Source organism: Lacerta agilis, chromosome 5 (genome assembly GCF_009819535.1).
Source record: "Lacerta agilis isolate rLacAgi1 chromosome 5, rLacAgi1.pri, whole genome shotgun sequence".
NCBI classification, from domain to species: domain Eukaryota; kingdom Metazoa; phylum Chordata; class Lepidosauria; order Squamata; family Lacertidae; genus Lacerta; species Lacerta agilis.
The window spans coordinates 42,895,208-43,039,386 of NC_046316.1; the positions used below are offsets into that span (position 1 = coordinate 42,895,208).

A 144,179-nucleotide genomic window follows, 5' to 3' on the forward strand; every position below is an offset into this window, starting at 1 on the left:
CTGGGGCTCTGAAAAGGGACATTCCAGGGCAAGGGTGGCTGTTTCCTACGCAGAAAGCAAGATCGACCAGTGCGATAACATCCGTTCGGCTTTAGCTGACGGCTCGTGCGAAACAAGCGAGGCACGTGCTTCGAGGTGGGGAGAGAGCGCTCATGTTTAGCAGGCGATGGCGCTCTTAGAGCCCAAAACTCGCATCCTCGGGGGCTTGAAGCTCTTAATTTGGGGTGGGTGGAACAGGTGAAGGGCAAAGGAAGGGGAGAAGCTTGCCAAAAGGATCGCAAGGTGGAGCAGGTGGCTGAAGGTGCTCCGCTCCCCCTCCCCTGCCAACGAGGCATCGGAGCAGCCAGCGGGGCAGCTTCCCCGCAGGGACCGGCTGGGCATCATGGACTCCGTCGTGGCCTACGAAGGGACGAGAGAGGGCTACCGGTGCGGCTACTGTCACTCTGCCGGGGGGAAAGCAAGCCACGGTAAGATCTGGGGGGTGGGGGGGTGGAATAATAACTTCAGGAAGGCCCTAACTAAGGCAGGGGGGACGGGACGTAGGCGCCGATGTGCCTACAGAGGAAATCCCCGACTACGTAGCCACGGCCAACACAGCACACCTGTCGCGGGTGCATTTTTCTCTCCGCCGCTGTTACCTAACGCCCTTCCCTCAGTAAAGATGGCGGAACTGGCACGCCCTGTCCGTTGCTTTTACGGAGTCCCCCCGCGCGCTTGTCCTTCGTGAAGAAGGGGCCGCCGCTTGCCCCGCTCTCCGCCTGGGAGTAAATGGCGGCGTTCGTGTTGAGACTTTTCCTGTCCTCGCTGCTGCCGGCCCCCTTCCTCAAGAAAACCGAACCAGAGAGTGCCACGCAGCCCTTGCATTTGCTCCCCCACCCCCCGTTAGCAGCAACCTCCCAGGCCAGCCGAGGAGCAGCAGTAGCCCAAGTGAAAACTCGAGATAGGGCAAGGGCTATAGAAGTTCTCCTTCGTCCTTCCAGCTTTGTAACAAACCTTCAAGGCTCTTGGCTAAAAAAAAAAAAAAAGGTTGGTTTTTTTTAGAAAGAACTTCGGAGCAACGTAGTTGGGCGAGGAGGAAATTAAGAGAAATTAAGCCAGCGAAAAGGAGGCGTTTGCTCAGAAGTAAGGCTCTTGCAAATGAGTAAACCCCACGGAACACACCGTTAAGCCCCGCATAAACAGTGGGGTTTACACCAAAATACACTTTTGCAAAAGTGAAGCTCGGCTGAGTTCAGTGCGACTTCTGATGAACATGCATAGGAGTTTAGTCGTCTATGAATTTCGTGTGACGTTTTGAAATGTTAGAAAGCCGTAAAAATTTGGAAACCTGAGCACCCCTCTCTCCTCAGTATGGCAGTCTCTACTTAAAAGTCCCACTGAGTGGGTAGAGAGGGCTGCAGCTTCAGTGATGTTTATCCTACTGACATAATTCAACGCAGTAATTTGCTCATTAATCAGATTGTATGCGAAGGATAGGGAAAATAGGCTAGGCGATTAAACGAAACAGAAGGGAAGGGTGTACTTCGCCCCAGGGCTGTGGAGCGGATGCTATATTTATTTTAATAGTTTATATGTCACTTCCCCAATGCCTGGAGTGACTTCAAGTGGAAATAAAGCTGTCGTCCTATGCTTATTTACCTGGGGAATCTCATTCTACACAGTGGGATTGACGCCCAAATAAACAAGCACAGTATGCAAGATGTAGTATGCACGATACCTACACAACTGTCAGAACTGAATTCACTGGCTGCATTACCGACACAATATCGAGCTATTTATGGGGAAATTTGCAATGCCTTCCAAAGCCTGCATAGCAGGCAACAAAGTGAACAACAGGTGAAAGATTCCTCCATCATTTCACCTCCATCTGTTGAATTTCTGTTTGCCACGATGGTTTTAAAGACAACCCCAAAAAACCCTGCCGGAAAAAGAAACGGATATCTATGTCTAAAGGGTTAAAAAAAAAAAGGCAGAGGGCACGATAAACTTAAACCCGCTGCAACGAATAAGAAGCCTGTCCCTTTAAGACGCAGTGTTTACTTTTGATGCCCCCCTTTTTTTTGCCCCGCACATGGAAGATTCGAAGCTGTGCGAAGGGCTTCCGGAAGTCGCGACAGAAAGCGAGGGAGACTGGAGCCCTTTCCCTGCTCCACCCAAACTTTTGCCCTTTGCTAAGATGGCGGCCGCCGGCGCTGCTGCCGCTGCTTCCCGGGGCCCCTGAAGGGTTTGTGACACCCTAAGCCGGCCGGCAAAGATGGCGGCGGCGGGGGGAAGTAGTTCCCCAAGTATCGTGGAGTACCTGGGCGGAGACGATGGCTACCGCTGCGGCTACTGCAAGAGCGACACCGGCAACCTCTCCCACGGTTAGGGTCCCGAGGGCGGGGAGAAGCAGCAGAGGAAGGGAGGGCGCTGCACGTGTGTCTCCCTTTCCTTAAAACGAGCTTTTAAAGAAATAAGAGCAGAGCGCCAGGTGCATGGAAAGTGCGCATGGGCTGAGCTGGGCCTTGGCTCTGGGGGTGGGGTCCGAAATGATTCAATTTCCTTGCAGCCCCTTGGAAGTCTAGGCGGGTTGGCGTTCACCTGTCCAAGTTCCTGCCACGCAACAGGGCTTCCAAGGCGGGGTGGGTGGAGGGGCTTAATGAAATCCACAAGCCCACTTTCTGGGTGCCCCACTTCCTTCTAGGGCAGTAGCTGAGGGGCTGCCACAAGGAGATAAGGTAACGGGGTGGGTTACCCCTTTTAAGGCCTCCCTTGAAAAGTAGGGGACTGCTGTGCAATCGAGGATTGCAGCAGGGATTGGGAGGGGACACACACACACACACACACAAACCTCCATCCAAAATCCAAACGTGTTAATGGTGTAAACCAGTGGTTCCCAACCTTTTTTCTTTTTCTTTTTGCTATGCCCCACCTAAGCGTCTCTAAAATCCTGATCCCCCCCCCCTATAATTCTTTTTATTTTAAAAAAGTGAACTATTCATGTGGAGGAAGCCTAAAAAGCTTGGTCTAACGCATTCTCCAATTGCCCCCCTTAAAAATCAAATTGCCCCATGTAGGGAACCACAGGTGTAAACTTTCATGAACTCAAGCCTTCTTCATAAGAAATGGTTGGTAGTTAGTTACTGTCCTCTCTCTGGATCCTTTAGTTGCTCCCCACTCCCTTCCCTGTTTTGTGTTTTGTTTTGGCTCTCAGAACCACAGGGAAGGGAACAAAAGGCCTGGCAATGTGACTGCTGAGATGGTTAAAGCAGAGAAGGCAGGCTTCACTAATGTGTCCATATTGTGGAGAGCGGTGGCTGGAGCCAGGTGTAAAACAGACTGCCTCTTAACAGCTGCTAAGCCATGCAGGGGTTTGTTTTGACTAGCTGAGCTCACAGTCCTCCTCTACACACACAAAATATTTGTTCTCCAAGCTCTCTTCATTTTGGCTGCCTAATTGGGAAGGGGAAGTCATGTTGTTGTTGTTGTTGTTGTTGTTGTTAAAAGACTAGGGAGTCAGAACTCCTTGTTGATCTACAGCTGTTCACCCAGAGCTAGTAATAGCCCCTCTGCTGGGTTAAAAAGCAGTGTTGTGGGTGTGAGCAGGAATTAATGAAAAACTGCTAGTAGAGGAGGAAGTTCAATATTTTTGAGGAAAGGAATGGGTTTTGTTGCAAAGAGGCAAGGGGTGGGACAGTAAGGAACAATGGGATAGAATAAATGGTGGGCGAAGAAACAGAGAGCTAGATTTGGCAGAGTTGCTGAATGCCTGTGAGACAGAAGGAGCAGATAGAGGTGAATGTGACATGTCAAAGGAGGACCTGTTGCCAATGCAAATAGGACCATTTCCCTTAAGCATTGACTTGTGGAGAGTAATGGTGGAAAAAGCTAATGGAGCATAGTAAATTAGACTGGTCAGTGGGATTGGGGTAGAGACTAAATATAGGGTGTTGAAGTGTTGGGTGGATGTAGCAAAACTATTGAGGAATGTGGATTTTAATTACAGGTAGGTAGCCATGTTGGTCTGCCGTTGTCAAAACAAAATAAATAATAATAATAAATCCTTCCAGTAGCACCTTAGAGACCAACTAAGTTTTTTCTTGGTATGAGCTTTCATGTGCATGCACACTTCTTCAGATACACTGAAACAGAAGTGTTTTTAATGTTTTTAACATTCATCTCAAACTTTTAATTTTATGTTAAAATTCAGCAGTTTTTTTTAAGGGGTTTGTATTGCAAAGAAATACAGGAAGCAGTAGCTTTCCACAGGAACTGGTATTGTTCCCATTATTTGAAGTGAAGTTTTATTCCCTCCCCCCCCCTCATTTCTTGTTTGATGTGTGTTTCAGGCATGTGGGCTCATTCACTGACTGTCCAAGATTACCAAGATCTTATCGACAGAGGTTGGCGAAGGTAAGAGATGCCATCTGAGCACTGTTGGTGTAACTGAATCCAGTGTTTCAATATTAAAGAGCATACTGTGGAATTCAAACTGCCGCCTTTTATTGTAAAAATATATAGGATCATAAACTTCACATTAATGAGGTAACTGAAAGGGAAAATGTTTTCAAGTCATGCTAGCAAAGTGCTGCCCTGCTTGTGCTTCTTCAGTCTTAGCTTCTCACTCTCCTCACAGAAAATATATGGCAGTGTCTGTTTCTATTGGGGAAAGAGCGTAGACTCTTAACTCTTCAATGCACTTCTCCCTAGTTAACCTGGTTTGGAGGACCTACTTAACTTTTGTTCCTATGTGGCCTTCAGCTCAGGCATAGTAAGCTTATGTTCCTCCAGATGTTGCTACACTCAAACCTCCACCACCCTTGATCATTGGCCATGTTGGCTTGTGCAGATGGGAGTTAGACTACACCCTGAAGCATCTAGAGAGCAGCAGGTTTTAGTGGCAATTAAGGAAGAAGTGGGGCATTTGCTATGGAGAGAGACTTGAGGAGGCAAGGAGACAGTGCATAATTCTGCGGGCCCTTACAGTCTCTTTTAGAGCCAGTGTGGTGTAGTGGTTAAGAGTGGTAGACTCGTAATCTGGGGAACCGGGTTCGCATCTCCACTCCTCCACATGCAGCTGCTGGGTGACCTTGGGCTAGTCACACTTCTCTGAAGTCTCTCAGCTCCACTCACCTCACAGAGTGTTTGTTGTGGGGGAGGAAGGGAAAGGAGAATGTTAGCCGCTTTGAGACTCCTTCGGGTAGTGAAAAGCGGGATATCAAATCCAAACTCTTCTTCTTCTTCTTCTTCTTTTATGTATGCATAAACTTCAGTTTGGCCCTTCGATAACTCTGTTTTGTTGCAATATCTAAACCAACTGTAACTTGTATACTATCAGAAAAGTTCTCCATTTGTGAATAGGAAACAACCTGACTTCCTTCTAAGAGAAGTCTTTTATTAGGACCAGTAGCCCATTTGAAGTGCTCCATTTAAAACTAAGCATCACCTAAAGTGATCATTATTCTGTTAGATCTTGGTGCAAGAAATTGACTAGCAATACCTTCTTCAAAAGAGGGGCTCTAGACTTGAGTGGACCTTTTCAGAAGAGCTGGGGCCCATGTTCCATGTGGCCTATGTGGAGACTCCCACCTTTAGTAGATATATGTCCAGTACTTCTCAGCAGAAGACTTCCAGGCGTGGGCAGCCAATTTCTTCAAAGTCTAATGCAGGTCCCATAAGGCCAGCAGTCATGGTGCAATAATTCCAGAATGCCTCTGCATTGCACATCGCGTTGGATGGTTATGATCATGTGCCTCGGAGAGCATTTGGAAAGGTGGGTATATATTTCTTAAATAAATATGTAGCGACAGTTTAAATACAGTGGTCTCAGACTGGTTTATGCATAATGCCAAACCCTGGTTTAGTGCATTGTTCTTTAACAAGACGGCAATTCCCATAATCCCTGGCCATTGACCATGCTGGGTGGGACTCATGAGCATAGATTAGCATTATGTGTGACCCAGGAATCGTAGTTTAAACAAATAAGTTATTTAAACCTTATAATTCATGGCTATTCTAAGAACTAAACATACATTTTAAATAGTTTTTTTTTAACTTATAGGAGTGGGAAATACATTTACAAGCCTATTATGAATCGTACATGTTGTCCTCAATATACAATAAGGTAAGGCAATACTTCTGTATCTTTTCTTGAATGTCGACATATAGACAGATTCAGATATCTGCTTAATGTGAATATTAATGGGAAGTGGTGACTGGTGATGTCATTAAGCTATGAAGCAGGTTGCTGTGAGGATAAATAGTTTATTATGAGCAAGCAGGTTGGAACCCTCTGCATAAAATGCTTTTAGTTGTATTTGTAGTGTTGTAAAGAACCTTGCTGAAAAGAGATGTAAAAACATCAGAGTAATTTGTACATTGCAAGACTTTGAAACTGTGTGTTTTCCGGGTTTTAATTCCATGTAACTTCTCAGCCCATTTTAGTGAATGGGGTGATTAAATGTTAGTGTTGTCATAATCCCAAACATCCCACAGAAATATCAAAAGAGCAGCACTAGCCACTAATTAATGTGGTATTGTGAACAAAGCCTAAACTGCTCCATGCAACCTGGACTACATGACTAATTGATAACATACATATCAATTTTTTGTTTAATATACTATATCAGGCATGTCCAACAGGTAGATCGTGATCTACCGGTAGATCACTGGATGTCTGTGGTAGATCACCGGCTCCCCCCCAAAAAGCTAAAAAACTTTGGCTCCCCTAAAAAAAAACTCAACATCTTTGCCCTGCACCTCTAAAATGACCTGAACCACCAAAAACAGGGCTTTCCTTCCTAAAAAAAGCTCAATGTTGCTTTCCTCCTCCCTAAAGAAGCTCAAGAACTTTTATGTGAACCCCAAAAAACAGTAGGTAGATCATTGCCAGTTTCTGTGAGTAGATCGGAGTCTCTTGGAAGTTGGCCACCCCTGTACTATATTATTTGGAGGATACCTTGACTGTATTCCCTTTTTCTTTTTTTAGATGCCGGGCCTTACTTTTCCAGCCTTCGAAATCACATAAGAAGGTTCTAAAGAAGATGTTGAAATTCTTAATGAAGGGGGAAATTCCTGTAGTAGACAGTGAAGGTAATAAGTGGTCTTTTAAACATTACTTACTATTGTGGTTTTGTGCAGTTGAAATTGTTGTGCAATTAAATTTCTTTTTTACTTAGATCAATAGGTCAGTGGCATGTAAATTATATAGAGCTGTAGCTATCTTTTAAATTTTAATTTTTAATGTTACATAGTGTTTTTTATCAGCTGTCCTTTCTCCTTTGCTGATGGTTTGTCCTATTTTTTTTTTTTTTTGCCTATTAACAGTGGAGCCTATGGATTCTCACATCAAAGATACTGATGGCTGCAGTTTTTTCTTAAAAGATGAACCAGGCAGCTGTCAGGCTGAACTAAAACCCCTCAATCCTGATCATTTGGAGAAGGCGGAGAGTGGGGAAGGAGAAATAACTGTGAAGAAAGCAGACTCTGAGCATATTGAATTGTCTCATGAGAAAGTTAATTCCAATTCTGGGGAGCCGTTGGAGTCAGCTAAAGTTAGTCCGGCAGTTCCCAAACCAGGTAATTAATCTTTAATATAAGAAGATGGCAAGACAGTTTTGCACCTTTTCTTCCCTGTTTGTCTTGTGTGATTTCCAGAAATTGCAGATGGTTCACAATTCAGCGGCTAGGTTGCTCACTGGATCAGGACAGCCTGAGTACATAACACCAATCCTGTGCTGACTGCACTGGCTTAACAGTTAGTTTCTGGACCCAATTCAAAGTCCTACTTTTGACCTATAAAGCTTTATGTGGCTCAGGACCCCAGTACTTCAAGGGCTGCCTCTCCCCATATGAGCTGACCAGGACACTGCAATCGTCATCTGAGGCCTTTCTTCATGTGCCCACAGGAAGCCTGGGGGCTGGTGACATGGGAACAGGACTTTTCTGTCGTGGCTCCCTGCTTGTGGAAGGCTCTCTCTAGGGTGGCTCATTTGGCACCATTATTACCTGTCTTCAGGTGCCTGTCAAAATCATTTTCCCCCTCAACCCAGAAATTAATTAATCAGTAGCCTCTTTTAGTGGGTGGGGTGCTTTAATCCTGCATTTTAAAAATATGAATGTGTTCTAGATTTTTCAGTTTTGTTTCGTGCTGGTTCTAATGCATGTGCAGAAACCACCTTCTTGACTGTTGGCCCCACTTTGAGTTACCGGTACTTTTGCAAAAAAAAAAAGGAGGGGGAGAATAATGAGTGGCTTACAAATACAGTATCATAACTTTATACACAAGTAGGAAATTATTTGTGCTGCTTAACCTTACAAGTGATGAGTACAAGTGTTATGGGCAAGGCAGACATATACAGTGGTACCTTGGTTCTCAAACTTAATCTGTTCCGGAAGTCTATTCCAAAACCAAAGTGTTCCAAAGCCAAGGTGCGCTTTCCCATAGAAAGTAATGCAAAACAGATTAATTGGTTCCAGACTTTTGAAAACAACCCCTAAAACAGCAATTTAACAGGAATTTTACTATCTAATGAGACCATTGATCTATAAAATGAAAGCAATAATCAATGTACTGTACTATAAAATAAATAAGACACTATTGTAGGTGATAAAAATAAAAAAATAATTTTTCTCTCTCTACCTGCACTGATGATAGTCATTGTTTGGATGGGGTGCTTTTATCCATTTCCGCAGTCACACATTCATTCAGCAGCTGAACTAGGTTACACACAGTCACAAAAACAAATTAACTGAAAAAGCCTCAGAAACAAAAACGCAAAATAAATAGCAAAAACAAAAGCACCAAACTTAATCCGTTCTGGAAGTCTGTTTGACTTCCAAAATGTTTGAAAACCAGAATAGCTGTTGTTTAGGAATGTTTAAAGTGTAAATAGTGCTGTAACTTTTACCCAGCTGGCTACTTTCCTCTCTGTCGAAGGGGGCGTCATGTGGCATCACATTCTGCCTGTTAATTGATCTGACTGGTGTTTGGTATTGATTGGAGCATCCAGGCAAACCCACAGGGATATTTGGGACCACCCTGGTATTTTCCCCAATACAAGCACAATAATAAAATGTAGTTGGAACGTCAGAGGAGGATTACATTTTTGCTTACAGTATTAATTGCCTTTCTTCCAGTCATCATAAAAGTATACTGTACAGGTGAATGAATGTAGCTATTCTACAACACACTCTTTCCCCCCATTGAGTATGTACGCATTGCCTTTCTAGGGAGAGGAGCCGACTTGAGTAAGCCACCCTGCCGTAAAGCAAAGGAACTAAGGAAGGAACATAAATTGCAGAAGACCCTTCAGAACCAGACACAAAATCCTTCACTGCAAACCGAGGCTCAGGTTTTGCTTGGCCAGCGCTCAAAAGCTAAAACCAATCAGCCCAAATCAATTGAAGACTTCATTTTTGCCTCCTTACCTACTGAACCTGTGCACCAGTTAGAGGTACTGAGATACTTACTTTGATTGACATGTGATACATAGAGCAATCATGTCATTCCTGTACTGCTGCTTATGTTGAAGGTAATTGATTAGTCAGATGTGAAAAAATGTTCTACTTTTAATTGTAAAAATTGGTTGCATTATAAATGGCCTTGGTGTCAATTACTGGCATTTGAAAAGTCCTGTGATGTTTTCGGTTTAGCCTCATAAGATGTTGTGTGTATGTTAGTGTGTGCAAAACTTAAGTGGATGTGTTCTTTGCAGAAACACAAGAGGGTGCTGTGGTTCCATCTGAATGAATAGCATAGTACATTTTCAGAACAAAAATAATGACATTAGTGCAGCTGTAACTAGATATTAATGTTAGTCCCCTAATTTGAAGTAAAAAATTAGAAATGATGAATAGCTAGATTTTTACATTACTGAAGAAGATGCTGTTTCACAAAATATTTTTTATCAATTTCCATACCAGTCTCCTGGCTGTAATTTGTGCATTTCTGGAAATTTTTAGGACCTAATCCCCCCCCCCCCCCAGATATCCACATGATGGCATATGATTCTATTACCTATTCGCCCCACCAGGAGAATTTCTTAAATGTTCAGTATATTTAACCAGTTTTGGGCAATGTGCTGAAACTTACATACAAGGTAGCGAACAAAGAATTGCTTTATCCTCTTGGCCGTTTCCCTGGGCACCAAACAGCTCCTTGGAGAGCAGTGTTTGGTCCCTAGGAAACTAGGCCTTGCTACTGTGAACCAGTCTCCCCAATCAGCCCCTCTATCTCCTTCAAAATAGGTGGCAGTGGGGAGAGGATGCCTGTCTCCATTGTTCAGCTGGATTTTCTGTTTCAGGGGTTAAGACTCCAAACCTCTAGATCAGTGGCTCTCATCCTGTGGGCCACAGAGTTCGTTACTGGCTAGTGGATATTAAGAGAGCCTGACAAGTAAGGGAGAGGGGCTCCCACCTGGTGCTGCTGGTTGCAGCCCTTCCCCACAGCAAGGGGCCTCATGCAGGTAGAAAGTAGTAAAGCAACAGAAGGAGGTGATGGTGCATGGTGGCAGGGCTTTTTTCAGCTGGGAACCTTTGCTCTAGAATGGTCAAAAGCACACCTTGGCTGATTATAGTTCTCTCCCTTATGGGCACTGAAATTGCCTCATCCCTGATTCTGTCCCTGATCTTATACTTTTCCATCTTGTAGCTTTCCCTTTGTCACCCTCCTGTCAAAAACCATTTGCATGTCATGGGCTTGCCTCCTGTGTTTTGACCCACCCTTGCTTCTATTTTAGCTTGTCTCTGACCCTGGAAGGACATTTTACTTTGGCTCCTTGATTACTCCCTAGCATTAACATGACCTCTGACTCCATTTGCTCTGTTCATTTTCAGTTGCCACGCCAGGTCAGATTCTGTTCAGTGTAGCACCTAGCCATGACAGGGTATTTGCTTGGTCTCTTGCAGGACATGACTCATAGCCAAGATGTAAGGGAAATAGCTTTATCTTACTGTGAATTGGATTTAAAAAAAGATACATTCGCCTTAGCAGAGAAAATGGTGAACTTGAGGCATACGTTGGCCCAAGTCATGTATCACATTAAACTATGGCTTAAAACAAACTATGGTTTGATGTGAGTGAGTAACTTACTGGTGCATGTTGCTGAAAAGTTTCTGCAGTGCTTTCCCATTCTTGCCGTACCACAGGTAAAACAAGCCAGGGTCTGGTTTGTCATGTTGTCCAAATGCAATCTATGATTTGTTTCCCTCCAAACCATGAGTGGCAACCAGTATTTGTTCTTGGCTTACTTTTCATGCCTCATCCTGGCATGTATGTTTGTTTGTTTTTTCTTAGGAAAAATGGGTATAGTTCCACTAATAGCACATTTTAAAGCATACATTTATGTGTGCTAACTCTGTTTTCCATTTGATGATGCTGATATTCTGGGGGTACTGTGGCATACAGTGAAAGAGGAGGCTGAGACAGTAATCTTAAACACCCTTACTAGGAACTAAGTCCCATTGAACTGCTAGTATGACTGCAGTATGTGTTAACATGAAGGTGTGCTATAATAGGATTTAAGAGAGATTTAAATTATTCAGTTGTGCTTAAAAGAAATCTCATCAGTGTTCTTGTCCTAGCATCTCAAAATAGTGCATAGGTGATGGTAGATATCCAACAGCAAAGACTGATAGGAAAATTGCGGGAAGAAAAATCACCTCATAGCAATTTAAGGGTGGATGTGAACTTATGTAGCAACTTGTTTTTGTTACAACATGTATAGAATATATGTATTTATGTTTGAATAATCCTTATTATACAACTGCATGATTCACTCAAAATTGATTTTGTATTACACTTTGTAAACTGTTGAGTAAAGTGCACGGTGTTTACAGAACAATGACTGGAAACTAAACTTTAAATGGTTACATGGAAAATAATCTTTCCATTTCTGAAAGAAATAGGCATAGTGGAGCAGAAAGTAACATTGGCCCTGAGGGGAAATGGTGGTTTAAAAGTATTGTTGATTTCATTGTGTAAATGTTGATTTAACTATAGTTAGTTTTTAACTATTTGTATTCTTCCCAGCTTTTGAATGGCTATTATTCCAATAATGAATATCTTTCTTTGGAAGGTGAGGCTGGTGCAGTCATCTCCACCAAGTTCCCTGTTCAAAGCCACCTTTCAGGAGTCTTACCAGGTCTATAAACGTTACCAGATGGTTATTCACAAGGACCCACCTGATAAACCAACCGCCAGCCAGGTCAGACACAAGCATTTTGCTTTGGTCTATTCTGAGACATTTGGAAGCTGTTCCTTAAAAATACTTAATAACCATAGAAACTTCAAAAAAAGAAAAAAAGAAGAAATGAATTAAATAGAACTTAAATCCTGGAAGTACAAGGAGGTTTTGCATATCTCATGGGTTCCACAAATAATTAAAGACATTTACAAGCGAAAGGAGAAGCAATAATGGGGTTTGCTTTGACATTAGAGATGGTGCATAAAGAGGAACAGGCGAACTAGTGAAGTACACTTTAAATTTCCCAAACAGTAGGGTAGCTAGATTTTGAAAGTTGTTTGTGCCTTTATAATGGGCTTGAGTGTGTTTCACAAATATTTGTAAACCACTTTGAGAGTGCTTTTCTTTAAACAACCAAGCGGTGTGTAAATCTTATGAAATAAATAAAAATTGGGGCACAGTTAACCTTGGGTTGAATTTATGCTGAGGTCCTATCCATAAAGTATGTTGCATATTAGATGGGGAAGGAGAACAAGGTTTTGGAAGAGTGTGTGTGTAGGATGAAATGGTTTCCTTACACCTGTTCAACTCTTTGACTTAACCTTTACTTTCTATTTTTCATCTTCATTCTCTTCTGTCCCTAACATACCAACCTTTGCAAGGTACTGTGAAATTCTGAAAGGGACTACAGATTCATTCAGGCAAGAAGATGTGGTATCTAGGACATGGCTGCTTTTCAATCAGTACCCATTATTTCTTTTGCTTCAATGTGTTGTCGATGCCCCTGTCCATACTGCAGTTTGCTCTCATAGCCACATCTATCCTTTGGCAATTCCTTTTCTTTAATGTAAGCTTCTTCTTCTCTCACCTGACAATTCCCAACTCACTTTCTTCACACTGTTCTGTCTCCTTTCTTTGGCAAAATGTCTGAATTCAGCAATGGAAATAAGTCACAAATGGTGGTCATTTTAGAAAGTGTGTGTGCGTGTGTGGTGGAATTATTTTAGAAAGTGTTAGTGTTTCCTGATAAGCATCAGTTGGATAAAGGCATCCTTCTCCATTCAAAATGTACTTTGTGTAATCATTGATAAACAGACTTGGGTCCTGACTTTGCTGCTGCTGGCAGGTGTATCCTCTGAGTGGAGCTCCACTGGGGATGTTCCTGCTGGCAGAAGGTGTGTGGGGAGGCAACATTAACCTGAATGGTGCCTGAAAAACTGCTCTGGAGGGCTGGAAGGATCCTCTGGAACAGCGGGGGTGGGAAATAGAAAGAATCTGCTGGATCAGTAATCATCTCAGGACAGAAGGAGCCCTTCTGTTTGTGGAAGGCTAAATTTGGATTCCAGTCTATGTAAATTGTGGTGGGTAGCGTCTGCTATAGTGATGGATTGTGGAAGATGGTAGGGAATTTACTTTGCAGAGTAGATCATACTTTATGGATAATTCCTTTGCGATTATGTGTATTCAGAACTGGCCTTTATGTTGGCTGTGATTGACCAAACACATAGAGTGACGAAGTCCAGAGGTGCAAAAACCTAGGTGCCAAGTCAACTAGTGCTTAAAAACATAATCTAGTGACAAGCATGTGGATTAATGTAGAAGTCAGGAAGCAGGTTTCTCCTGTATGACTTCTATTTGGGTGGGAGGGAGACTGAGTGAAGGGCAGAACTTGGAAGATGTTCATATTGTGCAGCTCTGTTGGGGGTATTAGTTCTGCCATTTAGAATGCATGATTAAGATATTTGGAGTGGTGGGAAAGGTTTTTGGATTGAATTGTATGAGTATATAGCCCTCAGGTTTACAAACTCTAATTGAGAACTTCTGATAATCTAGATCTATTCTCACTAGACCGGTAATGAGTAAACCTTAAGTACAGAGCTAGTTCACTTGAAGCATTGACCAGGCCTTTGGTTTAACATCACTGCTTTGCCTGAACCAAGAGTGCACTCTAGAAAATATATGACAACTCCAGGATGCAGTGAAATGTTGGTTGTACAGTAGGGGGCAAGCTTGCCTTCCATTATTGATCTTATTGAGAAATCTCAGAATTCACCTCCTTCTAGAACATGAGACAGTCAAATCCTTCTTGACTTACCTGGAATTTTGATTATGTTCTCTATTTTGCATGGAGAGATAATTGGCATAGAGTATGAAGTGGCTCTGAGTATTACTGTTTTCAGCTGGTACGCAAACTAGCTCTTGCTGTTCTGGAGTGCAGAACCAGCCTAGCACTTGGAGTGCCACCATTGCTTCAAATCTTAGTAATACATTTCTGCGGTTGCTGGGCTTCCTTGTATGTCTCCTAGGAAGAGGCTTTGAAATGGATTTGAGGAGATAGCATACTAGCCTCACCTTCAGAAGCATTTGGACAAATGCCAACAAAGTACCTTTGTTTTCCCTTGCTCTGAAGGTGAGGTTAGTACCTGCTTCTTTAGAGGACCCGCAGTTCAAATCATCTTTCACCCAGTCTGCTGCTTTATTTGCCAAGTATCAGATGGCCATACACAAGGACTCTCCTTTTGAATGTAACGAGTATCAGGTACAGTTAACTGCATGCACTTTTTTGTCCTTATTATCATTGGTGGTATGAATAACAGAATATTGAATTGACTTTACATCAGATCTGTGAAAGTGGTGGGGGAATTAGGATTTGTATGTGCCTTCCAGCAGTAGCATTCTTATGTATTCAGTATTTTATCTGTGTCCTGAATCAGTTGGCATAATCTTGCTACTGTTCTCCTAATCCATTTATTTGGAAGTAAATTCCAGTATCACCAATGGGATTTGCTCTGAAATAAGTATGCTCGGCCCAGCTATAGTGCAGGTGTAATATTTCCTGTTCTGTCATGGTGTACCCTTCCAGTTTGCATGCTTCTCCCCCTTCTTCAATCTCTTTGGTTCATGTACTCAATTCCCCCCCCCAAAAAAATCATCTTCTCTTTGGCTTGAATTCCTTCATATCCCTTTCTATGACTAACCATGGTTAGCGTTACACCTGAATTGCAGTTAACTCTAGCCATGGTTAGCTTTAAACCAGAGTTTGAAGTGGGTTTAAAACTGTGGTTTAATGACTAACATTAATGTAATTTCAGATGGAATGCTAGCCATGTATAGCACTGAAAGTGGTTGGGGGAGGGATTTGAATGGAAGAGAAGAGGAAGGGGTTAGATTGGAGCATGCAAGTCAAAGAAACACTAGAGATCAGTCAGTGTTATTTTAGTAACAGACATAATATTAGTGTTTGATTTAGAAAACTAAATTCATGGTTAAAACAAAAAGCCTCCTGTTTTCCAGACATTTGAAACTAAATTTCATGATTGATTTAGGATTGACCACAATTGGAATTAGCAGTACAAGAAATCTGGGCCATTTCAGCATCACAGCTTAATGGAGGGTTTAAAGTTTTACAGAAACTATATAGCCAGGTGTCATAACTTCTATGTGTGTGTGTTTTGTTTTTTGAAAGCTTAAAATTATTTACGGTTACAGTTCAAAATACATTTACTGCAGTCTCTAATTTCTTTTTTTCGCCACTCCTTTTGATTCTATACATTGCCTCATTTTCTTGTTATTATATAATACTGAAAATTAACTTGCTTGCAGTCTGCATCTTGAAAAATTTAAGTGTAGATTGTTGGGCATATTGCAAGTGTTCAAATGTCAGCAGTTGCCCATTTTTGATGTAACGGTAAACCATGGTTTAGCTCTATGTGGAGTCGATGCTAGCTTGTACTCATGCATTCCGACGGGAGACAATTGTAACCTTCCACTTCCAGTATTAATTCAGTCACTTATTTCACTACTCACCTGGCCACCATCGGTTATTAGGAATTCCCTCTAGGTGACCAAGAGGGCTGTTAAAGGAGGAAAAGAGCTCTCTGTTTATCCTTTGCCAGTCCAATGTGCTTCATGTCTGCTGCTGCTTCTTTACCAGGATTGGATTTGTTGAAACAAGCCAGGATCAAAATGTGATTTTTGATCCTGGCATATTAATAAGAAGCTGCGGGGGGTGGGAGCAGACTAAGCCAGGCATATGTAATCAGTGTAACCCCTTGCCCACAGAGCACTTTTGCTGATAAAATCAAACCTCCCCCCCTTCCCTTCCTACACCATTAGGACACCACAGTTGTCATGTTCAGTTTGGACTGAGATCAAAGGAAATCTTGGTTTCAGTAAAACCTGTATGAATTAGGTGTGATTGGAGACTTACTGAGTGAGTCGATTTTAAATGGTGCCTGCTGGATATATGGAATTACTTCATATAAAGCTATTTTATTTGCTCAGTTTTCTCATATACTGTATATCTTTATTGTAATGCTGGATTTTTAATCTGCTTTTCTGTTTATTGTCTTGTTTTATGATTGTTTTTAATTGTAATTCTGATTTCTTTTAATATGTAACGTGAGCTGATCTGGGAGCCTCACTGGCTGAAGAGATGGAGCAACAAGTGCATGAAAAATAATAATTATGCAACATTTTAGAAAGAAAAACTGCTGAGGCTATCTTCATCCTGCTTTATAAAATGGCTATTACCTTGGAAAATATTATTTAGGCATCTATTTTTTCAAATTAAATATGTACTGCCTTCTTCTAAATAGCTTATTTTGAAATGATATTATTATGTTTATTGGGATTGTAGAATGTCATAGCAACTTCAAAAGAACTGTTACACAATGGTAAATCGCCTTCCCAGTTGACTTTGGGTTAGCCTTTAGTTTAATAGTTTACAAGGTGAACCCTCCCTCTCCCCCATCCCTGGGTAGGAAAAACTTAACAGTATTTATAAAGCCACTTTCTGTGAGCAAAACTAGACATGTAGGTGTCTTCAGTTCCTTTTTAAAAAAGTCGGATTGCTGCTAAAATGATGGAGATAGAAACATGTTGTTCACATTAAGTATGTGTAAGTTATCTAGGTTTGGTTCTCAAATGGGCTACTTGTTAATATCAAGTGTCAGATTAGAAAATATGCCTTGAGAATTTTTTTATTAAATAATAAGTTCTCTGGCTGGTGATAGGTTCATAAGTAGTTAACATTCATTTTCATTTTTAATATGCTGTTACATTGTTTCCCAAAAAGGCTGCCTGATGAATAGAGCATAACTGTCAGGGGTCCTTTACCTTTTTTTTAGTTTGAAATAAGTCACACTGTATTCAGCAGCGCTTCTTCCTAGGAAAGTGTATACCAAGGCTTGCACCCTTAATTTATTGCCTGCATAGTATTATAGGTTAGCCCTTGGAAAAGGACTACTAAATGTTAGGAAACAAGTTTGCACAGAATATTTCAGTATCTATACTAGGCTATAGTCTAGATACTGACTGCATATGTAAACGTTTTAACATTTTCATCTGATGTTCAAGTAAACAATTGTGTTGATTGTTAACACACCTTTCTGTTGCAGGGAATGGATTATTCAGTGGCTGAGCATGTAGCCTGAGATCTCCAGCCACTTTTAGTTGATATTTGACTTCCACATTTGCCTTACTTGACAGAAGTTGCTAACTCTCTTACTTATTAGGAGTCTTTATCTTTTTATTTCCCCCCAGCATTTAGTTTTCATATAGATCAAATTAAACAATTAATAATCAGTCTCCGTGCTTATTTCCTAAAATGGAAAGATGCTTGCAAGCAGGGCACAACTTTGTAATATTTTGTATCAAGTATTCTGTTCCCCCTCCAAAAAAACATCCAGTAAGACATACTGAGCTAAATATCTACCTGTAGAAAGTGAGATACACAGCCGTCTTGTATTTTGCATGCACATAGCAATAATTAAATATTGAGGCTGCATTCCTGTGTAGTCTTCCTTTTTGCAAAATACCCCATGAAAATGCACTTCATTGCAAACAATTATAATAAAGGAACTGCACCATAAAAATAAACAGGTGTAGAGGCACAAATGGCAAAAGGTACTGAATAACAGAACTCTGATTGCAAGCAGCTAAGTGAAGATTAGACCATCAGACTCTACATATGGTATTTTAAGGGGTGGAACCTACCTAGCAATAGCTCACTTAGTAGAGCATAAAACTCTTAATTTCAAGGTCATGGGTTTCAATCCCATGTTGAACAAAAGTTTCCTGCATTGTTTACAATTCTATGACTATGATCATATGAGGTTTTGATATGTAGGATGTATGACAGGAGCACATGATGCAGGAGCTCTGAAGCAGTATGAAAAGAAATTGGTTTTAAATAAACTTCTAGCAAATGGGTGGAAGTGCCTTAATCTTTGGACTTTTAGAAAGAAGAATATAAGCACTGGTTGCTCTGAGACTCTGAATCCCAGAAACCTGGACCAAAACTTCTTCAAGCATCTAAATGTAGTTATCTGAGGGAATTGATATAATATACCTAAGTTAAATGCATAAATCATGAAGGCAGGGTCAGTTTAATGCATAAGTAATAGTATGTTTTAGAGACATTGCTCAGAGACTTTCATGAATTCCGCAGACCTTTTGTGGGAATGGATTTAGGCGCTCATGTGCACAATTTGTAGAGTGTGTGTGACAAACCAGATCACATTTGTGTTTATCTTCTAGAGTTTTGTAGCAGCTGTTCTGTCAGGCATCCAAAACACCTTCCCTATTTTCTTACACAATGCATACATGTTTTAATGATTTTTCTATTAAGTCACAACCTTTGTAGTTTTTCCTTTCATTGATCTAGGAACTAGAGTTTGAAAGTTGAGTGGATATGAACATGCAGTTTTATATTGCCCACTCTTTTATGAAAAACGATTCTGACAACATACAGAGTACCTGACAGTTAAACAGGCTGTTAGTCCTTGCTGTGGTGCCTTAATGGAATGGAAAATCCTCTGAATTACCACCCACTGTTGCAAGGACATCAGTGTACATGGTGTTTGGTGCTTTTTCAGTTGAAAGAGATTTTAAATAGTCTTCTGCTCCCTACAAATGTCTGTCTCTGAAACTGGTTCCATGGCAGAAAGGGTATATCGCACCATAGCAAATGCTGAAGCCCTCTGAATGGTTGATCTGCGTTGGTACTAACAGACCCTCACCTATTAAAAATAATGTTTTTGTTTGCTTTTCATAGTGTTTATATTGACAGCAGCTTTCACCACTAGCACAGCATGTCTTCAAGTCATAATGTTGCAACACACAAGCTGTCTGTGGATCTTATATAAAGTGTAGTCATCAAGCAAAAAGGTTTTCCTGAGGAAGACAACACCAACGTCTTTTCTCATTTTCATATTCCCCATTTCTTTTTCAGTGGGAAACAGCAACCCCTCAGTGGAAAGTTGCCTTGGCTTGTGCCTTGGAATTAAAATCCAGGGGGCTAAATAAAAAGCGCAGGACTTTAAATTAACATACAGATGCAGCAGGCTGGATGGTCTGCATCTTAAAATCTGCCTCCTTTATTATGTCAGGTAACTCAAATTTATCGAGTAGTAAGCACTTTTTGTTTAAGTAAGCGTCTTCCTTCTACCTGATGAAGAGGTCTCTGTAATTTTTTAAATTTTAATGTTCAACTGCTAGCAGCAATTCCATTACAATTACTTAACTATTTTTGTGTCTCTTCTTCCTTAACACAGTATCAGGAATACCAAGTGTGTTCACATGGATTACACTTCCTTTATAATATAGTACTTTGGTGCTATTTTTCTTAGAAGTCTTTAATGTCAGATTCTCAGGACTAAAGTTATGCCACTACTAGTACTAACAAGTTTATATCTGATTAAGAAGTTTAAATTTTAAAAAATATATTTCCATGTTCTGTCACTGCCTTTGATAATAGGGTTGCTATTTTGAGGCTGCCGTACGCAGTTTCCATAATGCTCTTTTTGTTAAAACTCACGCTTGGCAATTAAGTCCCTTTATGGTATTCTGAAGAAACGGTTTACATCTGCAGGGTAACCAAAACAAACCAAGTGGCAATTACACCAGTCAGAAAACATTTCCATACATGATCATAAGTCTGATAGTAGTTCTCTCAAATAGCCATAGTTAACAATTTTATTGCTGTTTAGCCTTACTGAAGCAAGCATTCTACTCCACTACACTTGGCATATTTTATAATGACAAGTTTATAGGAAAAAAACAGTGTGTTGCTCAGTTTCCACTGCAAAGCTGGACTACCTTCTTACCTTAGGCTTAGTAAAATATTTGTTTTGGAAGAAAATTTATTTAAAGGCCTACAAAATATTCACTGTCTAAAAAGCTGCATGCAATAATGTTACTGGAGGGGGGGGGGAGCTGCAGTGCCTCCCCAAAATGACAACATGGAGGCTGAAGCATGTGGAAGGTAAAGAATGTGGGTTTGTATCTAAACAAGTTATGCTTGAAGTACACCCATATAAATGAATGGGCCTAAGTTAGTTAACTCCATTAACCTCAGTAGGTCTAATCATGTATGACTAACAGGTGGTTCAATACATGATGTGCTATGAGTTATACTGGATCAGGTACAAGGATCATCTAGTCCAGGGGTCAGCAAACTTTTTCAGCAGGGGGGCGGTCCACTGTCCCTCAGACCTTGTGGGGGGGCCGGACTATATTTTGAAGAGGAAAAAAATGAATGAATTCCTATGCCCAACAAATAACCCAGAGATGCATTTTAAATAAAAGAACACATTCTACTCATGTAAAAACACCAGGCAGGCCCCACAAATAACCCAGAGATGCATTTTAAATAAAAGGACACATTCTACTCATGTCAAAAAAACACTGATTCCTGGAACGTCCGCAGGCCAGAATTATGGTAGAAGGTGATTGGGCCGGATCTGGCCCCGGGGCCTTAGTTTGCCTACCTATGATCTAGTCTCCTGTTCTCACAGTGGGCAGCCAGATGCCTTTGGGCAGACTGCAAGCAGGACTTGAGTGCAACATTTGTGATTCCCAGCAACTGGTATTCAGAAGCATACTGCCTGTGACAGTGGAGGTAGAACATAACCATTGTAGCTAGTAGCTGATCTGTTTAAAAACCAATATTTTGCCTTTGCCCACAATCCCTTTCCAGCTTGAAATATAAATATTTGAAAGAAATCTGCATCTTCACTTCTTTTGCTTACTTATTGCTACACTAGAGCACAGTGTGTGTAATTCAACTAGGTCTCAGAGAAAGTGATGCTTCTTGAATAGGAATTTGTGCCCCATTCTGAAATGGCTTCATTTGCCATAAGTGGCACACATCATGTACCCAAATCTGACTGGTTGCCCAGAAGAGAATGCGACTGCAAGTGTTTCCCTACTCCTGTTCTGATAGATGGGAGTTTGGTCCAATCAAAGGCGCTAAATGTTTTTGCTCTTCTGTGGACTGCCCAACAATGGTTGCAACTCATAACATTCATGTATTCTAAGTTAACCTTAGGTATTTGTAGTAAAATGTTGCAGAACAATCTCTGGAAAGTCAGCAAATACTGTGAAAATGTTTTGGCATTTGCTGACCAACAAAAAGCTAGAATTCAAATTCTTGAAAGTCTTTCCAGTGTCAAATATGTCTTCTTCTGGTGCCAGATCTTTTAATTAAGGAATTACTGAGGTTTGCATAAAAGCAAAGTAATGCAGATGCTTAGCACTCGGCCTCTTTCTCAAATATGAATAGAACTTTGGAAACTACATTATAACTCTCAAATTCAGAGGTATAATTAGAATAATGAAACCAACAATTTTCCCATGCCTCAATCCTAAAGCTCCAGATTACCCAGTCTTTTGAACACCTTGGTTGTGAATGACTCCAAAAGGCCTAACAATAGACTCCACACTGTTCCCTTGTCTTTGACAAGGGCTTAGGCTTATGGAAGTCTCCTTTTTAATTGTCAAAGGGCTTGTCTAAATATTTACCATCCATTTGGAGGTTAATTAGATCTTGCCTTCAGCTACAGACATACTGCAGCAAGAACAATACCAAAACCAAAATTAGATAGTGCTAGGGAAGTAATCCATATTACCCTTATTTTTAGTTCTTGATTCATTTGAATCTAAATTGTGTGGTGGTGGTGTATTTAACCATATTGCTTTCTTTTGAAGAAATAGTCAACTGTACTTCATGGCTCTCCAGTTGGCACAAGTTTTATGGATAAGTTAAAACAGCATCTGGTGGCATGTTAACAAATTATGACATAAGCATTTATGGACCAGAGCACATGGAATAAAAACATTGCTATATAAATACATTTTTAATATTGGTATAAAGGCATATGCTACCCTAGCAATTTATGGTTATTATGTTCTTAATGCCTGCTTTACTCAATGGTTTCAAGAAATGCACTCTTCAGTAGCAACTGTTAGTGAGCAATAAACAAGGTTTATCATTTTTTAATTTCATAAAATTTATATACCGCTTAATTGTAGGAGCAAAACTCAAAGCGGTTTACAAAAAACACCTTTATTTTCATATAAATCAATCGGTTCAAGAGACCCAAACTTTTGGGCAGCATATTGTCTAAACCAGGCCCTAAGGTTGGATTCCAACCTAGTCATACCAGATGTAGACCCATTTATATCAATTGATTTTGGCATGACTGGAGTCCCAAAGATTTCATTGACTCTCTTCTAAGTATTACACAGTCTGGCTCCAACCCATAGTTTGAAGTAGACACAGGAGGAAAATATATTTTTGGTTTGGGGTTTTAGCACAAGCAGGCATTCTTTGGGTTATCCTGTGGTATGAATGGTTTAGTGTATACAAATACTATTTTTAAACATTTCAGTTTTCTGAAGACTTCTGAATGTTGATGGTGGTCCCATAGAATGAGACTAGTACTATCCATTACAAGGCAAAAAGGGTAGGGTAAGGATATCAGAACCATGTTTTCCTTACAATATCAGCATGGGGCTGTGAAATGTTTGTAGAGGAAAATTGATGAGTGGGGGGGGGAAAGACACACAAATGGTTCCTGTTCCCCCTACTGCTTGATTTTTCCCCTTCATCCAAACGGACTGGAGGGTGGGAGAATCCTGAGAGGAAAGGTTGCAGGGAAGAACATGTGTCTTTGTGTGCGTGCGTGTATGAAAGTGTTAACCAACCCCTTACGCTTTATTCCCCATGATGTTCCTAGTCCCCACCCACACTCTTGTTAACCAGCAAAATACATGTCTGCCATCATTAGTATGTGTTGAATGATTTATAAGGCACTAATATATAAGGTTGCTTGCTAAACTGTAGTTTGCGGTGGGGGGATGACACTCAGTGATTTAAAACCAACCTCTTTGTCTAAATTTGCTGTAGATGTGAAATCAAATTAAAGTATTGTAAAGCAGGACCTTTCCAAGTGATGTTCAGATACTGGACCCTCTTACAAATTGTATATTGCTCTTTCTTTTGAATCGTTGCTCAAAATGTCATTCAGCTACCATCTTTGTGTGCTGCTCTTTTGCAGGTGTGCTCAGAGTTATTTGTGGTTCCTCCAGTATAAAGGGAAAGCTCTAGGCCAGGCATAGGCAACCTTCGGCTCTCCAGATGTTTTGGCCTACAACTCCCATGATCCCTAGCTAACAGGACCAGTGGTCAGGGATGATGGGAATTGTAGTCTGAAACATCTGGAGAGCCGAAGGTTGCCTATGCCTGCTCTAGGCTTTTCTCATTTTAAAAAAGGGCTTTCAAGTAGTTTGTGCTTACTAGAGGGGCTCTCGTGTCAGCAATACATTATGTCTTTCCTCTTTCATATGACATTCAAGAATAAACAGTCACATTTTGTACAAATGGGCTATAAGATCTGTTCTGCTGGATCAGACCAAGGGCATATCTAGTCCAGCATTCTAGTCACTCAGTGGCCAACCAGACGTTACTGTGTCACAAACTGCTGCTGAAAGTAATGTATTGGATGCATCCATGCTGCAGTCACCTTAGACGCCCTATTCAGACATTCTTCACAGATGCACCAAATCCTTTGAAAAAGGGTACCCTGCCACTTGACCGTTTTGGAGATGCAAGGGGAAGACTCCCGACTATTCCTACTCCCCATAATAATCACCTTGCTGGTCCTGCTGGACCTTTGCAGTTGTACACACATGCTGTTTTTGGGGGCAGCAGGGGCAGCAAGGTCTTGAACATTAGGAGTGGTCCAACTGCTCCATGCATGCCTTGTATGCATGGAGAAGGTCACTCCTCAATATCCCCTGACACTTGCGCATGGCAAATGAGAATGAACCCAAGCATAAATGGAAATCCATTCACTGAGCCCTGGTTCAGATGGCTTACTAGCCTTTGTTGCTGGTGAACTGCACCTGCCTTGCCTTCACAATGCATACGTCGGTGGAATCCAGCACGGTGCGAGTGAACTTTTGCTAATGCAATGGAACTTCATCTTCCTTCCCTGCCCCCTACACACTCACAAGTATGTTCCAGTCAGGTCCCCTCAACCTTCTAGAGCAGATTTGAGTGGTGCAGGGGCGAGGACGTGATGTTCTGTTGGATGGGTGGTAGTTTGCTTGTCCTCACACACAGAGAATGTCAGGTATAACCCTGTGAGCAAGGCTTTCATGTGGGAAAGTGCTTTTACTATTGATTTCTTCCCTCTTTTTGAGGTGAAAGTGTGAAGCGCTTGTCCTCCTATGGCAGACCATCTGTGTGATGGGGTTGAGGAGGGGATACAATTCTGCCATTCAAAGTTTGACTGACTAAGCCAGAGCAAAACATCAATGGGTTGGAAGATTCCTGCCCTGTGTTTTTGGGAGTTGGATACTGCAAATATGGGCGAAAATACCCACTCAAGATAATGTGATGGGGAAACAAATTTTCAGCATTATTAGGCCATAGCTGAGAATCTTGGATCACTTGATGTATGTACGAGATCAAATTGCTACCCTGATTCCTAGTTGCCACAACTGTTTCATTAGACCATCCTGCAATTTTCAATATCTAGTGATTCAAATATTCCAGTCTCTAGCTTAATGTTGTTCGTAGTCTTGCCAACCAACTTTTCTCCGAAGAATTTGTTAACTTTAATCAGTAACTTCAAATGAGGACTTAGTTCATTGTAGAATAGTTAAGGATGCAGCAGTTTTCAAACACCAAAGCCATCCAAATAAATTTCCAAGCGCTTAACGTAAGAAAGCTACTATTTTATTCATAAAGGTGAAGGTACCCCTGACCGTTAGATCCAGTTGTGGACAACTCTGGGGTTGTGGTGCTCATCTCACTCTATAGGCCGAGGGAGCCGGCGTTTGTCCGCAGACAGCTTCTGGGTCATGTGGTCAGCATGACTAAGCCGCTTCTGGTGAACCAAGCAGCGCACGGAAATACCGTTTACTTTCCCGCCAGAGTGGTACCTATTTATCTACTTGCGCTTGACATGCTTTCGAACTGCTAGGTGGGCAGGAGCTGGGACCGAACAACGGGAGCTCACCCCGTCACGGGGATTTGAACCGCCAATCTTCTGATCGGCAAGCCCTAGGCTCTGCATCCCATGGGGCAATTTCACAAAACAATTATTGCCCTTCTTATTTCTAAATGTTGTGGTGGTTTATAGAAGAGGCAACTTGAACTCATCTGTAAATTTAACCCATTGAACATACCTAGTCAGGCTTCTACTATATATTTTGGAAACATGTTTGTCAGTTCGCTATAGATTTGGACACTTACTGTAAGATATCATAACCAAATTATGCAAAATGGTTCCTGAGAACAGATCTTTGTCTGTCTGGATGCAGTTGGGCACTACTTTGAATAAAAATAGAGAACTGCACACTGAAAAAAATGCAGTAATTTTAACTACTGATTTCAAAATTGCATTGTTTTTTTGGGGGGGATTATTAGCAATTCACAGCAACACTGCGTATGAGGCTGCTAGTTAAGTATAGGTTAAATTCCTAACATAATAGTTAGCAATACATCTATGTTAAAAACCTTCTGATTTATTTGTTTTTCTCTTTGTTATGTTTGTGTGTGTTGTTGCATACTGGACATGTATCCTTGGTGTCCTGGACTCCGGATAAACATACCAAATGCAGTTCACAAGGTTCCTCTGTGAATCTCCACTTGAGGTAAGAAATCATGTTTTAACTCAAAATATTTACATTTTTATTACAGATTTATAGTTTGTCTCATCTGCCTGGTGTCTACCATTATGTTTATAATGCAAAGCATAACATTTCCACAGTTCCAGTAAATTGGATAAGCTGCATCTATTTGATTTAGTTGTAACTTGTTGAATACTTTGAGTGTCTTCAAAATGCTAAATGAGTTTGCACAAGATTTCTTAATAGAATACTATAGAGGGCTAACATATGGTTCTTGAATGAAGATAATATTTCATTAGTGGTTCAGATCGATCACCATTCTGCCATGAAGCTCATTAGGTGATCAGTCAGTTTCTCTCATTCTTGCCTCCTTACCTACCTTACAAAGTTGTGATGATAAAATAGGAGAAGAACCACGTGTGCCACCTTGGAATTCTTGGAGACAAGGTGGAATACAAATGTAAGGAATGAACTTTGTTTTTTGGTTGTTGTTGTTTTCCAGATGATCATGGGGACTTGTCCATCAAAGTGAATTTTGTTGTAAAGGTTAACCTATGCAAGCTAATAAATAAGGCCATGGGTGAGTCTTTGCTATGACACCCCAAAAAAACTTTGCAGTCTTGCTGAATCCTGGTATACGTACATTGAAATCCAGATTTTACACCACGTTATCAATTGCTTCTATTTACTGGATTTTTTGTTGGTATACCAGTTGCATAATGACTGTATCCATGTCTGGACACTCATACAAGTACCTTCCCCATAGTGTGAGGGAAAGAGCATGACTGTGTTTGCTTCCTTCCATCCCAGCCACTGCCCACATTTGGCGCAGATGTTCTAAAGCAGGAAGCCTACTGTCTGCATGTAGGCTCCCCATGTGGTTAGCAGTCAGGGTTCAAATTCACACAGGGAACAGGCTCCCCATTTCAAAATGCCCTACTCCTCTTTCCCTCACACAGGCAGGAACACATACCTTTAAACCCCTGAATTAGAGCTAATGCTAGCCAGTTTTCAGTTGCTGAGTCTGATGTTTTGGCAGTGGGGTGGATGTAGGGCAGGGGTGCGGATCCTTTTTCAGCCCACAAGTTTCATTCCCTTGTGAATTAAGTTGGGGAAGGCCTGGGGAGAGTTCTGAGGGCCAAATAGATGTGGAAGGCCTGCATTCTGCCCCTGAGAGTTCACCACCCCTATGTAGGGCATATGCTAGCCCAGTTTGAATGTTAAACAATATAGAGGAGCAGGTACGTGACTTGGGGGTATTCCTGGATCCATTACTGCCAGGTGGCCTTGGTGGTCCAGAATGCCTTCTGTTAGCTTTGGCTGGTGGTCCAGCTGTGCCCCTATCTGGACAGGGATAGCCCAACCTCTGTGGCCTATGCTCTGGTAACCACTAATTTGGGTTATTGCAATGCGCTATATGTGGGGCTGCCCCTGAACCTTCAGTTGGTGCAAAATTTGATGGCTAGGTTGCTCACCAAGGCAATACAAGTTCAGCATATAACGTTGATCTTGGCTCAATGGCACTGGCTGCCAATTAGTTTCTGGGCCCAATTCAAAGTGCTGGTGCTGACCTCTAAAACCTTACATGGCTCAGGACTTCAAATACCCCATCTCCCCATATGAACTGACCCTGCACTTGTCACCTGAGGTCCTTCTCCATGTCCCCGTCCCCGAGATGTTTGGAGGATGACAACACGGAAATAGGTCTTTTCTGTGGTAGTTCCCCATCTGTGCTCTCCCCAAAGAGACTTACCTAGCACCATCATTACCTTCTTTAGGTGCCAGGCAAAAACATTCCTCTTTACCCAAGCCTTCAGCAATTAAATCTATGGCCTGTTATTTGTGGGGGGGGGGACTGTTATTAGGATTATTATGCTGTCTATTTTTATGATCTGTATTATGCTTTTATTATTATACTCCATAAATTATGTTCTTAATTTTGTACACTTACCTGAGATTACAGACTGACTGAATACAATTTGCATTTAAGTGACCATTTTGGTTTGGTTAAATTTTAAATGCATGATGTTTTTAATAATTTTGTATGTTTACAAGTTGATTGTGAGTTGCCTAGAGTCTGCCCTGTGTAAGGCAACTTTGTGTTAGGCAACTAACTAAATTTGCATATACATTGAACAACCCAAAAACTGATTAACGGATATTCACTAAAGAAATTTATTGATGTATTTTTCTGACGCATGTTTCTTTAAAACTATTAACGCGGGACATAATAGATTTTTTAAGCGTAATAACTAAAAGATTTAAATGCAGCATGCATAATTTTCCTTTTGTTTTTCAAGTATCCACTTGGAATTGCAAATTGATACCTTTTAAAATATCCTATCCCGTGCATGTGGGACTTCTGAAATGCATTCCTTTCTTGACTCCCTACTTGCTTTCCTTCTTGAAACAGTGTTTGGCTTCTTGGTCAGATGTAGCTTGTCTGATCTCCTTAATTAGCCATAACATGAGAATTTGAAACCCCCATCAGAATTGATAGGATACTTTGCGGATTCTTCCTGCTGCCCTCCCCCCCCCCCCAATTCATGAGTGGCTGGCTAATCCTTACTCACTGATGCAAAATATTAGCACACAGACTGCTGTTGGATTCCTTACAGGGTGGGCAGTTTTTTAAGGCAGATCAGTATGAGAACACATAGAGCCCCCGTGCGGCTCAATTTATACATGCCATTAGAAAAACAGGTTTGTATTATATGCTTGACTAATTGTACTTTTTGTTTGTAGGTTCTTTACACATCCACCCCACCCCGGCATGCTAGAGATGCTTCACCCTACTATTCTGCTAGGATATATAGTTATCCTATCATCACTAAGCATCTCTCTAGTGCTCCCCTTGCAGTTGAGTGGCAAGTAACAAACTTCACTGAGAATGCATGTTAACCTATCTTTATTTTGAGAAAACAAAATAAAAAAATAAAAAAAATTCCTTCCAGTAGCACCTTAGAGACCAACTAAGTTTGTTCTTGGTATGAGCTTTCGTGTGCATGCACACTTAGATGACAAAGGATGAACATATCTTACACACTATAGCCTACTCTGCAAAATATAAACTTGAAATTATCAAAGCAGAATATGTGCTTTGCATTTTCAATAACCATTTTGTGTTTTGAGTTCCTTTGCCTTAAAAAAAAACCTCAAAAGGCACCTAAATGTTTTCAGCTTTGTTTTTGCTTCTTAAAAACAGATAACCAGGGCTGGTGAATAATTAAAACAGGTTTTAGAGTCGAGGCTTCAGATTACTTCATTTATAACAGCTAAGAGGACTTTGTTTGTTGTAGGTCTTAAAGAGTTAACTACCACATGGGTGTAATGAAATTGTCAGGTTATAGTAATTGCACCAGTAATTTGATATGTTGCTGTTTGAATGAAGCCATGTGTGGAGAGTTGGTTTCTTTTCTCTGCTGAATCTAATCACCCCCACCCAGTTTTACATTTTCCCAACCTGAAGGCTATGAAGGCTAATCGGGATCATTAGACTTAATGGGGAAAGAGCTTTTATCACCTCGTCAAATAAGGCAACCGATTTCCATTATTTGCCTTATTTTGTATGGCTGTATGGATGCTTATGTACACTTTGCTGTAAAAAAGGAAGGTTTATGCCAAGGATTTTTCTGCCCGCAATGCTTTTTATTGATATTTTGAATCTTGAACTGAATTTTGTTTGGCACCACTTGCACATGTTTTCAATTAGAAGAAGCCAAATAAAAAGTCTTATATATCCAAGGCTATAGGGATTTTTGAAATTCTCCAACTAAAAGCATACTCCACGTGATCGTTGCAAAGCCTCTTTACCATGTATGTCACAAATAATTTCAAAACAAAAACTAAACTTTATGTGACTTGAGTTCTGTTTTTCTTTTGAATTCTTAATAAACTCTTTAGAGACAACTCCCTTGGCAGTAGTAAAGGTTTTTTTTTTTAAAAAAAAATCTGTTTGATTTTTTCATGTAGAGTCTTTAAATTATTAAAAGAATAAGCATGTTATTGGAAAGAAAAGTGCAGTCTATATGTAAAGAATGGTCTATTTGTGTTACCAGGGAAGTGACTGTACAGATTTTCAGTTCTTCTTTATAAGCACCAACTCGTTAAGCAGTAGCAATTGACATGTATCACTGTTGAAGTGATTGATGTTGCTTAACTAGTCTAATGGGAGTAAGCTGTGGCTATGGATTGATTTTTTGGGGGAGAATAAACTAGATTTGTCTGGTTATTTGAAGTTTGTAGTACTTTTTCAGCTATAACTACTGAAAAGATTTTGTTTTGTTAAGATAAATGCAGATCAGTGGGAGCTATTTCATTACTGAATAGTTATATGCTCTTAAAATGATTCTCTTAAATGCCAGTTTCCTGTTTTGTATACACTGTACATAAGCCTTCCTCCCTGCTTGGTTCTCTGACTTTTGCATTCCCTTTCTTCCAGTTCTCTATCCACTTGTAGAAATATTATCAGCTGATCCTTTTAACTCCAACCAGTCCTGCTACATAGCCTCAGTTGTGTCTCCTGCCATGGTCTTGGTTTGCCTGCAACCCTCCTGTTACTTCCAGTTTTTATTTATTAATCCTGAGTACAGGATAAATTTTAAAATCACATCTAAGAAAGTCATAAGATTGTGTTAGGTGCAAAAAAAGGTATGCTATCAGAATATAGTGGATAATAACAGACAAATAGCTACTGGTTAAAATGGAATAGGGACTCAAGTAGAATTTATAACTAGCTTTTATCTGTTGGAAAAATTGAAAATAACCTCCTGTGTCAATCTCATTGGAAATTATTACAAAGTAATGTCATCCTGGCATTTGATACCATAGAGGCTGAAGCAAATCTGTCCTACTACATCCTCAGGCTAGTAGTATAGATAATACGTATGTGGTATATAAAGTATAATGTTCATAGTTTGTATTTCAGTACATTTAGATTCAGTGGTTATTGAGCTGACTTTGGATGGATGGCTGTTTCTTGACTCATAAAGTTGAGATAGACACAACCTTTTTGCAAATGCACACAGCCCCTTCACATGTGCCACGAATAAACCAGGAAGTCTCTAATTAATCAAGTTTTCCATCTCATATGAACCAAAAAACTATGGTTACTACCTTCAAGACAAGCCAGGATTGTAAAGCATGGTTTGAAGTTGGTTTGATAAACGATAACTACATAGTTTTCTGGCTCAAACAAAATTGGAAAGTATTGTACATTAGACACTACCTAGTTTAATTGTGCTTTTCCACAAAGGGGCTTTGATCCAAATGTGGCCAATGTCTTTGGATTCATTGAAGGTGCTAGCTTCAGCTAAAGTAACTGAATTAATATATTAATAATGCCCATTTGTAAAGTACTGTGCATAGTAGTTGTGTTATATAAACAACAGTAATCAAAATGTGAGTTCGTTTTAGTTTTAAAACTCCTGTATCCATTGCATCTGTTTTAAATAGCAGAAATGAAGCATGGTTGCTCAGAAGCTAAAAATATTTCAGCCATGGATGTTTTAATCATATTGTTCTGCAGAATTATTAAATGAATCCTTTCTAATCCAGTTTTGTTGAAAAAATTCCTGTAAATGCTAAAAGATTGATGTGATGGAGTGAAGGTGAATTAGATTATTGTCTTGGACAAGAAGGATTTCTTAAGTTGCAAGAGGAGGGGAGGACCCAGTGTGCTTAACATTTATTGATTTATTTCAAACATGTATACCCCATTTTTTCTCCAGAGAGCTTACCTCAAGTAGTTTTAATTTAATGAGTATAATCCAGTTGAATATAGTTTATAGTGCTCTAACAAAGCTTTTGTTTGTGATTTTTTATAACTTAGGTCTGGCTCCCTATATAAATTTTCTTCACATGCATGATCTTATCCTCGTAATCCTGTGAAAGTATACTTTTCAGCATATCTCTACATTGCAGCTAGTTATCCACATTTTTTAAAGATGAAGAACCAGTGAACAGAATCTGTTCTGTTGGATTCTATTTACTCATTTGTCTGTTTATTTGTTTTATGGCTAATCAGTTTCAGTGCCACTCATAACTCTGCTAAGAAACGTTAACCCTCTTATTTCCAGGCATGACGTTTGAGGCTGGTAGACTTCAATATAAGGAAACCTGCAAGGCAATGAAAGCAAGATTTGGTGGTTGTTAGTTAATAAATATTAACGTAACATGTGAATATATTATAAACTGTTTCTGAAATAGCTCCATAGAAATCTCTTGAAATCTCTTGATTCTACACCTAAAACTTTCAGTTTTCCATCTGTCATTTTGTTTGGCTTTGGTTACATGAATGGGGCAGAAAGCTAAGAAGGGCCTAATTCACTGAGCAGAGTCTTAATTTTATCTTAGTTTTACATTACTCAGTGCATTTGCTTGTTTGAATTTCAAAATGGTTCTCATTGTTAAAGATAATGTTACGGTTTTATAAACTGATTAAATTTTGCAATTGAATTTATGCTGATCTATCCTCTCTAGGCAGAAAATCTACCTAATGGTCCAGATTGTGGCTATGGTTCTTTCCACCAGCAGTATTGGTTTGATGGAAAGATAATTGCTGTGGGTGTCATTGACATCCTTCCAAAGTCTGTGTCATCTGTGTATCTCTACTATGATCCTGATTATTCTTCCCTATCTTTAGGCGTATACTCTGCACTAAGGTAAGGAAGTATTTTTAAAAAATATGTAGTAATTTAAAGGTCTATTGTCATTTTAAAGCATAGAATGAAAAATGAAAACCAAAGTCTTACATGAAAGGCCTGCTTAGCTTTATTTTATTTTAAATTTTTTAGAGTAAGAAAAACATTTACTTCATAGGTTCTAATTTAATTGGTCTGAGTATTTAAGTTAGGTTGACTTCAGTGTTCAAAGCAAAGTGTTTAATCTACTTTGGAAGATGGAAGTAAGAAGTGAAACGTGTGGCCAGATCAGCGGTGTGTTTCAGCTTTTGCTGTATTGGGCCATTTCAAACGACTGTTCTGTTGCTCTTTTGCTTCCCTTTCTCACAGGTCCAAAACCACGTCATCATCACTCAGTTTTGTATTCACATAATAATGTTGTGCGTTTGTTTGCATGAAGGACCATTCCCACAGGTGACTCCCTTAAATGCAGAGAGTGGCTTTGTTTCTTCAGTTGGAACTGACCAGTGTGGTGTCAATCCACACTTTCACATTTGCTTACCTACAAATGGAATGCTTTTCCCTCACAGGAGCGCTGCCAATAGTGAAGTTTTTAGTTTCCTATTCCTTGATAATATGCTGATTTAGCAGTGTTTTAGGTTGCCTGAAGTACTTTCAGTATATATAATAAACAGTAAAGGAAGACTGCAACAGCCAACTGCCCCAGCCAGCATGAAGGAAGCTGTAGTTCAGCATTTGGCAGACACACTGGCTGCCCTTGCCTATAGATCAGCCATGGCCAAACTTGACTCTCCAGCTGTTTTGGGACTACAACTCCCATCAGCCCTAGCTAACAGGACCAGTGGTCAGGGATGATGGGAATTGTAGTTCTAAAACAGCTGGAGGGCCAAGTTTGGCCATGCCTGCTATAGATTATGTAAGGTGACACCTAGACAAGCTTACTTAAACTCAGAGGAAAAGAACCGTCTTCAAGGGTGATGTAAAGTGGGATAACCAATACTTGAAGTCCACAGATTTTCCCATCCCTGGTGTAAATTTGGTTAGGTTCTGTCTGCTTTCACGAGTCAGGTTGCCAGCTTCTTAAACCTGGAGTAAATATGAACTCCTTCCAGGAGTAGATGTCTTAATGTGAAGTTACTAAAGTAACTTAGTTACTTAAGTTAACAGAAGGCTAGGAATAGAGAGCCCTTAAGAAGCTGTGGAGCAACTTGATACTATGCAGGCTGTTACCAATTTTATTCAGGGATGTTTGGGAAAGCCTTGCCTGAGCTTGGTGGCATTATTAGTTCGAATCTTATTTTAAAATATTGCTTAAACATTTAAATGGGTGGGCCCCTTCAGAAAATTAACCCATGGTCTAAGAACCCAATCCATTATACCAGGGGTCAGCAAACTTTTTCAGCAGGGGGCCGGTCCACTGTCCCTCAGACCTTGTGGGGGGCTGGACTATATTTTGAAGAGGAAAAAAATGAACGAATTCCTATGCCCCACAAATAACCCAGAGATGCATTTTAAATAAAAGGACACATTCTACTCATGTGAAAACACACTGATTCCTGGACCGTCCGCAGGCCGGATTTAGAAGGCGATTGGGCCAGATCCGGCCCACGGGCCTTAGTTTGCCTACTCATGCATTAGACAAATAATGAAGTGGTATGTTGTGACTTCTAGTTCTGGAAAAGCAACCAAAAGGACAAAGATAATATATATTAATAAAGGAATTTATTTGAGTGGTTTTACTCTCAAATTGAAAATTCATGCATAAGTTAACATGCATAATGCTACCTGAAGTCATTAAGGCAAATACCAATGACTGCGCAATCTATGGACTTTGTGCTTTTCAGGTATTTGTAGATGTTTATTTGGGATTTATTTTTTTATTTTTTTGCCTACAATGAGTGGGTTGTCATATTTGCTCAAATAATGGGCACATTGGCTACCCTTGTATATATCTTGTGTCATTCTGGCAGGCTTACTTAAACTTCTGTTTTAGTTGTCTGTCTTTTTTTCCTTAGCAATTAGAATGCCCCCCCAAAAAAAATCTAGGGTGCCACAGTGGCTCAGCCAGTACCTGCAAGAGGAATTGCAGACCATTAGCAGCGGACCATTTTTAGTCTTCACCTGCCACCTACTTTGTTGAAAAACTTCAAACAAAAGCTGAGGCTGGAAGGCCAAGTACGAGTACTGCCGGCTAGAACAAAATGAGGAGAAATTGGCAGTTGTGCATTCTTCACACACATCACTTAGAGTGTTGTCCCAAGTTAGATGAAAGCAGCTGTCTCCAAGTGATGTAAAGCTGGAGAACCACCGCTCGCCTCTTGCTGGCTCAAGACTGAATAAGAAGAAAGCTAAAATACTGTAATTTTTCTTTCAAATAAATAAATGGGACGAGCACAGAAGACAGCACTCGCCAAATATGGAAAATAGTACTTGCTGCATATTTGCATGTAAATTACTAAAACTCACTGCAAGCCTCCTGAAACTTGTTGATTTTAAAATTCTCTGAAGTCTGCATGTACTGTCTTAGCCCTCTGAATACAATGACTGGGCCAGACTTCTATAGAACATCAGTGCATGAATATTAATAGGAAACCTGTTAAAAGGGTGCCTTTAATCACTTGCAATTTGAATTTCAGATTAGCTTCTTGGCAGGACAAAATGCAAAATTGGCTTTCTTAAGTAGAAGAATTTGTGGTTTTATTGGGTTCTTATACGGAACTGTGTCTGCATTTATTAGGCCCATTCTTTACTTAAATGTAATCATCCCTTTAACATAGGCCAAAATTTAGGTCATTCCATTTTATTTCACGTTTGCTGTATTATAAGAGCTCCTTGCATCTGTGAACACATCTATCTGGTATTATCTTTTTATCCATTCAGAATGATTGCTTCTTTTACAGGGAAATTGCTTTTACTAGGCAACTTCATGAAAAGGCCCCGGACCTATGCTATTACTACATGGGGTTTTACATTCATTCATGCCCTAAAATGAGATATAAGGTAAGGCTAAAGTTACTTTATTAGTGCGTCTGAATTCAGTGTGGTGTTTGATGTATACTCTGAATTCAGTGTGGTGTTTGGCTTGGCCAAAATGGAGCTGGCTTCTGTTCAGTTTTCTAGAGTATTTTATAATTTTGTCTGCATAAGATTTACTGGCTGGTATCCAATGAATTGGGCAACTAGTTCGACATGCCAAGAAGACTGTGGGCTAGGGTTTCACAAACAGTTGCCCCCATGCCACCTAGCAAACCACATTTAAAACTGAGAGGACTTTCAAAGCAGCTTGCAACTTTGGGCAAAGATATTCTGTTCAAAGGACAGAAAACCAGAAATTCCACTGGGTATGCCAAAACCCTTGGGCATCCCTAAAGCAATTCTTTGGATACCAGCCATTTTGTTCAAGGTTGGTAAAAAAATAACTTATTTCATATGTTTTTAATCATTTCAAATCATATAACGTCTATAGAATATCTCTGGGTTTTGTTGAACTCCTTACAGTTTGGTTTCTTCAATTAGTTCGCTGTAAAGTAATAGATGAACCACCATACCAACGTTCCTCAGATGACTAGGTATAGAGCTGACTTACTGGCTCAAACAATGTTTAGAAGAAAAATGTAAAGAATTAATACCAAATTCATATTTTGTGTTTGATTACTAGGTATATGTCACCATGTAAAGGAATGTGTTAATTGAGGATGTCTTGTTCTCTGGGTTATGGCTTGAAGTTCCCATTATAAAGGGGGGGAATCTCACATTCTAACAAGGGTTATGTGCACTGTGCTCAGTGGAATTTGCTCTCCAGTTTTTTTAAAAAAATTATGATTGCAGTCCAAATGTTCATACTATCTGCAAATATTGATATGGAAATCGGTATATAGATTTGTATATAACAGAATATCAAGCATACAGTAAAAAAGCAGGCCACAGAATTGGAGATTTTTGCAAAGCACAGAGGGGTCAGCTCAACAGAGGAATGTATGCATCTCACACATTAAACCCTGATTTTGCACCTCCAAGGATCACCTATGGCATGGGAAAGATCTCTTATATTGAGCTGTGTTGCCAATCTGCATGTGCAATATTCTGCTAGAAGGTTTGTTGGCCTGAATTGGTATGAGAGGCTTCTTACAGCCTGATAAAGAGGCTTCTGGGGCATCTTTCCATTTTGCTCTGGCAAGTGTATTTATTGGGTCAGATGTAATGCCTCCAGCGCTGCTTTTTTTCCTTATCCTGGACAACAGTGCTTCCTGAGTAATTCACTTGGGGAACAGAGCTGCTTTGGTAGAAACAACAAACAAACAAACCAGAACACAAGAAGTGGCTCCCAAGTTGGCAGGTGCCGTTCCCAATGTTGAAAGCCTGAGGTGTCTCAGAGGCTTTCCCTTTTGTAACGTCCTTTTCTTTTGCAGTGTAAAAGGTTTGTTCCAGTTCAGCCTGTGCAGGACTTAAATACTCCCTCACTATTGCCTTGTTAATGGTGACCTTACTGCCTGCTGCAGCAATTCCCTAGATTTCCAAGGTGCTTCGTTAAAAAAAAAATGTGTGTGTTGCAAATTTACATAGAAAAAACCAGGCTTTTAAAAAACACTCACACTATCCGCTACCTAATAGCATTCAAATTATGTTGTTCACCTAGCCAGTGTTTAGGAACACACACTGGAAACAGCTTGCGGCAACGGCATGGAATGGTTTTAAATTTGAAAAATATGAAATGGTGCCTTTACCTGAGGCTGCTTAACTGGCTTCTCCATGGTGTACAGTGCTGCTGGTTACTGAGAATGGGAAGCAGGGAGGCATCAGAGAGAGCAATGCAGTGTGGGCTCAGCAGCACCAATCTGACAGTCCTGCTTATGCTGAACCCCTTGCCTCAATAACCAGCACCGATGTGCAGTGTTGGGAAGCTAGGTAAGCAGTGCAGCCCTGCCTCTGCCACCTCATCAGCCTCTGCTCGCTCGTGCTCTCTGTCTCTGTTCTCTAGATTCTAGAAGGAATGGGAAGATACGAATGTTCAAGGGAGATTTGCCAAGAATACTTGTGCTGAAGAATCAAAAGATGTACTGAGAGACTGCTTGGTTTGAAACAAAATAAAAAAATAAAAAAAAATCCTTCCAGTAGCACCTTAGAGACCAACTGGAAGGATTTTTTTAATTTTGTTTTGTCTATGGCAGACCAACACAGCTACAAGGTATGCTTGGTTTGAGAGAGAGTATGCATTTGATAGAAGGGACGCAGGTGGCACTGTGGGTTAAACCACAGAGCCTAGGGCTTGACAATCAGAAGGTCGGCGGTTCGAATCCCCGCGACGGGGTGAGCTCCCGTTGCTCGGTCCCAGCTCCTGCCCACCTAGCAGTTCGAAAGCACGTCAAAGTGCAAGTAGATAAATAGGTACCGCTCCAGCGGGAAGGCAAACAGCGTTTCCATGTGCTGCTCTGGTTCACCAGAAGTGGCTTAGTCATGCTGGCCACATAACCCGGAAGCTGTACGCCGGCTCCCTCTGCCAGTAACGCGAGATGAGTGCCACAACCCCAGAGTTGGACACGACTGGACCTAATGGTCAGGGGTCCCTTTACCTTTACCTATGCATTTGATAAGTGCCCGATAAAGATATTCTGCTGCCTGAAGCATCAACTCCAAATGCATTTACAGATTTAAATGTATACATCATAATTCTACCACCATCATGTTGAACTCCAATTCCTCTCCCAGTCCTGTGGTCCATATATTGCTGTATTCAACATGCTACCCAAAGCACTGATCTTGCCACTTCCTCTTTTCATTTGCATGTCAAGCAAGGCAATTAAGCCCCAAGTCTGCCTCTTCTCCACATTTGCTAGCTGTAGCACCCTGTCTTGCCTTCGTTTTATGATAGGTCTGTCTCCTGATAAGAAGTAAAATAGCTTCCTCAGTCAGATAGTATCTATGAATCAAGGTAGCAACTATGGTTGCAGCTTTAACATCTAAAAGTGTTGGGAAAATCAGTTACCTTGAAGTACAAATGGAAGAACTACTTTTGCCAGTAACTTCCTTTCAAAATAATAATGGCTGGTCCATGTTCAAAAACGATCGCTGCTTGGGGACAGAATTATTTTTGCAAATCTTTTATGTTTCATATGCCACTTTGGAAAAGCTGCAAATGTGCTGCCTGCCCCCTGCATATGAATAGATAAACCTCAAACTTTAATAAATTGATGAGGGAAAAATCACTGATGACAGTTGATCTTTGGGTCTAGAGTACTTTTCCCCACCCTGACTTGTAATTTTCATATCTTTTGATCCTGTACTTTTAAATTATATATTGCTGTGTAAAGTTTTTTTTATTGGTTTGGCTAGGGAAGCTTCCTTCCAGCCTAAATTGAGCTTCTCACCAGTTACTAAAGTGCAGTGGTGTTTCGAAATGTGCCCCCATCTGCTGAGCAACACAGAATATTGCCCTGACAAAATGCATTTTTAGTGGTTACCTGGCTTTTCCATCTAAAAATGTGAAACTCTTTCCATAAATGCTACAAAGATGTGCTGATCCAGCTTTTGGCAGAAAGTGTGAAATACAGTCTTCCTAAATTGGCCTTCCTTGGAACTACAGAGAGCACTTTTGGTGGTAAAGTGTTTGTAAGGAATTGAATAACTCAAAAGAGATTTCAACTCTAGAAGTTAAACATGCAACTCAATAACAAACTCCAAGGGAGTTCAGCTTAATTCCATACATATAGGAAGCTCCCTTATACCTGGTCCAACTGCCTAGATAGCCCTATGCTGTGTATTCTTCTTAGAAGTAACACTCCTATAACTCTCATACCCATCAATACTTTTTCTCGCATGTAAGCAGATTTTAAATGGTAGATATGGCCTCCAAAGCCAGTTCTTCTGAGCCTGGCCCAGAGATGAATTTTTTTGTTCAAGATTCATTCCTTTTGCTCTTTATATTTTCTCTCACTAATACATTCAGTTGGAAAATACAAACTAGTATACAACCTTCCCTTCCAACAATGATTTATGTTATCCTTCATCACCTTCACTTTTCTAAAAGAGATATAAAAATAATGGTGATAAACAGACCTATTTGATTTAGTAGGAGAACATAGAACCAAAGAATTGTAGAGTTGGGAGGTATCCTGAGGGTCATCTCTTCCATCTAGTGCAATGCAGGAATCTCAACTAAATCATCCATTACAGATGGCCATCCAACCTCTGCTTAAGAACCTCCAAGGAAGGAGAGTCCACCACCTCTTATGGAAGGCTGTTCCACTGTCGAACAGCTCTTTCTTTTGTTAGAAAGTCCTTCCTGGTGTTTAGTCAGAATCTCCTTTCTTGTAACTTGAATCCATTGGTTCAGGTCTTAGTCTCTGGAGCAGGAAAAAAGAAGCTTGCTCCATCTTCCATGTGACAGCCCTTTAGATATTTGAAGATGGTTATCATACATCTTCTCAGTCTCCTCTTTACCAGACTAAATATACCCAACTTCCTCAACCATTCCTGGGTCATGTTGGTTGCCCTCCTCTGCACACATTCCGGCTTGTCAATATCCTTCATAAACAATTCCACTTAATACTGTGCATAGAAGTGAGCAGGCCAGGATTGTCTGAAGGCTAAGCATTCCATTACTTTAATTGGACTTTGGAAGACTACTGCTACTGGCTGACAGTTAATGTCATTTCTTTATGACTCGCTGGCTTTCACATAAGGATGAGGCATGGATGTCTAGCACCAGTCAGGAAAAGCATCTTTGCTATCTGTAGATGGCAAATTGCCAACCTCAAAGCGCCCAGTGTGTTTAATTTACACATGCACTATGCATTTAGGTATTTATACATGCACTATGACACTGTACTGGTAATTTCAATGTATCTTGCATTATAATTAATTTCCCAGTAAGGTGATGATCCGGTGGAAAAGACTCCCATGATTGGCTCCACCCTCTTAGTTGTGATATTATTGTACATATTGCAAACATGGGATCAGAACAATGAGACTTAAGATTTATAGCAGTGTGTGTCAAGGCTTTGTGTCTGGTTCTTATACAGTATAGTTTGCTCTTTCTCTATAGCTTGGTTGAGTACTTTCCTGTAAGAAAGCAACAATAAAAAAATCGTATACAATGAACTATAGCCCAAACTTTAAGTTCCCATGCTTTTTATTCCAATGTTGTTCTGTCCCTTTACTACCCTGCTTTATATTCTTTTGGCTGGAAAATATATGGTTGTATGTGAACACCTTTTTGTTTTGTCCTTCATTAACCTTAAGCTTTTATATGAGTTGTCAAAAGATACTCATTTTGTTTTTTAAGCTCAGCTTCCTTGCCCTGTGGCATTTCTCAGGCTCTCTTGGCATGCACATTTTCATGCAAATTAGTTTCAATTTAAGCCCACAATGTCTTTACTTTGGCCAGCTGTCTGCTTTCTCAAAAACTTTTCCGTTGAGTCCGCAAATTTTAAAGAAGATATTCTTTGAAGTGTACAGTAGAACTAATAGCTTCTGAAAAATATGTTAATATCTCAGAATGTTTTAAAACTCTAGAGAATCTTCTATTACTTGAACAAGGTGTTTTAGTGGAAACTTCTTCCAGATTTGCATAAAAGCCACAGGAAATGTAATTATTTCAGTTGGTCCATTTCACTCTCCTGACATGGCTTGATATCAGATGAAGAGAGAACAGTAGAAAGGATTCCAAAATGTCAGAAAAGAAACAAGAGGCCAATTCATCTGTGATTAATCATTACGCTAAATACCTCTGATAGGCTGTGGTCATAAGCAGAAGGTATTTATTGTGCCGTGCTTGAGAACCAGTTTTCTGTGGTTAGGTTTTGAGGGATTCAGCAGCATTGAAAAATGGTACAGTAGTAGTCTGCAACTCCACATCCGCAAAGTCAAGCTTTGGCAGCCTAAATCCCCTGAGCTCTGGCTTTTTCACAGTTCCCTGGCTGTGGAATTTAGTTAACCTTTTTCAGTAAACTTGGCTTTGCTGCCTAAGCAGAAATGGAAAACCCAACAGGATGTTATTTAGCCACATTCTCTTGTGAGCCTACCACTATAACACTGAAAGGATTGCAGATTTCTTGCCAACCCCACACACAACGCAGCTGGCACTTCGCATCTTCCTGATGGATACTTTATTAGCCTCATTGTATTTTAGCTGATTTCAGATGACAGTCTGCTATTTGCTAAAGTAGTGATACTTATCAACAATGCCGGAGATCTATGATAGAGGCTTATCTAGAACTGACAGCTTTCTTTTGTGGTTGGTTGATATTTGTGGCATAATTCAAAATGTGTAGGAGCTAGTTTAAATTTCTTAGTGAGCAGAAGCAAACCCTTATGAGGCTAGAAAGAGGCTGTGGTGATGTGACATGATCCTGATTGATGACTTAATCTAGAGAAGTGTTACTCTTCTCAGAAACAAAATGAAAAATAAAAAAATTCCTTGCAGTAGCACCTTGGAGACCAGCTAAGTTTGTTTTGGTATGAGCTTTCATGTGCATGCACACTTCTTCAGATACACCTTCATGTATCTTCTTCGTGTATCTGAAGAAGTGTGCATGCACACGAAAGCTCATACCAAAAACAAACTTAGTTGGTCTCTAAGGTGCTACTGGAAGGAATTTTTTTATTTTTCATTTTGTTTCGACTATGGCAGACCAACACGGCTACCTACCTGTAACTGGAGCTCTTCTCAGAAAGTTAGGGCTAAAAGCTAGAGCTACAGCAACTGGGTTTAACATGTGCATTTTTCCTCCTCAATCTGAGTGCTAAGCACTATTTTAAAAAGAAAAAAAGTAATATTTGAAACAAAATCAGTACTAATAATCTTAGGTTTAGAGGAATATGTCTTATACTGTACTCTGTTTTGCAGGGTTTGATAAGAGTACAAGTTTGATTTATAATGAAGACGCACATGTAACACATTGCATTATTTGGTGGACGGGGTCAGACTATGTCACATTGAATTAGATATGGGTAATTTGCCGGTTCTAGTGATGGTTTATGAATGAGCTTCTATTATTTGTAAGATACTGGCCTGGTTCACACATTGCTGACAGTCAAACCTAGATAGTTCAGTAAAGACAGTAGCTTACTTTCTAAACTTTCCCAAACTCCCGCAAGGAGCTCACTGTTGCTTTACTCATGCCTGGTCCTTTACTGCAGAGCTTTGGCTTAGTGCATCATCCAAACCCAGGCTTGTGGTTAAGTTCTCTTCCAAAGTAACAATGAGCTGTAACTAAGAACAAACTTTAGTAGTTATTCTGGAGGGAGCTTGTCAATGAGGTGGGTTTGCATGGTACACTAAGATATACATTGGTTTAGCTCAGGGTATCAGCAAAATGACTAGGGAGGTGTGAAGTAACTGTGATCTCTTCTCCAGGAAACTGCACATTTGCTCTAGGTCAAGGTTTGGCTTGCTGCGGTGTGCTCACCAGACCACTGTCTTTATTGACCTATCTAGATTAAGCTGCTTCATTATGGATGCTTCAAATAGATGGAATGACAAGTAGCAATAGTCACATACGGCGGTTGATTTCTAGATGCTCTTCTCTCACCATGTCTTCAGGTAATCAGTGTGTCAATAAATGCAGAGCATATAATGCCGAGTACTTTGGCTTTTTATATATTCTGAAAAGCGACTCTTTAAAAATTTTGCATCACTTAAGATGAGCTGTTCTAAATGAAGCTTTGATGCTTCCTTTTCTTCGTTGAGTTTGTTAGCGGTGCCTTGGGTGGGGGCATATTTGTTCCAAAGATCCAATGCTGAGCTAGGGAACTCCCTACACTCAACACTAGCTGCTTTACTGTCTTGGGGATTCATTTTAGCAGACCCACAAACAATGTAAAAGAACTTCCAGAGCAACACTGAAAGAACATTGCATGCACAGCTATATATATATGTACTAATTAATACTGCACCACTTCTTTTTTTCCCTTTTAAGACTAAGGGAAGTAGATCAAAGAAATGTAAAAACTCAAAAGAGTTTCTATCTTCTTTGGTTTCTCTGTAACTCACATTTTATTTTGCATATTTCTCCCTGGCTGTTCAGTCTTGAAGGCTTTCCATAACTGCTGGGCCAAATAGGTCGTGCACCTGTGCAGAGCATGTGATAGGAATATTTTAGAGCTCCAGTCATAGAGTCATTTTCCCATTCCCTGTTGCAAGGAGATTGAGTGGCATGCGGAATGTGCTGTATTATGCCAAGTGAATTAAATAAAGCATAACAAGATCTAGCATGAAATTAAGCATTTTAAAATTATGATTTATAAACTAATGAGCTGAATCAGTTAAAAGTTTTTACTGCCCTTAACACTGGTTTTGTTGCATTTCTCAGGCAAACTGATATATTGTTAAGATCTGCCCCCCCCCCATTTTGCAGTAGAACAAATAAATTGTGTCTGAAAATGAGACCTTTGGAACTATGGGAATATATATTCTAGAGCAGGGGTCCCCAAACTAAGGCCCCGGGGGCCGGATGCAGCCCAATCGCCTTTTAAATCTGGCCCGCGGACAGTCCGGGAATCAGCGTGTTTTTACATGAGTAGAATGTGTCCTTTTATTTAAAATGCATCTCTAGGTTATTTCTGGGGCATAGGAATTCGTTCATATTTTTTTTTCAAAATATAGTCCAGCCCCCCACAAGGTCTGAGGGACAGTGGACTGGCCCCCTGCTGAAAAAGTTTGCTGACCCCTGTTCTAGAGCAATTAGAATGCCAAGCCTAAATTTCCCTTTTAAAGGAAGATTTCCTCTGAACAGTGTGGAGTTGGTGTTCAGAAGTATTGCTTTCTTCATTTACTTTGCGGGGGTCGGGGGGGGGAGGAATCCTCTGAGATCCTCTGTTACATTTGCTCCATGCTATTATTCCAACATGAGTACTGAAGAATTCAATTCACAAACCACTTTGCTGATGGTTCTCTCGCCCTGGAACCTGGAACTTACTTGCCCAAGAGCTTATGCATTGGCCTACAAGGGCTACTAAGACCTGCTGGAGCAGTTGAATGAATTCCTTTCCAGATGCTGCAAGCTGATTGCCTGGCCTGGGGAAACTGAGAACTAATCAGATACGGCAAATTTGGAGCAGCTGCAGTTGCTCTCTGTCACTTGCATCTAGTGCTAACAGAATGTCTTAAAAACAAGGTTTAAAGTTTAATGTTTTAAGTTTCACAGCTACTCTTTTAAAGACCACCTGCGTATTGTAAGGCATATTGCTGCTGACACTGTGATACTGATGTTACCTTTCAGTGATGGTTTCAAGGAACTCTGTTACTTATCACTAACAGCATTGTATACTGTGAAATGTGAGGCTCCACCTCTCCTATGAGTCGCATTCTCCATTTGTATTAGGAGGCAGCAGGATCAAGGAAGTTGTTGCTATTGATGACTGAGTGCATTGTTGAAAGCACTGTTGGTTACATGTTAACAGAAGCAAAAGGTAACTTTCAAGGGTAGAAGCAAAGCTCTCTCTTACATGCCCTCTCTCTAGAAAACATACTGTAGATGGCTTTCTTTATTTTTGATTTTTCCCTGCTTCCCAAGTACTTAAGTCAGGTCTCAATATAGCAGATTCCTAGCATGTGAGGTAGATGTATTAAACTGAGAAATAGTAACTTGCCCAAGTCCGCATAGTAGAAATTTTGGGTGGGATTCAGTGTAGCTCTAAGGAATTGGTGCCATCAGTGCAAGCATTTCTGCTTAGTTAACAGAATAAACCTCCCTGTGGAGCAGATTTGGGGGCGAGGGTGGGATAGGATGCAGAGGGAGGAAAGTCCTGGTGCACTAGCAGGAATCCCTGTGCACACCAAATTAATTGAATACTGCCCATAGTGAGCAAATGCTGCACTGCTTGCTGCTTGTTCATGTAAGGTTTGAATGTTCATATGTATAAGAGGCATAGGCAATCTCTACAGGAGTACTTTCCATTTCATTTCTTAAAACCTGTGGAGATGTCCCACTAAACCTTTTGCATTGTTCTGCCCACTTTGAGTGACAAGTCTTGCCAGCTTTGTGGCCAAAATCTGAGTTTCAGGCAATAAGGTTTGCAACACCTTGCAATAACTGTGAAGCATGATTATAGGTAATGAAAACATCTGCTTTCCATAGACATATACACTTAACTCTTTATTAGTGTTGGAAACTGTAATTTCCGCACTGCTCTGTATGCAAATAACATATGTTAATATACGTTTAAGTTAGACTAGATGGAAGTTTACATTCTGTGTCATGAAGGCAGTGCATTGAATATATATTAATATAAAATGTATAATGTTAATTTGTTAATAATATAACACATAATCAATTGAAATAATACATTAAACTTCCACTCTTCCATTTTTTAAAATCTTGGTGTGCTTGATTATAAGGTCAGTTGAGGGAGAAGGGAAGGGAAGGGGGTTAATAGCCGCTGAGTTATTAGGGGTGATTTGACTACTGCTGTCAAAGAGAGCTGCCAGAAAGATTAATTCCAGATTCCCATAACAAGCCCGAGACAAACTGTTCTTGAATGAGACACTAGGGAGAGTTTTATCATGTCTAATTCATGCTCTGGTGTAGTTACACACTCACTAATCACAGCAGAACACAAAGAAGATTGCCATGAATTAGATCAAAACTAGAGGGCAGCTCATATAATGGCTTGTGAGAGTGCTATGATTTACTCTGCCAAAGCATGCAGAGGGGTGTTTTTAGAAATGTGCCATTCATCTTATATAAATATAAATTATCTTTCCTGGAGCATCAGTTCTTTGTTGGGCAATCTCCCACTAGATTATATAGCCTACTTCACAAGAAAGAGCAGGACATTTCGTAGCCCTGACTGATGTTGTACTGAGAATGGCCTTCACTGTCCATGTTCTTGCATGATTGCAGTCCATAGACTCCACCCTCCCAGTTGCTCAGTACTTTTGTAGTTGGTCATAGCAAGTGTGAATTAAATCTAGAATGTGCCACATTTTGCAGCGCTAAAGTATTTTTCCACTTTACGGTATAGTAATTGATCTGTAGATAATCTCAGGAGACTTTGGTATTACTTTGAATAACATCAGGATCCTTAACATTTATACAGTACCGGGTTTTGGTGTATAAAGCCCTATACAGCTTGGGACCAGGGTACCTGAAAGATAATTTCATCCCTTATATACTCAGCTGAACATTGTGCTCTGCAGGTGAGGGCCTCTCACAGATACCATCTTATCAGGAGGTCCATTCCGCACAGTGTAGGAATTGTGCCTTCAGGGTTGTGTCACCTACCCTTTGGAATGCCCTCCCTTTGAATATTAGACAGGCACCGCTTCTGTTGCCTTTTTTGGCACCTACTGCAGATCTTTATCTTTAAGCATGCTTTTAAATGTGAAGTCTTTCCCAGTTTGCACCTGCATTTGAATTGTTTTTAGGATGATTTTAATGTGTGGTATCACTTGTTGTTTGCCACCCTCGGCTCCTTTGGGTGGAAGGGTGGGATATATATTTAATGGGGGGGGATGAAAATGTATATACCTATTACAGCAAAGGAGGGCTTAGAGAAGGCTTTGCCGTTGGCTACCCCTGGCCATATCAGCATGTAATAAAACTCTTCCATTGCAAGGACATTGCAGGAAATGCTGCATGTAAAATTGGGATAGCCATTGTTGATGACCATCATATCTAAAACTTTGTTCCTGTTCAAACATAACTTTTATTACTTTGAGTTGTCTGGAGAGTTGAGCTTAAAGCTGATTTAATTTAAATGGTGACTCTCTCCAGAGCATACGTAGGTTTTCTTTCCTGTCATTCACAGTGGTTACTCAGCAGGTTTTATCTTTACCTTTAACTACTTATTACCTCTGTTATATTAAAGCAGCTGGCTAAAAAGGATTAGAACAAATCCAAGGTGCATTTTTCCTCCATGCTGAAGTACCTGATACAATCTCTAATTGGATGAGAGCAGGGAAATTGCTGTAGGTGTTATTTCATAATATATTAGAGTAGCAGTTGAACCCATTCTGACACAATCAGCTTGTTTTGAAAGGAAAATGTCAGTAGCAATAACTGGGTGACTCCAAGATGTTAAACATTGCATAGAGCTGGGTAGGCTTCCACATGGTGCCTTGTCTCCAACAACAGCATCTAGAGTCCCACACGGTGTTGAAATGTTGTACAAAAAAAGCTGCCAAACAAAAGAACCAGTGGGGATATTAAGCATTTTATGCGTGTGCTGTTTGTCAAATAGTTTTGATGTTTGAAAGCCAAAAGGTTTTCAGTGCGTTCTTTTCATTGTGGCATGCCTTGTTATAGTGGAGAGGCTGGCAAATTCCCATCTTTGTTTTGTAAGCCTCAGAAGTTAGTTGCATAATTGTTATTACAAAAAATATAGCACTTGGGCTTCAGTACCACAAAGGAAGAACATAGAGCCTGGATTCAATCATCTGTTTTTAAGTTGTTCTAGAAAGGGTTGTCCAACACAAATATCCATGTCCCATTTTTCCATGTGCTGGTAACTATCAGGTTTGCTTTCTGTGTGTTGTGGACGGGCTTGCCTTTTAACACAGTCTGTAAGCTACCGTTAATTTGAACCATGTTAGATTGCAGATGCTTTCACAAATTCTTATGCAGCTGCACTACTACTGAACCCATTTCCAAATTGATGGTGCTGATTTTCAAAATCCTCATTGAGTATCAAACTCTTTGCTCACTGTGGTAAAATTCAGAGCCTTTTTTCTGGGTGTCTCTGCCAAATAAGACATGGTGGGTGATGATCACCACCAGAGAGAGGTATTGTCCTATTTCATAGAACGCTGTCTTTAAGGAGACTTGTTGGGCAACCTCATCATTAATGCTTTGATGCCAGTTAAACACAGTTGTGTTTTCCATGCTTTAAAAAGGCATTTTTAACAGTGAAGTGATTGGTTTGATGCTGCTTTTATCTGTTAAATGGCATCTTTTCTTCTTTTACGTTACTGGTTATATGATAGACTTGGTTTAAGATGCTGTATAAAAATGTATTTAGAAGGCAGAGCGCACATTTTTAAATAATTAAATGACGCCTCCTCAGGAAGTCATAGAACAGTTTTTTAAAAGATGGCACTGAAATTGGAAAGACCAAAGTCCGCCACTGACCAGCCCCTTAGATACCTTTTAGCTGCTCTTGAGACTGTGGTGGCTGTGTGAACTATTTTGCAGAGGATAGTCTTCTGTTTGAAGGGCTGTCCTGTCCATATTTGGCTGAAAGGGGACAACAGGGATCTTGAAGTTGCACATTGTCAGTTAGCAAACTCGATAGCAGACACAGCAGGTACATGCTTACAGTCCTTTCCGATAGGGGGGGAGATGCGTGATAATTTTATTCCATTGATTTCTAAATTATACACACACAGACACACGTTTCTGTTTGTCTTTTGGTGGCCACCCAACTTGAGATGCATCCCAAACTTCATCATACTGGACTGAATATTCCCCACACCCTAAAGCTTTTGCTGGAGGTTTTCTTGCTGTCTCTATTGTTACATTGCTGCAACACAGTTTACTATCTTACATTATATATATTTTAAAGTCGTTTCTGGATAAGCTAAAAACGTAGTGTTTATTTTTAGGAAAGCCATAGTGAAACAACTTTAAAATGTATACAATGTAAGCCAACAAAATGTGTTGTAGGAATGTAACAATAGGGAATATTTTCTGAACACGCTTGAGTAGGATTGAGCTCTGACAGGCTTGTTGCATTAACCCGCCCTTTTTCTTTCCAACAGTTTAAAGCAGGGGGGTGTTAATCTTCAGAAGCACAAAGGACCAGTTGGGGACAGAAAGCTAAAAATAAATTGATGAACAATTTGCACTTTATTAAATTAAATATCTGTACTGAAAATTGCGTAGTCTTATGTGAGGCATGCAGAAATTTTGGAGAAAGGGGTATTTCCCCCCCCACTAGCCCAATGTATTATATTGTTGAATAGTTCACATTTCATGTGAAATCATTTGATAGTAAGGAAAGCTCTAGTAAAAAGTCTTAGTTCATTGATACTAAATTCGTGGAATTACAACTTTTTTTTGCTTCTCTCTCACCCATGAATTCCCGGTGAAAATTGGTGGTGGCTGCTGCCCACTGGGACTGGTAGGGTGGAAGGCATGGAGGCCAACACTAGGTGGAGCAACAGTCAACTAATGCTAGTGTTGTCACCATCATCCTCTCTGCTGAAGGTAATATTGATACTAAAGAGGAGATAGCTGATAGCCATGGTCACAGTATATAAGGATGCAGGCAGGTGGGGCTTGCAGATAGCAGGCTGAGGTTGGTGGAGCAGTGTCCTGTTTGCCCTAATGGAACATCCAGTGGTTATAATCTATTTTAAGTATAATATATAATCTCTGCACATTGGTAAAACATCTCTTTTCCTAGTTCTAAGTAAAGGATTCTTAAACTGAAGTGGTACCTTTTTTAAACATATGATTTATTTTGGCGCCTTAAGCTGATCTACTTTCCTTCTGAAGCCATTTTATATACAACATTTCAAAATGTTTTGCAAAAATTAATAGCTTGTAAGTTTAGTATATCTTAAAAGAAGTTTAATATAGTAATATATCATACAAAATGTTAGGCATATTGGAACCAAAGTCTCAAAAGTATCGCATGCTGGGGTTTTTTTAAAAGCAGAATAAATTTGTGAATTTGCTGTTCAGTAATATGCTTTCCAGGGCACCAAGCATATGTGGTGGTATTCAGTTCCCTGAGTGGAAATGACTTAAAACAAGGAGACTTCCACTTTCTGCACTGGCTCGTTCCCACCTACCAATCTACTTCAAAGGGTTGGAGGTGCTCCAGACCAAATTATGTGTGTCAGTGCAAAGTGATTCTGCTGGGGAGGAAAGGAATGGGAACTACAGTGGTGCCTCGCAAGACGAAATTAATTCGTTCTGCGAGTGCTGTTGTATAGCGAAAATTTCGTCTTGCGAAGCACCAACGGGGGACGAGCGGTTTGACGGGAAAAAAATCGGGAAATTTTTCCGTCTTGCGAGGCAAGCCCATAGGAAAATTCGTCTTGCGAGACAGCCTTTCGCTAGCGAATGCCTTTCGTCTAGCGAGTTTTTCGTCTAGCGAGGTACCACTGTATAAGAGTTAGACCTTCTTTGTATCATGGATTCATTTTACAATGCACAGAAGCTACCGGTAAGACTTCAATCCTGCGTATTTTTACTTGGATGTAAGTCCCATGGAATTTGGTGAGGCTTACTCCCATGTCATTGTAGTTAGGATGCAGCCTAACCATATCAGAGGCACATGATATTTAAACAAAGATTAACCCGTTTTGTTTTATTTGACCCTAGTGAGTGTGTGCATACTTGTAATATTTGGTTTCTTACGAGAGCTCTTTTGATACCTGTCAGTCATTTGGACATTATTTAAGTTTTGGATAAACATTCAGATATCTTAACCTCAGTAGAAAATCCATAAACATTCTATTTCTGTCATCAGCAGTCTGGAGCTAAGGTACAAAGTCTGATGTAGACTAAATAATGTTTATTGGTCCTGTAGGGATTGTTTCATAATCTTTTCATTCCATTGTTTTAGCCCAGAGTGAAACATTAAAAGTTTTTACTTTTCTCTGGGCCTTGTAATTCTTAAGACAAATTATTCAGTAGTGACCTTTTTGATAGTGTGATGATAGATTGTTTATAATTCTTCCTGTTAAAGCTCCTGAAAGATTTCAGCAAGTTCTCACTTTAGATAACTTTAGGTCTTTTATAAGAACCTATTGTCTGATAGTCTCATAAATATGGGACATATTTATTACTTCAAGGTAAGCCCATTTAGCAATAAGCCATTGGGATGTCTCACTCCCCCAGCTCTCTCTGGAATATCTCAAAACTTTTTGTAGGATATGTTCTGTTCCACTTCATTCATGATGTGTGTCCAAAATCTTCTATCTTTCCCAGTTGCTTTCGGCTCTCAATCAGTAAAAGGAGGTTGTATAATTCACTGCCTTACAGAATTATAGAGAGGAATACAATTTTATTTTATTTTTGCTTATTACATTTCTGTTGAAGCAGTGATAATCCAAATGATTGCTTTGAAGCTTTCCCCCATTATACATAATGGACATTTGGCTCCATACCACAACCAGCATCAAGAATGTACAAAAACCCTGAATGTATACAGTAACTTTATTTCTCCAAGTTCATGTATTATCAGAGTGAGTACCAAGCCTGACTTGGCAGAATATTACTCTTTTCTGCATATTTTTTGAATATTTCCAGCTGAGGTTGTTCAATTTTTTTTGTTAAGCAGTTTAGATCAGTTATTTTCAATCTGCCAGTGTTGTACAGTGGTTAATATCAAACCAGGCCTATGGAAACAAAAGTTTCAAATCTTCACCCTGCTGTGAAGCTTTGGCCAAACCCATGGTTTGAAGTTGACTTACCGGTATCTTGAAATGGAGTACCGTATTTTTTGCTCCACAAGTCGCACTTTTTTCCTCCTAAAAAGTAAGGCGACATGTCTGTGCGTCTTATGGAGCGGATGCATGATCCCTGGAGCTGCATTGCCCAGGGACCAAAAGAAGATTGAGCTTTTTCCTTTACAAAGAGAGAAGGAGGTGTTGAAAGGCTGCCGCTTTACAGCTGATCAGCAAGAGATTGGGGAGAGAGATAAGGTGGCTGGCTCCCTTTCTGCAGAGGAGGCTGTTGGTTTCCCCAGCGACATGTGACTGGCTGATTAGAATATCTGTCTGGAAACTGTAGAAAGGGCTTTGAGCTGATCCTTTTGCAAATGGGTCTTTTCTCCTTTGCAAAAGCAGCAGCACAACAACTTTGAGCTGCTCTTTTTGCAAATGGGGCTTTTCTTCTTCCAAAAGAAGATGCACAACTTTGAACTGATCCTCAAAAGGGGGGGGCTTTCCCCCTTTCCCCCTCAAAAAAATAGGTGCGTCTTATGGTCAGGTGTGTCTTATGGAGCGAAAAATATGGTATATGACTGATCAGATCCAGGCTCAATTTCCCTGTCTGATTACCGTATTTTTCGCTCCATAGGACGCTCCGGACCATAGGGCGCACCTCGTTTTTAGAGGAGGAAACCAGGAAAAAAAAAAATATTTTTCTGGTTTTCCTCCTCTAAAACCCATGGGTTCTTTTGAGAATCAGCTCAAAGTTTTGCAGCTTTTTTTTGCAAAGGGAAAAGCCCTGTTTTTTGAGGATCAGTTCAGATTTGTGCAGCTTTTGTAAAGGGGGAAAAGCATTGCTTACAAACCAGTAAGCACCAGTACAAACCAGTACAGACCAGTAAGCACCAGCAGGTAATAGGAAGCAAGAGGAAAGCAAACCAGTACAAACCAGTACAGACCAGTAAGCACCAGTACGCACCAGCAAGTAATAGGAAGCAAGAGGAAAGCGAACCAGTACAAACCAGTAAGCACCAGTACAAACCAGTACGCACCAGTACAAACCAGTACAGACCAGTAAGCACCAGCAAGTAATAGAAAGCAAGAGGAAAGCAAACCAGTACTAACCAGTAAGCACCAGTAGGTAATAGGAAGCAAGAAGAAAGCAAACCAGTAAGCACCAGCAAGTAATAGAAAGCAAGAGGAAAAGTAACAGAAAGCCCCAAATGGCTGAAAAACTCAATTTCCCAGGATCCTCAATTTCCCAGGATCCTACGGTGCAAGGGGCCTGGGCGGGGCAGGAAGGAAGCTAGCTCCCTTATCTCCCTCCCCAATCTCCTGCAATCAGCTGTTGAGCGGGTTCCTTTCAACACTCTCTTTCCTTCTTGTTAGCCTTTAGCTCTTTCTAAAACAGAAAGCAGGATCTGCCTTTCCTCCCTGGGCAATTTGGCTCCAGGGACCATGCATTCGCTCCATAAGACGCACAGACATTTCCCCTTACTTTTTAGGAGGAAAAAAGTGCGTCTTATGGAGCAAAAAAATACGGTATGCTCTGGGATCATTTTGGGCTGTCCTGAAACTAAAAGATGGGTCAGTGGGGGGAAGAGACCACATGCAATGTCTTTGGAGGAAGGGAAGTGTTAAAATGTAATAAATAAAAACTTGCATTCAGATCAAGTTGAGTTATTTTGCTCTGTCTTTGTTTGCCACTGGAGATCTGGAACTAGAATTTTGTAGAAGTCAGGTTTTTTTAAAAATCTGAATAATAAAAGATTTGAATGTTAACATATAGTTAAGGCAAGATTGCTAACAAGAAGCCACCCTGAGCTTTGCTTTATTATTGGTTACATTTGTATCCCACCTTCACTTAAAAATGCCCAAGGCAGCTAACAACTATAAAACCCACTATAAAGATAACTAAGCAAATAAGCAATGTTCCAATAAAAATAAGATAAGCGCATATAACAAAAGTTGCCAGTTTTGATCAGGCTAATTTAAAATTTGAGGAAAGTAAATAAGCATGCTAAATATATTCAAAGCCACACTGCTGGTCCTTTAAAATTAAGTCTACAACGAGGCAACTTGTGTTCTTTGTTTTCAGAGCCAATAGGTCACAAAGCAATGGCATAGTTTTCTCTGAGGTCCATATCTTCCTAGCAGGCAGAGTGGGGTGAAGGGGACCCTCTGGGGAAGACTGGCTTTCATTATATGTTCAGACTCTACCCCAAGCCGAATTTAAAAGATCCTTGATACTAGATGAGTTTACAGCTTTCTGAAATGAAATGTAAATTATGTGGATTTGTAAGAAATTCACTTGGGGAAGAAGCAGTTCAGAGTCATGCAATATATAAAACTGTGAAGGATAGGCTGAAATTGGGGTGGAGGATCCTAATATGCTTGCTAAGAATAGAATTTGTGTTGTGGGGGAAGTTCCTTTTGGGGATGTTTACAGCTCATAGATCAGACCGCCAAAAAAAAAAAATTTTTTTTTTGAGACCTTATTGGAGGGAACTTCCTACCCCAGCAGGACAAAATGACCTAACAGGTCTTTTCCAGCTCTTGTTTCAGTGTTTTCTATTAAGACTGTTTTTACACAAAGTTCACATGGCAGTCACTGATACTTTTTGTAAGCTTGTAAAAGGCCAGTGTATCCCTACAAAAACCAAGAATGTTTATATCTGTTATAGGCAATACACTTTAAAACAACTTTTAGAAGCCTGTTGTTTCATTTCTAGTGCACAGTTCAAATTCTTCAAGTCAACGTGCTTCACATATAATAGCTGTTTTCGCTTCTTATTCTTGGGCACAGCTTGTTAGGGTTCTCCGGAGAGCTAGTGAAAATTGAATAGTCCAGTGGTGTCTACCCTGCTAGAGAGAAAAGGAAATGAGAATTTCTACACTATCAGATTTCTCCCAAGAAGAGGTCAGTTTGGCAGAAACAGGATTAATAGCAGCGTCTTCAAAACAATAGGGAATCTGTCTACCTTTCTTTCACATTGCCGTTAGCATTTTGCCCTTTTATACAAAATCTGTCTGTACATGTTCTTAGAGAACATTAATGGTGCACAATGATGAAAAATGCTCTATTGGGGTTCTAGTAGGCTATGTTTATGCTAATACTACTAAGAATCATTGCATCTTAAGAAGTTATCAGGGAAGCTGCTTAATCGGTTTTAGGTGTCTTCTCACTCACCCACCCCAGGACACCTACCATGTTATTGGATTGTATCCAGCAGTGCCACTCAGCTGATGATAAGGTTTCTGTCACTAGTTTGGATCCATTTGGATCCAGGAGAAGTGTAGCCCTGTTAATTCTCCTGGACCTCTTGACCTCTTATCACCTTTCAGTATAGCTACCATGGTATCCTTAAGAAACTTAAAAGTACAGCAGTTCTCCTCCTCCATGAAGACTGGGAGACTGCTGCTTGGTTCCATATCATTTATGCTCCACATTTCCATTTGTCTCCCATGTGACTCAACATCCATGCAAAACTACTGATATCCAGAGACGCTGTGAAGCATGCTGTACTTACTTGGCTGTAGCTTTCTGTGTTTGGGATTGATCATGAATACATTGGCAAGATAAGATCAAACCTAACAAAGTGGAGTTGGGAATGCGCTTCTAAAGGATAAAGTTTATTTAAAGGATAAAGTACTCGGATCCTGACCACTGTTTGGAGACCAGAGTATTGTGGAACTGAAGGACTTTTTACCATTTGAGTGTTGTGAGCCATTCCTGGACAATGATAACTTCCCCACACTTATCCATGCTCTGGTAACCTCCAGATCAGAGTTTGTGTGACTGTAGTATGTGTGCCCTCATAAGATTGAGGGCAGAAGAAGAAGGGGACGACAGAGGACGAGATGGTTGGACAGTGTTATAGATGCAACCAACATGAATTTGACGAAACTCCAGGAGGCAGTGGAAGACAGGAGTGCCTGGCGTGCTCTGGTCCATGGGGTCATGAAGAGTTGGACACGACTAATCGACTAAAACAACAACAGTGTGTGTCAGAGGCAGCCTGGCTACCTTTGAATGCTGCTTAAAAGCCTATTAGCTCAAATTACAGCTGCTGGACTTTCATCTGGGATTGACCAATGAGAGCAGGTATTTCAAATGGATTTTGCCCCCAAAGTTGATGGACACTGCCATTTGAATGGTGTGCATGTACCACATCTTGTGATTGGATATGCAGGTCTTACTTAGCCCCCCCCCCCCTTCAATATTTTATTCAAGTTGGCACCCCTTCTTCCTGGCTATCCTGGAAGAGGATTGGGACAGGAGAAACGGTCAAGCCTGGCACTTAACTGGGTCTTGTTGAGGCTCTTACATGTGTACCACAAAGTTATCATTTTAGCATTAAATGTGAACAAAGCCACTGAGTTAATTTTAAAAAATGCTATTTTATGCATAAAGTTGCAGTGGTGCCTTCTTGTGCAGAAAAAAAAATGTTAAGATGATCCTCAGTTTTAAAATATTTAAATAATTACGTGGCTATGCTAATTGTGGTAGGTGGATCTGTTTAACATAGGAGTTCATCGAATGACCAAATCACTTTTGGACTGGATAGTTGGATCATTGTTTCAGCTGCATGCATACAGACTCCCAGCAGATCACAGCTGACGATTTGCCAGATACGCACACTAAGCTGTGCGACTTACTGGAGGTGTGTGAAAAAATTTAGACAACACTCTCACTAGGAGAGAATGAAAGGTAAAAGAGAAAATGTGCTAAATGACTTTTTGAAATGCTTCCCAGCCCCCGGTATAAACTCTGAACTGGAAGCAACTTAACAGCTTTTTGCTTTTTTTTTTTAAGAGAGCTTGCCGTTTAAGATATTCAAGATTTTAAAAGCAAGAGCTAGAAAAATGACTAGGATGCGCCAGAAAACTAAAGCATGGGGAAATAAAGAGGATGTCTGAATGATGGCCCAGTTTAGCTATTAGGAGGAGCCTATGGGCTTGCATGCTGCTGCTGCCGCCGCCCCTGCTGAGTCTTCCTCTTCTCACCTATATTAATTCCACCTTCTCTGCTCTGGGTAGCAGTAATTGATTGCACTGATTCAGACATAAAACTGAACCTTTCAAGTTCTCTATGCATGTAGGCATTCCCATGCAGACATCCATACGTAATGCATGAATGTCAGCAGCACGGCTACTGGGTGCATCACCATTCTGTACATAATTTCTCCTTTATGGAATGCATGCCTGAAGGGGGCTATCATCTTTGTTGTTTCTGATTCGGCTCCTTTATTATTATTATTCTGTGTGGTACAGTCTAAACACAGTTTGTGAAAACAAGAGTAGCAGAACTCACTTGCAAAGCACTCTCCCTGGGGGTGGATAATACCTATCTCTGTTTATGCAATGAAATCAGGGAGCAAGGGTCTGCTGTAGTACTTCGCTGCTGGGATTCCATTGGTGTTCCCTTTCAAGGAAAAGGCTGAATTTAATAAACGTTTAGGCTGGCTCATTTTCTCTCTCTCTCTGTCTCTCTCATATGACGGCGCTGCCTTTGCCTTAATGCATTGCTGTTGATAATTTGGGGTTATTTTGTTTATGTAATGTTAGGGCTCCTCTTCTAAGCAGCTGGCTGGAAACTGAGATGAAGGCTGCCTTAATTCGCTTTTAATAAAAGATCAATGGGTTATTGTGGAAAAATAGAACACAGATGTACACTTTACCTGATAAAAGAATTAAATGTGTGTTTAACCTTTTCTGTTTGTTCTGTGCTACTGGTACTTGACCTTCTTTGTTTTTTTGAAACTATTATCTTTCCTTGGAGCTTTTACTTTTCATATTTGGCTTAGTCTGTGAAAACAAACTGTGCTGATGCTCCTTCATCTCAAATACTCACCAAATCCCTCAGATTTTCCAAAATATTTAAAAAGTAAATCTTCAGACTTAAGTTTCATTAAAACCTTTGGCCTTGCCTTGGAACAGAAGTCCAGAGATTGGATTTAGCACAGAAACTTGAACACAAAGCAAGGCAGAGTGAGAATACTTCAATTAAGGAACCTTATGGCAGAGTTGCCAAGCATGCCTCCAGAAGTTTCCAATAAAAAAATACAGCCACGCTTTACATTGGCCTGAATTAATGTCATATGTAAGTGTTTTGCTTTCAGTGTATCTTTTACAGTAGGGAACTAGTGACGAGAGAGTATGGTTGAATTTATTTTTGGGGTGGGGTTGGGTGCATTGCACCGCAGGAGCACAGCAGGGGAGAAGAGGGAAAACAGGGCAGCAGAGAAATGACCACTTTATGCAGTCCTGGTTAAAATATACCTCCCTTACAAAACAAGGATAGGCTAGTGTTATGGTGGGTATTGGGAACCTCTGCACGATTCCACATTCAGTACTGTACAACCCAAACTACAGATTTGTTCAGGGTACTCTTACCTTTTGCCTCAGATAGAAACATTTCCCTCTCTTACTGACTGTGCATCATGAAATGAGAAATAGACAAACTCCATCTTTCCTAATATGTGGGCAGCAGATGTGTTAGTTTGTTCAGTTCGATTCTGCAACAGTTAGTATATCATTACCGTTTTAATGGATATTCTAGTTAAATTATTATTATTATTATTTATTGTATTTTATCCTTCTAAATTGGTTTGGGTTTCCTGGTTACGTGAAACTGTGAATAAATCTAGTAAACAAAATTAAATACTTAGGATACTTTGAGAACCATTTGAGAAAAGAGCTACTTTATTGTGTTATATCACATTGATAGTGGAATACACAGATTATGCCCAATAACCATGCAGCTGTATTACCGTGACCACTGTTTGGAAGTGTAATGTTGCATTTTCATTTTGCTGTTGGGGCACGGGGGAACCCAGCCATGTTTAATACTTGTACATAATGAACGGCTTCCATAGCCAAGTGCGGGTTTCGATGTGCCACTGTAAATGTCCGTAACATGGACTCAGGTTTCTAACAGCCATCACATGATGAAGCTGGTGTGAGACTAGGCCCTGACTGGGGACTACATCTTTGTGATCTCTCATGATGGAGAATGGAAAAAAAGAAAATGTGGGGCAATAGGCTGACAGCATTTCAAAGCATTTTATCTTTGTTCAAAAGTTTAAGCCTCTACCTGTAGTGTAGGGAACATTGTTTGAACGCAATAATGAAATTTAATTTTGTTAGAAATACAGTACTTTCATGTATAACTTGAAGGTTTCATAACCCATGGTTTGAAGTTGGTTAGTTTCAACAAACCATTCAACAAGTTTATCCTGTTTGCATTGACAAGCTGCAATTAATAAAAAGCAGAATTCCTCCTTGTGGCCGTGTTGAAGGCGAAGGGAGTGCTTTCCAATGAATGCTGCAACTCATTCGCATAACGCCAAACCATGATTTATGTTTTATGTGAAATGACCAGTGGGTAAAGTTGCCATTGGTCACTTAAATTCAGCGGAAAGCACATTTTTATACCTTAAACAAGCCTTTCTCAACTTTGAATCCCCAGATACTATTGAACTACAACTCTCACCATCCACAGTAAGCATGACCAATAATCAGGGATGGTGAAGTTTGTGCTCTCAACAACATCTGGGGACCAGGTTTTGGGAAGGCTGCCTTAACAAAAACAGAGTTCTTTGTAGCAGGATAAAAGAGCAGGGAATATGATTCAGTAGTTATCACTCTGTGTGTGTTTGTGTGTAATATGACACAAAGGACAGTTAAAAGGGGGGGTTCTATTTTTTTCTACCCACATGTCATATGTGAGATTATTGCTTAATATCTTTTTGCATCTATGTGAAATTCTCCAGTTCTGCAAGAAAATAGTAAAGTGTTAACCTGGAGAAGAAAGTAAACAAGATTTGTTTGTGGTATTTAATGCAGAAAAAATCCTGATGTTTTGGAAGTTGCATAACCTATTGCAGCTTCTTCAATATTTATTTTTTGTTTAGTCATCTTCCCCCCAAAAGCAGAGAATAAGAAATCCAAACAGCCATTCTTTTAAAAAGCCACATTTCTATTAAATTTACTCAGCTTTATCCACAGAGCTTTAACAGGAGCCAGGAGTCTGTGTATTGTTTCAGAGTACTTGTACATAGCACTGGGGCAGCAATACATGCATGTTTTGGAAAGTTCAGTTTTCTTTCTTTCTTTCTTTCTTTCTTTCTTTCTTTCTTATCTTTAGAAAACAGCCTTTCACATTTCCTGTATAAACTGGTCATCATACAGACATTTGATTTGTACACTATTCACCTTCTCTAGATTTGGGTGGCTAACCTGACTGCAGTACAAAATAAGGGTTCTTCACAAATTGCAACTCCAAGAATAATTTTCAAAATGTTTACTATAACTCTGAAGTGGTGAGGTGTGTGGCAAACTCATGATTTGAGACAATCATGCACTCTTCGTAGAAATAGTGTATTCATGCACAAAGGTAATGCCCATATTGAAGGCAGGGAGCAATATGTCAAGAAGCTGTAACTTTAAATAAGTGGTTAAGCTGCTCAGTGTTAATATGTAAGTAAGAAAACCAGTTTTGATGATTCTGGAAGTAATCTAAATGCGGCCAGACAGTTACCACCACCACCCCTTACATTAAAAAGCATTGCATATTTGTTAGATATTTTCATTGCAATACAAGTGTCCCAAGATCTCTCTGACTTTGTCTTTCTAAAATAACTTTTGTTTCTGTTCCTAGTCCTTTCAGCTAGAAATCAACTAGTTAGAAATTAAGCTAGGTGATCTACAGTGAGACTTATTTGTTCATTCTCAAATTGTTGGCATCCATCTGTCTCGAGAGACAATGGAGTGTGTCTCCGGAGATGGAGTCAAACCGCTGCAGTAGCAGCAACAAAATGACTTCTCTGGGGCTTAAGCCTGGGCAGTGTGTATAGAGGTTCTGGGCCACCCAAACAGCAAAGCCTGTGCTTGGCATCACTGATGTAGTCCAAAAGAAAGCAGAACGATACAGTGACACCAGGTTGGTTGCAGGAGTTGCTGGAAGGAGGTATACAAAGCACCATCCAACTATCTTAGCGACTCCGCTCTGGATTTGTATAGGGCTTTACTCCTTGGCATTTACTTTTCCTGAAGATACCCCACAAGGCAGCAAAGGTTTTAGGATGAGAGTTTTCCTTCACGTAGATGAGCTCCCTTCCCGGGTTGAAGAGCCCCATCTGCCCCTGTTCTCAAAATTACATTTCAGTTAACAGTACATTAGATTATTCTGTTTGAAGGATTATTGAGCTAGGTGCTCCAAAAGATTAAGCAGTCATACAAGTTTATTTTAACGTGCTTTGTGTATCAATGGTTGTATTCATTCAGGAAAAGAGAAAAAATGCCATTGATTGATTAAATTAACGATACAGCTAAAATGTTAATTGTAAAAGATAAAAGAGTGTGAAGAGATCTTAACCACCAAACCTGAACAAACATGCTTGAGAAATAGTGTGTCCATCTCTGTTTTTTTGGGTGGATTATTTTGTTTAGGATTTTCTATTGCTAACTATAAACTTTATTCTGGACCTAAAAACATTTGGAGTTCTGTTTGGATTTTTGATTTTTAATAACATACCACTTATTTCTTCTCCATTTTCTCCTAGGGCCAGTACAGACCATCTGACTTGTTGTGTCCAGAGACATATATCTGGGTACCTACTGAACAGTGTCTGCCTTCTCTTGAGCATTCAAAATATTGTCGCTTCAATCAAGACTTAAAAGCAGGTAGGTATATAATTTACATCCTTTGCATATACTGTAAGATATTAGACTATAAATCAGGCATCCCCAAACTCGGCCCTCCAGATGTTTTGGGACTACAATTCACATCATCCCTGACCACTGGTCCTGTTAGCTAGGGATGATTGGGGTTGTAGTCCCAAAACATCTGGAGGGCCAAGTTTGGCCATGCCTGCTATAAATGCTAAACATTTGAATGTACATTGTGTCCCATGGCTAAAGAGACATTGTTAGCATCTTCCATGTATTCATTTATTCAGTCATTTTAATTGGCTAATTCCCACTCTCGTAGAGTCCATTTAGTTACTAAATAGTGTATAAGTTGTCCCTTTTAAGTCATCCAGCACACTTAAGTGTTCCATACATTCACCAGAAACCAGTGTTCAGAAAGTATAGTAAGTAGAGAATTCCCACCCCCACAGAAAACAAACAAATAAGTTGACTTTTCAGTGTAAATGGACTTCGGATGCATTTTTATTCCCCAGTTTGCATGAATGGTGCCTCTACACAATGGGAATTTTTGTGTGTGAAATATGCTCTTCCCTGCCACCATTGCACTGTTCCTGATGAATATTTGAACAATCTCATGGTATTTTCAGTACAATACCACCTAACGTATAGGCTATGAAAGGCTATACTTGCACCCTAAAATGTGCTCTTGGTTTGTTGTTTTGATGTCGTCCTAGACACTGTTCTTCCGACAAAACCTTTAATGTCTGTGTCGATCATGGTACTGTGTTCTATATTATTTTGGTGTAAAAACAAATTAAAAAATCATGTAAACATGAAAACACATGTTTGAATAACATTATCCAGAAAAATATGAATATGCTGCACTTCCTGCCGTCAAACCAAAGTGTTGTTTATCATGAAATCTGGGTTGAGTGACACCATGTATAGAGAGCGCCTATCATGCTTCAGTTGATATGTAAAATCTGGATCTATTATGAAGTGAAAACTTTTTGGCATAGCATTACAGAACTTGAGAGAGAAGCTTGAAAGTTATTACAAATTGAAAAATGAATGGGTTCAAGGTACGCAATTTTTCAAGTTGCCCTTCCCTAAGAAAGAAAGGAAAGTTGTGCTGTTTTAATAGATATGCTTGAAAAAAACTGGGAGTATGAGTAAACTGGTGCCCAAGATGGCAGCATTATAATATAAGAAGGGAGGCAACAACATTCGGTAAAGAATCTTAAGTCTCGTATGTATGCCACTGAAATGATAAACTATAAAAATCTGCATCTTTGTCTATCCTGAGTACATCAACCCAGACACGATCTGAATTCAGACTTATGTCCTGTGGTTTAAGGAAATTAAAACATAGCTACATGCTGAACAGCAGAAGGCCTGCTGTGAGCTGCAGTCATTTGAGGTTTGGGTAGCTGCTTTCTTGAAGGAAGCAGTGCTCCATTCCAGGGCCGGTTTCCTGCAGAACACTTCCTTACAGTTGTCAGTAAAATAAGTCCTTTAATTAAAATACAGTGAGTATAAACATCGGGCTAGACAGACAATGGTATGCTCTGTTTCACATGAAATGACTTTCCATAACAAGACCTGTAGGTATCATACAGTAATAGTTCATAATCACAGCCAATTCTGATGTAGTTTTGGTGCTTTCTAAAAACTTAGTTATTTTATTCAGGCCTTTGCTGACTGTTATTGCTTCGAGATGTTTCTTGGAAACATTTCATCAATGAAACAAAATAAATAACTGGATACCATTGATTGCATTCATTCATTTTGTGGTTGCCCAGGCCTATCGACTGCTGCTTTGTTTTATTATGTAATATTAATGTATTTTTAACATACGATCGATTTTCTTTCATTATAGTTACAACTGATGAATATCCCATTCCCTTAATGGATTTAAGTTTCTCAACCCCAAAATTTAGAAAACATATTTTAAACTACTAATAAAATTTATAGTGGATGATTCCTGCCAATAAAATTGAGAGAGTTTAATGAACAAAGATAGTTGAACTAGATTAATCTGTTTCCTCTAAGTCTGGCATGTCCAACAGGTAGATCATGATCTACTGGTAGATCACTGGACATCTGTGGTAGATCACTGGCAGATCAGTGGCTCCCCCCAAAGAAGCTAAAAAACTTTGGCCCTCCTAAAGAAACCTCAGCATCTTTGCCCTGCACCCCTAAAATGACCCGAACCACCAAAATTGGGCTTTCCTTCCTAAAAAAAAAAAAAGCTCAATGTCGCTATCCTCCTCCCTAAAGAAGCTCAACAACTTTTGTGTGAACCCCAAAAAACAGGGCTTTCCTTCCTAAAAAAAGCTCAACAACTTTGACCTGAACCCCCCAAAAGGGAGTAGATCACTGCCAGTTTTTAATTCTGGGAGTAGATCGCAGTCTCTTGGAAGTTGGACACCCCTGCTCTTAAGTCAACACAGCCTCCTAAGCTAAGGTAAAGAAGACTAATCACTATTTCTGAAGAAGTGTGCATGCACACAAAAAGCTCATACCAAGAACAAACTTAGTTGGTCTCGTAAGGTGCTACTGGAAGGAATTTTTTTATTTTTATTTTGTTTTGCTATTCCATAGAGAGTGTGAAGTGTACAAACACTTCTGTATTTGAAGAAGACCAAAGCTTTCATTGAGCCCAATAAGATCATGGTAGATGTCAGATTTTGAGACCTCAGTTCTAGTGTAACTTTTTCTCTTGGGTTATGTTGGCTTTTATGAAAACTGAGAAAATACTGTGTACTCCCTTCTTGTGTGTCTGTCTTGCTGCTTCCAAAAAAATGTTGTTTACCTGTCTCTGCATTGTCAGGTCATTAGCGGCATTGATAAATAAACAAGCCATGAAAGGATGTTCCAAATCTCTGCAACTACAACAGAAAATTCCCTTTTTCTTGTCGAAGCCCAATCTGGCTTCTCTGTAAGTTCGAACTTGAAGCAAGGTCCCATTTGGTGATCTTAACCTTAGGGTTGTTCAGATGAGAAGAGATAAAGTAGGAATAGTTAGGAACATAAGGGAGGGGAAAAACAATAATTTAAAACAATTAAACATTAATAGAATTAGAACTATGTATTAATATAACATATCTATTAAGAACATACAGATAATCACAACAAAAACAGCACACCAGTAGCCATGTAGCTGTGATACAAAGTTTTAAAGCATGGGTCACAGATTGTGAAACAGGCCAATATGTTCTGGTGAATAAACTATTCTATAGGTTTATGAGAGATTTCAATTTTGTTATGATTTCCTAGATGTGCCTCTGCAATATGTGTTCTTTCTTTCCTTCCCCTACTCCAGAAAGACCCAAGATAATTAGGAAGTTGAGAGTGAGATTACATAGCTAATAATAATAATAATAATAATAATAATAATAATAATGCAGTGTGTCACCCAGAGATGCATCCCAGTATTTGTTAAGTTAGCAACAAAGCATCCATGTTTTTAATGCAATCTGATTGTAACCCTAGTGACTAAAGAATACATCAGTTATAACTTTTTTCTGATACTGAAGATATTTTACACACATAACTTTAGTATGTATTAGCAGTTTCCTTGTAAGGAGTGGATGGAGAGAGCAAACCTTTGATTAAAGAAAGAAAAGCTATGAAATACATTTATTTTCCCTTAGTTACCATGGCTGAGTTTGTAAGGTTCTTGCTCCACATTTTTCAGAGGGGGAGGGGTAAACTGCATTGATAATTCCCAGCAACTGCTTCAGCTTATTACATTTTGGAACTTGCATCTGTTTTTAATTAACTTTATAAACACTTGAAGGCAACTGAAGTTCATAATCCAGCATGATCCTTGATCATAAAGTATGTTTAAACAGTAGAGATAGTGCTAATGAGCTGTATCCAAACAAATTTGTCAACTCCACTTCTAGTATGAGAAGGAAAATGCTAATAGGTAGTTGGAATTTTGAATCACTGACTTTGTTAAATAATTCTAGTTACGCTGCATTTACTAGAGAGAAGAGAACACCATTATCTGAACCTGTTTGTTCTTCAAGCACAAATGTTAAAATCCTGCTAAAATCTGCTCTCCTATAAATGAAATTAAGGTGGTGGCGAGGGGTGTAAGGTGGTTGTAACTTCATAAGATATCAAATTCCTACCCGCTTCTCTTCCTAGATCTATCTTGGAAAAATATCACATGGAAATAAACATCAGTGTAATGTCTTCAATGTGTATGCTTTCTCAGGAATCGCTCCAAAAGCATTTCTGGGGAAGCAACAGTGGAAAGGTCTAAAGATCACTTTAAAATTACAGAGCTGTACATTCCACTGGGATGAACGATGACTGATTTCAACCTAATACTTCTAACATGTATGCCTGCTTGGGGATAATTCTAAAGTATTCTTGTAGAAGTATAGAATGTTAGAAGTGTCCCTGTGATGCATATTATGTTTTGGGAAAAGTCTGCTATTTCTTTCTATGTTTGGCTGAGTGCAGCATTGGTTTGTTGGTTTGGTTGCATTAATTATAGACCAGCTATAATATTCTGAACCAGAGTCATTTGATTTGTCAATATGTACTTGATTCCCCTTTTTAAACACCTGATTTTTAAGTGCTCTTGATGTTTTCCCCTTTCCTTGACGAGCCTATTTTGGAGTGCATGGATGAAAGGCCTGCTACTTATATTAGTAGTAAAAACTGCCCATAGAACTTACGACAAACCACTAAGCACCACTGACCACAGCATAATTGAATCCAGCAGCACTAGGGAGCATGGAAGCCCTATTGCTTTTAAAATTTTTGTAAGGGCAAGGAGAGAGTGATTTGGTCTTAAAGGCCATGAAATCAAACGTGAGGGAAATAAAATTCTGGGACTCTGTCTGGAAACACAACTTGAATGATACAAAATTAATTTCTGCACCTTGAAAGAGAAAGGAGAGCAGCAGAGGATGAAACTGAGTGGTTTTCTGAAGAACAAGGTTCGCGGTGCTAAAGGGTTTAATAGTTATGACACAGTCTTATGAGATGCTGCATTGAGGCAGTGACTTGTGGGATTGGAGGATAGGACAGAACAGCTTGAGACTTTGCAGCAGGCTAGCCCTCTGCTGACAGAAGAACAACTTCTGGGCACTTGCTGTGGTGCATTTGTGTCTTTTATAGGGGTAGTTAACATTGCTTTGCCAAGGACATGGTTAAGGAGAGGGCCTGACCAAGCTACAGACTTCCCACCAGCAATTTCTGACAACAGTAGCAAAATAGCTTCAGCCATCCCTGGCTGGGAAAGCCAGAGCAAATATGCCCAAGTCAAAAGTAATGGAGATGGGAAGTCAAAGTTGTTTATCAACCAATTGTTCTTGGCTTCCCAGGCACAGGTTTAATTTGCAGTAGCAATACAAAGTCACTACAGATCAGGGAACATGGGAAGAGAAAATAAATCCACTGTAAGGTTGCAGGAAAGCTTCTTAGGCACTCGGAGCAGGAACACGCCACAGTTTCTGGATTCTGCTAAAGCAGGAACTTCACAGAGTTTCTGGATTCTGTCCTGAGTCAAGAAAGCTTCCTAGGAGAAAGTAATTACAGTACGTCATATAATGAGTGTTCATTTGGCCAGCCTAATAGCAAAGGCTATTTAGGCTTGAATTCAGTCATATCCTTTCTTCTACTTCTTATTGTTGTATGGGAACTGGAAGCCTTTTGGTTTCAAAAATTGAAATCTTAATATTTTTGAGAACAGCCTCTTCTCATATGTTTATCTGAAAGAAAGACAGTATAATACATTTGCCAACTGAGAACAATAATTGATATGCAGCTGCAGAAGGAAGCGGGCCATGTCTTTGGAATAGTACACATGTAGCAGACCTCTCTCCACATCAGTTGTGAGATCACTTTCAAAATTGGTGACATATCTTTGATTGACAACTAGTTATTACGTGATGACATGTATTATAAAATATTTTGTATATTTACTATCATGCCTCATGTATGTGTTCTTAGAAGAGCAGGAGATGCGAATTTTTAATATTGATCTTGGTAAAATAGAATAGAAATATTGGTTTAATTTTTGTTCATTTGAAAGATGTATCTTGCTCATATGTCATACTTTGCCTTCTTTAAACAGCAGCAGATCCTGTTTGGTTTTTATGCTTTCTTTAATCCAGTCAAAGCCACCCTACTTTAAGGGTTAAAATGAATAAAGTGAATGCTTTTCTCCTGTGATTGACTTTTGGCACTGGAACAATAGCCAGCTTCAAACTGAGTAAATTACTTGTGCTATTGTGGTGACAGAGGTACTTACTTACATCTTTTAAGTTTTTACAAAGAGTATCTGAGATTGCTTTAGTGTTGACTAAAAGCTACACTGTAAAGGCTATTTTTGACAGACAGCATAAATCATACTTTGATAAGTAGTTTTTTATAGCAGAGTTTTGATCACAAAGTTCATTCCTAAATTTACATTTATGTGGAGTAGAATCAGAAAAGACTGGAGTTAGAAAACCATCTCAAAGTTTCCTATTCAATTTATTACTTACCCTTTTAAGTACTGAACTGGATTTGTTAAAACACACGTGTGTGTGCGCGTGCACACACATGAAAAACATATTTTAACTTTTGGGACCAACTGAAAAGCCATAAAATAGCAAGCAAGCTGAGACCGGTCCTTAACATTCAACATCATGGAGAAACAATAGTTTCTTGTGGCACCTTAAAAAATAACACATACAGTATAGCCTTTATTTTGGCTTCAGCTTTTGTGCACCATCCACTCCAGCGCCAGTAGTGGCCATGCACAAAAAACAGTTGTTGATAATGCGTACATCCTGCCACTAGTAAGCAATTAACAGACGAAGTGTGGTAAAAATCCTGTGTGCTGTAAGTGATAGCACTAAACCCTTTAAGTTCAGTTTAAGTATCCATTTAAGTTGGGATATGTTTCCATTTCAGGATGTCTGCAGATGGGAAAAAATGTTCCACGTGGAGCAGTTCAGTTTGAATCTAACCAGCTTTCTCCAAACAGACTGCCTATAACTGCCGATCAGCAGTTAACAGGGAGCTCCTTTGAAGGCTTGCTTCCGGTGACTATCGGCACCAAAAACATGTCTTTGAACTTTTAACAGGTGTCAATCACCTGACATCATTACGACAGTGCTGCCCACCTGTCAAAGATCAATCACAAAAAAACTGTGCAGAAGATTTTCGAGGCTTCATTTATTTGCAGAGTTATGCCCAGAATCAGAATAGAGACAAAACTGTGATTTGGCTGGGGAAGGAAAAATCCCAGTTTGATAGTTTATTATGCTTATTATGTTTATTTATACTATAGCTAAGATGGTTCTCATTCCAGCACAGGCATGATTTATATCTTGCTTCGAGAAGGAAATGTGTGCATACCTTCCATGTTCAACTAGTGGCACAGAACTGAAGCCAGCCATGGAGAATGTAGGCAAGTAAAACAAGGTAGATGTACGGCAGCATCCACTTCAGGAAATAAACTCTGAGTCTAGCAGCAATGTAAGGCAGAAAGGAATGTCCCTTCAGTATCAGGTTTCAGTGTTCAATAAAACGAATTAGATTTAAAAGTAATGAGCAGTCCTGAAATAAAGTCTCCATGTGGGTGTTTGTTTAAAGATGCAGGTTGGCGCCAGAACTGTTCAGGTTACAACTAATATTTTGCCTAAAGGTGTTGTAAATATAAGTCTTCCGTTTCCTTTTAAGAAGTTAAAAACTCACTTTATGTTTATGTCCTATACTGGAGCTGAACCTGAACGTGTTTTCCTTTGCAAATGTCACCAATGAGAGTGTAGAACCGGAAGCAGAAGAACAGAAAAAGTAAAAGCCTGACAGAGCACTGGAGAAATATTGGCTACACTTCAGAAGGCTTAATGGATTTCAGAAAGCTATGAACAAGACAAATCAGCATTTGCGACTTCAGTTGTATGTGAAACAAGTGCCAGCCATTATTAATGAAGAAGCGAATTGGAGCATGGTGTCTCTAGACAAAATGAATGGATATTGGTCAGTGATGCAGTGTTTAGCATATAGGTATCAACACTGAAGCAGTTAGTGTGAAAATGATCATAAGCAAAAACTATCTTCAGGTGTTGATGAAGGAATAGGTGATGTCAGGATTTTTTAAAATCTGAACTCTTCATACTGACAGATTCAGCTTTGTGCTAATGTCAGAGCTTTTACCACACAATAATGCAGCCATTTCTGTCGCCGGGAAAATTATTTGCATGGGCTGGACTGGATGAATCCCCAACCGGAATTAAGATTGCCGGAAAAAATATCAACAACCTCAGATATGCTGATGATACTACCTTGATGGCAGAAAGTGAGGAAAAATTAAAGAACCTTTTAATGAGGGTGAAAGAAGAGAGCGCAAAATATGGTCTGAAGCTCAACATCAAAAAAACTAAGATCATGGCCACTGGTCCCATCACCTCCTGGCAAATAGAAGGGGAAGAAATGGAGGCAGTGAGAGATTTCACTTTCTTGGGTTCCATGATCACTGCAGATGGTGACAGCAGTCACGAAATTAGAAGACGCCTGCTTCTTGGGAGACAAGCAATGACAAACCTAGACAGCATCTTAAAAAGCAGAGACATCACCTTGCCGACAAAGGTCCGTATAGTTAAAGCTATGGTTTTCCCAGTAGTAATGTACGGAAGTGAGAGCTGGACCATAAAGAAGGCTGATCGCCGTAGAATTGATGCTTTTGAATTATGGTGCTGGAGGAGACTCTTGAGAGTCCCATGGACTGCAAGAAGATCAAACCTATCCATTCTCAAAGAAATCAGCCCTGAGTACTCACTAGAAGGACAGATCCTGAAGTTGAGGCTCCAGTACTTTGGCCACCTCATGAGAAGAGAAGAATCCCTAGAAAAGACCCTGATGTTGGGAAAGATGGAGGGCACAAGGAGAAGGGGACGACAGAGGATGAGATGGTTGGACAGTGTTCTCGAAGCTACTAACATGAGTTTGGCCAAACTGCGAGAGGCAGTGAAGGATAGGCGTGCCTGGCGTGCTCTGGTCCATGGGGTCACGAAGAGTCGGACACGACTGAACGACTGAACAACAACAAAACTTTTACATACCTGAGCTACTTGTTCATTCTCTGTAATCAGCTTTAGCAAGAATTGTTTCATTGCACATGCTAGCTAAAGCTTTTTTTGGTCATCTGCATACTATCCCTTTGCTTCTTCCTGTAGGACTAATTGCAGTTGTTAACAGTCTGAAGAAATGTGCATGCACACTAAAGCTCATACCAATAACAAACTTAGTTGGTCTCTAAGGTGCTACTGGAAGGATTTTTGTTGTTGTTTCAACTAGGGCAGACCAACACAGCTACCTACCTGTAACTAGTCGTCAACAGGTTTACCGTACCCATTGAGTCAATCACCCATCTCATACTACTCTTCTGAAAGAAACCCTACCCTACCCTTCACCTATATATAAGGATCTGGTGACTACTGTTTCAGTGTATCTGAAGAAGTGTGCATGCACACAAAAGCTTATACCCAGAACAAACTTAGTTGGTGTTGAAGGTGCTACTGGACAATTTTTTTAATTTTTTAATTTATTTCGACTGTGTCAGACCAACACAGCTACCTACCTGGATCTGGAACAGTATTGGTTCCTTTTTGGAGGGGGCAAAAGAGTTACTTCAATTAAAATGCTGTGACCCTAGTGTAGGTTTTCAACCAACGTTAAAATAATATTGGCTTTAAATGTTAAGTTTTTAGGTGTCCTAGGACAAAGCATGTAGACAACACTCCAGGTGATCTTATTTTTCAGACATGTAATGTATTTAGAGCAGACATTTTTGTGACTCTATGTACCGTAAGCTTATAACAGTAAATCTTTTCTAGTGTAGTTTTGAATGAATTCACAAAGATCATGTAGTATTGTTGCAGCCATGTATTCTTCCCCAAACCATCTCAGCCAGATGCCAAACATGAAAAATTAAAAACAAAAACAAAAGTGATTTTGGATGACTTGCATATCAAAACTGATTTTAATTTCCAGCTGCCATTTAAATCTAACATAGTTTGCCTGCTGCTTGGTAGGAACAGTGAACAAGTAGATTCTCTCTGATATCTGGATTCTTGTACATGCACAAAACTTGGATAGGCAGAGGAACCTGAGGTGTATTTTGTAGGAATCCTGGTGTGATAACACAACTGATGACATTCATTCTGAAGAGCAACCAAAATCCACACACCTCTTTCATCTTCCAGTGGAACCTGGTCGCTTCCTTTAAATGTTCACCTAATGATATGCTTTCTTTAAAAAATGCTGTTATCTTATATCACCATATCAGTATCTAAATATAAGGTCTTGTGCATTTTGATATTACTTCATTTGTCAACAAGTGCTTCCTGTTCATCTGGCCGCTGTGTTAATACGCCTGTATTTCTTTTCTTACAGTTGATGAAGGGAATGTGAAGGAATTGGGTCAGGTTCGGATTCTGCATAAGAGAACAGCCATGCGTTACAGTGTGTACAAGAGAAGGAGGAAGGGGCCAAGCGATGAAGAAAGTGTTCGACAATATGCAACTTTAGTGGGGCAGGCGTGTGCAGAGCGAATGTTGCTCTTCAGAAGCTGAGGTGTCAATTCTTGAGATTGTATGCCCTTGCAGTTTGGTGTTGATATGCCTATTGAAAATGGAGGCACTTTATATGAATGAATACACTGGCTTATCTTAAAAGAAAATACCATTTTTTTCACCTTTCTGCCTAGGGTCTGGCAGAATATAAAGGCCCTTTGTTTTATTTTGCTATCATGATCCCTTCCTTGCATTCTGAGAAGTGTGCATGGTGTGAAGTACATAAATGGTCTGAACACATTTTTTTTCCCTGTAGGGCTTTGTAGTTTCCTCTTAGGGAGAATATTTGAAGTCACTTGGGTGCTGACATGTATCAAAGCTGTGGTGAAATGTGTGTAAGTTCCACAAATGGGAGGCTAAAATGTGCCATTGCATGCTACTCTGTTCCAGAACACAGCTAAACTATGGTGCTTGGAATTAAGCCTGTTTCTGTCCCAGTGAATCCAATAGCAAAACCCAGTTTATTCTGGCTTGTGGACTTTATATAATCTATACTATACGACATACAAAGCCATCTAATGTAAACCTATGCACTGTAGCTTTAGAGAGTCACTGCAGTTTTTAATTTTTGCTTTAAAGAATGTGTGGTAGTCTTTAAATACCAAGAAACATGGAGATTCGATTTTTTTTTTTTGTAATTAAATTGTTATTGGAATTGAAGCCAAGGTTAGGTTTGTGGTCAAATTACCAAAGAGATTACTTTAAATAAAGCAACAGATTGATGTTGTACCTTGATGTACATCCCACTTTTTTGTATTTGTAATGCCTATTTGTGTTTATTGCAAAACTCTAAAATTCCATTTCTATATATATATATAAAATCTCATTAAAAATGCTTTTTTATCTTCAAAAAAAAGAAGTGTCCCTACTACTGCCATTATAGTTGTATATCCAGCACTGTTGCTCTCACTCATACTTAGGTTCTTTGTTTTATTAAAATTGTAAAGTACACAGCTGTAAATGTGAACATATGCTTTTAATTGGATTGGGAACCTAATTTTCATAGAAATCCTTTTATCAATTTCTGTATCCATGTCTGATAGAAGAGGCTGTAAGAATTCAGCAGTGCACCTGAAATTTACTTACGTTGCTGATTAAACAATACTCGGTATGACTTGCAGACTCAGAGATGCCATTCCTGTTTGTTGCAATGAGCATCTGCTTTGCTAAACAGGTTGTTGGGGTTACCACTTTGGGAGTAATAAAAGTGAAGATCAGTTGAAGAATGGAGGAAGGAACTGGAATCGACCTCCCAGAAAATCGTTTGCATGAGTGGGGGTAGCCAATATGGTGCCCTCCCGATGACAAAACTTCAGACCCCAAGAACTGTGTTAACAAACGCACAACATTCAAAGACTGTGGTAAGGTACATGTGATGGGTTGTCTCTTCATGTTTTTTTCCCCTTTATAACTTCCATATTTAAACTTTTGCCTAATGAGCATGATCAAAAAACAAAGCATACTGAGTTGAATTCAACTAGGTTATACTCGGGGTAAAACCATTGGAATAAATGGGTGTGTCTAATTTAGATTATTAATTTCAGCGGGTCTACTCTAATTTAGTTGGGCACAAAGTCATCTAGCGAGCTTTATATTTGAGTCAGGGTTTGAACCATCGTCTCCCTGGTCCTAGTCCAACTCTCTAGCCACTTACCGTACGTATCTATAAATTTTCTCAATTTGCATCCTCTACCATTTGATTGGCTATATAGGCTTTATAAAACACTAAAAACCCAGTGCAGTAGAGTAGACCAGAGCTTTCCAAACTGTGTTGCGACACGTGTCGGCTGCAGTGTGTAGGTGTGGCGTGTGAATGCTCCCCATGCTCCTGGGGCTAGAAAAGGGTTTAACCTCCGGTTTGCTAGTAAAACTGAATTACTGTGTCGCAAAATGATGCATGTCTAAAAAGTGTGTCACCAACCTGAAAAGTTTGGAAGGCTCTGGAGTGGACACGCTAATGACACTTGTTTGGCAGCTATTTGAGTGGCATATGTCTGGTTTCAGGGTAAACTCAAATCCGTTTCGTATTCGTGATCGTTGAGTTAAATGTCGGCCATTTTCACTGGTTGCTCTTTCAGCAGGATAGGCCCCTACACTGATTTGTAAGCGGATCATCACAAATCACAAAGAAATCTGGACTACAGAGCACAATGCTTTAGACATTCAAAATAAGCAGTAAATGAAACAAATGCCCCCTCTGACCCAAAATATGGAGATCCAAGCTTAACTATGAAGCTAGACTCCTCTGTTGCAGTCATCTCAGTCCACTTTATCTGTTATTGCCAGCATCACGTGTTTGCCCCCCTGCCATTCTTCCCAGCATGTATCTTTGCTGCCCATGTAGGGAAGTTTATGGAGATAGTGTTGTATAGGTCTTCCATCATATAGGAAGTTCAATCTTTCTTAATTTTTTCACACTTGCATTGTGTTGTGGATTTTGTTTACATTGACATCACAAGCTTTTTGTTTTCTGGATTAATATAAACAATACCTGATTTATTTAAAATGGAAGCAGAAATGGACAGCATTCATTAAGCCTACATGATGACTTCCTTTAGTTGAAGGATTTATGGATACAACCTATGCGTAATTATCTTCTGATATTTTTCATTTTTGCCTCATTTCCTCTGAGTGTATGAGGGCTCTTAATAGCTATAATCTCCTTTAATTGTGTGTTTCTGTCCCTTAGGACAATAACTGTCTTCAAGAAAGAAGTTGTTTGATGAATCAGTACATTTTTTAAAAGAGTTCATTTTGTTCTGCATACACCTTCATTTTTCTGGGCTTCATCTATGGCACAGGAACCTGTTTTAAGGCAAAAATTTGTCCCTAAATTAAGTGCCTTACATAATTGCTATCATCCTCATCCCCTCATATTTTATTTTTAAAGTGCCTACGATGGTGTGGTAGCATCCAATAAAATTTAAAACTTGTTTTCCTGCCCTGAAGCTCACAATCTAAGATCAGATAATACATAGCAAGAAGAGTGATGTTTTTGAATGCACAAAGGGGAAGAAAAACAAAGGAAATGTAGAGAGATGGAGTCAGAACCAAATACTTGATATAACTTCAGAGTCTACATATAGAAATAAATGCAGCTGTAGTCTTAGGCCCATTTACCCAGGAGTAAGTCCCATTGAACTCAATGGTACTTGCTTCTGAGCAGGAATGTGCTGGCAGTACAAATTAAATATTTTTTTTTCTAAAATTAGAGGAAAGGTATATTAAGATTGTCTCTAAAGAGGTATATTTACATATTGAAACAAGAAGAAATTATGAATATATTTTTTCCTAACTGGTAAGAGGATTTTAATACCTCATTCTGCACACTTTCTGTTTTTATAATGTCTTCTCATCCTTTGGGTGTGGGAGAGAGATGACCCTATTCCTTGAATTATTTTTATATACCATCTAGCACTTCTATGTGCAAGGAAGCCACAAATGTGGTCTTAACTGAAGGCAGAGTGTCTTTGAATGCCTATATGCTACAATAACTGCAAGGGAATGCTATTGTCATAATCAAGTCAATCGGAACACTTTGTAAAGCACTGAAACCTGAAATGATCAGTCCTGGTGCTTTTACATAAATTGTGCTTCTCCCATCAGACAAAATAAAATAACAGGCTATGTGGGTGTGCCACCAGGGGGCATGTTAAAGCTTGCAAATCGCATACAGTTCGTTGGTAATAAGCTTTTTGTCATTTCAACAATGTCCTTACTGTTCCAATTCTGCCTTTCCCCCTGCTTCTCTTTGAATGCTTTCATCCCAAATCGTGATGCAGAAGCTCAATCGCTACACTATATTAAGCCACGGGAGTTGAAAGTAATTGTAGTGTTTTTAAAAAGTACTTTATATGAAATATGCCTTTTGTACGCTACAATGGATGCAATAAAGAGTCACAAAGACAGCACCGAGTAAGCCGTTTTAGTGTCTTCAGCTTATTGGTTCACTTCTGTGACTCTTAAGGTTGTGATCCAAAGAAATGGCACATAGGTGAATTCAGCTTTCTTTGCAGCGGTCTTCACTGGCCACAGGAAAGTGACTGTTCAGTATTAAAAGTGGCTTGTTGAACTATGAGAATGGCTGTACCAATGACTCCAGAGACACTCCATAGGGTGTGTCTTGCATGCAGAGTCATAGCTGTCAACTTTTTCCTTTTTTTAAGGGAAATTCCCTTGTTCCAAATAGGATTCCTTGCAAGAAAAGGGAAAAGTTGACAGCTATGTGCAGTGTACTCATGGTTTCAAGCTGGAGGAGGGCAGCTTGAAGCCTAAAATTGTGTTCCTGGCTGGGAGGTAGATACCAATCTTAGCCTCCCCAAACCTTATCTGGTGAGGGAGCCAGCAGCTTTGGCCAGCTGATGTGAAGAGCAAGAAATCTGCCACAGCTGTAGCTGGTTACCAAGGATGATTGAGGCCTGTTTGGAGGCTGCTTTTGGTGGGTTGTTGGCAGCAGGTTTGCAGCAGTGGGGCAGCCTTGAAGAGAGGGGGGGGACCCATTTGGGGGGTGACAAGAAAAAGGACACTCCCTTTGGTTGTTGATCGGTTTGGAGCAGTTGGGGAGAGAGGTGAGTTAATTTATCTTCCAAGTGATAGACTGGTAGAGAGCTACAACTGTGGTAAAAGCTTAAATGCAGCTCACAAACACATACCCAGGGTGCCTAGTGGGTATTTTTGTGATTTTACTATTTTATATTGTTTTGATTGATTGGATGGATTGTACTTTTACTGTAGCAGCCTTAAGTATTAATCTGATAGTCACTGGGTGTTTGGGGGAGGGTTGCCCCCAAAGCAGTCTACAAATAAACCATAACATAACACAACACAACCTCTGAATGTCTGCATGTTGAGCACAGTTTTCTGCAAGAAAACACCCTATGCACAAATAGCTGCTTGTATATTATAGGGGCTTCATGTGATCACGATGCCCAATGAGGCAGAGTTCCTGGCTGCATGAAACCCCTGTGATATATGCACAAGCGAGTGGCTATGAACAGGAGTGCCTTTACTGAAAACAATGCTCAACACATAGCCGTTGAAGGGGAGGGCCTTGAGACTTGCTTGAATCACAGAACTAAGGGGGGACCATGAGGATCATCTAGTCCAGCCCCCTGCAATACAGGATTCTTTCACCCAATGTGGGCCTCGACCCTACAACCCTGAAATTAAGAGTTTCATGCTCTACCGACTGAGCTATCCCTCAGGGGTAAGATCAGAGCCCCACTCCAGCTTGAAACCATGTGTGTCCTGTGAGTAATGGATCCTTAATACCTTTTTTAGTGTGAGTTGATGCTTAAGTGACCATTAGTGAACCAGGATAGCTTAGGAATAATCACTTTAAAATGACTGCTCCTTAGCTTTTTTCTCATTTGAGGCAGGGGAAGCAAGCAAAAGGACCGTATCATGGAATAAAATTGTTCTAATTCTAGAATAAATACTCCTGCGGGTGGAGGCTTCCATTACCAATTTTTTAGGAAGCAATGTAGAGCTACCTTGTGCCTTTGCAACGAGAAATGAAATGAAGATCAAATGTGTGTGTGTGTGTGTGTGTGTCCTTAATATACAAATCTCTTAGCAGTTTACAATGAAGGTGTTATATGCATGCACACTGAGAAGACGTCAGATATAAGCCTTACATCCAGGTACTTGATACTAATTGCTGGGAACCATAGGAGGGTTGAGTACTGTTGGTCCTAGTTGTGGGCTTCCCAAGGGCATCTAGGTGGCCAGTGTGAGAACAGGATGCTGGACTAGATAGACCTCTGGCCTGATCTAGCAGGCACTTCTTATATTAAGTAGATCTCATTGTTTCCCTTCACTGGCACCGGAAGATGATAAATGCCAGCTAGGCAGTAATTTGTTAGGTAGGCAAGCAATAAATTTTATTGTGTCAAGGATTTAGGAAAGTTGAGAAATGGAAATATTAAGTAGTACGTTATGTGTTTGTGGTCATTTCTGCCAACGTTTCTGGGACTGGGTGAATTAAACATCACCCATTCATTAAAGCTGATTATCCAGATGCAATGTAACCTTACTCGTCTGTTTATGGAGCAACACCTAACAAGCAAATAATCTAGTAAAATTAAGCAGTATATTAGAGTGCATTTTAGGGGGTAGGGGGAAATCAGTGGAAGTACTCTGAAACAAGGAATGTACTTTCCTGATCTGGAATACTTGGGAGCAGCTGGAATTAAAATGATGGTGTAAGCCATGCTAACATTAGACTGAGCAACCTCCAGTGGTGTGAGCTTGCCTGTGCAATGGAAATCTGCTTGCCCAATGGGACTTCTGGTTTCTCTTCTCTCCACCCCTCCAGTCACCTGTGCACCTTTAAAACTCTTGTTCTGAAGAGTCCCCCAACCTAACAGAGCAAATTTTTGGGGTGTGCTGTGTGCTATGGGGGGCGATATTGTTCTCATGCAGGCTTTTGAATAATTATATTCACTTTTGGGGGGAGAGGATTCTGATTATTACTTCTTTAAAAAAAGTTTATGTATCCATTAGGTCTGACTATTATACCACCCCATATAATCTGGATTCCTTCTCCCTAACCAGAATACCTAAAAAGATTAATTACTCCAATATGTTGAAGAACATTCTGTTTTCATATGGTCTCTATTTTGCACTTCCTGTTCCAGTTGTGGTGCTGTCTAGGGTGCATCTGGTGTTTCCTTGCCCTTTCAGCTGTCCCACTAGCTGGGCTGAGAACTGGTTTTCTTCTCCAAAAACAGCAACTCCTAGGCCAATTGCTCCTCAAGAATGACCAGTCCAGCCATTTCTAGATCATTTTCTCCTGTAATCACAGTTCTGAATGTGCTGAACATGATCTTGCCATGTTGCCCACCTCCCTCTCAGATGTTTTGGTTTGTCAAACAACCTATATTTCTCTCAGCCACCCTGGAAATGTAGCCTATTGCCATGAGTTGAATCTATAGCTTATTTCCACTGAATGGTTCCCCACTTTCTATATACCGGTACTCCAGAATAGCTATTTCTGATGAGCCATACAACTGAGGAGGAGAAACCTGACTTCTCATGATCCTTAAACACTATTTCTACAACCCATTTCTACTGTAGTACTCTGCCTCTGTTGCTTTCTCCAAGCCTCCTAAGATTTTTTTCACCTGCTTTTCTCTAGAGTGATGTGGTCCATGGAGCTTAGGAGTTGCCAATCAGTTCTGTCATATTGGGCGTTAGACCTGTTTGCTTTTCAGAGCCCAACACATACGCTTAGTTTTCATCATCTTACCCCAACCCCACAGCACAAATCTACACCACATCTTGCAGATCAGATTATTGAAACAAATTAGAATTGTGGTGGTGTGTTTGTCAGGCAGAAAGCATGGGCATCTGCAGGATTTTTTTGGGGGGGGGAGTAAAATACTGAAGGGAGCATGCTTGATGTCTCGTTTTTTAAGAAGTGAGAAGATAATTGGGCATACATATGGTCTTGTATCTCAGGCTGTACAAATGCCAGAGAAAAAAAATCCAAATAAAAACTGAGAATCTGGGGGTTATGGTTCATCTGTGGGGGCAATTGCCCTTTTCTCTTCCCACCACCACCAATGCACATGGACAAAGAATATCTGGTTGCCTCCAACACTGCTCTTCCCCCTCCCTTCAGTAATCCCTCATATTTCTTTCCTGGGTTCCCACTGCTGAACCGACCATGGAAACTGCCGACAAACAAGCAATATATCTAATGAAGCAGAAATGACAGGATGCCCTTAATCCAACCCTTACACCTCTGAGAAGAAGCTACTGAACCTGCCTCATTGCCAGCCCTCCGGTATTAATAATGGCCTTGCTTACCAATCTCCTTTCAACTTCCATTTATGGCAGGCAGAATGAATCCCAACAGCATTAACACCTACCTTGTGACGTGTGAAAAACCACTTCTACCTCAAAACTGGCTAGTTTTACCTTAAAGGCGGTAGATTATATGTCTATAACATGAGCTCATTAAAGGCAAGAAGATAAAAGCTGATAAGATGCAAGCTTGTCTCTATTCTTGAAGGCTGTTGAAACTTATCCCCCCCCCTCTTTTTTAATGAGTACCTGTGGGGATGACATGGCCTGGGCACGGTTGTACAATGCTGCAGTTTATAGAGGTATATAAAATTATGTGTGGTGTGGAGAAAGAGGATAGAAGTTTTTTTCTCTCTTTCATAATACAAAACTTGGGGTGTCCAATGAAGCAGAATGGTGGAAAATTCAGCACAGATTAAAGAAAGTACCTTTTTCACACAGCATCGGGGTTATAAGTTCTGCTGCCCTCAAATGTTTGCCCACAAGAGACGGCATTCTCTGTGGAAGCCCCTGAGTTGTGGATTTCCCTCCCCACAGAGCTTTTTCTGACACTTTCACCATGCAGCTTTCAGCAAATTCCAACAAGGCGTGAGATGTGTGTTTTTAGGACCCACTCTGTCCCTGTGGTTTGTTTTGACCATTTTAAATACTAATCTGTAAATAATTGCAACCACCTTGGGACCTGCTCGTGAATCGTCATCTATGGAATTTGCTCCCACAAGAGGTCGTGATGGCCACCATCTTGGATGGCTTTGACAAATTCATGGAGGATAGGACTGTCAGTGGCTGCGGGGATTCAAACCATCAACCTTCTGATCATCAGGCTTCGCTCTTCCCTCTCGCGCCTTCCTCAGCCTCCCTCCCTCCCCGCCCGGCCGTCTCTCTCTCTCTCTCTCTCTCTCTCTCTCTCTCTCTCTCTCTCTCTCTCTCTCCCCCCCCTTGCCCCTCCATCGGGTGCCTGCATGCCTTCGCCCCTTCCCCTTCTTTCCCTTTTTCTCTCCCCTCGCTCCTCATATTCCCTTCCTTTTGCGCTGCCGGTCTCCTTCAGCCTTCAGCCTCCTCCTGATTCTCTTTCGCTTTCTGTCCCTTTCCCTTCCTACTTTCCTGCTCCTCTTTGCGTCCTTTCCATTTCTTCCACCCCAGCCCCAGATATATTTCCTTCAGCCTTCTCCACTCCACCCTTCATACTTTACCTCCTTTCTTGTGCCATTGCCATTTTCCTCACTCAACTTTTCTTTTCTCCCCTCCCCTCATTCCTTCGTCGCTTTCTCGCCTTTTATTGTCTTCAGCCTGTTGTCTGCTGCCCCTTCATTCCCTTTTCCCATCTCCTGTGCTGCTCTGGTTCGCCAGAAGCAGCTTAGTCATGCTGGCCACATGACCCGGAAGCTGTATGCCGGCTCCCTCGGCCAGTAACGCGAGATGAGTGCCGCAACCCCAGAGTTGGACACGACTGGACCTAATGGTCAGGGGTCCCTTTACCTTTTACCATGTTAGAAATCCATACATTGTTAATGCTAAATATTAGCAGTGACTGTGTTAGGTTCAGCAGAGGAGGAGGAGGAACCAGGTGAGCACTGATCAAGATCCCACTCTTGGGGATAACCTTTTGACAAAAACACAGCCTGCTTCTACACTTAATACTGGGAGGCACACCGCACCATCTAGCCCATTTGGGGAGTACAGGCCCTTCACCAATATCTACCGGTATTTACCATCATAACAAGGAGCCTTTTACTAGTAGCAAGAATCACGACCAAGTTCACCATGTTGCTTTGAGGGTGGGTGAGAAGAAAGAGGTGCTGGTCGTATCAAATAAGTGTTTAGTTATGTAGACCATATTCTCAGTCATTTATTTCCACATGAGCTATCTGTATACTTTGAAATGCGTTGCAATCCTCTTAGTTTAAAAGGAAAACTTCTGGAATGTTGTAGCAATTTTTTAAAAAAGTGTGAGCTAGAAAAATAATAATAAACTGCAGAAGGGTGCAGTGTTGGATGCAAATAACCCTAAACCTACAAACAAGAGAACTGCACAGCTTTTAAAAGATTGGCACCCAGATGCTCTGTCACAGCTGCTGCAGCCAGAGGAGGGTGTGTAGAAGATGGATGGATGATGCAGATCAATGTTATGACACCACAGAAGGCTTGTGCTTATTGATGTAGAGGGGGGTGCATAGCCCATCTGGTTTTGTGAAGATTTTGGCTTTAAAAGGGGCACTTAATTTAAATAATGAGAGATTTGTTGAGCATCTTCATATTGTATATCTCCATGTCTATTGACATTAGGCAGGTGCCCTCACTATATATTTCAGACGCCTGCTGAAAAACATTTTTGTTTCAAAAAATCTACCCATATCTGTGTTAAAAGTTTTGTCTTTGACTTTACTCATGATGGTTCTATGTATAATAGTTACACACACACACACACACACACACACACACGTTTTAATTAGATCAGTGTGGGAATTCAGGTGTAAAAATCAGCATAGGTATTCCATACCAAAACAGATCCCCATCATTAGTCATGTTTCTTCTCACTATTTATAAATAATTGTATAAAATACTATGCATTGTTTAGGATATGAGAGGTCCTGAATCCTAAATTGCCACCATTAGGAGATACAGGTACTTATTTTAACCCTTGAGTAGCTTAGATGTGACATTGAAATGTTTTCTTTGTAGGCTTTTAAGTAACTTTTGTGTGAGAGAGAGCTTCATAAAAGTAAAGAAGATGTTCTATCGAGCTTAGGGGCACATGAAATCTGCTCTTAAAAATATTATTCATAATAATAGCAAGGGAAGCTGAAAGCCATGAGCTGTTGAGAGAATTAAGTCCCATCAGCTTTCTGACATCTGAGACATGTTCCTCTTTTCTGAAAGGAAAGTAGTCTACTCCTGAAATCCATTAATCCTCTCCTGTCCAAACTTTCAGCCTTACAACAATATCGTTCCAGCAGAACCAATTGACTTTTAGACTCAGGGATTGGGGCAGGGGAGAGAATGGAGAGAGAGAGAGAGAGAGAGAGAGAGAGAGAGAGAGAGAGAGTCCTCATCCATACTCCAGGGACAACCAGGAACAAAGCAGGCCTTGGAGCAAGAAACGAAGTCTGAGCACTACAGTAGGAATGGGTAATGTAAGTAAGTTGTTAAGTAGTGGGCTTGCCATAGGCATCTGGTTGGCCACTGTAGATGGGATAGGCCTTTTGTATGCTCCATCTGGGCTCTCCTTATGGACTACAGCTCTGAGTTTATGCAGGTCAAATCCAGTATGCCTACTTTTTGAGCATCCCTCTGAGGCAGTGTGCAAGGCTGCCAAAGTTTGTTATCTTTTTATGGGCGACACAGTTAGAGATTACAGATGAGCAGCTCTTCATATGCAGGGATGCAGCTAAAATCGTGCAGACTTTGTTGATAATTTATGGGCTGCTTTCCACATCCCCTCTTGGGGAAGCTCTCTAGGCCAGCCAGCAAATTAAAACCAAATGATTCCATTGTTGTGTTTACTTTTTACAAACGGAGTGCACATGTAGTGTGCATTTGGCTGTTATCAAGATGTTCCCCTTGTTTGAAGGAGAGAGAAATTTGTATTTTGAGAAACATTTTGCTCCTACCTAATGGCAACCTTGGAAGAAGAGCGAGTGATTTATCACTAGGATTTGCGGAACAATGGACCATAAGTGAATTCAAGGAAGGTGAAGAAATTCCTTAGCCAGAACACACAAACCATAAATGTATTAAAATTAAATGGGGATACATAAATCCAACTGTCAAATTATCTTGATACTCTCTGTTCAAGAGTTAACATTAAAAAGCAATGGGGTTGATATCCAAGTAAATTATACTCAGAGTAGACCCAATGATACAAAGAGTACTATGTATGTACGGCATAACAGCAGCAAGAATGCTAGTGGCCAGAAATTGGAAAAATAAAGTTGCACCAACTATAATGGATTGGCAAAACTTAATGATAGAATATTTGCAACTAGCTAAAACAATGGGTAAAGTTAGGAAACAGATGACTCAAGAAGTATGGAAAGAGTGGAGGATATTTAAAGAATATTTAATGAATAGTGGTATAAATGGAATCCTAATGGCAGATGTAGACTGAACCTTTAAAGTACTAAATAGAGATTCAAGGATGAAAAAATATGATTTGTAAATGAAATCTATAACTGTACGCTATACAAATATAATAGTATTAAATGCAATGAGGATAATTGGAGGTACGAGAATTTGTCTGTAAAAAGAAAAAGGATAGTAGTATGTAAATGTATATGTTTATTTTGTGTCGAAACAAAATAGGAAATTCTTTCCAGTAGCACCTTAGAGACCAACTGAGTTTGTTTTTGGTATGAGCTTTCGTGTGCATGCACACTTCTTCAGATACGACTGAAGAATTTCAATCTCAAACCACAGCCTATTTTGTGTGTTTGTGTTTGTGTATTTGTATTTTTTTAAAATAATAAAGCGAGATTAAAAAAACACAAGAGTAGACCCAATGAATTGGTTTTATTGGGTCTACTCTATCTGTATAGAACTCTATACAGATTTCCACAGTAACATCAACTTCCACATTTATGGATGTTTAGAACCATCTATCCTATGGACCTGTGCAAATGTTTCTTAGCCCATTTACTATTGACCTTTAGGAAGCTCGGCTTACTAAATCTTGTTGCTCTTCCTACGCTGTTATATTTATGAGTTATGCAACCCCAATAATGATTAGACCCTCTTCCCAGCAGGTGTTATCTGAAATTTTTTTGAAGACCCGCATTTTAAATGCGAAGATTCAATTAGCATCACATCAGGTTTCACCCTCAATCCCCTCACCTCTTTATCTCTTGTGACTTCAGCAGCAGCATCTACAGTAGTAGGAGAAAACTCAGCAGTTCCGTTGGACTGGATACAAATGAGAGATTAGGCCCCAGGGCAACGGTGCACCTATTTCTGCCAAGCCAAAGAGTAAGCGCAAGCAAGATGTTAAATGTTTGCAGCATATCCCTCATGCCAAAATAACCAAGCCTCGTTCGACACATGGTCCAACAAGAAGGCTATCCAATAAATTCCCAAGTCTCTTAAGAAAACATGGGACCCACTGATGGCTTTATACCAAAATTAGGCTGTGGTTTGAGATTGAAATTCTATAACCTGGGGGAAGAAAGAAAGAAAAGGGGAAAGGAAAATAAATTGCAGTGGCTGTGCACCACAAATTTTGAAGTCAGAAGTTATAGCCTTGATTTCTCTCTACCTCCCTCTTTCTGTCCTGCACACAAACACATGGGGGGAGGGGAGGATATTGAACTAGATGATCCAAAATGGTCTGATCCAAAATGGCTTCTCTCTCTCTCTCTTTTCCTCCCCCCCCCCATTTTTTGCCAATCTTCTCTTTTACTTGCTCTTCTCTTCAAGCAGGTTTCTTTTTTGATAGAGACCTCATGCCCGCTAACTGTATTTCTAGGCGGGGGAGGGGGACTCCAAATCTCAAAACTTGGGAGCAAGCCCAATTCCCTGTAGCAAAGCAGTCCTTATCCTCTATAAACCCGGACAACACCATTACTGGCCCCAACAACATCAAACATACCATCTCAGGACTATTTAATTGCTCATCTTCTAACATTGTGTATGCAATCAAATGCCAACAGTGCCCTTCCTATCGGACAAACAGGCCAAACCCTACACCAAAGGATAAATGGACATAAATCCGATATCAGGAATCACAAGACAGAGAAACCAGTAGGAGAACACTTCAATCTCCCAGGACATTCTATACAAGATCTCAAAGTAGCTGTCTTAATACAAAGGAATTTCAGAAAAAGACTGGAAAGAGAAGTTCCTGAATTGCAACTCATTACCAAACTTAAAACTATGGAGAGACCGGGTCTGAACAAAGACATTGGATTCTTATCTCATTATACATGACAAAGCTATCTTTAGCCATCTCACCCCTTGCTTATTCCTTTAAGACTAATTGCAGTCGTTAACAGTCATTCAACCAGAAAGTGAGGAGGAATTAAAGAACCTTTTAATGAGGGTGAAAGAGGAGAGCGCAAATATGGTCTGAAGCTCAACATAAAAAAACTAAGATCATGGCCACTGGTCCCATCACCTCCTGGCAACAGAAAGGGAAGAAATGGAGGCAGTGAGAGATTTTACTTTCTTAGGCTCCATGATCACTGCAGATGGTGACAGAGTCACAAAATTAGAAGACGCCTGCTTCTTGGAAGGAAAGCAATGACAAATCTAGACAGCATCTTAAAAAGCAGAGACATCACCTTGCCGACAAAGGTCTGTATAGTTAAAGATATGGTTTTCCCAGTAGTAATGTATGGAAGTGAGAGCTGGACCATAAAGAAGACTGATCACCGAAGAATTGATGTTTTTGAATTATGGTGCTGGAGGAGACTCTTAAGAGTCCCATGGACTGCAAAAAGACAAGCCTATCCATCCTTAAAGAAATCAGCCCTGAGTGCTCACTAGAAGGACAGATCCTGAAGTTGAGGCTCCAGTACTTTGGCCACTTCATGAGAAGAGAAGACTCCCTGGAAAAGACCCTGATGTTGGGAAAGATGGAGGGCACAAGGAGAAGGGGACGACAGAGGATGAGATGGTTGGACAGTGTTCTTGAAGCGACTAGCATGAGTTTGGCCAAACTGCGGGAGGCAGTGGAGGATAGGCGTGCCTGGCGTGCTCTGGTCCATGGGGTCACAAAGAGTCGGACACGACTGAATGACTGAACAGCAACAAACAGTCATCAACAGGTTTTCCACACCTATCAGCCAATCACCCATTCCCACCACCCTTCTGAGTAATACTCCTCCTCACTCTCTCACTATATATAAGGGTCTGGTGACTTCTGTTTTGGTGTATCTGAAGAAGTGTGCATGCACACAAAAGCTCATACCAAGAACAAACTTAGTTGGTCTCAGGTGCTACTGGAAGGAATTTTTTTATTTTTTATTTTGTTTTGACTATGGCAGACCAACATGGCTACCTACCTGTAACTTATCTACTATGTGTGGATGGGTTAATGGTTAATGTGAATGTAGTAGTAAAATGCTTCTTTCATTACCACCTGGCAAGACTTTCAGTGTTGCTGTCACATTTAACTATGGAAGATGAAAACTGGCATATTTATTTTCCCTAAGTTGACAAAATAATGTATGGTTCTGCTGAAGCATTTCAACCCACATGCAGCTAGAAAATGGAGAAGTTCAGTTTGGTTCACATTTCAATGCAAATTGACCTGATTTGCATTTTCCAACAATACATAGACTGAAACACAGGTATCCTTTGAAATGTGCACATACCTTAATTTTACAATGAAGTTCTCCAGCCCCAAAATGTGTGCAAATGTGTGTATTAGGGGAAATCATACATAAAAATGCATAGACAAAAATGCATCACATCAGGGAAAATGACTTGCAAAGAAATATTCAGTAAAATGCTGCCACATTGTCACAATGTTTTATTTTTTGGAAACAAAAACTGATGAGTAAATGTGACAAACTGAACTTGATGGTTGGAAAAATAAGCACCAAGGGAAACAAAAACTGACACATTCATTTGTTTCTACATATAGGCCCTTTTCATGCCTTTGAACACAATTATACTCAATGTGGGGAGAGGTAGCAGGATCATGCCCATCCCCACCATTGAGCAGAAGACAAATCTCTACACATTGTTCACTTAACACCTGCGAGGGTTGAGGAGCCATTAACCAGAAGGGGATCATGCCTGCTCACCCCACCCATTCAGTATGCATGTGACTAAAAGTGTTAAAATGGGTATAAGATTGGGCAAGATTTCTGCAAAGAAATTTAAAATAAAGGGCAAGCAAGCTATGCTGGTGTATACATAGTACAAAATCACATTAGAATAATATCCATAAGGATTCCACAGCTACAAGTTTATCTGATACTCTTTTTATTGCTTATCGCTGAAATCAGAGCCGTCGTTTACCTCCTTTTGTGGTTACCCTGTATAATTGTCCGTATCTGTCAAACATGTTATTAAAACCCAGAGCAGAAAATATCTTGATTTCCTCTTGTGAAGGATTAATCTGCAATAAAGGAGTCCCGACGGATTCAGCAGAGACATCACTCTCCAGAGTCAATACAGTCTTGGAAGGCTTCATCCTGTGCTGGAGCATTTGATTGAAACTCAAATGATGTAGTTTGTCTTTAGGTTAATCAGGATGCCAAGGAGATAAATGGAAACTCTCAGCCTTTCTTTGGCTAAGCATGTGGTGAGTCTAAAGTATTTTAAGTGTGGTGCCAAGGGCTGCCCTTCGCAAAGAGGTTACCATGGCAACAGGCAGCTGGTCTCTGCAAAGTGCCTTTGCTGTGCCAGGGGGACAGCCAGCAGGAGCACTGGCCCTATTGGGGTTGTGTTTGGGATTCCCTTCATTGTTTGCCGGCATAATATCCTCAATAGGATTAGCATCCCGAAGAGGCTAAAGACTGTGGGAAAACTTTTTTTTTTTTTTTGGTGGGCCATATTTATCTCCCTTGCTCTTGTATCTTAGCACTCTCACTTTCTGAACAATTGGGTGGAAAAAGTAAGAGGAAGTGTATTTTGATGGCTCTCCCTTTGTGTGAGTATGTGTGTGTGCACGTATTATAAATTCATGAATCTGCATAATAGTCCATCCTAGGACGACACTTTTCTTTAATTCACAATGTAGGTGGGGGTGTGGAGGCTGCTAGCAGAGAGGGGGAGGAAAGCAAGAACTAAGGGAGAAGGCCTGGGAGGAAAACTAAGACCTCATTAAGAGATTTTCCTGACAACTGATAACGTAACAAGGATATTTTGTTGCCTGTTTGCACAAATGCCAGAGAAATGTGTTTGCACTCAAGGTCAGCTCCTTGAAGGAAACTGTCCGGTCCTGTTTTCTCTCTCTTAATTGCTTAGATTCTTGCATATTCATCCCATTCTGAGAGTCTATATTGGTGTGTGTTTTCTGGCCATCTGCACCCAGAATTTGGTTTGGTTTTTAAACACACATGCCTGGAATCTGTACTGCACGGAGTACTATTAGGTGTTTTACTCAAGCTGCAGATGTCTGCATGCAATGAAGAAGGGTGGTCTGTAACTTAGAAGAGGGCAAATTCTTGGCAATGAGGCAAGCACAATATTTAGTGTTCCAAATGGGAACACCTCAAACTCTCCCTCAGCACCTGTAGCGATCACTGATGTATCCTTCAGGTGTTCTATGTAGGAAGGTAAATGCAATGTCTCGTATCTCTTCAGCTCACAGATTTGCTGACTGACTGGTAGACTGCCCAACGTTTTATAGCATTGTTGAACTACTGTTTATGTGTGTTGATTTTATAAGTGGTCGATAATCTGGTGGGAAGTTTTTGTCATGATGTCTCCTATTATATTATGATGGAAATTGCTCTATGATTGTAACGAAGAGACTTCTAAAGGTTGCACTGATAAACAAACAACCAGCAGAGTTGTATAACTTTGCAGTTTAAACATTTTTATTTCAGACATTAACCTCATACAGTGATCCTGAATTCAGACTCTTTTCCACCTTAAACAGGAGATCATAGCAGTTAGGACTGACTTTGCTAATGATCTTCCTAGCAGTCTTGAGCACATTGTATGCTGTTTTAAACACCACTTAAGTTCCTCGTCCCTATCTGACAAAAAAACAAGCTTGACAAATGTGATAAATTATAATATAGCTCTAACAGAACCAGGAAAAATAGAATACTTCATATTTCTTTATATACAGTTGCCTGCTTTATTACAAGTGCAAGTACATGATTGATAAGTTGCTGGTTCTTTCATGATTGATGCACTCATTGTATATCATATACAGAAACTGAAAGGGACTAGGATTGGTATTTGTAATTCAGAGTATATGCATTTAGAGCATTAAGCAAGCAGACTATTTTCCCTTGTACTGATTTTATCATTAATACAGTCCCTAAGATCACAGGATGTGTGGTCAGATCATTAAAGTACTTAGCCCGTCCAAACCCCTTGAAGTGGATATTTCTTGCAGAGTTTACTGAGCCAAATTAATGGGGATTAGGGAGAAGATTAAAAGTTTACATTTGAAGAAACAAAACAAAAACAATTTCATTGCCTATGTATGATACCCAACCTCGGCCAATCTAATTTTACTATCTGTGTTTACACAGTCACTGACTAGAAATTGTGCATTTGTTAAAGGCAGTTTGGTTATTATGGAGAAAACCTAAATACTGCTGATATGCTTCACGTTGGACCACATTTCTTTTGGAAATTAAATTTTCCAGATGGAAAGGGGAAAGGGATAGAATTATCTTTAAACCATTACATTTCAAATGCACTCTCAGGTGTTCAAAGATGACAGTAGTTGTAAGTGTCTCTTGGCTGCTTGTAGCCCCTCTTTTTTTTTTTTAACGATGAATACAGGTAAGGTGGAATATGCAATGCATGTATCACATACAAACTTCATCCTCCAGCCAATTAAAAGATGTGATTTAGAAAAGTGTGTTGCAATCATGATAGACAGTTGAATGATATTCAGTAGCCAGGAACACCAGCTACCAATTATTGCACAAGCAAACTAATATTTTACCCATCACCCTACTTAACAATATTTTCCTCTGAAGTTATTTCAATGACATCACTGCTTAATCTCCAAGTGACAAGTCTGTTGCTTTATGCTCTGAAGTCTGTCTAAAATTTTCCTCCAAAACACTGCCAAGTAAGTATTCAAATTTTTTCCAAAAAGCACATCTTGGAGCTTTTCATTATGAGACGATTAACACACTGGTTAGGCAGGGGAAACAGTAGTATTGCTCTGACTAAAAAATGCATCACAGGTATCACACACATTTTAAAATATTATCAAATTGGAGAAGTCAGTATTTTGAAATAGTCCCATTTCGTCCTCCATCTTCCCATTCTCACCAAGTGCCAGCAGATAACAATTTCTGTGATTCTTTTTAAAGTGAATTATTGATAATTTGTTTTTAGTCATTGCATTTGCTGCAAGAGGGACCTAACACAACATTTTGAAGTGTATTCTTACCCATTAACAGTCTGTATTAAAATATAATGCAGGGAACACAGGGTAACTCTGGGGGGGGGACGCACGGGTACACATAACTCTAAACATTTTGTGAATCTAAGTTTGACCTCATTCGGGGGCAGTATTTCAATATGAAAAGGAAAATGAGACTACCCCTTTAAAAACATTTTTTTTAAAGAAAAAAAGCACTGGTTTTAGTAGTCAAGAATCTGGATGGCATCAAACCGCTCAAAGCCTCTTTTGGAACTATAGTAGAAAGGTGGGGAATACATCCAAAAAAAGAATTACAAAATCGGTTTCTTTCAAACTGCAGCATTTCACAAGCACAAAAATGCTTGTAATAAATTTTGTTTTGAAGCGAGTCTAGAGCACAGAAAAACATCAGGAGACAGCTCTTTAGTAAAGGCTGTTTAAGCAGCTGGAAGAAATGTCATTTGTCAGAGAATTACGATAATCTAGTCTAGACAAGACCAGCGCCTAAAACGCACGTCCCAGTTCCTTGGCAAGTTAACTTTCATTGGCGCTTGGAAATATTGCTTAGATAGGTGTAGGTGTTCCTAGTCCAGTTTTTGTCTTCTGGGTAAAGAAAAGTTATGCCTCAAAATGATAAGCAACCAAGATAGGAATGACAAACTTGTCAGGGTCTGAAGCCCATGTGTTAATTTTGTACCAATTTAAAGTTCCGTTTCCTCAGTACTTTAATAATGGGGGCAAGGTGGGGGGGGGAGACAAACAGTAGTTCAGACTTGGATCTGAGACAAGCAGCTGCTAAGCAGAGACATCACCTCATTAGGCTCTGCATGAACAGGCAGCCTGAGGAAAGGGATCATCTCTATAAACAGCACCATCAAAGTCAGTTAAATTACCTTTTGCCTCTTCCCCCCCCCCTTCAGTACTTAAAAAATATGAAATCATTCTCCCTGACAGGGTCAATGGAAGAGTCTCTAGAAGAGCTTTAAGGTTCCACATTTATCATCTAGTGTTGTCAGCCATCAAGGGGTCTACACAGTGTAAAGGACAGCCGCAGCTTAGCTATGTGGAGGACTCTCTGGAAAACATTTGCTTGTCTTGGCTGTGTTTCATCTACAGTAAGGCATCCGTCAATGGCATGTCCAGGTTTCTACCATACTTTTATCTTCTTCTTCTTCTTCTTTCAAATAAAAAATTGCCTGTCTTATGAGAAAATTGCTGTGATATTACTCTAGATGAAAGCAGCACTGTAGCAACTAATTTGATGGTTGACACCATGGAAACAGTGACTGCAGAAGAAGTCCATGGATGAACAAGTCTGTTTTCCAGTTAGGAGGACTAAGCAGATTTGTATAGTATGAACTGAAAAGTTGAATTGGTGCCACTAGTTAGTAATGTAGATGCTCAAAAAGATTTTTAAAATTCTCTTTGACTAAATCAGTTCTGTTGGCAGCTTTGTGAACAAGTTCTTTATACCTCCTGATTATAGGAATGTTTAGTTATTTACAGTTAATCCTATTCAGGAACGGTTCTTTGACTATCACCTTATTCCAACGTTAAGCAATTAAAATAAATACATTTTAATTAACTGGGTAAACGTGAATCTTCTAGTTATGCCAGATTTCTACCAGGTTTGGTCTGCTGCTGTTGAATTTCAGAATCCAAGAGACATCTCTATCATGCATTGCTATAGATACAATAAAATTAGATTTAATTGTCCCTGGTTAGACACTGCGGCTGAATTGTTAAAAGTGGTGGGCTATAAAAAATTGCACTTACAAGCCTTTGAGATTGCAATGATCGTCCTTTAATGGGGCTCCTTCATAAAATCAGTGTTTGCCCTCACCTTCCCTTCTGGTTGTTTTTCGTATCAGACTTTCTCTACTAGTCCCGCTTTTCATTATGAAGCTTAGCACTTCCACCATCTGGGAGCAGTGCACTGAGCATATGTGCTTATAATTTATTAATATTGAGAGAGAGTGAGGAGTAGGTTATACAATGTTCAGTTCCCCATAGGTTGGCTTGATTTCCTTGATGCGTTAGCAGAATGTTTTCCAGGGGGTTAGCGTTTCCTGTTGTAAAAGCTTGATTCACAGTTGTGTCGTAGCACCAATTCTCTTGGTATTGTTAACAGGATATTTTTAGTTTTAAAATGAATCCCCCACTGCTTGACATTGCTTTCCTGAGTGACCCGATTTTTGAAATGACTACATGCTTATGTTTGCTGCATGACCAAAGCTTCTATAAGTCAGGGCTGTGTTGTTGAATTTAGCTTCTTTTTCATTGCCTCTCTATTAGGCTAAATTTCCTCCTTTAAGCCTATGCAGCGTTCTACTTTGACACATCTGTCTTCAGTTTCTGAATCATGTGCCACATTTGTCAAGGGCTGATTCACCTGGCCATTTTTTATTTTTATTTTTTGGGTGGTGGTAGGGAAGTACTTCCGTTGGGTGACTTGTATTGGACAGCTCAGGTTGAAAGCAGAGGTGATAAATCATCAGAGCGCCCCAGGAACTCACATCCGGATTTAGCACATCATAAAATTAATTGCAGATATTGTTATCTGCAGTGCAGTACAGTGGACTGGTAGTGTAATACTCATTTTCATCAGCACCACTTCCATATTCAAATTAAACTGCTTCATCGCAAAGCACATCAGCTAAATGAATGTGTGAACTGGTAAAAAGGTAAAGGGACCCATGACCATTAGGTCCAGTCATGGACGACTCTGGGGTTGTAGCGCTCATCTCACTTTACTGGCCGAGGGAGCCGGCGTACAGCTTCCAGGTTATGTGGCCAGCATGACTAAGCCGCTTCTGGCGAACCAAAGCAGCACATGGAAATGCCGTTTACCTTCCCACCAGAGCAGTACCTATTTATCTACTTGCATTGCGTGCTTTCACACATTTTATGGTATGGCCATCACACAAACAAGTATTACTGATGGCTGAAATAGGCATGACTTGGGAGGGTTGTGACTGTCACCATGGGGACCTTAAATTTTTGCCATTTCCCCTGACCTAATGCATACCCCCACATTGTTAACCCCATCTCACAAAAAATATAGGCACCTGAGAAATTTATATTCAGAGTAAACCCAATGAAATAAATGGGCTTAATACTTGAGTCCATTAATTTAATTGGGTCTATCAGAGTGTGGCTTAATAATATGCAAATATTGATACTGGCACTTGTTGCCCACCCACCCTGAAACTTTAGGAGCACCCAAGTGAAAATAAATTGTCAGTGTTATCACAGATTGTCACCATCATATCTATTTTGCATACATGCCAAGTGCCCTGGAAGAAAATGGGACTTCTTGATTTTTTCTTGTGAGATCATGGCAGCCATTTTGGATGCAGCAATCTAACACAACGCTCTTGCTCCAAAGAAAGCATTGGGGGTAGGTTGAGGGCTGAGATCTCAACCCGAAAAAGCACTTTTTTCATGGTGAGAGCGAGGCAAGGGTCACTGAACTTGCCCAGAAGACACGCATCCTGGTTTTGTGTCTGACAAAGTTGGGCGGTATGATTTGAGCCTTTATTCTGTCCATAACCCACAACATAACCACTAGAAAGGCAGAATATAACTGTATGAAAACAAATAAATAGTGTGAGATTGTTGCATACATTGAGAACTCACAGGCATGTAAATGTTGAGGCTCAAAACAGAGCATCTTTGATCACGGAAGTGGTTGTAGCTATGGGGAAGAGCCACAGCTAAGTGGCAGAGCATCTGATTTGCATGTAGAATGTTCCCCAGCACCTCCAGGGAGGGCTGGGAATGTTCCCTGCCTGAAACCCTGGAGAGGTGCTGCCACTCAGTGTGTAGACAATACTAATTCACATGGACCAATGGTTGGTTCAGTATAAGATTGCTTCCCATGTCCTTAAGTTTACACAAAAGGTTCTCCACACATTCCATATGTAGTTAAGTAAATAAGCATGTGGAAAAAAAACAAGTTGATTTACATGTTCTGTGGCAGCAAACCCTAGGCTTGCCATAGATCAGGAAAATTCCTGGCATGTCCTGGTTTTCGGGTGTAAAAATGGCGTCAGGAGGGGAATTTTGCCGAACCGACAAAATGTCAGGAAAAACCCGGGTGTATGGTGTAATAAGAATTTTAAGGTCATATATATATATATATATATATATATATATATATATATATATATATATATATATAATACAGTAATTGTTCATAAGTGTACCAAGCAAACAAGGCCACATGTCTGAAGCAGCACAGGAAGACAGGCCTGACACCATTTTGACTCCCAGCTGACCAAGTATTTCTCTGCATGGAGGAAGACAATAGGAAAAGCTTCCCAATTCTCTTACACATCCCTCTTTGGGACTTACACTATTTTAGGGGAAGGTTTCCTAAAAAAAAACTTCACGGGTGTCAGGAATTTTACTTTTTGAAATATGGCAACCCTAGCAAATCCTGAAAATGGAATGTGTGAACCAGCCCAGAAAAGTTCCAGAGCAAGGCAAGCCTTGTAAAATAGAAATTGCCTAATCTGAAATAATAATGAAAACACTGAGCATTTCTAGTGGTTTCATGGCTGGTCTTAATGTCAGATTTGTGTTGTTGTTTTTTTGCTAGTTACAGCCAAGGCTCTTTTGACTCTTAAGATAGTGCCTTTTATAACAGTTTTGCTCAAGTATTGTAAGGAAAAGGCATGTGTTCAGATCTGATCAAAACAGCCAGGAATAGTAGGCCTCCTTCAAGAAAGGGGGCCTTGTTCGGAGCTGTGGTGAGGTGAGTTAAAATTAAATTGACCTACAGTCAGCTTTTCCCAGGGGGCTATTTATTTTTTAAATCTAAAATAGAAAGCGTGCATATGGCATACACTGTAAATCTGAGCAAGCCAGGATCTCCATTTCAACTAAAGCTCTCTTTGTGCTCGCGTACTACTCAGTGCCCTCAAGGAAAAGTGTGGCAGGGAGCCGGCTTCCCTTTCTGACACATGGAATGTGTAACGTTTTCAACTTGTTTGGGCGGGAAGTGGCCTGGGGTATATCTCTCTTTTGGGGGGGGGAGGGTTCAAGCAAAGGAATTACAGTCTGAGCTGGACTGCTGACAGAACTAGGAATGGGATTTTGGGGCAGCTTTGTTATAAATTGATTGCCTATTGCTTCAGTTGCCCCTGCGATTGTGTGTGTGTGTGTGTGTGTGTGTGTGTGTGTGTAACCTGATTTCCTATGCTTTAAAGATAATTTTACAACCTGCTGGGTGTGAGTGTATATCTCAGCCATTTAAAAACCTACTGAATACTTGTAAACTCAGTTTGAAAGTACTTTCTCTTAACCACTGTTGTTTCCTTTAATTTTCTTCCAAAGGGCCCTATCCTTTAAGCACTGCTGCTGCACAATGCCCATTAATGCCAGTAGGATTTCCATTTGAGTTCCCACACAGGCCCCATTTTAATTAATGGCGGCTGCACCTCAGCAGAGCTTGGTTGGTTGCCAAAGTAAAGGCTCCTGGACCAAGCACAACACAAATAAACCAAACATTCAGCAGAGCTTGCAGTCCAAGGGATTTTACAGGATGCAAATGTTTCTTTTCCAAAATCTGAAATTTGCATTTTAAAAACCCTCGAGCTTGATCCACAAATGAAGATGTTGAGAATCGAGAGAACACAAGATAACACATGATGAGGCACGCTGCAGAGCAGCTCCCATTTGTTTATTCAGGTCCATCTCTGACTTAGTTGTAATTCGTTGGTTCATTCCTTGGAGTATTCTACCGGGATTAGACGAGTTTTGGAAAGGGTTTTGTGTCCTTTTTTCAATAGATTTCCCAGAAAGATATATCAATAAAGACTGTGTGCACAAATCTGCAATAAAATGGGTGTAAATAAAACCAATGTGAACGGAAGAAAAATAAATATATACACATTTCGACATCTGTCGAAGCGCCTGACTTTCCACATTTACTCTCCTTATTTGCTGCAGCCCTTTTGAATGTCTTGTTTGTTCTCTGTAGCCATTAAGCGGGCTCATTATGGATAACCAAAATAATACCTGACAGCTGCTAATGTTTTCAAGTGGCAAGGAAATAGTACGCTTCCACCACCATCACCTCGTCCCCGAGAGCATTTGGCCATGTTTTGCCTGCTGTCTGGAGGTGTTTTCACACATCCATGCAAAAGCATTGTAGTAACCTGAGTTCAGCCAAGCCAACCAGAGATAAATTCCTACATAATTGCTGTGTGGTTATATAAACACCGTACTTCCCCTGGACACCAGGGAATTGTAATACAAAGGACTCCGGCTGACTTTCTGTAGCTGCTCAAGGCAGCTCTACGCACTTGAACATTCCTACATGGAAGCAACAAACTGAATACACTGTGGAAAATCCATGCATTCATTGTCACATGCGGCAGGTTCATGCTCAGACATACCTTCCAGCAGCCTTCCCCAAGCTGGTGCCCTTGAGATGTCTTGGGCTATAACTCTCATCAGCCCCAGCCAACAAAGCCAATGGACAGGGATGATGGGAGTTGTAGACTAGCAGCAGTTGGCAACAGGGGCCTAAGGTGGGGAGGGCTAAGGGGGCTGGAATTATTTTACTCTTGTTTGTGTATGCAGGGGCCAGTGTCATAGCTATGGTCTAATCCATATTAATAATGCTTGCAATTTCCCCCATCGGCTTGTTTTTATTGGCTCACACCAGACCAAGCAGCTGGGAGCAAGCCATAAGGTTGGCATTTTTAAAATGTAAAATTTAGTGTGGTAGAGATAAAAAGGTTGCAGAGGTTCTTTTCAAGTACTGTACTTTTGAAGATATCTGGTGGTGGTGTTTTTTTTTTTTAACCAATCAAGTAATTGCTAAAATGTTGAATTTTAGCTTGCTTAGGCAAACTGGAAATGGGAACTCAGGATCTCAGAGATACAAAATGACTCATCAACCATAAACTTCTGCAAACCGTTTTTTTATTTGCCCTGGTATTTTAAGTGTTGGTCTGTTAGCTGCTCTGCTTTTTAAATTGTTTTGAAAAGTGTTTTACTCCCTTAATTTAGGTTTTTTTTTAAAAAAATATTATGCTACTTTATATCATGGTACTTTATTTTAGTATGATTAGCTGGTTGTGCGCTTTGGGTTCATAAAAAAATCTATTTGTAAGTCAGTGTGGAAAATATTTGGAAAGGGAGCATATCAATTATACTAAATATGGGTAGCTGTTGGGGTAAAGGAAGCTTGACAGGAATATCTGCTATGAGGCAAGGATTGAATTGTGTGCTGGAATCAAAGCATTAATTTCGGGGTTGTGCCTAGAAGGCTGGGATTCAAAAGAAGGATGGAGTTGTGCTATTGTCTACTTCTGCGGAGTCACAAAGTAGTAGGAGAAACAGGCGAGAACAAAGCAGCAGAACCACTGTTACATCCTAAGCCCTGCTGCTTACACCAGCCAGGGTAAAGGGAGGAGAGGCTGGCTGGACTCACTGTTTTCATTGATCCAACTCCTGGCTATTGCAGCAGAGGGACCTGCGTTGTGCCTCTCAAATAGATCCATGACTAAACCTGCTTGGCTGCATTTAAATTTAAATGTGGTGATACCATGCATTCTTCCATGCTTTCAGCAGGCACAGTAGAAGCAGAGCAAAGGGGAACCTCGACCACATCCTAACCTAAGGTTACCAGATTTTTTTTCAGTGAATCCAGGGACACTTTTCAACTTCAATGGGTTTTGTATGGGGACTGATTTGTAAATCCGGGGACTGTCCCCGGGAAACGGGGACGTCTGGTAATCATATCCTAACCCCCACCAGCAGTGTGGATCACGGGATGAGGATTGTTCCATCACAGTTAATTTTGAAATATGTATTTAAGTCAATCGGACTTGACCATATCACACAGCGATTTGCGATTGTTTGAACAACCCCCCAATTGCAACTTCCTACAACCCCACAAAAGCGCTTGGAAAACATGATGAGCAATTGCAATGACTGACTCTTTATTAAGTCGATGCAGTTACTTCCAGAACATATGTGGACAGGGAGAAGTTTTATTAGGTTTGTAGAAATTAACTATTCTATGTTTTACTATGAAAACACCCCCCAAAAGAACAAACCACAGGGCCCAGGGATTTCTGTCATGGAGGTACATCCTTTTCGTTGGCCACAGGACAAGGAGAAGCCAAAAACAGAAAACCTTTCTACTTCTCTTTGTAAGCCTCTTACATCTTTATTGCCAGTAAAAATAAGATGAGGAAACAGCTCTAGTGGTAGACCTCGCTTGAAAAAAAACAAACCCTTTTCTTATTGAGCTGAAAGCAGAAATTCTTCTTACTCCATTTTAGTATGCAGAAGATACCCTGTTGCTCCTGATTATACTTTTCCTGCATAGCATTTTCAGCAGGGCTTCGTGATTTTGAATTATTTCATACAAGTGGTTTTCCTGCATCCGCCCCCCTCCACCCCTTGTGAGATATGGTGGAGAGGCTGGAAAATACATATTTTTGTTGGAAATACCATTTTCTACTTTAGAAAAAAAAGTTTCACTGAGGAGTGGAATATTTTTGTAGGCTTATTTTACTGCATGTTATATATTATTTGTCTTAGCTAAACTTGATCTCCAGTAACAGATTCTTCACACACACACAAACACACTAAATCGGTGTGTGTGTGTGCTCCAGTGTGAGATTCTGCTTTCTTTCACACAAGTGTGCTTACATATAATTGGGGAATGCCTTGGAATGCTCAAACACTTCACAAGGGGCCCTCTCACTGGGACCCAGAGATGAAAGTTGGCCTTTTCATTAAGCTAAACCTCTGCCCACTTCACCCCTGTTATAACCCAGCATCCTCGAGATGGCTGTTTGGCATATCACACTGCCCCTGAGATGTGAAGATAGCTTAATAATAGAATTTCCTGCAGAGAGGGGCTTACATACTCTGAAATCCTAGAGTGAGTCAAGGAAATCTGCATTAGAATACATTGTTTGGAACAGGTTTGTGCACTGAGGGGGTATACAAAATGTAACGGAAACTAAAAGTGTCAGGCATCTAATCCAATGTGGAGTCTGTTTAATCTCTTTCAAAAGACATCTTAAGAACTCCCAGTGTCTTCATTGCCTGATTCTTTGTGATGGATTAGTAAAGTATATGAGAATAGCACAGAGCCAGGATGTGACAGCTGAATCAAACTTTTTGGTTTTCCTGCAATGCACTTCATCAGTTTAGCTAGTTTTAGAGGCGATGAACTCTTAACTTTGTCCTAAAGGCAAGCATGAAGGACTGCAACTGAGTACATCTCTTCTAGGTACTTTTTAAATGCTGGCTAATATGAGTAACTTTGAAGGAGGGCATTGAAGCTTCTCCTTGCTTGGGCATGTCAACTGGTTTTTTTAAAAAAAGTGGTAACTAAATGCTGAGCCTCATTTCTGGCATATGCTGTCCAAAATGGGCATATTGTATAACCATGTAAAAGCAGGTATGTTGCAACAGAACAAAGAAAAATAACAAGAGATTAAATATCCATGATATAACTAATTTTCAGCTAAAATTTCTGTTCAATTTAGGGGGGGTTAGAGAGGGTTCTTGATTATCCATTTGCAAAATGAGCAAGTGCTTTGTAGAAAGCATAATATGTAACTGCAGGATGTATTAAAGCAACACCACCACGCACCTTTTGATTTAAAAGAAGAATTAATTCACCTACAAATTCCCTCAGAAATGGGACTTTGCAAGAAGCAAACCTGCACTGTCTCACACATTTCTGCCTTACAACCTACCTTCTTGCATCTCCGCTTAAGAATAGCAGCAATAGAGACAGGCACTGTTCTTGACTGAAATCTCATCCTCATTTTTATTAAACATTTACAGGGAACCAAATTATCAGCTGGAATCAATGCATATGGCAGGCGGATGCCCACTCTTTGTTGACTTGACTGTACCTAAGGAAATGGCCTGGCTGCCCATGTTGCAAGTGTCCCTCGAGTGCCCTGCTCGTGCACAATCCTAAAATAGGGTGACACCTTAGGACTGGCGTATGAGTAGGCTAAGAACAGGTCCCTCCCCTAGCATTTCCTCAAAGTCTCCTGGGTAGTCTCTGCCTCACCTCACTGAGGTACAGGCAACTCTCAGTATGCAGGGGTTACCTTCCAAGTTGCAACATATAGAGTGCAACAGGCTGAATGGTAATGCTTGTAACAAATTTCTTTACTGGTTACTTCCTAACAGGATGTGCACCATATACAATCCTTAAGCAAGGTATATGACCTATATAAGGACGCGGGTGGCACTGTGGGCTTGACGATCAGAAGGTTGGCAGTTCGAATCCCCGCAACGGGGTGAGCTCCTGTTGCTCGGTCCCTGCTCCTGCCAACCTAGCAGTTCGAAAGCACGTCAAAGTGCAAGTAGATAAATGGGTACCGCTCCGGTGGGAAGGTAAACGGCGTTTCCGTGCACTGCTCTGGTTCATCAGAAGCAACTTACTGTAGTCATCCTGGCCACATGACCTGGAAGCTGTCTGCGGACAAACGCCGGTTCCCTCGGCCAGTAAAGCAAGATGAGCACCACAACCCCAGAGTCGTCCACGACTGGACCTAACGGTCAGGGGTCCCTTTATCTATACCTTTTATGACCTATTTAATTAAATCCAGTGCAGACATATTTCTTCCCTTCTTAATACATTCTTGTTTGAGTTCATATATTACATAGTCCTTGAATGTGGTTAAGGAAAGCTCCCTGGAATGTCACGGACAATACAGCTGATGAAGTTGGCTAGCATAGGTAGCAGACACAGGCAGGCTGGTTCAGGCAACTGGGTTGGGTGGAGCAAAGTTTCCGGATATTTCCTTGTTTTGCCCTGAAGGGCTTCCTCAGCTGTTAATAGTTCTATATAATATAAACACTTGATAATACAATGATTAATATTTGACATGTAGAGATTACAAATATAAATCTGTTATATCATGGCTAAAAATTAGAGTTCATACATTATTAAGCATTATCAAGCATTAGAAGTTACAGAGGTTGTACATACCGTCGAAGTGTGTAACAGATTACATAAGCAATGATTCTTGGATGATTCTCAATAGTAATGGCCAATGAGTCTCAATACACCATTAATAAGCAAAACCATGTGATGAGACAGGTGTAGGTAATTAACCTAAATGCAATCTTAAAGGAATATGACCACAACGGTGTGTCATAGGCAGAGCTCTTATATAGTATATATTTCACATAGCCTGTATGGGATTTGTCTCATTTGTTTTGCATTTGTTTTGACCCTGGGGTTACGTTCCAAGGCACGGCACACATGTCCCCACCCTGTTCAGCCCCTGCCCTGCCCCCTTGTGGTGCTGGAAATGGTGCATGTGTTAGCGGTCTCAAGCATGCTTGTTGCATGCAAGTGGGGATGTGCCTGTACTGATGATATCGTAAAAGAAGTTGGAGTTCTTATTTCTTATTTGGATTCTTTTTAGTGTACTGATGATAGGCATCTCCCTACTCTGGGGAAGACCTGGGCTGAGATCATTATTACCGTAAATTATTATTATCATCTTGAGGACAGATGCACAACTTCACCAACTGGGGGCCTCACTCCCACTCACTGCTCCCCCTGCCAGGTTGTGATTGTTATAAGCACTTCAGTCACTGAGCCATTTGCATGTCCTATTTGGGAAGTGGATTCAAATTAAGAAAACTTGCCTGATTTTCCTCTCCTCCTCCCAACCACCCAGGTTTGTCTGAAGCCCTGTTACATCCCGCTTTGCATGCAAAACTTCATTAGGAAAATTAACACGTTAAGACAAAACTTGTTAAAGGACCTTTCAAGAAACAGTTTTCCTGTATCGCCATAAAAAAATACAGGTTTGCAGGAATTGTGACAAATATATATATTTTTCTAGCAGTTTACCCACCCCTTCCCCTTTTCTTGACCCACCTCCTCTCTTACAGCCCATTCCGCCCTCTGTGTTTTACTCCCATTAACTTTTATTTGTTTCTGTCCCTGTAATGTTTTTTCATATGGGAGTCATTCTGTGAACTCGTGAAAATCCATAAAGAGAGTGAAAAAAGATACCCGCTTAGGAATGTGAGCGGATGGTGGGAGAAATGCAGAATCTCCTTCGAACCAGTCTTCCATTCCTTGCCTTGGCTATCATATGAAGGGATAATGCTGGAACATCATGTACTTATTAACCAAATACTGAAATATGTCCATAAATACCCGTACAGAAGTTTTTTTTTTAAACCACAACACTGCTTATAAAACTAGCATTGTCTCCTTCCTTGTTGGCATAAAAAACATCACTAGTGCCAATTCTGACTTAGCTGCTTTCGAGCTAGGCTACTTTTGCACTTTAAAAAACTTATTTCTAGAAAAACCATTATTTCAGCCCTCTCCTGTATTAGAACGAAATGCCTTTTCCTTAATTCGGAATATGTGTGGATTTGCATTATCCTTGCCTTTCTGCACTGAATTTCCAATGCTTTTATTTAATGATAATTTTTAATCAAAATTTTAAAAATTCCTTCCAGTAGCACTTTAGAGACCAACTAAGTTTGTTCTTGGGATGAGCTTTCATGTGCATGCACACTTCTTCAGATACACAGGTGCTACTGGAAGGATTTTTAAAATTTTGTTTTGACTACAGCAGACCAACACCTGTAAACTATAATTTTTAATGATTTCCTTAGAGCACTTCTCTTTCTCACTCCCCTCATACAAAGACAAAGGATTTGTTTTGCAGCTATGCAAGAGGTTACAGTGTTGGGTGAATAAATAGTTTCTTGATGTGCTGGTCCAAGGGTAATCCAAGAGGTGAGGTCTAGGTCTGATCCGAAGTCTAAGGAGACAATGAGGGGCCAGTCCAATGAAGTCAAGGCAGGGTGCAGGGCAGGAATCCAGGCAGGGTCAGGAACAGAAACACAGACAAGATCTGGCAAGCAGCGATGTTGCTCTCGCAACCTGGGGCGGGATCTGACCGCCCTTTTATCTCTGCTGAGGTAATGGCCGGTCCGATTCCCCGATGACTCACCACCCTGCCTTGCCTGAAGGTGAACACTCCTCCTGCGAGTACTCAGGTCCCTCCTTTTCTCAGCCCTGAGTCTCTGCAGCTCGGGAGACGCCGGAGGGTTACTAGACCCAGGGGCCGCCTCAGCCTCTGATGGCCCAGCTGACTGCAATGAGGTATCCTCAGTACCTGCAGCCAGGACAGGCTCAGGCCCCTGACTTGGCCCAGCTGGTGCTTGTTGCAGGGGAACTTGAGCAGACTGAGGCTCTTCAGGATCAGGCCCTAGACTAGGTTCAACTGATGCCTGAGGCAGAGGATCTGACACGGACTGAGCCTCCTCTGGTTCCAAGTCCCAGGCCATCACACTTGAGTCCATCAGATCAGTTCAGCGCTCTTTTAATTTACTGCTGTTGTTAGCAAGAAATAGCAGGACACTTTTAGTGTACATTTAGAAAAGTGTTAGTGGTTGATATACTACAATGGACTTTCCCAATACTGTGGTTTATTGTATATTTTATGATATTGGGTAAAGGGCAATGAAGTTCTTCTTTCTCATTGCTATTACATTGTTACCTGAAAAGGAATAAGTAAACTGAGAGCAAAACATTGCATTCTTGCCACTTTCCAAAGGGCAAGTCTCTGTAGCCATGCAGCTGCTTTAGTTACACAAAGGTAGATAAGCACAGAGGTGTGTGCTTGTTCAGTCAATTAACACCTGATTAGTTGCATTCTGTTTAGCAAAACAAAGCTGAGCTCAGCAGGGGTTCCCTTTAGCTTTCAAAAATCCACCTGTCAGAACAGGAGCAGAGAGAAATGTCTTTTTGTTTGGCACATCAAGAAACAATGCAATTGACCAGAGTTGTAAACTATATCAGCTTTAACAACTAAACAGGCAACTAGCTATAGCTGTCAGCCAAATAAACAGTTTAACCTATTGGTTGGTCTCATTTAGAGATAGCATCCCTGCCTTTTTTTAACCAAGGAAGATAGACTATTTGATCTTGGCCCATCAGATTCACAACTTGTAATTCTTTTGTGTACAGGGAGGGGGGCTGCTCTTCCAGAATACTACAGTTATTTTAACACAGGGATAAGGAACCCATAGCCTTCTATTTGTTTGGGGCTTCTTCTTTTTTTTATTCTCATCACCTCCAACCAGCCAATTATCAGGGATGGTGAGAGCTGTCATCCAATAACATCTGGAGGACCACAGGCTCCCTATCCCTGGTTTAGATTTTATTGGGATGTGGCGCTGGTTGTTACAGTTTGAATGACTGCAGCTGAAGCTGCAAAATAGAACCAGGGAGCATATCTCTTTAGCAGCTTCTTTCTGCATGACGCCTCCGTTATATAAAGGCCCACCCCTAAGGATTGCATTTTCAGCCAAAAAATTTTAAAATACTAATTTTAATGTGGGTATTATAAAATGTTCAACCTTTTCATTAAACTTCATATTAGTTTGGAAATAACTTTATTTCTCCAAATTGCCCGGAGCTTATATAAAACTGGAAGCAGAGCAACTTAATTATGCAGGGATCTAGTGAAATGGATTATGTGGCAAAAACACAGCAAAATCATCTAGGCCACATATGGGATGGATGGCAATTGGATAAAGACTTCTACTATGGGGGCTTTCTCTGCTTGGTGGGGTAGAAATAATAATAATACCATCTCATCTTTTGAGGCATGTTCATGTGTGGCTTAACCGCAGGCCTACCAGTCCAGTGATCATGGGATAGATGTTCTGTGGAAGTGTGACGCAGTATCCAGTCAAGAGGGCACATCAACAAGAGTGTACACATGACCTTGGACAGCTCCAGGGGGTGCCCTGCTAAGGCAACTGCAAAGATTATTTATCTTATTTTGTAGTCATTGGCTTCTATGAGGCTGGAGAGTCAATGGTACTCCTCGTGAGTCAGAAGATGGTGGCAGAGCTGGAAGAGCCCTGAATGAGATACTGGTGGTTCTCTGAGGAAGTAGCCTGAACCAGGTTCCTCTGATGCCAACTGCAAGGCTACCTCTGTCCCATAACACTCTTTCTTACTGAAGAGGAGCATCCAGGTTTCTGGGGAAAGGCTGGGCAGGAGGTAGAACCACACCGCTCTCAGGACCAGCAGCCAAGACTTGTTCCTTCCTTGTTTTTGGTCATATAGTTTCTTTAAGAAGCTGGAGATTCCTGGTCCAAGGTCTTTGCCTGCAGGAAGATTGGTGTCATCTTTCTTGTATCATAGAAGATACCTTAAAGGTGCTGCTTTGTCCATTTGTTTTTTTGTAAGCAAGTACAAGCCCTTTAGAGGGGACCATTGGAAGCTATTAATCCAAACAGAATCTTGTTCTGGAATAATATTACCATAGTCTCCCATCCAAAGATAAACTAGAGCAAGTTCATCCAAAAAAATGTCAAGCAGAATTCAAGTGTGTGTGTGTGTGGAGACACACATTGACACAACTCGAAATGAAATCAGAGCCAAGACAAATCTGAACAAACCCTTAGTGCATATAAGGAACACAACAGGCATATCAGAAAATTCATAGGCTATAGTGGTTGTAGCCCAGCAATTGTTGACATAGATAGCAACCTGGTCTTTGACTTGCATTAGGACTGAATGAAGAATTTTGCCCTGTATAAAATGATTTGTGGTTATCATTAGGGAAACACATATGAGTCTTTTCATGAGTTGGATCGTCAGCAAATCTTTGCTAATATTCACCAGCTGAGTCAGCAGGAATTGTTCTTTTCTAATGAAGTTACAAACAGGTAGCCATGAAAGATTAGCTGCCCTTGCAAATCTGGTCTGAAAAATTTTGATGGGATTACAGGTTGACTAAGGAGAATGAAGGTGGGAGGGAACACTAGTTTCTGGTAGGTTGCAGCAATGGACGATGTGTTCATATTCTGCTTGAACCAATAATTGCAGTTTAAATCCAGTCAGCTTCTCTCATAGCACCACTTTTAAAAAAGGCATTTTAAGACTATGGCAGAAAGTAACTGAATTAACCAAGGTGGCTTCTAATGTGGATGATCACATGCTCTTGTGTTTGTCTGAGCTTTGATAAAACAATGGTTTCTTTTGTGGAGTCAGGCTGATTCAAGGATTCTTTAGTCCCCCCCCCCAAAAAAAAATGTTCTTGTGAAAAAATACTTAGGCTTGGCAAATAAAATAAGCTCAGTTAAGGGTGCTATATGGAACTCTTCAAACGCTTTGATTATGAGAGGCTTTGAAATGTAGTTCTGGAGGGGATTTCACACACGTACACACATACTTCCTCCCTTTTACATTCCCCTTTTTGTGTTTGTGCATTTTAGCTCTTGCAATTCTGCAAGTTGTTGACTTAAGTCAGCATATCGTTACTTTTAAGAACAATGGTCCACTTGGGCTTTATTTAAAACCATACCTCTGTAAATATGAAACTCATTTCAAGTAGTACAGATGAAACTAATGCCTAATATTGTGGTGCTGATCTAATGGCTTTATCAGATGAAGTTACTGGCCCAGACCCAAAGATTCATAGCTAAGGGCCTTTGGACTTCTTTCACGAATGGTGGCTTCCAGGCCAATTCCCCCCCCCCCCACCACCACCACTTTTTTTAAAAGGGTAGTTTCCAAATTGATTTGTGATTTGGCATGGAGGCCTGCTCTTTGAGGGAGTGGGGAGTAAAAAAAAAATGTCAGTGCCTATGTCTATACAAAATGGTTGCAAGAACAAGGAGCACTGCCTTACATTAAGTCAGGTGATTTGTCCTTATATCCCAGTGTTGTCTATTCTGACAGTGGTTCTTCAAGATCTCAGGTAGAAGTCTTTGTCATTGCCTTCTACTGATCTCTTTAACTGGCAGGAATTGAACCTGGAACCTTCTGCATGGGTATGCTCTGCCACTAAGCTATGCTCGCTCCTCTCATGTTCTGGGTGAACTTGAAGTAAGCCAATGGATTTTTTTTCATGCTCTTTGCCATAGTGCAGTTGTTGACCCTCCATATGCTGCTGATCATAATGCCATTGTAGAAATCTATGGTGGGCTTTCATTTGGAGTACTGTGTACAGTTCTGGTCAAAAAGGATACTGTAGAGTTAGAAAAGGTTCAGAAAATGACCACCAAAATAATCAAAGGCATGGAGCGACTTCCCTGTGAAGAAAGGTTTGCAGCATTTCGGAATTTTTTTAGTTTAGAGGATTGGAAATTTATAAAATTATGCATGGCATGGAAAAAGTGGATAGACATCCCCCCCCCTCTCATAACACTAAAACTTATGAACACTCCATGAAGCTGAATGTTGGAAGATTTGGGGCAGATAAAAGAAAGGACTTCTTGATGCAGCACATAACTTGCTCTCCCAGGAGGCAGTGATGGCCACCAACTTGGATAGCTTTAAAAGAAATTCATGGAGGAGAGGGCTATCATGCTACTTGGCATGATGGCTATGGACTACCTCCACAGTTGGAGGCAGCAATGTGTCTAAATACCAGTTTCTGGAAACCACAGAAGGTAAGAATGTTCTTGTGCTCACGTTCTGCTCTGTGGTTTCCCACAGGCATCTGGTTGGCCACTGTGAGAACAGGATGCTGAGCTCAATGGACCATTGGTTTGATCCAGTAGGCTGTTGTTATGTTCTTAACTACAGTTCCCTTTATTCCTGACATGCCCTGACTCACCCACTACAACTGATGGGAGTTGTAGTCCAGCAGCATCTGGAGGACCAAAGATTCCCCACACCTACCATATGACATATGCAGGTACATTTATAGATAACAAAGGAAAAGCTTAAATATGGAGTATGTCTTCTTTTTCTTTATGAGCACAGTGAAGGGGCTTAGAACACGAAATAGCAACCATGATAAATAATCCAATTTCTGCTGTAATTTCTTAAACAAAGTTACTTGATTTAAAAAAAAATGATTTGAGACATATTGTCATCCCATGAAAGTGGTTGGCTCATGTGGATTTCCCCCCATAACTGTACTATTCATACGTTGCTCCGTAATATAAAACAAGTGTGCCTGTCAACCACATTGGGTGCAACCTGCCTTTGGAGTGGCATGGAAGGCAGTAATTAAAATGTTTTAAAAAATGTGTTAATTATGCTTTCAGTAATCATTTCCTAATAATCTGCAATCATTTTGGAAACTCTCTGATAATCTTTGGAATGAAAAAGGGCTGCATTAGGCCTTTATATGATGGATCATTGGAGTTTCAACCGAATTCAGTGATGCGGCTTTCTCCAACCTGGTGCCCTCCAGAGGTTTTTGCTAACAGCTCCCATCGGTCCCAGCCAGTGTAGTCAGGCATGATCAAAATATCTGAAGGGCATTAGGTTGGGGAAAACTGTATCAGAGGAATGCAACTCCACAACTATGTTCCCTAGCAGGTTTTTCTAAAGAACCAGCCAGCTGCCAAATGATACTTTCAGAAAGCCTTTGAAGTGCATTGCCACAGTTCCTGTGTTTTGAATTCAGTGCCATGATTTGTGCATGTGAAAAGTGACCACATTCTTTCTCTCTTGGGTAACATCCGCATTCAGTATGGTTCTAAAGCGCATGACCAAAAATCGACAATCACAAAAACAACCTTTTCCTGTGATAAAACACTAATGTACCAGAGGCTTTTGTATTCCATCCAGGTTGTATGCTAATTCTAACCATGACATTGTGTGCCGTCATAATTTAAGATATCTGGATCGTGATGATAAACAATGCTGTTCAATACTGGAACCACAGTCAGTTATTCAGGGAAGCAAAATGTGAACACAGTTCTAGTAACATTTTATTGCATTTACCGGTAGTTCCTTCCCACAGAGCTTTGGCTTTTCAGTTTTCAGGAATGCACTTATAGCATGTGTTGATTGACTTCTCTGCAAAGCCAACTAATGGAGCTTGGGACGTGGTAGAATATTTTAATCTTTCCTTTTTCCTGAGAAAGGAAACACGGTTTTCCCCGTGAGGATGTGATTTTCTTACCTGTCTCTGACATGGAAAAAGATTATGTCCCTGCTACCAGCTTCTGAACATGATTAGCCTTGTTCACAAAGGAGCTGTGTAACTTGCACATAAGCAGATGCAGCTATATTTTATTCCTTGCAAAGTGTATGGTTGACTTCATATTGATATTAAATCCAGTCTACTCTGCCAGTCTATGACAGTTTCATCAGTGAGCAGCTTTGCTGGACTTGGGATGCACCATGATTCCAATGCACATTGGACAAGATAATTGGGGAGAGGGAATCACCTCACGGTAGCATTAAAAAAAAAACAACCAAGTGAATAGTCTGTGTTGCATATCTAGAGAATCTAGAGAGTTGGGAGGGGCTAGAATAATTTTAAGTTTGAAACAAAATGTCATGCCACCTTCTAGCAGCCTCCTATTTTTCATTCATAAAACATTATTAATGAATGGGTGTAAAATCTCTGGTCTTTGTGACTGTCCCATTGGGTTGATTCACCACTTTTTGTTCTGACAGCTGTTTCTGTTCCTGAATCTGTTTTCAGGAACTACACTTGCTTTCCCCACCTCTTGGCTTTACTGGCAATTACTTCCGATTTCTGAATAAAAAATTATGGGATACATCTGATGAATCCTGTATCAAGAACTAAGTGGGCTGCTTGGATAGATTCCATGCTTCTCTGAGCCAAGGTGGGATCCTTCTGAAGTGCCCTCAACTTTGAGGCGCTTTGGATACTCAGATGTTAAAAACAAACATGCTTTTCAGACTGTGTTTGCATCTTGTTCACACTTGCTCTCTAATGACAGCTCTTTGCTTCTTCTCTGTGCTGGTGTTGAGCTATTTTTGTAGTTCATTCAACCTCACCGTGATGGTCAGCTCAGATGGTCTATTGGTCCTCTGGTTTTCCCATTTGAATGGATCCATCCGAAATCTCCTGCAAAAATTAAATAGAATCAGCATCATGCAGGGCTTTTCATGGTTCCTCTGTGGCTCTCACAAAGGATTGCAAGACGGGGTTGTGTGTTATTACAGCTCTCTTTTCTTCATCTTAATTAAATAACCTCAAAAGCCGGTGTGCCAAGCATGAAACTTGGCACATTGGAAATCTCAGTGACTGATGTGTGCTGTGGAATGTTGGGCTGACACTTTTAATTCACAAAAACAATAGACATGGCACCTTTAGAGCTTGATATGACTCCCTCTAACACCATGCAGAACTTAGACAAAGTTAAATTGCCAGTTTCTATTGAACCTTTATGTAAACTGTACTCTGTAGGTATGAGTACTTTCCAGAACTAGTCATCCTTTCTGGCTACCTCTCTCTCTCTTTCTCTCTCTCTGAGGTGGGCTTCATCAGCCCAATAAAACAAAGTAAGAGCCAAAGTCAGCTTTCACTCCTCCCGTGATCTTCTTAGCCAAACAAAAGAAAAAATAAATTGAAAGTTCCTTCAGTGTTGTGTTCTCTGGGCAGAGCTGCTAATGCTATGAGCAGCCATTTGTTTTGTAGTTCTTCATGGTTAAAAACAAAATGCGGGAGGAGTGTCACAATACATTATAGTTCTGCTGCTGACAGACCAGTGGGGGATGTTAACCACTGCTGTTTGAACAGCTGCTAAGTCTGCTATCATTTTTTAAAAGGCTTAATCAAAATAACAAGATATCTCATATATATTTTAATATCATACTGTATCCAAAAGTTTTGCATTCCTCAACTCTCTTTGCCTTCCTTTCCCCCTTGATTCTTCACACCACTGGCTCTGATACAAACTGTTCTCCAAAATTTCATCCCTTGCTTATTGAGTTAGGACAGGGTTAACTGTCCATCACTAGGGTTGACTTGCAATATTTATTCCAATACCAAGGAGACTGACACTCAGCAAGAGGTGCCTGATGGATTTCAGCCTCTAGAACAAAAAAGGAGTTGCTGCTGCCGCCGCCGCTGCTGCTAAGCACTCTATGGAGCACATCAAACAAACAAAATGAACTTTACTCATGGGGGATTTGGGATCCGGGTAAGTCCTGGATCCAACAGCTGGACTGAAGTTTATTTCTGATAAGATGTACTGCACAATTCTAATAGATGCTTTGATACCCTAGGAAAAATGCAAGTCACTCCAAAAGTTCTTAATTCTGTGCCAGATGATATGCATATGCATGCAACTCCTTATCATCTATAGTCAGTACACATCCAAGCTCATGTGCCTGCTTACCTATTTGTCTGCTTTCCCTGAATGAGTCTCTGGTTTGTGCCTTATATTTCAGATGAGAGGGATTTCTCCATTTAACTGATTCATGTACAACCTCCACCCAAAATCAATATACCATGCTTAAATTGAGCCAAATATTTTGGATCGGCCTTTCCATGCTCTGAGCATTCCCACATTCAGCTCCCCATCTACAACCTGATCATGGATGAGGACGCTGGACAGGCATGCACAACTGATATCTACCGTAGGTGGCTGAGAAGGGCGGAGTTGCTTTTTCCCACCTGTGCCCAGCTGGGTATTCAATGCAGCCTCAGAGCAGACTGAAGGACTAAGAAAAGGAGGACCATTGTGGTCACTAGGTTTGATCTTTCTCTCTTTCTTCAGGCTTCCTGTCTGGCTGAGTACAAGTCTGGAGAGTTTTGTACTTTGGGTTGGGCATGTAACATTTTGGGGGTTCTGCTGATAATACTGCCCACCTCACTGCGCAGTAGTCTCCCCATGGTCTCAAATATGCTGTGGAGCCCATCCCAGACTGTTGGTTCTGGAGGATATCAACATCCATGGCAAAGCCACTGTATTTATGGAATGTTTTCCCGAGGAAGGGTCACCTGGCATCAACATTGGCATCTTGGGATGTGTGTGTGTGTGTGTGACATTTTTTCAGGGTGTTAATTAGTGTAGTTGGTAGTACCCTTTTCTGGGTCATTCTTTGGTGGTCAAGCCTATGTTTGGGGATGGAGAGATTTGGTTTTTTAGGGTCTGATCACCTTAATGTTATAGAGTGGCTTGTTGTTTTTAAGTATCGTGAATTGAAATTTTATTTTTGTATTCTGCTTTGAGACATCATTTGTAAAAAGAAACCAACCCTGAGCATGTTCAATGAATTTGAGGGAAAGGGCTTCAAGGACATGAGTACAGAGGCTTGTACTACTGCTGCAACACCTCCCATCTCCGAGCATAAGTAGCAGTAAATGAGCATGGTGTTCTTGAGAGCATTTCAGTGGGAACTCTCTCTCTCTCTCTCTCTCTCTCTCTCTCTCTCTCTCTCAACTCTAATCTCTCACACACAGTGTGACTCTTGCTTCTTCTGTCTACTGCAAAATTAAAATTACTTGTGTGCAAACTTACCAAAACAACAATTAAGCAATTGGCTTTAACACCAAGTAATCCAGCAACATTATCTTGCATAGTTTACCTCCCACACACTTTGAGGCAACCAGACTTTTCTTAGCAGAAATAGGGACAACACCTTTTGCTGGCTGAAAACTGTGCTTACCCTAATCCTTCTTGTTTCATGCTGCTGTGGTGTTTTTCACATTGGTTGTTAGGCCCAAGCTACAAATGACGTTGACTATGTGGCAAGTATTGAGAACAGCGGCCATAGATTTAATTCTTCCCTTTCTCTCTGTAACATCTATGACAAGTGGAAGCCCGTTTGCATCAGCTGGGATCTGTCCTTGTAGTGCAGCTTAAATTCAAGCCACCCTGGAAAGGGAAAATGGGTCATCTGATATGATGGTGATGTCAGGTGATTGACAGGTAGATGGGGCCCCACCCATCTGTCAAAGTGGCCCAGTGGGTGAGGTCAGGATCTGGCCTGCCAGGCTGAAAAGGATCTGCACCTCCAACTAGAAGAACTTGCCCTTTTTATGGTGACGCAGAAAGGGAAGTACGGTAAGTCTGGCTAAGCAAGGGGAGTGGGGAAGATTTGTGGAAGGAAATGTTAAGGCGTATTGGCTTTGGGGAGGCTCTAAATGTTTGTAACTGTTGCTATTTGCTGCATCACTCTTTGCTGTCCTTTGTGGATGAATGTGGAATGTAACCCTGCTGTTTCATTGCTTGAATTTACTGCTCATTTGTGACTAATAGTGGCTCTTCCATATTACGAGTGGAATGCAGTAGCGCTCCTTCACTTGGATGTGTATGCCTGAAAAGCAGGCAGGCATTGTGCAAATCCCTTTCCAAAATGAACTTCATATGGTGGGGGTGGAGATCCTAACCGCTCTCAACTTTTCACAGAATGACAGTGTGTTGAATAAATAAAGAAACCATGTTAACAGTCAAAATGCCCAGCTGAGGGAGAGAGATAGTTGTCTGTTCACTCCTCTCTACACAAAAAAAAACAACCTCACAATATTGAATAGATTAGAACTTGGCTTTTTAATTTCACACCTGCGGTTTTGCAAGTGCAACTAAAATTCCTGATGTCATTCATCATGAGGCCAGCGACAGTGAATACCTGCTTGTTCACTGCAACTAAAGGGACGATCAGTTAATTAAGTGCCTGAGTGCTATCATTCGTGTCCACAACTAATTATGAGCAGGAAAACTTTTGCCTAAACTATTCCAAATATTGCATGATTCATCTTTGAACAATTAATTATGTGCTTGGAGCAATCATTCCCTTTTTACTTTAAACATTTACTTTGAGAGATATGAAGGAGAAATATGATGCTGAAATACAAAAAGGAATATTTGATGGCTTGGTTATATGCAATTTGTATTTTTTGAAGTCTAGAAAGAAATGGGCTTCTACACTGCTTTATATTGTTTACACATTGTGTTGTTGTTTATAAAGTTGTCTTTTTAAAAAAAAATCTAAGAATTTACAAGAGGACAATATCTAAGTGCACATGATCACAGTGTGACCTTATGACCCTCAACAGCTTCTCCCTTGTCCTTTTAATTATCCCAGTGACCTAAAATGTTTTATACTGTGATGCCAATAAAGGTATTTTATTTTATTTGATACAAGAGGACATTCTAGTCTCATTAAAGTTAATTTACACATTATATTCAGCGCAAACAGGATTATTAAAATAGGGAAGACAACCATAGCGGCATTTTATGGCCCTAACACAGGGAAAACACATAAAAAACTATATTGCCAAGTCAAGATATTACTCAGAGTCTTGGTTTTATTTTTTCAAAGAAATTGCCACTGCTATTTTCATTTATTCCTTTTTTTTATTTGTATGCTGCTTTTCCACAGAAAAAAAAATCATACTCAAAGTGGCTTGCAACAAAGAAACAGGGATGCATTTCTAGAAACTCTACAGAAACATAGCAAATGTTTCATAATAACATAGCAAAACCAAAACATAATAACACATTCCAATACTATCAAGATAACATGTTTATCAAGCAATATGCAGTATCCAGTATCAAAAATAACAAGGGAGCATCACAATTTCTCCTTTGTCCTTGAAGCCCCCTTTCCTTGATGTTGTTCATGTCCAAGAGTACTCTTTTGACTGTAACCAGTATTACTTTTTTATATGCATGTATTGATATCTGTCTTGTGATGCCTGCAAAGCATATGCTTTAGCATGGAACTAAGGTCTCTTCCCCATAGTAGGAAAGAGCAACCTAAAATAGAAGTAATTCCGCATGTTGAAATTTCATTGAAGCAGGTCCATGCTTGTGCATGAAGTGAAGATAGACACATGTAATATGGTGTATGAGTTTCCTTTCCTTCTGCCTGAAACTTGCACGCAGAAGCTGCTCACCACTTCTCTTTCTGCATACATGTGTAGGACCAAAGTTTCTTCTCCCTGAATCCTTTCATGTATGCTAAGGCCAGAAGAAGATGATTCCTGATTTCACTGTCAGGGTCCATACTCTTTCAGAAACTTCTATGCTTTTGATAGTGCCATGTCAAATGACTTGCACATCGCTGTTATGTAGGGCCAAGAAGCTGTGATTAGTCAAAGGGACCATCAATAGCCCAGAATCTCCTTGTGGTGCCAGTTAGGGGGGGTGAGGGTTGAAATAATAACATTTAACAATCTTGCCTTCACATATGAGGATTTTATTCTCTGATCACATTACATCCCAAGTGGAGTCTAAACCAATGACCTAACTGCTTCCCCAAGAGAAGCAGAAGAAACCACAAAACCGAGAGACCATCAAGAGGGGAAAACAAGAGCTTTACTTATGCGGTAGGTTCAAATTCATTTGTAAATTCAGTGCTGATGTCATGCCCAGCGTTGTGCTTGGGATATCTAATTTCGTATGTCAAGCCGAGACCTTGCACTTTCCCATGTTGGCTTCTCTCTTCTGGAGGCCTTCCCAACAAGCTTAATCACATATTGTCTGGCTACATAGCAGTTGGATCCCATGTTCCTTGATTGCTGGCTAAGTTGGGCTGCGGTGTGCATATTGTACAGTTTAGGAGAGGTGGTGGTGCTGGTGTTTCAGTGGGCGGAGGATATGGCTCATGTGTCTACGTGCAGTTTGTAATGTTCCATGAAACTGCCTCTATTGTTGGAAGCCCTGCACAAAACGTAAGGTTTTATATTTTCATGATGCAGTGATTTCGAGTCCAGCCTGCTAAAGCTGGAAGGAACCCTGGGTTTCTGTGCCACTTCTACTCTGCTGTGTTTTATGTGGGGTGTTTGGGGGCACACCACTGCAAAAGGGAAGAAAATGCTGTAAATGTTCCTAACATCTGGGAGCATGATCAGTGGAAACCACTGGCCACAAATAACAGCCTATCCTTTGGGTGGTTTTTTATGAGTAGAGCTCTGCAGAGTCAGTTGAATGCTGGCAAGATTTTGTGCCGCTTGCCCTTGAGCCACCACAAATATTTGTTTTAAAAGAAACTCATTACATTGTGGTCTTTCCCTCTCAAAGTTCCTGTTACTCATCTTTAAGTGGTAACTCTGGTTGTGGACCTCTTTATGAAGCATCCACTGAAAGCTTGTCCACCTAGTCTAATCCTTATTTTCTACTTTGTGATCAGAACCCATTGAGAGCGTGAAGAAACAATAACCATTTTAAGAGAAGGTCTGACTCTTACACATACTCCCTTTACTTAATGACAAAATGATCTAATGTGCCTTTTGTTCCTGGGCTATTCTATAGGTGACTTATGATGACCTTACGTTTAACATGTCACACTGAATTTACCCTCAACAGTCTCTTTTTCTGCAGTAAAGAGTTTGGTGCATTTTTGAGAGCCTGAAAGTGCAAAGCAAGCTTTAATCTTCACTCTTACACATTCCACAAACACTCAGTGTGCTTTTTAATGACCAGGCCCCACTCTGTGCCCCACCTCACTCTCCTGCTCAAACACTTCACTGTTACTCCAAAGCGCACCGCGTCCCACCAGCTCCTATCTCGATATTGAGAATTCTTTGATGCCTGCGGCCATTGCTGAAGTCCAGTAGAAGCTAAACCACCTATCCTACTTTGCAGCCCTCTATTTGAAAGATGGCAGTCTGTTTTAAAGGGCTGCCTGGTCCAACACTACCTTAAAGTTAAAGAACCATAGGAAGAGAGAGCTGGGCCCTTGATGTTGCCTCTCAGTATTTAGCACCCAGACAGCAGACTGAGCAGGCAACAGGTCATCTGGTCGCAGTCTTCCCCATGAAGTTGAGATGTACAGTATTTCTAGGTAAATTATAGTAACTATTGCTAATTTTGCATTTATCTGTCTGTGAAAATCAATGTGCTTTTTGTCCAACAATGCAGCATAAGCAGCTGTTTTAACAGAATAGCTCTGTACATCCTTGTATTTGAACTGCTGATAGGAGATACTTCTTATTTTTAAGTTTCAGTGGGTTTTTGGGTGGCAGCAATGGAAGGGCAGAGAGAGACGCATCTCAGGGGGAGGTCAACCTTTTTCAACCTGAGAACCACATTCCTTTGTGGGTGACCTTCTACAGGGCTGCAAGCCAGTGGTGGTGGGTGAGTCCAGAGGTAAAAACGACCAGAGCAAAGGTGCAGGTTATTAACTTCATACAGTATGTTATATATCCCACCTATGCAAAAAGCAAAGGTTTATGGCTTTTACTAGATATTTCTGACACCCACACATGTTTCTCCATTCTCCACAAGCAAGCAAGAGTCAATATCATGGACACACTGTGGAAGATGCAGAACAGGACTGGTGAGAGATGTTAACTGGTGAGAGTCTCAAGGGCCAGATAGAGAGGACTAGAGGCAGGGGGACATTTTCTGGGCCTGAGGTACCCACTACTGGTATAAACCCTTGACAACGGTTCCATAGCAGATATGAGAGAATTGAAACATTCCTATAGTGATAGAGAATGCTGCTGCGTTCTTAATTAAGAGAAGAGGAAAGAAGTCACTTGAAAGGCAGCCAGTAAGGATGATGTTTCTGTATTGCTGGTGCCCTAGATGTGAGTCTTTTACTGATTACAGACCCCTCACTGTGATGGTATGAGCATAGGCCCCAAAAGCCACAAAATCCCTGAATATCATGCCTGTGGGTGTTTGGGTAACTTCCTTATGCCCCTTCTAACTTGGGCATATATTAAGTTAGCCATACCCTCTGTTTTGTAGTTACAGCAAGGGCATTCCTGTTCTCAGCTCAAGGATCACTGCTTGAACCTCACACATAGCCCCTTAGGCCCTCATTGATCAGGGCTCTTCGTTGCTTGATGGAAGCTTTATTCTGTTGGTTGTCAACAGTCTATTCTGCAACAGCTTCAAAAGCAAGGAATGTCAGTAAACTGACCCATGTCCCCCTTTTAAGTTCAAGAATGTTTAATACAATTGATGCATGTGGACCAATTGTACATTTGTTTACAAATGCAGGTGGCACTGTGGTCTAAACTACTGAGCCTCTTGGGCTTGCTGACCTGCAGGTTGGCGGTTCAAATCCATTTGGTGGTGGTGAGCACCCGTTGCTCTGTTCCAGCTTCTGCCAGCCTAGCAGTTCAAAAGCATACCAGTGTGAGTAGATAAATAGGTACCACTGCGGCAGGAAGGTAAACGGCATTTCTGTGCGTTCTGGTTTCCGTCATGGTGTTCTGTTGTGCCAGAAGCCGGTTTAGTCATGCTGGCCACATGACCTGGAAAGCTGTCTGTGGACAAATGCCGGCTCCCACACCCTGAAGTGAGATGAGCACTGCACCCCATAGTCACCTTTGACTGGACTTAACCAACCTTTACATTAGTTTACTCAAAAGTAAATGTGCCTGGGATTTCAGCCTTTGTTAAAATAGAAGGTGTCAATTCTCTCCAACTCATCCCAGAATAAATAATCATGACTGCAATCTTATGCACACTTAGCTCTGGGGTAAGTCCCATTGAACTCAATTGGCTTTGTCCCAAACAGCAAAAACCAAGGACATTGTTTTGCCTAGGTACAGGTATTGGAAAATGGAGACTGTCCCTGGTAAACAGGAGGAGCTAGAGTGTAAACTCAGCTGGTTCCTTTGATATATAGACTATTTATGAACCCTGCCTGCGTCCAGAAAGATGAGACAGAAAGGGAAGTGAGAGGACAGATGGACCATTGGCTAAGAAACCTCACTTGCATTGCTCACCCTGACATTTTGCTTTCAGTTTGTGCCTGCACAAAAGAAGTACTGAGGACTTGTGTTGTTTCATTCCCTTTCTGGGGATGGGAAGCAGCATAGTGATGCTTAGCAGTGTTAGTCACCAGAAGCTGCAGGGCTCTGGTGTTGCTCACAATAAACAAACTCTGAGACAATGGCAATCTGAAGACGGAGTGCCTTTGTACCAGGGCTAGCTGTACCTGCAGAAACAAAGGGCCAATTGAGCTCATTTGGATGACATACTGGAGCACAGTTGAAAAAGAGTGAGGCATGGGGTGAAAATAGCAAGATGAAGATGCATTGTGCGATTGCTGTTCCATACTGGAGAAAAACAGGGGCTATAGAACATCATTAGTCCTTCACTCTTCTGTGGCAGATGCAACAAGCAGACCTCTGCTGGGACCAACGGAAGCTGGGCCATCTCTTCAATGTGGGCCTGCCCCAACAGCATACAGAGCAGGGATGGAACCAAGGTTTAGGAGCAAAAGGGGTAGATAAATAGTTGACAGAAAACCCTCTCCTTGCCTGTGTCTTATCTCTTTGGAGCCTGCTGCCACAAGCTTGGAGATGTCTCTCTCTCTCCCCCCCCCCCCAATAATAATAATAGAACTTTGGGCCATCCAGTGAAGCAAGATGGTGAAAGATTGAAGACCGATAAAGAAAAGCACTTGTTCACACAGCACATAGTTAAACCTGCAAGTTATTTTTGATAAGGCTGTTAATGGATACCAGCCATTACAATAGGTAGAAGTTTTTTCTCCACCATCAGTGTGCCTGTGAATACCAGTTGCTGGGAAACAGAGCTGGTGGAGCCAGGGTTGCACTTAAATTCTGGTTGCAGGCTTCCCACAGGCATCTGGTTAGCTGCTGTGAGAATGGGATGCGGGGATAGATGGGCTTTTGGCCTAATTCAGGAGGGCTTTCTCTAAAGTATGTAAAGACTCCCCCCCTCAGCTAGGCACTTTTATATGTGATTGGGGCAGGCCCACGTTGTAATATTAGGTCTAATTTGTGCCTCAGCATAGCTAGCATTTCTGTAGAGCCTGTGTGGGGGAAAAAGAGAGGAATAAACATTTATGAGCACTGTGAAACAATGCAAAATAAGGAGACAAATTGAAATTGAAATTGTTGAAATTGAAGAGAGGTTGAAATTGAAGAGACCAACAGAAAAAATATGGCAGGCGTAAGGGTGGCACATTTAATTGTAGTGCAATATTTCACTGTGGCAGCCATTTGGTGGTTAAACGGAGGGAGCTCACTTGCTTTTGATCCATAGCAGTTGCTCCACTCCCCTTCTGAAGTCTGTGTGCAGCCACAGCAGACCTTTTGCTGATCAACCAAGAGAGTTTACTTTTTGGGAACTCGTAACTATTTTCTTTGCATGTCTCTCTTGACTGTTTGAAATGCTGCAGACAGACTGTCGTCGTGACCTCCAATATTCCAAGTTAATGTGACACAGAGCTGTTTCAAAGGAAGGTGGTCACTGGCGTCATGCCAACCTCCTCTAGCATAGGGAGAAGCTTTGTGCCAATGCCTGCCTTTCTCAGCAGCAGGACTCAACAGTATCTGATGCCTGGAATCGCTGAGATGGAGACTAGCCTGATTTGCATTTCATGGTTGCTTTCCTCCAAAGAGAGACGAGCAACTTCACCTTGTACTTGTTGGATGGGAATCGTAAATGGCAGCAATGTTTATTGTTTCCTCCTCCCTATTTATAAAATGATTTAGCTGATGACTGGGGAAGGAGTGGTTTGTATTCTCATCAAGGGGCTGGGTCTAAACCTTTCTGCCCATCCTAACACCCTGTCTACTTAACTCCCCACCACCCCACGCCCCTGTCCAAAACTGGATTTTGGGAGGGACCAGAAAAATTTGCTTGGAGTCACATCAGGCCCCTTTTCTGTCTTTATTTCTTCCTGTGTTTTTTTCTTTCTGTCTTTGTGTCTTTCATCTCATCTGCCCTTCTCTCTTTTCTGTATTCTTACTTCTTCTTCCTCCTTTGAATTTTGCTTTTTTTAAAAAAAAAGAGTTCTTAGGAAAACACAGGTGGTGGAGGTGATACTGATGTGACCCTTCTTTTTGGGAGAGATGCAACTCAGTTGTGAGTAATTATCTGCAGGTCTTAAAAATAATGCTCAGAGGCATCCGCTCTGATCTTACACAGTACATGCATGTGCTGAACAACAAGTAATTTCACTAAGGACACATCTGTGTAGCAGACTTCCATACATGACACGCATGCTCAAATTTTCCACATTCTGATGCCTTTTCCTGGTAAGTATTGGTTTCCATTTTGTTTTTTTGGGGGGAATTAAACAGTGTGTGTGTGTGTGTAATGTTTTTATATATATGCACTAAAGTCTACTACTTTCCCATCCACATGGCTCCACCTATGTCTTTCATTCCAGTTGCTAGTAAGCACTGCTGAGTTCTACATTTTCTGTAAGTCTAACTAGATTTACTGTGAGACCAAGCTTCCTGTTAAACTTTTTATTTTAAACGATTCAGGAGTGTAAAGAGGACCCAAAAGTAGGGTATAAAATAAAATAAAAAATAAACAAAATGGAAATGGTTATTATTGTTAGCAGCAGCAGTAATGTATTTATTTCTATAGCATCCAATGCCAAAATATGCTTCTAACACACCTGCCTCACAAGCCAGTACAGGAAAGGCTATTTCAGAGTAAATCAATATAGATTCTTGGCAGGTGGAGGAAAGCCTTCAGCAATCTAAAAGGGTTTGCAATCTGGGTCTAAGCTCCCAGTGCCTCTGTCCCTTAGCTATGCTGGCTGGGACTAATAGGAGTCCAGCAACATCTGGGAGCCGGGCCACAGATTGCCCAGGTTTAAAAGAAAACAAAAATTCAGAAAGAAGGCAGGCAGATGGACAGACAGACAGACAGACAGACTGAATGAATGAATGAATGAATAAATAACAACTCCATAGACAGTTGCATTTAGACTGTGTTGCCTTTCCTGACCCAGCTAAACTTTCAGCCTGCCATTTGGATGAGGACTGCAAGTTTAGTTGCTGTAAGGCTTGGGATGTGTTTATACAATCACTGAGCCTCATGCCAAACAGTTTCTCCAACTAGATGGAAGGCTGATCAAATAAGGGTTAGGGTCTAACACTGTACCATAGTTGCTGTCAAGAGGAAATTTTCCTTCTTGTTAAATTGGCTAATAACAACGGAGGCTTAAAAAACCCAAACCCTTACCTTATGTTGTGAATGGCATAATTGCTTTCAGTAACTAGGGGACGCGGGTGGCACTGTGGTCTAAACCACAGAGCCTAGGGCTTGCCAATCAGAAGGTCGGCGGTTCGAATCCCCGCGATGGGGTGAGCTCCTGTTGTTCGGTCCCAGCTCCTGCCTACCTAGCAGTTCAAAAGCACATCAAAGTGCAATTAGATAAATAGGTATCGCTCCGGCGGGAAGGTAAATGGCATTTCCATGCACTGCTCTGGTTCACCAGAAGCGGCTTAGTCATGCTGACCACATGACCTGGAAGCTGTCTGTGAACAAACACCAGCTCCCTCGGCCTATAGAGCGAGATGAGCACCGCAACCCCAGAGTTGTCCATGACTGGACCTAACAGTCAGGGGTCCCTTTACCTTTACCTTTAACTAGGAACAAGCAGCTTCCATTGCCACAAAGAAGGCACAGGTAAGATAGAGCTAACTTATAACCCTTTAAAAGTTCCTTTGTATGTGCCGAAGTGTGACTTTTACTATGAATGCACAACTCTGTTTAGATACTATTTTATTTCCGAAAGTCAAACTGGCATGTCATCAAATCCACATGTCTGCTTATGAAAGAATTCTGTGCTTCAGTTCAAGTGAAAACAAGGTCATTTTTTTTTTTAAAAAAGAAGTTTTTGGCTCCTGTACTCTACGTTGGGGTCTATTCAGAGCACCAAAACTACTGCTTGGGACACAGCTTTTTTTTGAGCCATCTGAAAGCATTTTAATACAGTCCTTGTTTGTGCCGCAGGCTTTGATGATACCATGTTCCTTGGTTGCTCCATCCTTCCTCTCTCTGTAGTTTATTATAATAAATATGAGAATTAAGATTGTTTCATTTTGAATATCTGGTCTTGACTGGATGAGGAATAGTGCTGAAGGTGAGTCTTCAGGCAGGCATAACAAAAAAATCTGGGCAAGTTCTGGGGAACGAGATCAGACATCTGGCTGAGCAAAAAGGAATGCCAAGCTAAGAATGGCAAGTACCGGTATATTGGAACAGACCCTCAAGTTGTTTCTTTGCCTCCTGGGGGTAATGATCAAGTCTGGGACCTAAGGTTGTTCTGGGGTTGGGTAGCCAGCTGAGTGCAGAGCTTCTAGCACTGTACAAACCGAGCAGTGCCCAGTTGATGCTCTTTTGCAGAAGGAAATAGAGTGGTTACTTAAGAGTGCAACAAAAATTTGGCAAAATCGCATTAGAGTATTATTGACTCTGATTCAAGACAACTGAACTGACCTTTTACAAGGGCCCCTTTGGGCCAGCCTGGTTTGGACTGTAGTTTGAGTTCCTGGGTTTGCTGAACAACACCAACTGAAGGGGCGCACCACCGTTACATTCAGTTTATAAGCCATTAAGAGCTTGCATGTTGTGATTTATGATGAGTGATGGTGATGTTGCTCAACCATCCCGTTTGATAGTCTTCCTACATCCCTTTCTTTTAGCCAAGGATGTCCAAGGAAGGATTGTTTGTATGTGTTAGTGGTACTGTGCACATCTCTGGCATGATGAAAACCACACACAAATTGTTGTGTCTTTTATGTGGTGATGCATGATGAGCAGGGCTCACCTAACTCAAGTGCTAATCTGGAAGAAGATGCTTCAGAAATGGTGGATTCATTCTCAGAACTCTTCATTATTGGTTTCTAAGTTAGGTAGCAAGATAATTATTAAATTAACAGCTGAAGGTTCGCAGTATTTGATCACTGCTCTTCCATGCTTGCTAGCTTCAGTGCTGATTTTCTTTTCGGGGGGTGGGAACAAGGGAGTTGGTTGTGTGTCATCATTAATGCATCACAGAAAAGGACCACTTGAAGTACAAAGGCTCTCATGCTGGGAAGGAATCAAGGAGGGGGGGTCTGGTAGGTGGGGCTCTGCTTTTAAACTGGAAACAAATTGTCCCTCTGCGCTTAAGCTCTGTGACTCTAAAGCTATCACATGCTAGAGAAAAAAAGACGGCCCCTGGCATGCAGCAAAAAGAGAGACAGAGAGTAGCTACCACAAAACATCCATGGATTGAGACCTCACATTGTGCTTTTAGGCCAACTTTTAACCAAGTCTGCTAGAAATTAAGCTTCAAAATATAAATTTTCCTATGAGAAACAAAACTCTGCAAGCTACCTTTTGTTCTTTACTTTGGCACTCGGCTGTAAATACAGCATTGCCATACTGTTTTCATAGACTAACCCGAAACAATTAGTTCTAATTGACTTTTCAGGCTTTGTAATGTTGGATCTTGTGTATTTTTCCTGCTTCCAATAATAAGAAAATCCTGGCAGTCTGAGGAGCAAGAGAATGAAAACCAAAAAGGAGAGTTGAAGGCATGCTTCAGTTGAAGGCCTTCCGTGGTCTTACATGATAAAATGCAAAGCGTCATTAAAAGAGAAGGAAAGAGTATTAGCTTCCCTCCTTGCCTAATATATCTTGCTGGATACAGTATGAAATACTAGTGACAAGTTATGTGCTATTTCATTGAGGAGTCCTTTTCGAATGAATAACACTTATTATTAGATGTCTAGTCTAGTTTGTTTGAATTGAGCTGTGGTCAGGGAGACGAAGGCATACTTGACATTTCTCTGAAGTAAAATGTCTAAAGCGATGCCAGCTCAAATGTAGTTATGGGAAGCTAGTAAAATCAATTTGGTATGGTCATGATCAACAGTAGTAACTTTTAATAAAAGTACATGGATTCACATGCTCAATTTGAAAAAGGATAAAGCTTCTGGACTTCTAATAAAGGTGAAAAACACAGAATGGTTCATTTTCCATTCTGCAAGTTGATCCATGGCCATATTCCATCGGTGAAATAGCAAGTGCGGTTACTGAGGAGAGGTGACCTTTGCTCAATTCCTTTCCAATTTGTGTGTGCTAGTTGGGATACAAAGCAAAGTGGAAATGGCATCCCATCTTTTGCCATATTTGGCGAAATAACTCCAGGCTCAGCCCAGCCATTAGGCAAAGTGGGGTGGTTGCCTCAGGCAGCTGATTTTGGGCACCATGAAGAAAAAGCAGCAAATTGTTGGTTATTCAATTTATCACGGTTGTATTTTATTCCCACTTGTGGTGTTTCCCACTTCATGTGCCCAAATAAGATTGGGTTTGATGCGGTTACGGCACCCAAAAGGGCCCCTGCAATCTCTCATTAAAAAATGGAATGTTTCATGTTTTTTCCTGGAGCACTTGGCAGGTGTGTCATACACATAAAATTGCTTGTTAGGTGGGCATTCCTCATGGAGTGGGTAGACCTGGCAACTAAAATTACATTTTTGTTGCACCTTTCAGCTTTTTTTATTTTTAAAAAAACTTTGTAAGGGTCTGGTAGACATAGGCTGAAATACAACCTGGGCAAATAATGCAGCAGCCCACTGACTGGGTTCATAGCTCATCAAATCACAGAGATCCATTCAACTTAGGTTCTCAGTTTACCAATTTGATTACATGCTGTGGTTGGTTTTCTAAAGTGAAATCATTCTGTGTTAGAGGAAAAGAAGAATGGTCAGCAGAAGGGTTTAGAATCGCTGCTCTTTGCCTGCCTGCCTGCCTGCCTGGTCTCACACATTTCACACATTTTCAGTCAACGGATGAAATGAAAATGTCACTGTAATTCTTATTATTGAAATAATATGATTCAAGCTGAAACTCAAATCCTGCAAGCTTTAAAGCCATTTCCTGAAATTGCATTGAGAAAGGATTTATAGCAAGTTCCTATTGGCTTTATTTTTTCTCATTATGTTTTTTATTATTTAATTTTTTCAACTGGCTGAATGATTTCCTTTTACATCCAATTGTCTTTTGGAGTTTAATAATTAGCAAGGATGCATTTCTGATGCTGTGTTTTAGCACAGTCCCCCTGGGCCCTGTTGTTCATTACCCTAGTATTGATATTATACCCTTAAGAGATCATTCCATTCATGTACCACAAATGGCTCTGTGTTTCTTTTCAATGCTAATTAATGAGGCAGCTGTCCGTCCTCTGTTTCTACAATGCAGGATCAACAAAGCTTAGATACAGAGCAATCAGGATGGATACTGGTTATTTCCATCATCTGGGCACTCTTTAACTGTGTCTTAGCTTTCAGTAACAATTTACTGCATATCCATTACGGGTAAATTGCACCAAGAGCTCTTTAAGATCCTATAGCTTGTTCAGCATTTAATACACTGAAGCCCTGCTTCTGAATGAGGCAGAGAACCAGATGGTGAATAAAATTTCCAAAACTGCTTTTAGGTGATCTCCTTTAAGTAGTATGTCATCCCTCTCTCATAGGCAGTTCAGTGCATAAACATCCCACTGATGTTTGTAATTTTAGCTGTGCTATCTGATAGAAATGCCATGCAACCTACAGTATAGCCCAGGCATGGATGGATATACTTTGATCACTGTGCTCTGATTGTTAGGAGCAAAAATTCTGAATGGTTGCCACATAGCCAGTGAAGGGGAGAAGAGTGGGCAGAATGCATAGCTGGTTCAGAGCATCTCTGCTCCTTTCAGTTCTTCGGTGAAGGAAGCAGGATGTGGTTTTGAAGGCAACTCAATAGAATCTGAAGCCATTCCTACTCATGACCTCTGGAAGTGAGGAACATTATATAACACAGCTGCAAACAGCCAGAATCTCCTGTGATAGTCCCTGGACAGTGATAGAGCCCATCACTGAAAGTAGATATAATACATAATGGCCACTGCTGTATAATCCATCATATTGTCATTCCTATTCCCTTCTTCTTCTTCTTCTTCTTCTTCTTCTTCTTCTTCTTCTTCTTCTTCTTTAAAATCAACCTACATTTTTAAAGGAAAGGAATCAAGGAAGTGATAATTGTTCTGTAATATTTAGTTGATGGTGTCTGATTTTATTCTTTAATGTGTTCTTTTTTTAATGATATTGCGGCTATATAAATAAATTTATAAATAAATGATAATTAATAAGTAACATAGCTGACAGAGGTCCCCTACACCCATTCTTGCCCCTTATCCTTGAGGGGAGGAATTTCATTGACCATACTTATGCAGACTGAGTCTAGAAGCTGCTGTGTAGCCTCAGAGGCATTGGCCCCGTGCTGCATGAAATCTCTGGCAAAGCCTCCTTCAAGCCCATGAACATGGAAGTGTTACGAAGCTGCCCGTTGTTAGTAGTCCCACAGAGACCACTTCCAAGAGCAGAAATAGCAATAGCAAACCTTTGGAAGACAAACATCACAACATAGACGAAGAAAGAGCAACAAGAATGCTAGCAGAATTAATCATGATTGGCATCAGCACCTGCCATCCTTGGACAGCTACCAGAGCCCACCACTGATATTACTCTTCCATTACAGTATTATTATTTTAAATAATGGTTAAAATCTAGGTTGATGTACCTGATGCAGCACCAGTGGACATTGAGTTGCTTCTTGTGTCGTTGCTCAGAGCACAGCTACCTGCTACCAACCAGGTAAGCTCAAGGGGAATATGCCAACAGAGGAAAAGGCCTGCCTGAAGCCCTACTTTGCCCAGGACTCATTTAAACCTGAAACCAGCCTTGGGAAGAGAATTCCAAAGAGAATGGCTAATAGCAGAGAGGTGGCCGCCAGGAGGAAAAAGCAGAAGTGAATTGCACAAGAAGAATGGAAGTAATCATACAATTTCCAATCAATACTGGAGATGAGCAGAAGCTAATGAAGTTCATGATAAAAATGGAGTGCCAACAACAGAAAATTAACAAGAAATGAACATTTTTAGAAAGCAGAGGTGAATGGAATCTACCCAACAGGTTGTATTCTCAGATGGAATGGGTGGGTCCCAGGCTGGCCATGCTTATGGGCGTAGCTAGGATTTTTGTTGAGGGGGCAGATCTTTTGTTGGGGGAGTGAACAAAACCTCAGTTAGCTATATATTTAATTGATTTTTATTGACGGCGGGCAGCTGCCCCTCCCTCCCCCTCATTGGCTACGCCATGGCCATGCTTAGTGCAATCTTTTTTGGGGGGGGGGGAGGTGTGAGGACTCCAAGACACTACCAGAAGTTTGAAGTCTCTCTTTTGAAAATGCAAGGACCCCTCCAGACTGGTGGTTTTTGTTTTCCCCCCAGGTGTATTCGATCAGAAGGTCAGCAGTTCGAATCCTCGCGACGGGCTGAGCTCCCGTTGCTTGGTCCCTGCTCCTGCCAACCTAGCAGTTTGAAAGCACATCAGAATGCAAGTATATAAATAGGTACCACTCCGGCGGGAAGATAAACGGCATTTCCGTGCGCTGCTCTGGTTTGGCAGAAGCGGCTTAGTCATGCTGGCCACATGACCCAGAAGCTGTACACTGGCTCCCTTGGCCAGTAAAGCGAGATGAGTGCCACAACCCCAGAGTCATCCACGACTGGACCTAACGGTCAGAAGTACCTTTTATTCATACCATTGATGCACTAAAAGGACATTGGTAGTAAATTTATATTGGACCATCGACACATCATTTCAGTTTATTAGTTCTGCAATGCTTCCCCAATGTGATTGCTGTTTGAAGGGGCAGCCTTGTGCTATAGCACAACACAAGTAGGATGCAAAAGGGCATTCACTGTATAAAACGCTACAGAATTTCAACAGGAAGCTACAGAACACGCACCAGTTGAAAACAAAGCTGCATGTCTGCCCTGAAACTTGCAGGCACAAACAAGTGCTGAAAGTGTGACCCTGTACAACTAACCCCATAGTATCGTGAACACAGATCTTCATGAAGTAACAATAAAAAAGGACATCTGGAGTGGATAGGAAAAATGGCTGATGTCCTTTGTCTTGGTAATGTGGTGACTGTGGTGAATTAATAATGCAGAGTGGGGTTCCTGGGAATTTTTCTGCTGGGCTCAAATCTTGCTCATATCTGACCATTTTTACATTTGACACTTCACAGAAGGATGCACAATGCACTTTTATTGCCACTTTCTTCGTGTTTTTTTCAAAGCATTACGTGTAATGTTGGAAGCCACCTTCCCATATCCATCCCATCATCCCCTTCCATATGCATTTCTCAGCTTCCCTGGTCAGCCCCTGAGCTCCAGTTGAGTAATGAGGCGCCACTGTCTTTGAGCCAATCTGGATAAGTACTACCCATGTTTTATTAGCGCTCCGAGTAGCAGAGATAGTGAATGCAGAGAAGGAAGCCGTCTTCTCCTACCCTGAGATCCTCTGAATGTACACTTAAAAGAACAAAAGAACAATAAGAAGCATCCCAAGTTGCTGTCGGAGAAAGACGTCAGATTAATATTCTTTTCACGTGGCTGCAGGAAGAAAGAACAGAGACTCCTGAGAAAAGAACTGCCTGCAAATTCTCCCTCCCCCCCTTTTTTTTTGTTTAAAAGAATTTGCTCGAAGCCGCAATCCATTTTGGAAGGCAATGGGATAATATTTCAGTCTTGGAGTTCTGACACATGTTGTGACAGCCTGTGGCAGACATGCCAAGAGCTTCATTCCATAAATCACATATTGAAAAAAGGAGGCCTCTGTGCTCGGTAGTTGTTGTGGTAGTAGTAGTAGCAGCACAGGCAGAAGCAGCCGTTGTTCCTTCTTTTTCTTGGCTGCCTCGCTTGGATGGGGTAGAGAGAGACTTAACCTTCAATCAGGAGGACCTACGGAGAAAGAGCAGTGCATGTGAGAGCTCCAGCTCTTGCCTTGTTAAATGAAATGCAATCCATGTGAAGACCTCCACAATAGATACTGTACATATATTCTGGTAGTGCTGGAAATGTGGGAGTCTGTGTTATTCTATTGTTTAATTTTCTGGAAGCTTTCTGAATGTTTTGTACCTCTCAGACCAAGCAAATCACTGAAGATGGAAATAGCAATATAAGGGGGGGGCGTTATTTACTTACTAGGCTGTTTAGCGGGTGGGTTTCTCTGCTTAGATCTGTGTTATTTTGTTTGTTTAGTATTTCTGCAAAATTTAGGATTCCCTAATGCAGCCTGTTGATACTTCCCTCTTGTGAGTAGCTGGTGCCACTGAATAATAAATGAGGAGAAATTGGATAATTTCTGAAGCTGTAAGTCATTTGATCTGGGACGTGGGTGGCACTGTGGTCTAAACCACAGAGCCTTGGGGCTTGCCAATCAGAAGGTTGGCGGTTCGAATCCCCGCGATGGGGTGATCTCCCATTGTTTGGTCCCTGCTCCTGCCAACCTAGCAGTGCGAAAGCACGTCAAAGTGCAAGTAGATAAATAGGTACCACTCCGGCGGGAAGGTAAACTCCGTTTCTGTGCGCTGTTCTTGTTCGCCAGAAGTGGCTTAGTCATGCTGGCCACATGACCTGGAAGCTGTACGCCGGCTCCCTCGGCCACTAAAGCGAGATGAGCGCTGCAACCCCAGAGTCGTCCACGACTGGACCTAACGGTCAGGGGTCCCTTTACCTTTAAGTCATTTGATACATTTTGGAATAGCAACCTTCATGAGAAGATAGTAAATGAAATTTAACATTTAGTAGAATTAACGTCTAACTCAGCTAGCAAAACTCAGCTGAATTATTTTGATTTCCTTGGGTCTACAATGTTGCGTATAAACAACATTGGATATCACCCAATGACATTACAGAAATAACGATTTGTGCATAGGGTTGTATCTTATGTATAATATGTTCGTGTGTGCGTGCATGCTCTGGCCATGGCAAATATTGTAGTGGCAAATAATGTAGTGGCCAGTGTGGTAGGGCAGAGATGCAGAGCCCCCTTTGCACTTGCCAGCATCCCTGCCATTTACCTGGACAGGGCAGGGGAGGAGCACGATTTGGGCTATGTGGGTGGCCTGGAAGCAGCACTGGTTGATCCATGCATCTCCACCCATGCACTTGACCTGTGCCTCATCCCTATTCAACTAAGTTGTGGTGATATCAGTGATGTGAGGCTGACTCCATAGCTCTGCCCCACTACGTGGACCACTACTGGAAATGTCATTTGCTAATGTCAGAGAGGCTGTGCTCTGGCAGGGTGAGATCAGAGATGCTATTCCCTTAATACCCACTTCATAATTTTCTTACAGTGGAGAGAAGCAGGTAAATGAAAAAAATGAGTGAAATAAGCTTATCTGCATGGGTGGAAAATGGAGTTGCTGTTGTTGGTTTAAAAAGGACTGGATCAGGTTTCCTCCACAAGTTTCATTCAGTGAGGGAACACCCAAAATCTAACACTTTCTTAAACAAAACAAAACAAAACAAAACAGAAAGAATGTAGATAATGGCATGCCTGTCTTCAGGCAGTTTTCAATAGCTGCCAGTGACATTTGTACAAGTGCACAGCAATCACAACAGTGTTGCTGAGTAAGTTGTGCTTTCCTCAGTATTGTTTGTCATCAACTGCTTAGAAAATGCAAGCTGCCTGCACCCAAAGCAGCCTCTTCTTTAGGGAAGGCGCCTGTATCCCACGCATAAAACAAAATAAGTAGCAATTGTGCAGTTGCTGTCAGCAAGAGAAGACTGTCTTGTTCTGTGACGTGCATTTGCTCTCTGCCTCTTAAGGCACCCATTGAGTTAACTTGGCCTTGTGATATCATTTTTCGGAGCTGCAAAGTCTAAGAATGCCACCCACATGACAGAGGAGAGCTGTCAAGCTGCAACATGCAGGAGCTACTTCGACACACCTATTCAAGCACCACTTTGTCTGCCCTCGTAGTGCCTCGTGCTCCTCAAGCTTCTGCGTACTGAATGGAGAAACAGAGACCAGGTAAAGTGACATTTATTTTTAAACTGTACTTAAATGGGCTCTGTGCTGCCATGTACTAAGGTCCCCAGGCGGAGCCTCTTGATTGCACATTTCTGTGCATTTTCTTCACAGCATTTGGAGGCAGGGAAATCATATATGCATCAGGATGGAAACAGCTGCTGGCCACAGTACGCTGCTGCCTGCCTTTGTATTTTGACTCTGTTCTCGATGTGAAATTGCTTCTATTGCTGCTTATTTGATTTTGTTTACTAAAACGTGGGTCATGCAGGGACCATGTGGATGTCTTACTGAGCTGGCTGGGCAGGATGCAGAGGAAATGATCTTGTGGTTGACACAGTCGTTGGGACTGAGAACCAGAGACTACCTAGTTCTCATCATGCCTTGCTTGGTGCTTCTTGTTGAATATGTCATTCTTCTAAAGCAGTGGTGAGCATCCCTTCTCATTCAGGCATCTCTCCCTATTCAGGCATTTGGTCTTGGAGATGTTGCTGGACTACAACTCCCATCATCCCTCACCATTGGCCATGCTGGTTGGTGCTGATGGGAGTTGGAACCCAATAACAGCTGGGCAGCTACAGATTCCCTATTCCTCCACTACGACCTGCTTCTCTGTATCTCATAATGTGATGGGAGCAAATATGGATGGATATCCCAAGGGATTTGGGAGATTCTGCAAGGCAAGACCAGTTCAGGTAACATTAGGCCAGTGGTTGCCAACCTTTCATGCTCCAAAGGCTAGCCATCTAATTACACTCAAGAGTCATGGAGTTGATTTGACCTTTTAAAGTCTTGGCTCACATAAATCTTTCCTTGCTGATGAGAATGTTAAGTGAAAATGAAACATGCTTCTTTTATGAGACAGTATTTCCTGCCTTGCAACTTATCATTTCTCACAGAGCTTATTACAGTGGGCTTGTTGTTCGCTTACTACACCAAACACAGGTATAAGCTGTCTCTGTGCATGTACAGGTGTTTGTGTGAAAGGCTGTCCATTGGTTGATTGGTACAGCTCAGTTGCCATGTAAATAAGTGCACAGGTGCATAGAGTGTACACTCACTGACTGTAAACTGCAGTGCTGTATCCAGGCTCTATGTTCAGGTTTTCCTAAAAATGGAACAGGTGTTAAAACACATGAATTACATGGGGGTGGTATCCCAGGGTTAACCACCAGCATCTGTAGTAGCAGAGCATGGAGATATCTTTACCCGATACCAGTGCTTTTTTCCGGGGGGATGCAGGGGGATGCATACCCTTAAACATTTTGTGAATCTAATGGGAGAAGAAACTAAAAAAATGAAATTTTTAATTTCTTCTCTAGCATGGGGAATCGCCAGTTCCATTGCTAACCCCGATGGCAGTCTCATTTTCTGTCATGGTGTTTCCTGAGTCTCAGATCGAAGCAAGCATTTAAAGTGTGAAGCAGTGTGGAATGTGGATGTGTGGTGTTTTACTGATGAAAGTTTGGCCTCATTGAGGGGCAGTATTTCAATATGAGTAATGCATGTTCTTTGTACTTTTGTCCATTTACTGTATTTATTTTTCCTGATTTGAACTCTAAAATGGTGACTTTCTTGAGTCAAAATGAGAGTACCCCCAAACATTTTTTAAAATGTTTACCATTTTTTAAAATGATACCATGGGGACTTGTTGCCACTCTGAGGTGACTATAGTTGAATCATCTAAATCATCTAGCTTTTGAGTATAGTAGTACCTCAGGTTATGAACTTAATTCGTTCTGGAGGTCCGTTCTTAACCCCAAACCGTTCTTAACCTGAGGAGCACTATCGCTAATGGGGCCTCCCGCTGCCGCCGCCGCTGCCCAACTTCCGCTCACATCCCAGGGCAAAGTTCGCCACCAGGAGCACTTACTTCCGGGTTAGTGGAGCCAAAGTGTGCGTAAGGAGGACGGTACGTAACCTGAGGTTCCACTGTACTGTAGTGTATTGGTTGTGGGGCGGCCTTTGAAGACTGTTAGAAACTGTAGTTCAAAATACAGCTACCACGTTCTTGACTGAGATCTTGACCATCTGGTAGGAATATATCTTATCATTGGTTTCTGGTCCATATATGAGCTTCATGAATGTTTAGGGAATAGGATTTGAACTCATATCACTCCTGCTCCAAACCGTTTCCTAATTGTTTTTTTTTAATTGTGATCTAAAGGCCTTTGGTCTGATTTCTGTGTCAGTTTTTGTTTTCTCCTTCTGAAATACAGACCTTTTGTTCACTTGCTACCCAGTCTTTCCTATGAGGAGAAGTTACAACATTTGGGGCTTTTAATTTCAAGAAAATGTGAATAATAAGTGACACAATAAAAGTTTATAAAAATGATGACTGGCATGGAAAAGTGGCTAGAGGAAGGGCTTCCCCCCTCGTTCTCGTAACACTAGAGCTCATGGTCATCCAGTGAATCTGAATGTTGGAAGATTCAGGACAGATAAAAGAAAGTATTTCTTCACACTGTGCATAATTATAGTACAGTATGGAAGTCACTCACACAAGAGACAGGGATGACCAGCAACTTGGATGGTTTTGAAAGAGGGTTGGACAAATTCATGGTGGATAAGGCTATTATTGTCCTTAAGAGCCATAATGGCTAAGCTCTCCCTCCGTAGGTGCTTCTGAATAACAATTGCTGGAAACTGCAAGAGGAAAGAATGTTGTTCTGCTCAGATTCTGCTTGTGGGCAGAGTAGATGGGCCACTGGCCTGATCCAGCAGGTTCTTCCTATGTTTATCTAAGGTGCTACTGGAAGGAACTGTTTTTTTAATGATTATGTTAATTATATGGTATGCTTTTATTTTAAGTTGCTGATGTTATCTGCCTGGAGAACTTCACTTTGGAATGGAGGGGTGGGATGAAAGAATATTGAAATTAATAGTGTGGCTGAGGTGATTAACAATGTTGATTAACAAGGCAGGCAGGGAAATCATGAGGCTTAGAGGTTCCCCCTCACAGGGCTACAATGTCCAGCCCTCTTAAACTACAGTACCCAGGATTCCTTGGGAAGAAGTCACAGCCTTTAAATGTGTGTTGGATGCACTTTAAATATATGGTTTGGATATACAGGGACCATATGCCTTGGAGAGAACTTCTCTCTAAGCATTTCACTTGCAGAAAAGACAAGCATTTCACTTGCAGATGGCTGAGGCAACCTTTAGCGAACACTTGTAATGCATTGTTTCCTCTGAGACTCCCTGAGCCTTTATTGCTCCTTTAAAATGGAATTTGCAGCCCTGAAAGGCAGAGGGATTTATTTTATTGTGAACATATTTTCCTACTGAAAATGGTCCATATGTTTAAGTATTTGATGAATGCTGCAGTACTTAATAATACTATTTACTACAAATATAGATAGATAGGGAATGAGCTGTCTCTCTCTCTCTCTCTCTCTCTCTCTCTCTCTCTCTCTCTCTCTCTCTGTGTGTGTGTGTGTGTGTGTGTGTGTGTAGCATCCACATGCAAGCTTTCCAGTGTCCAGATGTTCGTGCTCATTGTGATTCCTCCCATGTAAACATTTCCCCTGCAGACAAGCAACCTCTTAATGGTGACAGGAAGCAATGAATTGTTGTTGCTGCTAATTGTGAACTTTGTTGGTTCTTGGGAGATTTGAAGATTTGGGGTAGAGAATAAGGCTAAAACAAGGAAAGCCATTAAATGGACTCTTTTCTGATGACAAAATATATGTGATGCAAATTACTTGGGAAAGTGGATTTCAAGTGGATTGTAATTCTGCCACCACCAGAGCCATGAGTGGGCAGTCAAAAGCCTGAAATGAAGGGTAATCCATAGCTGTCAACTTTTCCCTTTTCTTGCGAGGAATCCTATTTGGAATAAGGGAATTTCCCTTTTAAAAAGGGAAAACTTGACAGCTATGGTAATCTATTTCCTTTTGTCTAGTGCAGGGGTCAGCAACCTTTTTCAGCCGTGGGCCAGTCCACTGTCCCTCAGATCATGTGATGGGCCGGACTACATTTTTTTTTGGGGGGGGGGAAATGAATGAATTCCTATGCCCCACAAATAACCTAGAGATGCATTTTAAATAAAAGGACACATTCTATTTATGTAAAACACACTGATTCCCGGACCATCCGTGGACCGGATTGAGAAGGCGATTGGGCCGCATCTGGCACCCGGGCCTTAGGTTGCCTACCCCTGGTTTAGTGTGATGGGTTTGCAGGGGGCAAGGATCCCCTACAATTTCTGTGTGCTAGTATCCCCATAATTTATGAAATTAGTAAATTGTGGGGTTTGATCAATGGATTTAGCAAGGCCTAAAAAAAATTAAGTCAAGCCAGCTTTCTCAGGAGCTTGGTTAGAGAGGTGCTGTCAAAGAGCAAAGGCAGGTGTTGACAAAGTCATTGCCCTGACAAAAGGTGAGACATTCGGCAAATAAGTTGCTTTTTGCATTGTTAGTGTCGTTAGCGTTATTCCAGTTTCTCCCCCATTTCATTGCTTGTTTCATTAACCAGCAAATAAATTGCCCCCCCTAAATGCCTCTAGCTCTCCTTCATTCCTGATGTGATTTAAATGAATTACCAAGTACATTATATCTATTAATCTGTAAAGTTTTATAGGCATGAACATTAAAATTTTGGCTTATGATTTGTTTGAAGGACAGCCAAAGTAGGAGTTGCCTATGGAACTATCCAAAAACAGTGTTCTGGATGACGATGATGACGATTTACCCACCCTTCACCCTAAGGTCCTTGGGCGAGTTTCAACATTAAAACACATTAAAAACAGTTTTTTTAAAAAAAAACTTACAATCACAAAAATAATGTTTGTCCTTAAAATATACACCTCAAGTGTCAAAAACCATTGTAAAGAGATGTGTCTTCAACATTTGCCAGAAACAGTATAATGATGGTGTCAGAAGTACCAGGGTGCTTTATGGATTTAAGATGATATGAATAAGAACAGGTGTCCCCAGACTTACTGGACCTTGGGCCGCTTCCCCCAGCGCCGATCGCGCGGCAGGCCGGAGGGTGGGGGAGCGCGCGCCCACACGCTATTTCCGGTGCACTTTTGGATCGACGGAGCACCGGAAATAGGTTGTGTGCATGTGCAAGCATCATTTCCGGTGCACTTTTGGGTCGGCGCAACGCTGGAAATACGCACGGGCCTCCGCAGACCCATAAGTGCGCTGGAATTTGTGCATGCGCACAAGCTAATTCCGTCGCTCCACTGACCCGAAAGTGGGCAGCCGTGCTGTGCCACACCGTGCCACGCCACACCGCGCCACACCGGTAAGAGCAGGCGGCGGCAGCGGGGGGCGGCGGGTGCCGGATAAATGAGCCCCTCGGGCTGCATCCAGCCCGCGGGCCTTAGTCTGGGGACCCCTGAATAAGAACATAAACATTTGATTTTTGAAAATCAAGACAGCATTCGTTAAAAGCAGCAGAAAATTGCAATTAAGGGAGCAATTCTAAGTTTGGGGGGGGGACAGATTTGAGGCTGTTGGATGCTGTGGGCTTCCTTCTCTGCTCGTGGCAAGGGAGGTTCATGGGAGAAGCAGTAGAGGCTGGTCCATGCAGGCAAATGAGGTGCTGCCCCACCAGTCTGTCCTGGCTTCTAACAACCAGTTGAGGTGGTAGACTAGCTTCCTCCCTCCTCCCCTCCCTCCTAAGTATGAGTGTTGCCCTTGTAGAACCTGCAGGGAGGAGGATCAGTGCTGTCAAGTATCCCGTTTTCCCCGGGAATCTCCCTTATTTCAAGCAGCTTCCCGCTGCTATCCCTTATTTTTTATATCCCTTTAATTTCCTGTTTTTTCAAAGGAAGCAGCTCCTCTCCCTCCCCCTGCTGGCCAGGGACTGGGAAGACCTTGCCTCCTTGCAGCCTCAAAGCAAGCGGGAGCCATTTCCCGCGCTTACAGGCGTCGTAGCCCACGGGCAGCGTTTCCAAAATACAGTAAGCCTACTGCGTGCGTTCACACCAGTGCCGCCCACTTTTGCTTCTGGCTCCGCCAACCACTGCCATGTGACTGTCCCTGGGATAGGTGAGGCTGCTGATCCCTTATTTTCAAATCTGAAACTTGACAGCTATGAGGAGGATGGGGACAAAACTAGAATCAGTTGGCTTTGCCTGTCATTGGCCACCTACTGTTAGAAGCCTCCTGTTGCAGCAGCAGAAAGCTCCACCACCATAGCTGAACTGCCAAATGTTCATCTCTGTTTTATATAGTTGAACATTTTAGCAAGTGAGGAATAAGTGGAGTGGCTCTGCCAGTTTCTTGGAAATATTGGATTAGCCTTTATTAGAGTGAGGATCAGTAAAGTTGTTTTGGAAATGTGCTGATGAGTGGACCCTTCTGGCTTTCCTGCTGAGAGGAATCTCAAAGGGGTTATTTATTTTACCCATGGCATGCATGGGATAGATTAAGTCACTTAATTCTATTGGAGAGCTGGCTTTACTCCAAAGACAAGGAAGATGTGGGTTTTATTAGTCTCTGGTTTGAGATTCTACTGTTTAAAAATGGTTTAGTGGATCTGATTTCTGTATCTTAGTATTATCAATGACCATTGTTTGTGAAATAAGAGCACCCAAGTTTGCTCAGTGACACCAGGAGGCTTTCAGCACAGCCTAAATGTAAGGTGAGGTTGGGGAGAGGAAGCTGAAGATATCTCTAAGGGATTTTCAACTGCTGGTCTGATCATGTACTCAGTTTGGTTTAAGTTCCATCAAACTCTTTGAGACAAAAGTGTGCCTAGCTGCACTTAGAAACTGCAACTCAGGTTTCTAACCCTTGAAATTGGTTTAAATAATTGGTAATTTAAGTACTTCTAGGGTAGCATTCATACAAGCAGGGCAGAATTTCAAGTGACCACTGTGAACAAGACATGCTGGAGCATTTGGTCTGCGCATGGGTGTTCTTGCAGAACTCCAGTAACCTAAATGATTATTAGCATTAGCGTTAGCTGGACCACATTGAATTATATTGCGATGGCACACATTTAAATTCTGCAGCCTGCTCTATATAGTCCTCTCTAAGAGGACTAATTAAGACTCAAATCACAAACCTTCAGATTCTGCTAACGTACGGCATGTCTGCCATTTTGGATATGCTCCAATGCAATGTGGCCTGTGGTGTCTGCATAGGCTGCTCAGGCAGTTTCTGGCAAGATATGTGATGCAGACACCTTGTTGAAGCTAAGCAGGTCTGGGTCTGGACAGTGCCTGGAGGTCTGACTACCAGGTGACCCCCCCCCCAAAAGCAAACTCCCTTGAGTCCTATGAAGGTGAGAAGAAAGGTGAGATATAAATAATTTTAAAAAATCATGGGGAGTAGTTAACATGGTTTCGGAGCAGGAGTTATTTACCTGCTACCATCCTTGCCATGAAGCCAATTATCTGGCCTTATTGTTTGTGCATGATTTAACCATGATTGAGCTTCAATGTATCTTTGTCCCCACTTGAGGAGGGATGTTAGATGCTCAGCCAGCCACTGCTGCTTCACCTGCGGGGCAGGAATCCTGGAACGAAATCAGTGCAAATAATAAATGACTGAATGAGCTACACTTAACATGTAGCTCCTCCTTGGGCTTCTCTTCCATGCAGCTAGCTGCTGGCTACCCGGGGCAGCATGGAGAGAAAGTGGTGGTCCCACCGTGCAAGGGCAATAAGACTGACTAGCTTCTAGGGACTCTGATTTTTCCACACGGAGTATTTGGTGTACCATCAAAAAATAGATCTGAATGCTAGTGCCATGTTCTCTCTTCACTTCTCTGCTGTTTTGAGGCTTAGGATGGAGCCTACCGAACTGGATACGCTTGTGTGACATGCAGCAAGGAACAGCGCTATTGCAGACACCAATGTGTTCATGCAGAGGTTGCGAATTTGGGAATGTGTCGTTTCCCTCCCTCTTGAAAAATTACCGGTATAGCAAGTCATTTTTGACTGATGAGAATGTTAGCTGTTAATACCACCTAGAGCTGATTTTCCAAGTCAAATATTTCAAATAAACTGATGATATGCAATCGGTTTGAATGCTTTCCTGTTCTCTACTTCCAGTTGCAAATTTGAACTAGCTTCAGAGTGACACTGAATAGCGAGTAATCACATTCCCCACTCCCCCTTCTAGTAACACACACTACAATGGGTTTTGTTGATTTCCCCCCCAGGATCAGAGCCTTCCTTGTTTAGTTTGGCTGAATAGAGCAAAACAATAGGTTAAACTCTCATTCAGTGTTCCACCGATAAGTTAGCTTTTTGTCCACTTCTTTGCTTTGTGACCTGAAATGCCATTAACATAATGGAATGGAATTTGGCCCACATGTTCATAGCACAACTCTGGGCATGATGTAAGAACACCAGCTCAATCCTGACACTTCCATAGTATATGACCAGTCATAGCTGAGATGCCACCAGGCCACAAAATCTTTCCTCCCTCCCCCATGTTTTCAAAGTTGTGAGAAAAATGCAAAATGCAGCCCCTTACAATGTGTCAGTTTTGCACATTCAGAACAACCTTCTGCATTTCTAGCATAAACTCCAGAGACAGTCTCACCACCCATTTTCAGGGGAGGAATAATGCAAAGGCATTACGATGCAACATCCCATGAAGATTGAGAAATCGTGATAAAATGTTGCATGGTGTAATTCCTGTTTGAAGTTCAAAAACTTGCTCAACCCCATACACCGATCTTCTAATCTAAGGTGTCTACATATTATTTTACAATATTGAAATGTGTTACATGCCTCTGAGATAGATGACACAACCGGGGGAGGCACGTGAGATCTATCATCGGGATCGGCTGTGAGTTTTTTTAAAAAACTCAAAATAGCAGCCACTATGATGAGGGGAAAGGGACGCGGGTGGTGCTGTGGGTTAAACCACAGATCCTAGGGCTTGCTGATCAGGTCGGAGGTTCGAATCCCTGTGACGGGGTGAGCTCCCATTGCCCGGTCCCAGCTCCTGCCCACCTAGCAGTTCAAAAGCACGTCAAAGTGCAAGTAGATAAATAGGTACCACTCCGGTGGGAAGGTAAACGGTGTTTCCGTGTGCTGCTCCAGTTCGCCAGAAGCTGCTTTGTCATGCTGGCCACATGACCCGGAAGCTGTACACTGGCTCCCTCGGCCAGTAACGCGAGATGAGCGCTGCAACCCCAGAGTCGGACACGACTGGACCTAATGTTCAGGGGTCCCTTTACCTTTATGATAAGGGGATAGTTTTTGACCCATTTCCCCATGCTGCTTTCATGATCTAATTGGAACACCACCCGCCAAAGCTGCTATTTGTGATGGGGGTGGGGAAGGGAAGAAACACACAACACCTACCAAACATTTGAAGCACATTTAAAGTATAGAGATTCTTCTAAACAATCGTGGGAGTTCTTGTTTGTTCAGGGTATCGGGAATTGTAGCTGTGTGTGGATAAACTACTATTCCCGGGGGGGGGGGGAACCATGTAGTTTAATTGTGGGGTGGATATGGTACCTATATGTTTTCTCCCATGAGACAAAAGGCAGGTAGTTTGGAGTTTGGAGAAATTCAAAGAAAAAGATCAAAGAAAATACTATTGGGGGCACAGATTTTGTTGTTGTTGTTGTTGCACTTACCTTTTCTTTCAGGTAGCCAAGGGGTGTTTGTGAATATTGCTTTGTTGGTTTTGTAAGTAATCCAGTGATTTGCCCTCTGCAACCCCACTGTCTGAGGTTTCCTGTAAGTACAGGAAGGCTGCACGGCTGCCTGACAGCTGTTCCTGCTTTTAAGAAATTTTAAAAATAAAAACAAATCCTTCCCTTAAAACACACCAACTTCAGGTGCTGGGAAGTAGTCCATTTGGACTACAGCTCCCATCATCCTTCACCATCAATGGGCTGGGATCATTGAGGGTTGTAGTCCATAAAATGTGAAGGGAGCCAGGTTGCAGAATAGGGCATCTTTGATAAATGGGCTATAGGGGACCAGCACGCTACTGGGCATCCATTGCATATTCAAACTCTTTTCGGAGGTTCTGTGTAGATAAGTGATTTGCTATACTAGCAGGCCAGAATAATTTTTGTCCTTGTAGCTATCTGTGGCCTGATATTGGGAAAGGTGATATCATTTACCACCCATGCGGTCCCTTGCCTCAGTGATTGAGATGGAGTCGAATATCACACTTCGTCAAAATGTTTAATTGCGCATTCCTAACTTGTGCAGCCTTGGGCTCCCCCCAAGGCAAGGATGCTAATCTAATTGCTATCTAAACCACCACCATAAGATCCTCCCCCGCACACTTGCTGCACGTTTGTTTCAGTCTGGCTTGGCAATCCCTTTGAAGCCTTAGAGGAGGTTATCTATGTTCTCTCCAGCAAACGCAGGCAGGGTGTGTCACTGCGAAGGTGCATGTGATAGCAGAATGAGTTATACAGGAATTTCTCCCAGAGGCCACGGTTGCCTCTCTGTTTGGTCTGAGTGCCAACAGATATGATCATTGGATAAGTATCCAAAATGCAATTACAGAAGTTTTTGAGACAAGGGGCTGCCTCCGCTCATGTTAATGGCACAACTGAAAGCAAGCATTCTCCGGCTGCAATCTTAAGCACACTTACAAGAGAGCAAAAGCCCCACCGAACGTTGTGGAACGTATTTCAGACTAAACACACATAAGATTGCACTGTCAGACCTTTTGGTAAGTGTGAAGTGTGCACTAAAGATTATCTTCTCAGTCTTATCTTCCTTTGTACGCTAATGCTGAACTCCTGCATCTATAGCTATCTGCATAGAGGGGAAGCTTTGATGGCTCAGTTATGCTTACAGCGTAACTCTACGATTTGCGGGGGAATCAACATACAGGGTTTGTCCGAAAAGGGATTGGAAAGCTCTCCAAAAGGACCTCTCCAAACTGAGTGAATGGATGGTGAAATGGCAAATGCAATTCAGTATAAACAAATGTCAACTGAAGCATGTCATGACAAATAATAATAATAATAATAAAAATCTTAATTTCACATATATACACAAAAGGGTTTGAACTGGCGGTGACTAACCAGGAACAAGACCACAGGGTTGTAGTGGATAGCTCGATGAAGTTGTCAACCCAGTGTGTGGCAGCTGTGTAAAAAGCAAATTCAATGTTACGGATCATTAGAAAAGAAATTGAAAATAGAAGTGCTGGTATCATACCGCCATTATACAAATCGGTCGTGCATCCACATATGGAATACGATGTACAGTTCTGGCCAACTCCCCTCAAAAAATGATATTGCAGAGTTGGAATGGTTTAGAAAAAAAGCCACCGAAATGATCAAGGAGACAGAGCAACTCCCCACGAAGAAAGGTTGTGGCGTTTAGGACTTCTTAGTTTACAGAAAAGGTGAGTATGGAACAGCATGATTGAAGGTTACGCATGGCATAGAGAAAATGGATAGAGAAAAGTTTTTCCTCTCTTAACACACATAACACTGGAATTTATAGGCATCCAGTGAAGCTGAATGATGGAAGAGTCAGGACAGACAGAAGAACTTCACACAGCACATTGCTAAACTGTGGGACTCGCTCCCCCAGGCTATCAATGGTTACTAGCTATGCCCTGCTTCCATGGTCTTATAGAAATGTAGGTCTATAATGAATAGCAGTTAATAATACTAATGTTCAGAGGCAGTAATGCTTCTGAATGCCAGTTGGTAGAAACCGCAGAAGGGCACAGGGCTCTTATACTCGGGTCCTGCTTGCAGGCTTTCCATAGTCATCTGAATGCCCACTGTGAGAACAGGATGCTGGACTGGATGAGCCATTGGCCTGATCCAGGAGACTCGGCATAAG

At 41.0% G+C, this 144,179-nt stretch overlaps 1 protein-coding gene across 8 annotated transcripts; it reads left to right on the forward strand.

Moving 5' to 3' along the window:
• Positions 1-340: 340 nt before the first annotated feature.
• ATE1 (arginyltransferase 1) lies at positions 341-73,248 on the forward strand. Of its 8 annotated transcripts, none has more exons than XM_033149513.1 (12): positions 341-467; positions 4,329-4,392; positions 6,041-6,103; positions 6,968-7,071; positions 7,306-7,557; positions 9,211-9,434; positions 12,057-12,185; positions 26,079-26,111; positions 32,568-32,749; positions 35,629-35,728; positions 61,616-61,736; positions 72,114-73,248. In XM_033149513.1, the coding sequence occupies exons 1-12, from the start codon at positions 383-385 to the stop codon at positions 72,290-72,292; spliced, it is 1,536 nt and encodes a 511-aa protein (XP_033005404.1). In that variant the 5' UTR covers positions 341-382; the 3' UTR covers positions 72,293-73,248. The 8 variants fall into 8 exon arrangements, 7 of the variants coding, with proteins under 7 accessions (XP_033005404.1, XP_033005399.1, XP_033005403.1 ...); XM_033149508.1 differs by lacking the exon at positions 12,057-12,185 and adding an exon at positions 14,575-14,703; XR_004426641.1 differs by lacking the exons at positions 341-467; positions 12,057-12,185; positions 72,114-73,248 and adding exons at positions 2,143-2,363; positions 14,575-14,703; positions 54,856-54,969 and having other exon boundaries at positions 61,616-61,719.
• Positions 73,249-144,179: the final 70,931 nt, after the last annotated feature.

Excerpts from the sequence above, each read along its gene's own strand:
- ATE1 (XM_033149507.1), top strand. The coding sequence starts at position 2,255 with ATGGCGGCGGCGGGGGGAAGTAGTTCCCCAAGTATCGTGGAGTACCTG. Across the intron at positions 9,435-12,056 it reads AACCTGTGCACCAGTTAGAG|GTGAGGCTGGTGCAGTCATC; the intron begins GTACTGAGATAC and ends TTTCTTTGGAAG. Across the intron at positions 35,729-61,615 it reads GCCCTAAAATGAGATATAAG|GGCCAGTACAGACCATCTGA; the intron begins GTAAGGCTAAAG and ends ATTTTCTCCTAG.